Source organism: Brachionichthys hirsutus, unplaced genomic scaffold, assembly GCF_040956055.1.
Source record: "Brachionichthys hirsutus isolate HB-005 unplaced genomic scaffold, CSIRO-AGI_Bhir_v1 contig_1025, whole genome shotgun sequence".
Classification (NCBI taxonomy): domain Eukaryota; kingdom Metazoa; phylum Chordata; class Actinopteri; order Lophiiformes; family Brachionichthyidae; genus Brachionichthys; species Brachionichthys hirsutus.
Genome location: NW_027180325.1, coordinates 4,765 through 148,943, shown reverse-complemented (window position 1 = coordinate 148,943; position 144,179 = coordinate 4,765). Strand labels below are relative to the sequence as shown.

Genomic DNA, 144,179 nt, shown 5'->3' with positions numbered 1-144,179 from the left:
AAATTCAGAATTAATAGTGCACTAAATAAATTTAAAATAGATATGACAGATTTTTTACTGGACTAAAATATAGTTCGGATAAACATTGACTCCTGGTAATACTTGTATGAGTTTAGGAAGGAGTTTAGGAAGGGAAATGATTTGGTTTTGATTAGTCACAGGGCATATGGAAATATGATGTGCTGGGTTTCTAGAAAGCAATATACACCACACACATAAGCTGCTATTGATTTTTTTGACATGGCTAAAATGGGTTTTACTGTCCAGTAGAGTGCATTTAAGGTTCCTTCATCGATGGTATAGCTACTTCTCCAAAGTAGAATTGCATTGTTTGCTGTAAACGTTGGTTTCTTGTCTTTTTTGCACAGAATGCACAATGTTGCTCCTGTCTGTCTGTTTGTCTGTCCGTCCACCCGCCTGCCTTTCTGTCTTGTCATCATTGTCATTTGACCTTTTCAAACACTGTTGACACAATGTTGTGACCTCACTGAGCATCAGTGTTTTCTTCTGCACTTTTCTGGTTTATTTGCCTTCGTGTTTGTATGAAATAGCAAATGACTGAACATTGCCTGGCATTGGACAAGCAGGAGCCTCATACAGCATAAGAAATGCTTATGTCAATGTAAATGATGGAAAGCATCAACAGGATTGCGAAATAAAGGGCATTAAGGGCAGAGTCGTCTTGCAGAGGTGGCCAGTCTTCAGATTTGACTTTTTGGCTACACTGACCCAAATGTCAGGGTAGTGACCGCTGCATGTGAATCAATAGTGAAAATGCTGAAAATCAGTGGCTCTAGTCTATACTCTGGTGTTTCATTAGGACAGATATAACAAATGAGCCATGATTATGGGCTTGGGTTTACCTCACATAGTAGTTTTAAGGTGAGCAATATTCTTCTTTGCAGCCATTCTCATCAGAATGTTTATTTGTCTTTATTGTTGTTCCAGGTTGCATACCATCCAGAGCTGAATAGCTGTAGGACTTGACTGGCATGGCAGATTAAACTAGAAAAGCACTCAGAGAGCGCAGACCTCCGCCGAGCAGCTCATTCCTCTCGTAATTAAATGGAAACTCCAAAATAATAAAGCTCAAATAAGCACGACCCACGCCATACCTGTTTGAGCTTCTGAAATGAAAGAAATCATAATTTGCCAAATTAATTACAGAATGTATAATAATAACAAGAAAAGCACTCAGAGAGCATAGCCTTCAGGCAAACAGTTAATTCCCCTCATAATTGGATTTACACCATCCACATGGTGACCTGGATCATCATCAAAAGGTTCTAAATTGTTCTTGGTATCTTTATACACCAACCATGAAAAGTAACAGTGAATCAGAGTTGATGTGTATTTGTAACAGATATTTGAATCCGTAAATGGGGTTTTCAATGTTAAAACTAAACATGTTTTACTGACTACTTTCTGGATCCGATCCGGATGAAATGTGGTGGTGAGATAGAGGACCCCACCCTACATGACTGTGTCCAATTTCATAAGCATTGGTCAATAATCAACCGAAATATTGAGGAACAAAGTATGAAGTTCCATTCCAAGTTCCAATGTTACCAAAAATTTCAAACTGATCCATAATCCAGGATCTCTTCTGGATCATCACCAAAATATAATAATCTGTTTCTGGTAACATTCCCAAAATATCCTCAAAATATCCTTAAGATCCGTCCAGAACGTTTTGACTTATCTTGCTAACAGTCAGACGGACGGACGCTGGCGATTACATTACCTTTCGTCGTTGTCGACTGGTGATTGCTTGCAAATTCAGGTTAACGGGCTTCTCTCCTGGTTGCAGCATTCCACATGAAGTTGTTACATTTCCTCTATTCTTACTGACATTGTTTAGCTGTTTGAAGACTTATCATTACTCAGTACAGTAATTTATTAAAAAGAAACTATTTTTTTTTCCTTGAGCAAATCATTGTTGATAACTGTCAAGCTTGCTGTGCTCTTTACTTTTGGCACTTGTATCCGACCTGGGATGAGGAATCCCTCATCTGTGGCTCTCGCAGAGCATTCTTCTGTATTTTCCCTTTTTAACCTTCTCCGCCAAGGAGGTTATGCTTGTGACGGCATCTTGTCCGTCTGTCTGTCTGTCTGTTAGCAGCATAACTCAAAAGGTTACAGACGGATATTTTCAGGAAATGTTGGGAACAGATTATTACATGTTGGTGATGATCCAGAAGAGATACTGGATTCTGGATCACTTTGACATTTTCTCTAACATTTCCGTAAACAGAGCTTCAAAATGTGTTCCTCAATATCGCTTATTAACCAACGTTTATGGAATTTGGCACAGTCATGTGGGGACCGCTATTTTACCACTGAATTTCATCTGGATTGGATCTGGATTGCGGATATTATCAAGATATTTTGAAAAAATGGGGAGTACACTTGCGTTTGGGCCTACTGTGCATTTAATATTAGAGATAAATATTTCTAACAAGAGTCGTCTTATAGCTGAGTCAATTCTAATAATAATATCACGTGTGAATCTATGCTATCTAAATACAATTTGGACTGGACTTGTAATCAGTACAACTAATAATGCAATTGAGATGTTTTGAAAATAAAATTACGTAGAACAAAAAAAATATTTTGTGTCACAATTTGGAAATTAATAAATGTGCTGGAAAATGAGAGAAAATGCAGGTTTTACGAGTCTCTCTGAGGTGTAATAATCCTTCACTTTGTCAAAGTGATTAACTGAAAGTGCTGACAACACAGACACCCACTCTGGGTCAGAAGCCTGATGCTTTTGACTAATTGCTTCGACTCGAAACAGATATTTTTATTTCTCACAAGGCGGTGGGCTGCTGTGTCTTACTTGCATATAAATAACCAGGTGAAACAAAAATAATGCAACATTTGCAATTAGTAATGGTAATTTTATCTTACAAACAAAATCATGACATTTCATGGCCTTAACATCAACCATAGAAGGTTAATGCCAGTTGCAAGTGAACACTTTACCACTCAACGGTTGTGAAGGCGATCGACGGAAATGATAGATGAAGCCTTTTTTCATTGTGTCAAAACATATATCAAAATGCTGATGGCGCAATGATTTTTCTTTTTTTTTTTTACTTTCATAAAACATGTAAGGAAGTTGAAGGTTGCTTCAGGGCTGCAATGAGATTTCTTGCCCTTTGTGAAATAACATATAACCGTGGTACACTTCACTGTTTTGCTGAGTAAGATTGTCTTTCTATGCTGTTCTAGATCTCGGTGCGTTCAACAAGAAGACCAGAGGTGGGGTTTCTGTGCGTGAAGGCCAAGGTGTGGTACTCATGTGTGCCCCTCCTCCTCATTCACCAGGTCAGATTCAAGACCACCAGTCACTTATATTTATTTGAAAGGATAAAACCCCTTGAGATGAAACCATCTCGTTTTCAAGAGGGTCCTCAATCAAAACAAAACAGAAACAGAAATAACAGCAGTGCAAATATGAAAAAACAACAGCATCAACAACAACAAAAAATAAAAAATACTCTCTCTTTACACACAAACACACATCCACACTCAAACTGCACACATACAAACATGCACACGTAGCTCTGTCAAAATAGTAATAATAAACTAAAATTGAGAGTTATAACATGAGAAAATAAGATAGCAACACAAAATTAAAAGCAGTTACAAACATTTTGAAAATGTAACAATAGGGCATTTTTAAACATATTATAAGATCTTATAGAGCGGATGGAGGATGGAAGACTGTTCCAATCCGCAGGAGCTTTGAAATGGAATGCGAATTTCCCTATTTCCTTTTTTATCCTCGGAACAACAAAAAAGGTTTGGTCAGCATGATGTAAACTATAGGAAGAGAGAGGTTTTCAGTAAACTCGTCGCCATTCAAAACCTGTCCTATGTTTTATTATATATTTATTTTGTGTTAAATTGAAAGTATTTTCTCACTCCTTATTAATCGTTACATATTTTTTACAACTCTTTTCTCATTTGCAGTCATCCGTGATGTCATGAGTTACAATAGAATGAGCTGGAACAATGGAAATGAAGAGAAATGTTATTCTGTCAATTATTTCACATAGGCAGAGCACATAGCTTGAATGTGACTCTGCACGGTCCTCTAATGTAAGCTCTTTTGTGAGCCATGAATCATCCAGGCTTTCTGTTTACATCAGCTCTGTCGCACCACTGCACTGCACCCATGGGATTGTTTGCCAAGTGCTCTTCCGCACCCGTTTCCTTCCCTGGATGGCATTTCAAACAATGCAACAGGAACTATTGTGCTGATTAAGAAAATAATGTTTAATTAATGATTGACTCTGCTTATTGACTGATGAGCTAACAAGTGTACTGCAGATGATAAAATTCAACCAGTTGAAGTTTGCTCCAGGTAGTGTAATTTTTCCACAGTGCATCAGTATTTAAAATTACTGCCCATACATGCTTTCACTAATTCCTGCTAGGTTCTATAAAATGATAAAATGAAATGAAATGGAAAAAATGTGATTGACATGAAATTAAAATCGATTGCTGGACATGTTTTTGTAGAGGGAGGGCAATACAATGGAAATAGTGGTTTTCTGTCATCTAAGATTAGTTACAGTCTGGATGCCATAAGCTGTTAAATTGACTCAGGTTTTAACCAAGATGACATATTCCAATAACCTCATCTAATATAACATCATTCGTATTAGAATGAGTGGCTGGATCAATACAGAATGTATTATATACATTATCATTCAAATGTTGAATGTATAGCTCTCCGAACTTTATAGTGTGGTGAAACACTGGGACCAGTTTTCACGTTTTATTTCTTTGCCTTCAGTTTTTTTGTATTTTACATACATTTGCCAAATAACTGTGAAAGTATTTGCAGCCGCTAAAACGAAAATCGATATCAAAGCTTCTGGAAGTTTACATTTTATTGTATTTATATGGCAGAAAATCAAAGTACGTCTCTAATGAGATACTTGATGATAAATTCTTCACAGGTTTACACAGTCCATCTCTGACTGTGCCGCTAAACTTTACAAAGCAAATGTTACTGTATTGTACCTACACAGTTTATTAACAGTCCTGTTGTTTTCTGATGGTTAATGTTGATTGAGCCAGCCTTGTCACATACTGTATAGATTACACTTTTAGAATGGGTCTGCATTGCTCCTTCTGGAAAAATTCACCAACATCACAATAGGCTGTCGAGCCTTTATTCTTCGTATTATGCACAAATATACAACATATAATTAATTTCTTTAACATTGCTGACGTATAATAAAAAATGACCTCCAACAACTAAAATAATTTTAAAAATGCCACAGCCATGAAATTCATTGGTGTGATAAATGCCTCTGTGAGTCAGACCATGGCAGAACTAATCTTCACACTGTGTAGGGAGTGTCAAACAATGTTTGGGTTAAATTGGTTCTCATATGATCAGTCATTAAAATGTGAAATGAAATAGGTAGGTGGTATGAATTAAAATTATTTGGAATCAGCTTGATCCAAAATCAAAACTTTCAATAATTAATTTTATAAATAAATAAATACTTTTTCACAGCTATACTATAATACTTATAATACTAATAATAATACTTTATTATTAATACTTTACTATAATAATAATACTAATAATAATAGGAATAATTCATTCATTCATTCGTCTTCTTGAAGATGAGATGATTTTAATGGTCTCGTCTTCAGCCACTTATCCGAATTCGTGGTCAAGGGATGGAGCCTAGCCCAGCTGACTACGGGTGAGAGGCAGGGCACACTCTTTAGCCACTTCATTGCAGTGAGACTAAACAGAAAGATGGACATCCACTCAGGCCCACAATCATTCCTACTGATCATTTATAGTGACCTGCGTTTAGTGTTCGACTAAATTGGAGGTGGGAGAAAACTGGAGGACCCAGAGAGAACCCACATAGACAGAGGGAGAACATGCAAACTCCTCTGTCGTATTTCATCCATCCATCCATCAAATATTGTCATTGTAAAGAAACTATAAACATGATAACAACAGATTCCAAGAGATTACAAAAGATTCAACCCTTAATGTAAAAACCTCCATCATATTTAAAATATTATTAGTTATGCTGTCACAATAATCATGCTCTGCACAGACACGCACACACACGTTCACGCGACCAAACTCACTGGAATCAGATACCATGGATTCTCAATTAACATCAGCAGGTTTTACCTTTCTGGTGATATATCCAATTAATTACAACAACATGAAACAAGAGGTTCATTAGTCTGCATTCCAAGTCATCGACTCTTTGTTGTTCACAGTTTTACATTTTTCAACTTCGAACAGACTAGCACTCATCTCTGCTGACATACAAGCTGCTCATTAGAAAGCCTTGTTGCTGCTCAAATGAAACCCTCAGTGCTTATTTAAGTTATTATTGCATCACAGTCATTGAGCATTGATTACTGGAGACATCATGAATGTTCTGAATTCTAAGTGAAATTATAAATCAAGTAACACTGAGTGATGAAGTTTTACGTTTGTTGAGGCAGTTTATACAGTATCCAAATGAAAGCATGTGACAAACCCTAAATTTAGGTTATAGCATTAATAACAGTTGAACACATGACATAGCAAATGCACTTTTTTTTTTCAAAACCCAATCCTACAAAATATAAGATGCTATTCCTGCACTCTATTTACCAGCCATCTCTACTCACCAAGGATGGACTATTAAGACTGTTGTTGATACAGCATAAAACAAGACACTGAAAACAATGCGTGCAGTATTCTCTGCACAATTGCTATATGATCAATGCTTTCTGCACAAAATGAGATACCTGCTGCATTTCTAACCTGTATGTTCTCCATTTGCAACTATAGAAATCATCTACAGCTGGGTATTGAATGAGTTCCCCTCCTTTGTTGCTGAGGACAGTCGGCGCTTCATCTCCCAAGACACGGGAAACTTGTACATCTCAAAGGTGCAGCCCTCTGATGTAGGAAGCTACATCTGCCTGGTGAAGAACACAGTGACGAATGAACGAGTCCTGAGCCCTCCAACACCTCTCACGCTTAAAACTGATGGTGAGGCTTTGGGATTTGTAATACATTTCACACAAGATAGGGCTTGAAATGTAGGAAAGCCCTCAGCAGATAAATCTACGGGATTCCATTAGATAAACTGTACAAAAAGCATTGCAGAGACCTGACTCTGTTCACTCCAAAGTACTCAACTGTTGTGAGTTGTTATTTTCAAGATCTATTACAGTACTTCCTTCTTTTTGAAATGTTTTTACAGCTGAAAATGAAAGAAAAGTATAATTTATGTGAATAATTTTAATATCTAATAGGTTAATAACTAATTCTGTCCTCTTCGCACTTATGCTGAGAGGAGCATTGAGAATTCTATGCACACTGTAAATAGATAGTGAGCAGTGCTTTAACATTAGTGTGGGGAGTCTTCTTCACTCACAATTTGCTTTGGTGAAACTGGCCATCAGGGAAATTATTTTCCAGCATAAAATTAACTGAATCAATGGCCCTTGCTGTGGAGGCTCTTTAATACTAGCCTCTCTGGAGCCGTGCTGTGGAGTTGTTTGTTGGATTCAGGTGTGGATTCCCTCTACAGGCTTTTTAAATCTGACTGCACAGAGAAGCGTCCATCACTTCATACAATTGCCTGTCATTGTGAAGGTTTCAAAGAGCCATAGAGATTACATCCCTAGTGAAGCCATGAAAGAGTCTCTGCACCTCAGAAGATGGTTCATTCCAAATGTTGCTACACAAATAAATGTGCATCTTAAGGGTTACATCCCTTCCAGCAAGATTTCGACTGTGTTTTTGCATAACCTTGTATGAAAGGGCCTCGGAGACATATTCAATTCAAATTTATTTATATAGCGCCAGATCATAACAAAAATTTATCTCAAGGCACTTTACAGGTGTTGCAGGGAAAGACCTGCAGAGAAAGACAGAACCCAACTTGACCCACCAATGAAAGCACTTTGGCGATGGAGGCAAGGAAAAACTTCCTTTTATTAGACAGAAACCTTGGACAGAACCTAAAGCTCATAGTGGGCGGCCATCTGTCTTGACCGGCTGGGTTGAGAAGGAGAGAGAGAGAGCAGGAGCAGACAAAAACATAACGTTTTTGTTCTTGACAGTGGTGCTGGGGGACACTGAAATGCGATTTAGTTCAACTACAACACTAAAGCAAACATTTCTGAGCTGTTTTGGCCCAAGAACCAGTACCTCAGTTTTATTTAGATTTAATAAGGAAGTTAAGGAAGTTATTGGTCATCCAGGAGTTAATGTCCTTAAGGCACGTCTGAAGTCTAACTAACTGATCGGTTTTGTCTGGCTGAACTGACGGGTATAAATGTGTCATCTGCATAGCAGTGGAAATTTATGCTGTGTTTCTTAATGTTACCTAAGGGAAGCATATGCAGCGTGAATAAAATAGGTCCAAGCACCGAACCCTGTGGAACTCCATATTTAACTTCTGTGTACATAGAAGATTTATCATGAACACGTACAAACTGAAATCTATCAGATGAATATGATCAAAACCAGTTCAATGCACATATGTGCAGTAATATAATACATAGCACATAATAAAGGTGCTAAACTGGTTTATGTCTCTTATTAACCAAAAGTCTGCTGTCAGATTATAAATATGGTTAATTGTTTTTAATTTTTTAATAAGAGAAATAACCTTTCTAACATCCATGTTCTGATATGTAACTGTGGCACGTGGGTTAATTGTACTCTTACCTGCACCATAATACAACGCAGCCAAGTCCGATCTCTCTCTACAGCTGCTGCACCATTGTGCCAAAGAACATCTTGGCATATCTTGCCCTGTGAGTCTCATGATGTTTAGCAGCCGTTAATATTGTTAATTGTTGGTGTCAATGTTTTTTTATTGCACTGGCATACACTTTGACTTACAAGTCAACCAAATGTTCCTCTGTTTTGTGCATTCCAAAATAATTGGAAGCAGTCCAATCAATCAGATACCTCAGTCTGCACCTCAGTAAAAGCAAATGTTTATTACTTTATATAGCTGAAAATGTATGACCACTTTCTGTTACAACCATGAGACTATTAAATCACGCTTCTGGGCTTGTATCCTAATGGCGTGTAATTGATCATCAGCCACCTTGGCCAAAGCCTGACCAAAATGTGTTGATTTTAAACAAACATGCAGAATTAATATGTAAATTCCGATATATGAAAACTATACTTTTTCAATATCCGTGTACATTTCTGGATGTGCAAATATTTTTAATTGGTTTGCAGATGAAACTAACAACTTGAGACTGAATATAATGCTGAATATACTCTGGTTAGTAAAATATAGCAAAGTCATTCTATTTGGAGTTCTCCTGTGGAGCAATAAATGTTGTAAATGAGACTGAAAAGTTATCTGGAATAAATACAAAACCTTTCACTGTCACCCACGATTCAATAACCCCACTCCCTTCATATGGTATGCATTTTTTTCCACACAAAAAGCGTGAAGTGCATGCAAGGGTTGTAAATATGGCTTGTCAAATATCATGCGAGTATTTTGTCTTAATGATCATCGACATCCCAGTGCCCACTGAATACATGACCTTTTCTTGGTAAATCAGGAAGGTGCAAGTGAAAGTTTGCAGTGCTCTCCACGTGCTATTATCTGTGTATCCTAAATTAATCTGTAAAGGGCAAAATGCTCATGTAATATTAATTTTGGCCTCACATTTATTAAGTCAGATAATAGCAATTAGATTCCCGCTGAAGGTGATTTGCTTTGTTGCGCCTAATGCTCAGGAATTACATTATGTCAATTTGATATAAATAGCTGCCTTAACATAAAGCTGAATAATAAATACATAAAAACATAACCTGGAAGTGTTACTCAAAGTACCACTTAGCGAGACATAGCATGTTATTGCATGAATCATTTGCAATTTCACTGTTGTGTAGCAGGGTGCGCAACTCCTTAAGGTCTGCATTCCGTTTGTCATCGTCTGTTAGTTGTTTCTACCCTTTTTTAGTGATTCAAAAGCCAGTGTATCAGTAATCCTCTACTTGCTTTTTATCATAAATAGGACAATAGAATATATCCTAGCCAGTTTCTCTGCAAGAAAAGACGAGAATGTGGGAAATGGTTGGTTTGTAGATCTCCCAATCTCCTTAGTTCTAATGTTTGCTGTTTCTTTTTCCAGGTGTCATGGGTGAATATGAGCCTAAAATTGAAGTGCATTTCCCCACATCTGTTCTAACTGCCAAAGGAGTCACTGTCAGGCTGGAGTGCTTTGCTCTGGGGAAGTAAGTAAACACGGACATATTGCACAAATATAGGAAATTGTTTATTACAGCAGTTTCATATTAATAACCACGAACCGCCTATCATTGCTCTGTTCCTGAGAGATTCTTTAGATAATCCTTTGTTTTTCCTCACTCCTTTAAATTGCATTATTCCATTACCTGAATGAGAACCAGGCATGTCCTGTCTTCAGGCAGGATGCTAAGTGACTGTGGAGAAGCGCAGTATCGTAACTTGGCTGTTGGGTGGAATGTTAGTGCATGGGGGGGTGGGGCTGAATATGTTGTTCAGCCCTGGGGAGCCATGTGTTCTCATAATTGAGAGCCCTAATGTATCTGTGCTTCCTGGGTGCTTTCAGGGTTTATTATGAATGTAGAAAGCCAAGGCTATGTCTATGATAAAAGGAGAATTCCTAAGAGTAGTCTGCCAGGAAGGGGAAGCACGCTTTTTTCCACTGACACAAAAATCCAGACCACAGATTATAAAAAAATTATTATTGCAGGCCTCTTATCAAAATAAAACGTATTTTAAAGGGCTAACCGTGGGTTAGCTGTATCTGAAAGGAAGGCACCCTTATTTGTACAAATGTGATCATTCAGATCAAATGTAATTACAAATGATTTAGAACCCTTTCTTCTCCGAAGCAAGGTTATCGTGTTAGTCATGTAACAAATAGCTATTATTGTACAATGCGATCTTTTATTATTCCTGCTCCAATTTCTTCATAGTTATTCAGAATGAATTATTCATTAGTGATTCTGATCTTAAGTGCAAACAATCTTTAATCTACAAATGACTAAGGACCTCATTATTGTTTACCTTGATTCCGATTAATCATACACATTACAGTAAGTCATTCTTTAAATATACCGACACTGCATCATGAATTCAGACCCTCAGTTCAAGCTGGGCAGGATGCTTTTGGATGATTGTTGTGCAGACTACAGATGCGAGTCCGTGTCCTGTGCCTCTCTCATTGAAGTAATTTGTGCTTGATAGCTTTCAGTCAGACAGTGATCCCAGTGACTTACCCTTTTATGTAGAGATGAATGATTTATCAATGCACTCTATTAAGAAATGCCAGTCTTTATATAGCACTGAAAATGAAGTTAAAATGGGCTTTGTTCTCCTGTTGATTAATATTTATGATGGCACCACTATCCAAGATGGGATAGGAAAGATCTTTGTGTGAATGCCAAAGCACCTTGATGTGGTTGTCTGTTGTTTACCAGTGACAGTGCCTCATTGGCCCTAATTAGGGCAAAGGAAACAAGGGAAAATGGCAGTTGGTAGTGTGGTTTTGGCTAGAATCGAGTATCAATGGCACTTTTCCATCAATACAGATGGGTTTACCACATATTTAATATTGACTGCACTTGTATTCAAGCAAATTGTGTGTGGTTGAATTTAGCTCAAGAGCCATTATCCAGAATTGCATGACATCTATCACTCAACGTAGAAATAAATCATGCAGACATTGCAAACCAAACAAAAAGATGCTGAGGCACCCCATTTCTTCTTCTTAACTACTTTAGCCCACTGGCCTGACTGGTTTTCAGCTGAGCCTGTATTTCACACAGACACGGCATTAGTCCGCCCTCAGGCTGACAGTAGCCTCACAGGCCAGGAAGTGGGAGAGAATGAGGTAGCCAGGATTCTTGTCCTCTTGTATTGGCTTTTCCCTCCATCAGTACAACTCACCTACAGCTAAAAGCGAGGACAGAAAAAAAAGGATACTAACACATGGCGTTATCATCTGGCCAACAATGTAAAAGGGTGCAACGGGACTATTCAAGAACGTATTGTCTGTTAATGACAGCATGTTTGATCCTCCTAATGTTAAGTTAACATCTTCCACAAGCTGCTGTCAAAATTATGTTGATTGGCTACGAAACGCACTTTTTGTACACTTTGATCAAACCCACAAGATCTGTGTTTTAAATTTAGGCGGATCCCATAAACAGCGCCACACATACGACACTGACACGGAAGGGTCGGGAGTGAGTCTATTCTCTTCAACCCATCTTCAGTCCTACGAACATGGCTGGTCTGATACAAACTGCAAAGACAAGTTCTGCCTTGGACTCGCTAGTTGGGAGTTTAGTTGGAGCAAAGGTCTCGCAAAATGTTCCATCAATAACAATTGAGGGAGGTTTTTGTTGCAACTAAACACTGTATTCATGAATACTCATTCATTTGCTCTGCTGGTTGGCTACGATTTGCTTATGTAGGTTTTACTCCCCACGGGGACATTAAAACGGGTATGTCGTATTAAATGCAATCCTGTTCGACCACAGACATTTGATCTTTCCTCAGGCCTCCTATTTTGCTCATAGCAACCATAATACAGGAGATGGGATGATATTATTTGTGTAGACGACTCATGATTTATGTCTGTTAGTTTTTTCTCTATATGATTTAGTAAATTTGTGAATGACTAGAATTAACAGTGATTAATACATTGCTTGTAAATGTTTATGCATGTATAATTGTGCGTCATTGCCTGCATTATATTATGATCTACCGGTAATATGTTTCTCAACATTTCCACTTCCTTCATAACCATTGCAACCAAAACCACTTTAACATTCTTGTGAATTTAGAAGAGGTAGGGGAAAAAAAAGACGTGGGGTATTTCACATTTCCATCTTAGCTAAGTGATTGATCGGTTCACTGGAGGTTTGCATGGTGTCACATATCCATCTTTTAGACAACTGTCAAATCTGGTTGTTATACAAGAGCAGTACCTTCACTGAACACTGTAGTGCATGTCATCTGTCATCAGGATCTAGAGGAAAGCCATGAATAAACAGCGATGGATGACATTGTTTGAACACTGCTCAGTTGTGCCTGCCTGTTTTGAATATTGACCATGTCCATCTAATGAAACAATGCTGCCGTGGTTTGGTACAACAAATTGCAAGAGGTATAACTTCAATTATTACTATATTCGGAAGATCATGAAATATATTTTTCTTCAAAAAACCATCATACGAATGATAATATGGGTCTAAATTCTAAGGACAGGATTTCATGGTCAATGACTCATATTATTAGTTATATCATCGGACTATTGCTTCAAAGTGCATTGACATGGTGGGTAAAATGGGAGGTCTGCACTCTCTGAGTACTCCTGTCATTTTTCTTTTTTACCGTTATCTATTACTTTATTTATTTCTTACTAATGGCTTTGTTGTAAATCCCTTTCAGCTGCATGTTTATATATAAAAATGGTTTGTTATTATTGTGTTATTACAGTAGCCCACAGCTCATACAGTGCACATGCTGCTTATTCTTTTATGTAGGCCGTTGTTAATCCTACTCTTTTCTTGTCACAGTCCAGTGCCAACAATCACTTGGAGGAAGATAAATGGCAACATCCCCAAAAAGGCAAGACTTAGAAAGTCTCAGGCCGTGTTGGAAATCCCTAACATTCAGCTAGAGGACTCTGGAACTTATGAATGCAAAGCTGAGAATCCCAAGGGAGGAACTGCATTCAAAGGACATCTGCAGGCCTACAGTGAGTCTGAGCATGCTTTCATTCTCTGTTCACGTGTTCACACATCTTTAATTCACAACGAGCAGAAATGATGCTGTGCTGTGGATACATTGTATTCCAGGGGAGGCTCTAAATATAGTCTTTAAAAACACAGATACAAGTTATTTTATTCATTTGCACATTTTCATCACCTTTGATAGTTAATTGTTACATTGTTAAATGTTTGAAAGCTTGGGACAAGTCTTGGTCCGTGTGTTTTTCCTGGGAAGTTCAGGAATTAGAGTTAGGGCGTTCAACTAGGTGTGTGAGTTGTTTTCTTTCTTTGAGAGAAGATTGAGTCTCTTAAACTAAAATTCTATTAAAGATTGTCGTGTTCTCGTTTTCTTCTAATGGTTTGTTGTAGTGTTAATCTCAATTGTCTCAGCCTCGGCACCAGCAGCGCCATGGCTAGTGGCATAGAAATTATGTTTGCGAGCTGCCCGTCTGTTGGTGTATTTTTCCCATTTTTGTCAATATGATTTCTGAGAAAAGCCTGCAGGAAGTTTCATTACATCTGACACATCATCCACTTGGAAAATAGGATAAACAAATGAACATTTATAAATCAAAGGCCAACGCCAAGACACGGCTTTAGCCATTCCCTAGGAATGCATATGCTCATTATGATTCCAGCATCCTTGAGAAATGAATGCAATACAACATGGAATGAGCCATCGAAATGTATTTTCAAAACTACAAATATGTATTTAAATACTATCAATAAAGTACCGGTAATTGTCTCTGGAGCTTATGCATATAATAAATAAATGATCGTGTACATGCAGGTGGCTGTAAGGACCATCGGCTGTGATTTGCATGTTAATTGATGCATTATATTTGAACCCACTGATTTCCTGAATCCAGGCCAGAAACATGGTATAAAACGACGTTCCTCTGTCTCTCTTTTACAAAATCAACAAGTCTAGGGCAACAACAAAATATTCTACAGGCATGATCAATAATTTCTGTCAGCACCAGAAATGAAGTGACCCATGCGCAATCCAATCCTCTAAGGTCTTGTACACTTTTTTTGTTTCCTGTTGCAGTAGCCCTCTGGATTACAGAACTGTGCTAGGATGAAAATGGAAGAGGCAGACTCAGGCCATGCACACACGTAGCTAGGTTTTTTACAAAACCGAATATCCTTCCCCCACTGCTTCAAAATAAAATTGCATCCACACGACCTCATTACTTTAAAAAATATCCGTGGATGGACCAATCTGTGCCGTAGTTCCCCAAATCCTATCCAATCAGAACGCTCCATCTCTTGACGTCCCTTTCGAAAACATGAATGGTGCCAGGCTCGTTCGTGTGGAATGGCAAGGAGGCAGAATTGCTCCTAAACTTACTTTTGGAATAAAAAGTCAACAATTAAGCAATAAACCGTAAGTTTTGAAGGCATCTGTGTTGTTTCTGAATGTAAACGCAGGTCGCACACAAATGATTTCACAGCAGTTTTTGTCACAACAGTGACGTTTATAAACATCACGCAGACACACAAACAGAGTTTTCAAAAACCATTGTTTTTAGTGACAGAAATATGCAGTTTCGTTTGGATGATAGGCCAAACGGAAGAACAATATCTTCGTTTTTGGAGATACCCCGGCTTCGTGTGTACATGGCCTAACCCTCTGCCTTCAGCCTTGCAACAAAAATCCAGATTTGTAGGGACACTGACTGACCCTGAGTATCAGACAGAAGGATTATCTTTTTTTTTTTTCTTGTTTGCATTTGTGCTCGAAAATGACTTCCTACATGGTGTGCAGTGAGTGTGTGTGGGAGGGGGTGGGAATCTTTAGCTATAGTATTGGATAGCTTGGCTGTTATCCTCTTCTCACCCACTCCCTCCACAAATTCATGGAGCTGAACTTCATAATGAGTTTGTCCAGCCTATTCCTGTCAGCTGCTCCTGAAGCTGCTCCCACAGCACACCACGCTGTAGAAAATTACAGAGGCCACAACAGAGTCATCGAAGGCCTTCAGGTGACCCCTGCACCCCAATAGACCTCAAACTCCTGAGCAGATAGTCTGCTCTGTCCGTGTTTGCAAAGTGCGGTGTTATGTGTATTTCAATGTTTTTACTATGTTAAGATGCGAAAAATCTGATATACGGGGGCGGGGGAGACCATGTGAGACCATGGCAAATGTTTCACCCCTGGGTCAGTAACCATGCAAACTTGTGGATCTGTTTATCGAGTTTTTGTCTCTTTTAGTTTTTTATTTTTGAGCTTTCCACTGTAAATATGAACTAAAATGAAGAAGTTTTTAATATTCTGTCATTTGTTTTTAGTTTTACAGCAGAAAATCTATATATATAAATCTAAGTGAGCCATGAGTAAATATGCTGAATTATGACATTATCATAGACTTTTCTCTGAGAGTTTATTGGGTGGAGAGTTTCCCCCATTTGTCACCATCTGAGCCATGTGCACAGGAACAACACAATGGACTGCCTTGGGGCACATTCCTAAGGCCCTGCACTGCTTGACAGCTTCCATTCTGTTGACATCACAAGGAGAATAGGGAGCCTAACTTGTAGCAGCCTCACGCTACATCTAATTTACACAGGTCATTTGCTAGTTTGCTAGTTTGAACTCTCATTGTGAGGTAGACCTTCCTGACCATAATCATTCAATCAAATAAAAAGTGCTACTGAAGATGTACAAAGAGTAGCGAAGAACGTGTCTGGCATGTTAGCAAAGGGGAAGCAGCTGAGTGGTCCTTTTTGCACAGGAAATGCACCGCCACCCTTTGTAGATCGTAAGGGCCTGACCTGGCGTGTCATTAATCTAGATAAAAGATAATAAAGATGACGTGTGGTAGATGTATTTGGAAATTTTGTCAGCGAAGATGTCAACGCCAGTATTCCGTCTGAAATTTGTGAATATAGAGCTTAAGCAATCTTATGATTTCTTTTTTCCTTTTTTTTTTTTTACCTTTCTCATGTCTTAGCTTGGTAATAACATTGTAATTGGTACTTTTTCTAAGGTGGTTAAGCAGTACTTAACAATGAAGTTATAATTAATTGGAAAGGAAGAATGGAAAAAGAATATATATATACATACTGTATACATATTAGATAACACTAGACTCCACCAGTGATAAATATCCTTGATATTTTGTGTTATATTCAGAAAGGAGCTCTGATTATAGTATAAGTGTAGCAAATGTATATAATATATTGTAAGCACAACATTGTATTGTGGATTGTCATAATACTTAAAATATGATGCTGTAGACAGACTGTTATATAACTGCATTTCCATTTTTGTTTCTGTTATCTGTTACTGCACGACTACAACTTCTTTAAAGGATGATTTTTTGATGATTTTTGTAAAGTGATAAACAACTATAAAAGTTAATAACTTATAATTTAATTAAGTTGGAAAAAAATAACACTCAACCTCCACTGTGTCGAATACATGTTCCTGAAATGGGGGTTCTAATCGTCTAGATTTACATGTCTCAAATAATAAAATAATCTAAAAATGATTCTCAAATAATATTGCCAAACAAAACTGAGTTTCTTTCAAGGATCTATTATTTATGCCAAAGTCTTTTTTTTTATTCTATCTTTAAGCCATCCCTCAGTGGGTCAGAATGATTAATGACACTCAGCTGGATAGCGGAGAGAAACTCCAATGGGAGTGCAAGGCCATGGGGAGGCCCCGGCCCACCTATCGCTGGCTCCGTAACGGTTTGCCCTTGACATCTGAGGTACCCGTCTTCCTGCATGCTACCATTGCCTTTTGCATCATGACTCATCTGAATTTCTATGAAGCCACACATCATCTATATATAGTGTTACCCTTTGCTGGGTATCTTATTTCAAATATGATGTTCCTTGATATGTTTTCTTTACAGGGTCGACTTGAAGTAGTGCATGGAGAAGTAACCATTCAGAAAGTGCAGCCAACGGACTCGGGAATGTACCAGTGTGTTGCAGAAAATAAATATGGGGACATCTACTCTAATGCTGAACTCAAGATTTTAGGTATTTGCATGTTTACATTGTATTTGACATGTCGTGAAACACGGCTTTAAAAAAAGAAAAAAATTCAAAATTTTGCAACTTTTCCTGTAAGCCAAGCATAAATTTGACAAAAAAAAGAAAATAAATAAATTGCTCACATCGGCATCAGAGTGAGGTACCAGAGGGAGGGAGATTGACATGCAAGAGGGGAACGTTTTACTGTGAGATGTGCTGATTGCCAATCAATGGTTTCTGATTTAACCCAGACAGAGCATGAATAAAATAATAACCCTTATGGTTGTATTCAATGAGGTGCCTGCATGCATCAAGTTGGAGAGAGTTTGGAACAGTTCAACATTATTCTGAATGGATTGCTTGTAGGATTTATACTAATGGGAGCAAACACTAGAAGAGACACATCAGTGGTTTTGCTGATGGAGTTTAATGACTCCATTAGGGTCTTATCTCCTCCGCTCTATCGTTTGTCATCAATGCACAGCCTGCATCACAATCCCCACTACTCATAAACCTTCACTTTGGGTATGACTTTCATCCAGTTTTTATTCTTCGCTGGTTCCTATTACTGTTTTGTAATAAATGATCAATAATTCAACTCCTGCACTTTATAATGATGCCATTATTTTTGAAAATAATGTTTGTATCTTTAATACATGCTTCACAATGTACTCAGACATGTACAATCATGTGACAAAGAAAGTGTGCTCTTCATACTTTAGGCTTCAGGCTAAAAATCATAACCGTCATCGTGAATGGCCGTCCACTGTTCTGTGTTGATGCACTATTTTCTCCTTGTCATCTTCCATACTGGGACACATCTGGCGACACCCATTCCCCTTTCGTGTTTCCCCGAGGGACAGTTTGATTTACTGTCTGTGTGGCCGTGCCCTTTTTGAAGGGTGCACTCTGGCATTTTGAAAACCTTACAGCAAATGAACAAAGTTTTTTTTTTGTGTGTGTGAAAGACTTAGAAAATGTTTTCTGTGGGAATCATGTAGCATTTGATGAGCTTTATCCACGCTGACGAGGAGACACATCTGCCTTCCTCAGAGTCACAGTCACAAAGATATGTGGAAGCTGTGGTGATGAGTGTTTTTTAACGCTACCCAGGGCGTCTCTTCCCAGTGGCCTGTGCTCTGTGGAGATTTCCACGAGCAAACACTATCAGGACAGATTACATGGCTAATAACAGCCTGCAGATGAGCGATCACTGGAGGCTATATGGGCCAGTGACTGCCCTCGTGCCTGTGATCTTGCCCCAGATCCAGCTCTTCTGGGAGCTTGTGAGTAAAGCAATAGTGGTTCTGGGCTGTCACCTGCTGTGGGCGTGCTCTTATTTTGATTAAAACAAATGAATGCAGCAACTGCTCCGTTTTCAGCTGCTATTCGTGTCTAGAGGGACCGCTACCACTCAGACTACTGCAAAGACACAAGTGTTATTGAGATAGGGGTCAGCTTGTAGCTCCAGATGGGATTGAATTGTCATTGTGTATAATGTCACCTATAAAGCATCACTCAGGATTTGAATAATCACAGTTGACAGCGCCTTGCAGCCTGTAGATAGCCTCAATGTACGTGTCAGTGCCACGTCAGCTTGAGGCCTGAAGCCTTATTTAGACCATTCTGTATCTTACTTAATTTAGTATCTTAAGTAAAGCACAATTGTTAGAATAGTTGTTCTTATTATGGATTATTATTATATAACTATGGAAACAAATGAGCTAAAAACTATTTTCATAAAATCAGTACAAATCATCCAACCATATCATCATAATTGTGATGATAGTTATTTAGTAATCATTCTGCACAACATAATGCATATTTATATTTAAGTGTAGTGGATACTGAACTAGCACAGAATTAAAACTGAGTGTGGTCGGCCTGCATTATGCAAGGTATGAAAGTGCATTTGCAGGAATCCTGGTTTACAAGCATGTGTTGTAATACTTCATGTGGAAAATCCTATTACATCGAAGCAAATTAGCATTTTGAGCCATGATGTGTCACTCAAACCCTCTAGCATTTCTTTTTTTTTTAAATAATTACTTTGAAATGTCACAGATGAAAAGGTGTAAAGCATGTTACATTTACTTATTATGTACGTATTGTATTTTGCCAACCATACAATAAATAAAGCAATTTTAAAAAGGGTTGTTTTAGTAACAAGGGTGTAAAAATTTCCCCCAAAAAATAACTCATAGAAGTGAAATCACCGATTTGAGTTTGCAAGAAATATATGGTATGTCCTGTCATTTAAAACAACTGCTAACATTTTTATACAATCCAGAAAAAAATTAGTTTACATGACCAGAACACTGTTGTATCTCATTAAGTGGGACTGCATTCAGTGGAAGGGACACGTTTAAATCAGTGTTTGATCCAAACATGGAGAAAATATTTTACATCTCTCCTGTTTTTTTTTTAATAGCCTTTAAAATAGTTCTCTTTTTTTTTCGTCTCCCTTGCACAGCATCTGCGCCTGTCTTTGTCCACAATCCAATGCGGGTCATTGCCACACTGGGAAAAGATGTATCACTCGAATGCAAACCCAGAGCATCACCCAAACCCCGGATAATGTGGAAGAGAGGAAACAGAAGGATACAGCCAACTAAAAGGTACTGCAGCTATTTCAACCAATGATTTTTTATCATACTTGATATCTCATTTTTGACTGTCAGTCACATTGCACTGCTTTAGGAAATAATAATAATAAAAAAAACATGTGCAGCTTGTGAGAGACACTCAAGTAGCACAGCTGTTTGGTTGCACAACCTGAGGTCATCATATCAAGCATTACTCCAATCTAAAGTTCACAGTATACTGCTTTGTGTGTGTGTGTGTGTGTGTGATTGATAATAAATTCAGTTTGAAATTTTAATTGAAATCGTTCGCTGACATCTCATCACATTTTTGCCATAAAGCTTTCCTGGTCATTGATTTAATAATATAAGATGAAATATTGAAGCGATGGAGAGATCCCTAAAGAGAAGCATTACGGAAAATAATATATTGTTTTGCAAATAATCAGACGGTGATCCAAGCTCCTTTGCTGCCACTAGTTGTAGTATTGAATAGGAATAGATATGTGTAAAACGTTTTATTGTCTGCAATCAAAACAATAAAATATTTTAGACTTTTAGGAAAAATTCATTTCTCCTATTATAATTTAGATAGATGCTGTATGTTTTCTTCAAATACTGGAGCTGTCTTTCAGTAATAGTGTCAGATTATTTTCTGTGAATTAAGGAAAGAGGAAATATTACTGGAATATATTTTTAACCCTAACCCTAACTGCTCTGTGAAATCTCTATCAAGTTATGAAATGTTACTTTCTCTCACCACCTCTCACCATAATTTAACGGAATAATTCAATTGTTATCTTTTCGTCTCAGACCCCCCCTCCCCCAAGGAATTCTGTGCATGTCTCGTTGTCGCACGTCACTGTTTCATTACTGTAACTGAAATTAAGTGTCACCGTCAAAATAAAACACCTCAAAGCTCTGGAGACTCCCCCCCCCCCCCCTTTCTAAGGGATCCTGACAATTTAGACCTCAGAATTGCATTTGGAATTCAGATGCATCATCTTTTATGAGAAAACGTCTCTCCGTTGCTCCTCGAGGGGGGCTGAGCAGGCCGAGCGACCATCAATCAAACTGAGCGACACCGCTGAAATTATCAGTCACTGCTGAGCATCCCAAGTTTTGAGTGAGAGAACAGGACCTTTTTTTTTTATCAGCCAAGATTCAGCAGTCTGTTCAACAGTTCACAGCAAGGAAAGCCAGTTGATAATCAGATCCTCGGTGCACCACTCCTTCAAGCAGGCAGCAACGATGCTTTAGTGACTCTAGCAGCTGGATGGGAGCACAGATCCAGGTGAACAGTGTTGTAGAAAACGTGCAAAATTAGTGGTTTTCCACTAAAAGGAAAACTACCATTTGATAATTTCCGGACCTCTGTTTTTTTTTTTTATGAAAGGCCTGGTGCCGTTAAACTGATGAATGGGGGAGTCAGTCGCCCTAAAATGGTTATTAATGGTTCTGCCTTGTCTGGACTTGATAAAATCTTTGAGGTATTTGTCACACCCTTGCAGTTGCAAATCTATTTCTCAGTTTTGTTGGCAGGAGATCTATAACAGTCCAAACCTATTTTATCTTGAGATTAAGTTGTGTCTTAAGAAAGTAGAGAATTGTTAAAAATAAATAAATAAACACTGGGAAGACAATAAATCTCTACCCTCAAAGTCATTTTCGGATCCACTATTGCTCAGCGAGTCAGACCAAGCACGGGCAATAAACATGTCCGAATCCAAACCTTCTCTCACAGATTCATTTTAAACGACCATGATTATTGCCTTTTTAAAAACACAAATTCAATTAGACTGTTATGTACTATAGCACATAAATAAAGGGCTGAAGCGTGTTGAGATGGTTGGTGTTCAATTAGAGAACAGCCTTTGTAAAAGATGACGACTGTCTGAAAAAAGAAACTAGGAGGGGCCTTTTCAGCTAGGCTTGATTTTCTGGCCTTACTAGTAAAGAGTTTATGAGGAGAGAGAAGTGCAAGGGAGCGATCGAAGCGGCTTCACGTTTATCTAGCAATGACAGCTGCGCTGACTTAATGAAGACTGGTAATTAACATGGATTTCCACTAATGTTCTCGGCTTTTGTCTCTTAAATAGAAAGCATTAATCCCATTAGTTTGAACGTGTGTGGTAATTCAAAGCCATGGACTCTATGTCTAAGAGTCGATGCATGTCTAAGATTATTGAAAATTGTGAGGAGATTAATATTACATAATATATTACAGCATGCCTACAGACAACTACTATGAAGCAACCTGTTTGAATTTAACTCTTAAAACCTCACCTCAAATTTAATCATATATATTTACAGATGCGCCCGGTCCGTGGTCTTCTAATGTCCCCGTTAAATAATCTCATTTTGAATTGATTTGCATAGAGCCAACAGAGCCTGTCCTTGTCAGATGGGAATTTCCTCCCTAATTTGAAAAAATGTCTCCTGGCTGCAGATTGCTCATGAATTGTCTATGTGTGGCAACATTTTCTCATGCCTTCATGGGTTTCCCTTTGCCAATTTCAATCACCTTGCCAATGATAAAAGAGCTTAGTGTTGTAAATATACAAAAAGCACCCATGCAATTTGGCTGAAATGATGCTTTGCTGTCCCCTTGTTATATATCCCATTTGATTAAGGATTAAAGACATCTTCCAATCAAAAAAAACAAAATAACTGTAAATATTTGCCTCTGCCTTATAGGTCATGCTGAAATCAGATGTGATTAAAATACTACATCGGGAGTTTTTGTGAACATGGGGGGGAAAGCAATGGCTCGTAATCATTTGACGTACTATGTACTCTGTGCGTGACACCTGCTCAGAAGCCATTTGCTCACACCCCATCCTCCAGGACATGCATGTTCCGAGGAAGACCGCTCCCTCTCATCTACGTCTGAGTTTTGCAGCTTGAGCTTTGAATTGACTAAACAGACCAGTATTCACACTCTGATGGGTGAAATTCATAATGACAGCACAGTTTATTTAGAGTTAAAGAAAAAATGCTACGGAGTATAAAATACTAAAATACTAATCTACAAATTTTGTTAAATTTTGCTTTGATTAATTTTAGATTGCACTAGAATTAGTGGTCCAGTTGTTGCTTTCTTTCAAAGAGAGGATTGGATTGAGTGCGTGCGTGTACCTGGATTGAAAGTCAGAGAAATGCTGCGTTTGCTAACATCAATACCTCAGTGACCTCTTTTACAGAAAGTCTTTATCTCTATCTTTCAAAGCATCTTTGTTTTAATGCTGTTGAAGATAGGGTCACTTAGTTGTATCTGCATATCAGATCGTTAACACATTTAAATTAAATTGTTGATTGATCTTTAGGGTTAAGGTCCTTTTTCCATCCAACAAAAATAAATGCTCCCAGTGCTTTTATCCTTGTTACAGGATCAAAATTGAAGAAGTACCTCCTCATCAGCATGGAAAACAAAATCAAGAAACACCTGTGAACACATTTGGATGATTATTTAAAGGACATCTGCACAGTTTATTTTTAGCTTTTCTGGTCATCTGACACAATGACACTGCTGCTTGTACTTGTAATACAACCATTACATGTGAATGTATGTGTCATAGCAGTATTGATTTCGTGTCCCTTTTTACAGGATTGTGTTTTTCCGGAACAACACTCTGAGAATTGTTAACGCCAGTCGAGCGGATGAGGGGAACTATATTTGCCGGGCAGAGAATCATCTGGGCTCGGCAGAGATGACTGCAATACTGTGGGTAAAAGGTAAGTCATGGCCTGGGGGGGACTTTATTTTCTGCCAAATTAGCAAAAGTCTCCACCAATAAACATTCCCCAATGTCACCACCCCCCACCCCACCCCATCCTTTGCTCAAGTGCTAGGGAATGTATTGCGCTTGCTCCACCATGAACGAAGGCTTCTCACATTCAGGGATCATATTACAAGGACACACTTTAACAGTGTGAAGGCCTCTGTCTCAGGGAGCAGACGCCCTGAACGTAGTGTAGATCAGAGCCAAACAACATATTTAATCGAACAAAGGTGAGAATATTTGTGCCCAAATCAGAGTTGGTGCTCTCACGATTCCTCTGGCAAGTAATGTCACAGACAAAGTCAGCTTGACATTAGCTTTTGGGTTAGGGTTGGGTGACAGTGTAGCAGCTTTGTGCTTCCAGATGCCATGCGCGTGGAGCTCAGCCCAAGGAAAGTGGAAGTGACGGTGGGGGAGAGTGTGGTTCTCAGCTGCAAGGCGACACACGATGCATCGCTGGAGGTGGCTTTCCAGTGGTTCTTCAACCAGAAGCCAATCAACTTTCAGCAAGACGGGGCCCATTTTGAATACATCCAAACAGTAATAGCGAGAGTAAGAGCAAAATTTATCTTATATCTGTCTGACTGTCTGTCTGTATTGTGTAATAATATTTTGATTACAACACACCAAAAATGTGTTATACAAAGAAAAGGAGAATTTCCTCTGAAGGTCTGACGATCTTGTGAATAAACAAAGATCTACATTGATTCACTGCATGTCTGTTGGTCTCAATTACACCTTTTTCGGACTCATGTTTCCTTTGAAAGTTAATGAGAGATGAAACAAGGCAGCAGTGGTTTAGAATGAGAAAGAGGAAAGAATATAATGGAGAAAATCAAACATTAACAAAGATATATGATAGCTTGATGTGCATTACTGCTTTCAAAACCCCTCTGACATGGAGGAGCTTAATTGCATCAATTCTTTCTGTCTGCTTGACCCCATCTGGAGCAGGTTATGGGATGCATGGTCAAGGACTGTCTGAGGAGACTTTATTGTTACCATGTCACCATTAATCCTCTATTTTATTTTATTTTTACAATTACCATGTTTTATTAATGCTTTATTACAGCTGTATTTTTTTTAACCAGGTTCATTTCTTTGCTTTTTTTAAACAAAAGAGTTATGTTTGTAACAACAAGCACAAATTACTCTCTTTATTCTAGTATTGCATAAAATGTATAGTCCTATACACACAATTCCACACAGGAGGTATAAAAAAATAGATACGTAAAATGTATCTATCTTTATTAAACTGAATTTAAATTGCTGATGTGTCCCTTTTTAGATGCATCATTTTGACACCTAAAAATTACATTCATTCACTTTTTACTTTTTCTTGTTTCTGCAAGACTGATTCAGTTGTATATTTCCTCAAGCAACAAGAAGATATCTTCTTCTGTATAATACAAAAAAAGTCATTATTGTCTAAAAACCATTAATACGTTTTTGCACCAGTATCCCTTTATCAACTGTGGACGTTAAAATCTATCTGTCCTGATGTGTCTGCTGCTTTTACTCAAGCTCTAGAGAAAACGTATTTGCAATGACAAACCTTTACACGCACACCAGACTCCTGGCTCAAGCATGGCTTGTAATTGTAATCAGTTTCTGTGCAGACCTTGAATTATTCCCAGCCTTGCCTAAGGCATTCACATTTCAGCAGAGGAAACATACAAGTGGCTGAAGAATATAGCAGCAAGTAGGCACCTGCATTAAGTAAAAATCTATCAAACGTCTTGAGCTTCTACTTATTAATATAAAGAAATCACTTTTTTTGTGTCAAGCACATTTAGGCTTGTTTAACAGCTGCCTTTGTCATTCTGTCTCCTTTTCAGCAGTCTTCGACAGTGGATCTACTGATTAGGAATATTTTGCTGAAGCATGCCGGCAGGTTTGGTTGCCAGGCCCAAACTAGCGCTGACACCGTAGTTACAGAGGCTGAGCTTCTTGTTCGAGGTGAGCTTGTTATTATTTTTATAGCCAATTACTCTCTGAAAGTTCAAGCTAGGACAATGAAATCCATGACTATGGCAATCATGTATTTTGTTATGTCAAGAAATCGTGTACTGTGAAGTAATGTTCAGATATTTTGTGAATCCATGAAATTAGGCCCCAATTTGTTAGATATATGCTCGATATGGGAACTGGGATAATTAGACAGCATCAGAAGTTTGCTCCCGGTGGAGACATTTCAACAGTAACAATTTCCACATGATGACCTCCTTTTGACTAGCTCAACTCATTTTTTTTATCATCACTGAGTGTGGCTGGACAGACGGTCTGTCTGCATGAATGGCTTTAATATGCTGTTAAGCAGAGCTGATCTGGCCTGAAATGCCCAGTGATCAGATTCTATGGATGCTGATTGTCATCTAATGTAATTCTAATGTAATCTAATTTAACAATTATTACTTACCCAGGTTCTGATCTGATTTTGACCATATTCTGAGATAAGAATTATACATCTTTACAGCTCACGTACCTTTGGAGGTGACATCAAAGGAAATGTTATATCAGTCATTCAGCCAGTACTATGTTGAGATTTGTTGTTGCTTCATTAAACCCCAGCCTATTTTTTAGGCTTCTGCCCAAACGTGTCATACCCAGAATGAATATATTGCTACAGCTACAAGGTTTATTTGAATAATGTTGCTGTTAAAAATAAATGGACCCCTTGTGACATTTGTGCAGGTGTGGCTCAGAATAAATTAAGATGCTACACAGCGTGAGTGAAAGATTTAATTTTTACATTGACTACCTCTTTGAAATTATGCAGGTGCTGCTCTAAATTTTAATCAAAGCAAAACAACATATCGGGATATATGTGTTGCCTGGAGATTTATTAGTTTAATGTGTCAAATATTAATAACCCATTTTTTTATGAATAGTTCCAAGAAGATTAATAAAAAAAAATTGGTTTTGCTTTTAAGTGTAGTTCTCATGTCAGATTTTACAGATAACACACTTTACACTTCTCTAAATCATGTGCTCTATTTTTATCACTAACTAGAAAACGACAATCAGAGATTGCAGACCCTCGCCTCCAAAAGACTATTCGATCTTGTGAGACAGTAAACAGGGCTTCCGGATCAGAGGGGCCAAACCTGCTCTAGCTTGCTGCTCCGGAACGTACTACAAGACTCCTTCTGGACTCTTTTTCCCATCATGCCATTCGTGTCCCTCCCTCTTAAAGTGGCAGTTTACAGCACAGGCACGATTCCAGATGTAAAAATAATTCTAGAATCTGGATCCAGATCCGGATCAACGCCATTCTCGGGGAGGACCGAGCCACGGACAGAACCTTGCTTGTGTAAAAATTTCAAGTCGATTGGGTTACTAGTTTTTGAGTTATGCGCTTGGACAGACAGACAAACAAACAGACAAACGCACCCAATTGCAATACCCTCGCCTCCTCTTCGGCGAGGGTAATAATATGCCGTGATGGTAATTAGTTGCCTGTCATTTTCCAATAGGCTGTGATACAGTTGAGTATTTATGCCATGGCATGCTAAAAAAGGTGGATGCTGTACCTACAAAGAAATTAAATGCATCTTAATGTCCAGAAATGCAAAAGCACCTTGCTGCACAAACTTCTAATGGGCACTTTTTTGGGGCTACAGTACATTGGCTTTGAGCACACCAGCTGCCAGGTTTTCACATGAAACTGCCCCCCCTGAGTCCTTAGATGTATACTACACTTGCAGATTGCATTTACTTCTGAAGAGTGAGGTAAGCATATGTTCTGCTGTATTAAAACAGGAAGGTCTAAAACACAGTCATGCGCAGCAGAACTGACGGACCGCTTTCAAAATCCCACAGAAAAGCAAGCTTCAGTATCTTTTAATCAGCTTGAGGTCCTTGGCAACAGATGTATGTCAGCCGGGATCCTGCTTCAATTTAAGTGTGGGATGTTCTTGTCTACTGTTTGTTCAACGTTAACAACACAGAATTGATGTTGCCACCATAAGTATACAGCCGTTCATCCTTCATATTGCAGAGACACACTCTTTGGTGTATTTAATAGTAATTCTGCAAAATGAAGGCATACCTGTTTATACGAGCTTAGAATTCAGAGATTCATTGATTTTCTTTTACCCAGTGTTTTGACATTTATTAATTTATTGCCGAGCCACTGGAACTCATTTAATCAATGATTCCCATCTGTCTATACACCAGGTCCTCCTGGACCCCCTGGAGTGGTGATAGTGGAGGAGATCACAGATATGACAGCCACTCTGTCATGGTCTCGTGGGCTGGATAACCACAGCCCAATAAGAACCTACAACTTACAGGCCCGCAGCCCTTTTTCATTAGGCTGGCAAACTGTCAGAACAGGTAATCAATAAGTAGCAAATTGCTGCATCTCGATCTGTGGACATTGAAGTGGGGTCATATGGAATTTCCTTAATTCTGCTGAAAGTCAAGCAGGGAAATGGTAAATCATTCAAATGCGAGGAGGATTACTGCATTCAAGAGACATGATTAGTTTTATCAGAAATCTCATCCTGAAAGTCAAGCAAGTGTCTGGCAGTGTTCCTCTAAACCGAACTCTGATCAGGACTTTCTCAGATGTCTGTTGAAGAAGATGAAATCCATTTTTGACAGATTTTACAGTCAATTTTAGTGATTTTTATTGACTTCACTTTGCTATTGTTTAAAAAAAACCATCTAAAATAAAATTGAGCCTATATTACTTTGAATATCAAACAAGCATTTCGTTTTCAAATTAACCTTTTGGATTTGAATCGGAACCTGTAATGTGTTACTGAACTTCCCCTGCTTTGAGGCAGATTTATATGAAGTAGACATCCATTATTTAGCGTAAGGATGTAAGAAGGAAGGCTTGCTGAGTGTGTTTAATCTGTTTTAATATGCCATGTGAAAATATTAGCAGAGTTTAAGGTGTGATAATGATTCATCCCCCACAGGTATATAAATCATACTTTGTATACACTCCTCTCACATCGCATCTGTTCAAGCACATTTAATTCAATAAAGCACAATTAGGACTATGTGATTTATTGTCACATAGTCCACAAGATTAGCATAAAGTGGATCAGCCTTTCAGTCCCCGCGCCTCCCAAACACACTTATCAGCTCATGTTTGAAGACCAGCTTGCCTGCCAGAGTGGTCGCGTTGTTAGCTGCTTCGGATGATTTCAATTGAAGCCTCGCTGCTCCCCTGGATGTTGCCTTGGTTATCAGCGAGAGGCCTGCGGTTCATTTGTGACATGGATATGCTTTCAGTCAACCTGACTTTTCCTCTTTTTTTTTTTAGCTGCACGATGTGATTTACCATAACTATTTTTAGTTTATTTTTAGATGAAGTGACATTTGTACTTGTAAGCTGTTGTTCAGTCAACAACGCATTTTACTGATATTTGGCTTTCAGTAAAGTGTGTTTATTGTGACAACATTTTGTAAAGACATTAAGTCACGGTGACTCTGGAGGCAAACCGTTATTGTGTTCAGTCCATTTGAACTGAAGTAATGATATGTTTTTTTCCTCTTCTTGGGAACTGTGCTCCAACGGCTGCAGATTTGAACTGAGACAGTGGCTTTGAGGTTGAAGTGGCATCTCGCAGCTTATAAACACTTTACATTTGGGTGCATACAAAGTACTTTGACAAGTTCATACAGTTTTGAAGTCATCATATAAAGTCATTATATTTGATGACTGTCTGCAAGCTACGTGGACATATGCCTGGTGTTGACTTCACATCCTGTGTCTTTCGCTCTGGCCTTAAGCAATGAAAAACACCTGCTCAATTGCTAAGCCAGTGCAGAACATCTTCACAAATGTGCAGCCATAAAAAGAAGTCCCTGACTGCTTTGTCTGTATGCTAAGAATCATATTCTTGTATTGTTTGGCGCAGAAGACTATAAATCCTGTACTTGTAGCTAAATATAATTCTCAAACCTCCTTAAAGTTGAATGTTGACACTTGAGGCAGTGCATGTTTTACATACAGAACTTTATACTGGGAATGTTGTTTGCAGACCCAGACCCTGTGACTGGGGATATGGAATCGGCCATGGCTGTTGACCTCAACCCCTGGGTGGAATATGAGTTCAGGGTGGTGTCCAGTAATGCGATTGGAACTGGAGATCCTAGTGCATTTTCCAGAGGTGTCCGAACTAAAGAAGCAGGTAAATCCTCAAATCCATTATTGGATTTACGCTACATTTACGCGATCCAGGTACCGATTATAGAATTTTAGCCTGTTTGCTTAAAGGGGCTGATTCTCCCTCTCATGGACATATTACTTCCCGTTATTAGTACACTTAATTTAAATTGAGTAAGAAGTTGAAGGTATGCTGCGTACATGGATTTCAACAAGTTTAGTGTTTCTGCAAACAAACATTTCCCGTAATGTCCTGAAGTAGAGACACGTTAGAATGTACTATTTATGATGGGGTAAAATTGAGTGAGACAGGCTTGTTAATGTCTGCTGCTTCACTAACTGCTGGTTTCTCATCTATAAATTGGAATAATTGCAAAGGTCATGAGTCGTGTAGAAGTAGGTAATTATATCTGTCCTGTCTCTTCAGCATAATTAAGAGTCTAATAAGTGTATCTACACACAATTATGGTAATCTGTCCTTAAAGTTATAGACCAAGTTCAAAATGCCAACAAAGTGTTTAAAAGTACATAAATAGAACATGCTCTCACTCCAGTTTGATCGACTGGTAATTTAATGCAGGAAGAAACAATAAAGCATAAGTGATATTGTAATGTATTCTTTTAAAGGTTACTTCACTGTGTTTTTCAAACTTAAATAAAAACGTTATTTTCAGTTAGGACCACTTTACTTTTTTGCGATTCAGTTTATATAAATACAACAAATACAATTTGATGTACTACTACATTATAATGTTTCTGTATTTCTCTTTGTCGTGGCTGATGTGCAGGGAAGTTGGAACGCAGGGTTTTTTTTCCCAGCAGCATGCTAAAGTGTGTTTGTAGTGTTGGGTCAGTGATGAAGTGCTAACCTTTCTGTTTCAAACAGTTCCGTCAGTTGCACCAGCCAACGTAAGTGGAGGGAATGGCCGCAGGCATGAACTAGTCATCTCGTGGGAGGTAGGTCTGCTGCCAACGCCTTCTGTAGCAAAAACATTAATAACATATGTACCAACAAAACACATTTCACTGTGTGTTCAAACTAACTTCATGAGTTAATGGAAGCTTTTATTGACTATTCACACTTAGAACTACTCTTTGTAGTAGTCTGTCATTTCTGCACGTTAACAGTAAGAGCTAGCAAATATTTCATTATTACATCCTCATAATTATAAATGTCACAAATAATATATATATGGGGCGACAGTGGTGGTTGAGCGGGCCGTCCTATGATCGAGAGGTTGGTGGTTCAAATCCCGGCTCCGGCACATGTGCACAATGTCGTTGTAACCTTGGGCAAGACACTCCACCGACATTGCATGTGTGAATGTCGGTGGTGGTCAGGAGGTTGGCTTGGGCGAATTGGAATACATAATTTATCAGACATTATAAAGGGGGTAAATCCAGAAGGAAAAAGTATATTGCAAGATATACAGATGATTGAGTTTAGTTGAGTTGAGGTGTGATGCAGTATGTAGCTGCAGTTTTGCTACTTCGGAATCGCGGACCTATATTTTTTGTGCTCTTCCTCGAAAAACCAAAATGTGATCTAATTAAAATTTAGAAGAAAGATTCAACGACTCAAGTGAGAATAGATGAAAGTAGTCAGGAAATGTTCTTAGCATTCTGAAGACAGATGTATTGAGTAATTGCCTGGAGTATTTAAACCTGCAGTTTTTGATATAGGACGAGGGTTTGCATGTTCTTCCTCTGTCTTTATGGCTTTGCTTCTGTTCCTCTGGCTTCCTCCCACAGTTCAAAGAGATGCATGATCAGGTAATCATTGCTTGTAAATTGCCCATAGGTGTTAATGTTGTGGTGAATGGTCAGGCAACCTGTTCAGGGTGTACCCTACAGCTCGGCCAATGTCATCTAGAATAGGCTTCAGCCTTAAATAAAAAACACTCTGTGAAAGATAAGTGACCCAAAAATGATAAATTGATGGAATTATGAAGATATGGGCAGAATTTTAGCTCAGACATACAGATTGGAGCTTCTGTCGCTCGGGGTCTTTTAAAATAAACTGAGCAAAATGATGTAGTTTGTGATCGTGATTGCTGTGTTGCTATTATAGTCTATTAGTATAGATATCTGCCAATGATAATTTTATTTAAGGCACAATTCATTACAAGTTAAATAAATGTGCTTCTCATTCACTGATAGCTGTGGGATTATCTGCCCTTCCTTGATTAGTAAACAGTAATCAACTCAGAGGAGGACTTTGTAGTGTCTTGTGGGTTGTGACAGGTTTTAATTTTCACTTTTCACTCTTAACTAACATCTTTTGTACTTTAGAGGGGAAGACCTGGATGACCCAACTACTATTGCACGCTACCAAATATTATACGACTTGAATTACTGAATATTATTTCCAAATCGGAGGGTTTGTGGAGAAAAGCACATTAAGCTGTCCCAAAAGAAAACGCTTCAGCCTGCAAGTATATGATAACATAAGATAAAGACATCAAGATCATTTGTTGCATTTTAAACAGGGTCACACTTTCATATGCTGGAAATGTGCTTAACAACCCAGGGTCTTGGAGTTTGAGGGCATGACTTGGTCTAAATTTGCTGACAAAGCTGAAAGCAGAACAGCTGTGTGGTTCGCAGAGCTGCATCAATCAGGCAAGCGATTAAGATTTGAATTTTAACTGAAAGTCCCACCAGAAGCATAATGATGACAAACCCTGAATCTCCAACTCATTCGCAAATACATCCGGGAACGTTCAATGAGAATATCTGCTTGCAATCTCAATGATTGTACCAAGTGTAATAAACCTCATACACAAGTAAAGCGGATATTAGTCTGAACTGTTTCCACGTGGACAGCTTGGCTCTCAGCCAGATTCAGAGCACAGCATGTGCAGAATTACTGTGAGCAAAGCTGAGAATTTGCTATCAAAATCAGCCGAAGCATAGTAAATTAACAAGGGAACAGCGAACAGCTGTAGAAGCAACTGACAGCTTTTCTTGTAGTTATTAAGTATGGGAGCCCAAGTGCCACTGAGATGATATCGTTGACATGAGGGGAAGCACCCCTCAGTGCCACATCATGGGAGATGATGCCCATTCCAGATGGGATTGTGTTTGGGAGTAGACTGTCCTATTCATAACTCCAGACTTTTGCCAGATTAGCTCGTGTAATTCGATGACAACCTCCTTACAAGTAATTACAGATCCCCATGTTGTATCGTGGGATACTTAGTGTTGAACAAATCGGTGTTTGATGGTTAGTTAGAGATAAATAATCTCAAGTCATGTATGAATTTGAGTACCGTAGTTGCAAAAAAATTATGTTTAGTGAATTAAATAATTAGAGGAATGTCTCTGAATTAAAAAATATTGAGTCTGCTTCTTTGTTTTCATCCACACATTTGTACACGCTTGTGTAGCACACAGTATGCAAGCGTACTATAAAAAAAGACACTGTTGAGAAACTCCACCCTGTGCAGCCTCCTCATCTTAATACTTGGTATTTTAAGTTGGTTTAGCTCTACCCTATTCCTCTTCATTTCTGCTAAATGCTTTTGGAAATAAGGACTTGGTCAGTGAGCAATGGCGATTGATATGAAAGGAGACGGGGCAAGAGTGTCAGCCCGTATTGGCAGCCGAGGCATGAGAGCTCGCAGCAGTTCTGCCTTTCCAATCATCTGTGGAGGCTTGTCAGGGCCCGGACAGCGACGGCGGACGCGGTTATTAAGCAGGATGAATGACTAAATAGTCTTTGCAGCTTTACTCAGCCTTCTCATTAGAGTTTGCTGGTGAGAGACTGCTTTTTCTCGGGGAGCCATTGAGAAGAACATTCATGCTGAACTCACAGCCAGGGAAATCAGCAGATGCCACATTTTCATCCACGGCACTTTAAGTGGCATCACCCATCTCGCCAGCTACTCTTGTCTGTGACTGTCTTAATTCATAATCCAATACATGTTTCTAGTTTTAGCGCAGTGCTGCCAGCTGTAACATTTGCATTGATGGCAGCAAATTCATGTTCTGTGATCATTATGGTAATTAGGCATTTGGGGTGATTGGTTGTGGAACGTATTAAGAATTACACACGACCGATCCATCTGGAGGAAAGATCGATCACTTGGGTAATACCTTGAGGGGACTGCATTACTTTGGAAGATCCAGCAAATCAATCAACACATTGAAGCACAAGCACTTGTTTGATGCCAAGAAACACGCAGATGTACAGGTTTAGCCAAAGATTTAATCCCTGAAGCTCACATTTTAATTTGATTATTGTTTATCTAATAAATTTGATTAAGCACAGAGCAGCTGCGGAAGACGGCTCCCAGTTTCACCAATTCAGGAAAATGACAGATAAGTGCTGAAAATTGGACCAAAATAAAAGTCCTGCTGTCAGACATGGAAAGACAAATACCAATGTAATTGGCACATCTGAGCCAGATATGATTTATTTCTTTCATTAAGACTTGGCTGCTTCGCTTAGCATTGACAGACAGTTATGGTGAAAGGCTAGTAAATTAAATGGTGGTTATATCAAACTATCTCAGAGGAAAAGCTTGTGCTATATTCAAACGCTGCACCTTCTGTCACGTTGTGGAAGTGCTGCAGAATCAGCTCGCTCTGTGGAAGACGCTCCTGCATGACGTTACTCTCTTCCCAATGCTTTCAGCCTGTATCGGAGGAGTTCCAGAATGGTGAGGGCTTTGGGTACATCGTTGCATTCCGTGCCAACGGAACCAGAGGTTGGAAAGAGAAGATGGTTACTTCAGCGGACTCGACGACGTACAAATACCGAGATGAGACTTTCCCTCCCCTTACCCCGTTTGAAGTGAAGGTCGGAGTGTATAACAATAAAGGAGATGGACCGTTCAGCAGAGTTGTCGTCATCCATTCCGCGGAGGGGGGTGAGTTTGTAGTTTGTGGTTGCACGGTTTCAAAAAGAACAGATGGATCCATTTTCTAGCCACTTTACTTATTTTCAGAACCGAGGGAGGCGCCTTCTGACGTGAAGGTTTACAGCATTTCTTCATCAGAAATTAATGTAGCTTGGAAGCCACCCAATCCTGGCCCTGGGAGACCACAAGGATATGAGGTGCTTGTTAATTGTTTGCATGTACATGGTGGGTATGCACACTTGCATATTTACATCTTTTATTTCCCCTAACAGGTCAGCTACTGGAAAGATGTGGAGCAGGAAGAATCAGGAAAGAAACAAAGAACTGTGAAAAATGAAACGTCCTTGGTTTTGACAGGACTAGAGGGCAACACTCTGTATCTGATCACAGTGAAAGGCTTCAACAACATTGGCCAGGGTCCTGCTACTGCTGCTGTCACAGCCAAGACCAGGAACGCCCGTGAGTACAGCACTGACACTAAACTATAAATGGAATGGAGGCTACTTAGGTTTGTTCTAAGTTGCCCCTGGAGAGGGTAGTAATTGACCTTTTGCTTGAGTCTCTGTTCAAAAGCCTGAATATTCACCCAGACTGTTGCATTCTCACTTCAGCTCCTGCTCAGCCTCCAGCCAACCTCATGTGGATTCAAGAGGGCAACAACGTCTCTCTCAGCTGGGATCCAGTGAAAGCAAAAAACAATGAATCAGATGTCATTGGTTACAAGGTAATGATTTAGTCACGCTTATTGTGACACATTTAAGACTTCATTTAATTTAGAGACTCTCGATTAGCTAAAAAAGCTTTACACTGAACTGAAATTTCTAAAGGTCTGGTAAAATAACTCTCCTCCCATGTTGAGGTCTGAGGTCCCAAATCTTAATTTCTAAACAACACAGAATAATAAAAGAAAGAAGCAAAAATAAAATTATACAAGAACATGAAATTAAAGAGGGACCCCTTGGAGTCAAACCCAGGGCATCTTATTAAAAGTTGACTGAGGTAAACCAACACCTCTGCCAGTACATCTGACACCACAAATTAGTAATATAATACATTGTTGTCTGCATGGAACACTGAAGTTCAGCATTTGAACTCAAAGCAGCAAATTGTTTACCCCAGCTGTAAATATTATTGCCCCATATTTTCCCCCCAGGTACTTAAAGGCTAGAACAGAGCTTTTCATCATTGTTGTTAGAAAAAGAATATCACAAAAATGTTTATTGATTTATATAAGGCTGGCCAATGATCTGAAGGCAAATCATTTTAAACTGTCCTCAATGTTTTAGGCCATATAGGCTATCACAGCCATACCCAATAAAGCTATCCCTTGAGAACTGCGGTTGTTTTCATAGTTTACTCCTAATATTTCCATGCACACGTTCTTATATATGTCTGTTTATATTGAAAGGTATTTATTTTTCAAAATTACTCGACACTCATAACGCTGATTATAATAGGAGAGTTTAATGTCCTGCAGGTGTTGCTCAAACAGGAGGGCAGAGGCCACAACCAGGTGACACGAACCATCAACCCTTCCACCATGCTCTCACTGCCAGAGGGAGGCACCTACATTATCGAAGTGCGTGCCCTCAGTGAGGGAGGGGAGGGAGCAGTCAGCACCCAGGTTCGCCTGGTCACCTCCTCTGGTAACCTCTTTTTCTACAAACTACACTGCATGGCCTCTGAAATACAATTTCTATGCACAGGCTGTTTTCTTATCTTAGCGATCGTGTGTTCAGCCCTTAATTGAGTCGCTGCTGCTGTTGTGTGATCCAAGTTTTCTTTGGCTAATACTGTTTTAATTACCTCGCCCACGCAAGCCTTCCAAGCCTTGCACAGCCAATTAAGTTCTAAGCAATAGGATGATCAGGAGGTTTTCAGCACTGGTTTGTGACATGACCAGCCAGCCTCTCTCTGTTCCTTTTTTTTTTTTCCTTTTCTCTTCCTTTGAAAAAGTCATTGCCTGCAGCGACAGAATTCTTGAGACCAATTCAGTCAAAAGATCAGTGTAGTAAAATATTATTAGTAATGTATTGCCAGCATTTTGTTTCAGGCCTTTGTTCTCATCATTGTTTACCCCCCCTCATTTCTTTCAGGTGTCCGAGCCAAAAGCAGCCAGTGCTCTTTGCACTTCCTGTCACAGACTTTAACATGCACTGCACTGATCCTGCTTCTTCTGGTGCCTTGAGCTTCCTGGTGAAGCCGCTGTGCCGTCTTCGGTTCCAGGAGGCACCCACCAGTCTTCAACTCCTTTTTCTCCTCCGACTGCCTTTTTGCTTTGGTCTTACCCATCCCAAAGGACCCAAGGCTGGCCAAAGGGGGTGTAGTCTGCCAGTTACCAAGTGACTCTTAAGAGTTCGTCCTTCCTTTGTTTTGAGACTTTGGGGATTTGATTTGCACAGTTCTTTCCAACATTGCAATATTGTTGTACTGTACATTGTGTGGAAAGATTTCTTTGATTATTTACTTTATATCTTGTGTTCATTCCATTAAATGGCATCAAATCACTCGCAGACAAACTCCTGCAGCTGTGGGGCTCTGCAGGATGTGAACAATTCTTTGAAAGCTGCTGCCGTGGTGATGCAGGGGTACTCTGTCCTTTTTCTTTTTATTATTTATCTGCATCCGTTTACCCTTTGGCTGCCTAACAAGCAATGCAGCAGAAGCTCAGCAGAGATAAGTGCATTGTTTTCTTATTCATACATGGAGAAAAAGGTTTTTTATAGAACCAAGAATCTTACTATTTCCAGACCTGCTTTTTGTACATTGTTTTACCTTTAGAGAGAGAAAAAAACAGTGGTGTGTGTCAGCTATGTCAAACTCAGTTTTTGATAGTAATTAAGTGATGCTTGGTGATACAGTTTATTGACTGTTGGATATAAGGCAGTAGGAAACGGGTACTTGCCTGTAGTTCCCAAACACATCAATAGACAAAGAAAACTATGTATCAACTCTTGGTATCAGTACAAATAAATGTGATGTATATTTTTTAAACACTTGTTGTTTGTAATTTCTAACACTTAGAAAAAAAAAGGATATTTGATATAATTCCATAGGACTACATATAGCATTGATTATTGTTCATTTTGTTGATTATTATATATCCAAAGAATTCCATATTTGAGAACAAGGAGATTAAATAAAATAAAGTTAAATAACATGTTTGGTATTCTTGCTTGATAAATAGCAAATGATGAACGCACAACCTGAAGTTTACTGACAATGGTCTACAAGCTTTTCCTAAACAAATTTAAATAATGATGCGTTTCACAAAAGGATGAACCTCTTCCTATCTTTTCTTCCATGCATAATCACCTGTCACTAGTGACCTCGTTTACCCTTGAACGTAGCAATCAGCGGTTTGAAAGCATTCCGCAACATCCTCTCTTGCCCCTGTACCTTGTTTAAAATGTCTTTCTGGTGTAATAACCTTTTTGGAATCTTTTATTTTATATTTTTTTTAATGGCTGATTTATTTTGTTTACAGATCAACTTCAGCACTATAATGCCCCCTAAATTACAGAAATACAAATCACTGATGGCATGCTTATTGTTGCATTTAATGTTGTCAAGAGCTTACTAACCCATAAGACAGGAATGCACTTTTTGATATCATTTCCAGGTGTTACGTAAAATCTGGGTCAACGGGATTACACACACGAGGCAATAGAAATGTGCTTTGATAAAAGAACCAGTGGAAAGCCAAGTAGGACAACTTTAAAATATTGTCTCTCTGGCTCGTCTCTGCCTTGTCTGAAGAAAGAGCTTATCTCTAACCGAGCAAAAATCCAAATGAATTTGTTAAAATGTAGATCTGCAGTCCTGAAGCCTGCTCGCTCTGCCTCCAGCTCACTGGAATCTCCATTTCAGCTTCAGAGTAACCTGGCTCACCCACTCAGGTTCAGACAAGGGTACCTGCTCAGCCACAAGTGGTAAGACCACACACACACACACAAAGTCGATGGACAAACAGCACTTCAAGCCATTTCTATGCTGTCGTTACTCTGGTTTTAGAGAGGAGCACGCAGGTGAGGCTGATCTCCTTATGTCTAACTTTACATTTCCGTCTGTACTGCAAACCATTAAGGCGTTTAATGTGGATGAAGGGTTTTTTTGTGGGGCTTTTATTCAGTTCAATGAGGATCTGCTTAAACACATGCCTTCACACAAGTGCTAATGTACTGACCTTTAATTATTCATGCAGCACCTGTCTGTGTTGGCGCTTCTGAGTTATGATAATGGCTTATGTATCCTGCAAGAGAGCCAGAATCTACAGAATCAGCAATTAAAACAAACTGCCATTAGTTATCTGCACTGTTATGTTATATTATAATGTTATGTTCAGTCATCTTAGCACTGATATATTTTTCTGAAGCTCATTTAGTATAGATTGATATATTTGCAATAATATTTTGTCCAAGGAATAGTCCATAGATTGTCATCAAGAGAACGACAGCTATTCACCACCAGTGGCAATGACATGTTCTTTTTTGCTGATATTATAAAGGTAGTCCTTATAACTACATGACATTATATGGTTTTTGTGTGTGAGGACCTCCACTTTTCTTGCATCTCGGTTTTTGAAGGACAAAGATCCCCTTCAAAGCAAAACAGCTGATGATTTTTTTTAGGGCACCCTAAGCAGAAGACCAGTTCAACCTTAAAGTATTACCATGACCTGGATGAATGAAAATGAGATTCTTCATTATCATATTTTTAAACACATTAAACATTAAGTGTCTCCATTCAGCTTTTATAGTCTGCAATCTTCTGCAGCCCGAGATCCCAAAGTTATTTGGAACATTGCATAGACCTTTTTTTTATATATAAGATAAAATCTCCACTGAAGCCTCTAAGCTGAAAGTGTGTACCCCATCTGAGCAAGATGCATAAGCTCAAATGCATGTACGTGCTTTGGCCCAGATCAGTGAGGACAAAACCAGAAGATAACTCACAGCAGCTAAATACAGTGGAACCTCGGTTCTCAAACGACTCGGGAGTCGAACAACTCGGTTTTCAAACAAAAAAAATGGAGTCGTGTTTTCACCTAAACAAAAATTATCGTTGTTTTTTTTTTGTCTTATGCTTTGATTAGATGTTCTCTGTGCACAAATATCTGCCAAAGTATGTCTGATTAATAGTTCTATGATTTAAAGCTTGCATGTGATGTGTTCCTTTCTGAGACATTCCGAAGAAAAAAGTATGTATAAATTGTTTTAAACACATTCTGTAGTTTTTGGCATTTAAATGCAAACTAAAAATGTGAGACTTCTCTAATATGTGATTGCTTTGATATCTGAATTTTACAGCATGCTGCGCCCCATGGCAGTGGCAAAGATTGCAGAGAATGAGAATTGGGGATGCATGCCATGTTCTGTTAAAGACTGTGAACAGAGGGATTAAACAAGCAGCTTTGCAGAGAGAGTCAACATCCAGTATAGTATTGCACATGTCCAGTAATTCTTGAAGTTATAATTGAAGTTGCTTTTTGACCTGTACCTCCAGCTGCACTGCGTATGAAGCCAAAATGCACGGCATGTTCTGCTGTTCGGCTTTGCAGAACAGAGAGAAATGATGCCTGCAGCATTTTTTTGTACCATCACACAAGACAATAATGTGTTCAACAAATATGCAGGAGGAATCTAATTAGCTGGTTTGTGATCAAATGTACTGATTACAATTAAGCTCTGCTATTTAACATTTACTCTGTCCCGCAGGGTGCTGACATAAAATGCCTCACATTTTTGCTGAATGACACATTTTACATAATGTATGACTTTTCTAGATATTCTGTTACAGCATGTTGCAGGTTGCCAGTTTAATTAGATAACAGTATGATGATGATGGAAATAATCTTGCATAGCAGGTTTAAATCCTCTCAGGAATTGAAAGTCATGTGTTCATCTAAAACCAAACCCCTTTAAATTAACTAAGGTGACGATTTCCTTTGACGAACCAAGCCACCTTTCTCCAGACCCCATTGCATGAGGAATTATAATGGAATGGGTCTGTAAATCTGAGGATAATCTATGGGAAATGCATATGTGAGGATGTATGCCGCAGCGGTTTAAAAGTTAAGTCAGAAAGCCGTCAGATCAGTGCAGACTTTATAATTCCCCCACTGCTTTTGCAGTGCAATTTTGATCATGTAAAATGATCAAAATTGCTTGTTTGAGGGCCTCTATGAAAAGTAATTTTTTCACAAAACCAAAGCTTTCTGATAGATGGACTGGAGCAGTATGTTTATACCATAAAAAGTTTTAGTCAAGGATTTTTATTGAGACCAGGGGAAGGGGTGAATTCACATATTCCTTTTTTTAGCCTAGAGTAAATCCAAAATGGTATGTCTAATACCACAAATATTTATTTGAGATTGACTCTGACTGTAGAGAGCGCAAACCTCCACCAAGCCGCTCATTCCCCTCATAATTGGATTTACACAGTGACGTGCGGTGAGGTTTGTGGCTGGTGAGGCACTGACTGTCAGAGTCAGAGGTACAAAGGTTATGTTTCTCATATCTCATACCAGCTTTCTTTACACACACATACATGTTTAACCGAGCAAGAATGTCAATGTTAATTAATTGCAGCTGAGAGAGAGCATATTTGCTTTGAACTCTGTGTTCTTAATTTGCCATTGCAATGCAACAATTCTTGCACATTTAAAATTGAAGTAGAAGGGGTGCAGCATCAACAGAACAGAGGAGACATATGTTATAAGTAACTTCGTGCAAGTCCATACAAGACGTTGCAGGTTAAAATAACCCCTTTCAAATGGGCTCTCGCTTGAACTGGCTACCAATGCTAAGACCCCCAAACTGGTGTTATACAGTCAGAAGCTACAGAACATTTATTTTGCATTTTGTTTTAATATGTCACTTATATCATATATTTTATAGTTATTTATACATGATTGCATTTTGAATGGTGGAAAAACATATTTTTAATCTCAAAATACAGCACTTTATCTCCAGAAATGACTGTGGGGACGAGCACTTTTATGGTGGTTGGGGTTCTAAATAATTTATTCAAAAGCAAATATTACCAAGCCGATGGCTCCAAATTGTGTGATAGTTCAAATAATGTATTTTTAAATAAAATACTTAAAATAAAATATTTTTTCAAGAGTAATATTTCTCTGAAGGCAAGGGACAGAAAAATTGATGTTTCTGTAGAGGGAGCTTGTTAGCTTGTCAAAATGGAACATCCATTATAATGTCTTGCACATGCATTGTGGGTGACAACGTGGCTCAGCAGCACTTCAAAGTGAGGTTATAATTAGGTCAAATGAACATCGTATTAATATCTTTATATTACAAATAATATTTTCCTCTCAGTAATTAATCAGTTAATCAATTTCTGCTGCTGCTGTGTGTTCAATGTTTATCAGCGCCACCAGAATGCCGGGTTCTATTGTTGCATACAATGTAAGATAATCCCACAAAAGGACTCTTCACAGAAATGCTTGTATGTTTGAAATGAAATGCGCTGCTATTTTCAGTTTATGAACTGGTAAAGTGTCAGATCACATTTTGAAATAGTTTTAGTTTTATTTGAACAATTCTGAATATGCACGTTGTAGATTATAGTATTTATAGGAGAAATCTGTCTATTTGGTCCTTCCAAGTCTTTCAAACAGTGGTTGGGTTTGAACGTTTGTTATTGACATTTGTGAACATCTCTACCCCAAAATGTGCTATGTTGGTGTTGGTGAAAAATAAGTAAATCCCTAAAGGTTCCCAGTTTATAAATTGCTCTGATCAGTCCAAATACACTGTTTCTTTTGTCTTGATTTTATTATTTTAAAGTCTTAGTATGTGGTAATCCCTAATGTTTTATTCATTGTTTTTAGATTCAGATAAATCAAAGTCCCATTAATGCCTTTAATACATTTGCTTTTTTTTTTTGACCTGTCACTAAGATGTTCCTGCTTCCCCCAAAATCCATTTTCCATGGAGAAAGGAGAGAACAGTAAATGCTGGGTTTGTCCTTTGTCTGGAGTCTGGGTGCACGAGGGGGCATCAAGTTCATCACTTGGCCTTTTGGAGCTTCATTGCCTACTTTACAGTTAAAGCCAGGTGCAGCGAATCTTTCATAGGGCTGACATATTACATGATTTAAAGATTCCCTGGGTAGCAGGGCCCAGTAAAACCTGGATCAGTTCAGGTAATCTAAGGGTTCCTTCAAAGTGAATGTAAGTAATTAAACAGAAAATAGGCCACATTCTCTTGCCTTCATATTCATTTTTGGAGTCGATGTATGTATTTTGTAAGGATGCTTATGACCAAGCATTTCAAATAGTTCAGTTAAATACTCTGCTGTGATGCATGAAATTAAATCCATAATCTGGCACAATGCATAGTGTGCAGAGCATAAACAACCCATTAAATCTGATGTCAGTAAAACACAAATAGAAGTTGTGTATTCAGCATTTGTGGTGATTTACCTGCTAAGATTGCTTTGGGCTTGGATGCATTGTAAAGAGATGAATGATCTTATTGTGATATTTTGTTCAAATGGAATGTTAACACTGCTACGATGAAAAATGTTGCCATAACTGGGCTGACAGGAAAGAGTATATGGATGCGGATTATGATAGAGGGTTTAAAATGGAAAACGAGACACGTAAGTAATTTTTACAGTTTGACATCAGTGATCTTGAGTTATTGTGCACAACAAGCTACACACCAGTGGACACTGATAAGTATACTACAATGACACATTATTTGTCCATCCATCCATGAATTTTCTTGTAAACAAGACGACATCAATCATCTCATCTGCAGCTGCTTTATCTGTCTTGAGGGTCACAGGTGTTGCTGGACCCTATCCCACTTGACTACAGACTCAACGTTGCCATCGCATCACGGGCCACACATTCATTGTTTTCTCTGAAATGTGTCAGACAAATGAATCTGTTGGATCCAGGGCACAGGCCCAGGAACCTTCCTGATTTCATAGCTTCCTTTTGGATACCCGTGTTATTACCTCTGCTGAGGCGGGGGGTTATGTGATCACGATCATTTGTCTGTCCATCTGCTCACCCGTCTGTCCGTCCGTCCCTTAGTAAGATAACTCAAAACGTTACCAGGAACACATTATTAAATTTTGGTGATGATCCGGTAGAGATCCTGGATTATGGAGCAGTTTGTGTCAGTTCATTTACGGATTCATAAATCAGTTAAAAATACACATCAACTCCGATTCACTTTTACTTTTGATGGTTGGAACATCAAACGAGTTAGTTACACAAGGTCATGTTGGTGTAATTCTCAAACACCCTGCAGGAAATTGACATTTGAAGGGTGGGCACAGCAATGATACTCGTAGAGTCAATGCTGGCATCGTTACTATAAAGAATCCCAATACACTCAAGGCTTAAATCATTCACCTTTGATACTTTACGGAAGATGTTGTTACTTTATTTATTTCTTAGGACAGTTTCACACCATCAAAGTCCAACAGCAACCCGAGGTGTCGTCCCAGTAGAGCTCCATTTTTCCTGTACAGTACGGTAATACCTTGACATACGAGTATAATTCATTCCTGGACTGACCTCGTAACTCAAATCATTCGTATGTCAAATCAATTCTTCCCATATACAATAACTGAAACCAATTTAATCCATTCCGGCTGTCTAAAAACACCCAAATCAACGTTAACAACAATGGGGAAACAAGTTTGTTATTTCTAAACACAAACACAATGATATAATAAATGATATACAGTATTACTGTAATATAAAATTTGGTTTTACCTTCAAGACAGACGATAGCGCTAACAGTGTGCCGTTCGAGCAGGGGGGAGGGAGAGAGATGGTTTGTGGACGCTTTATATTGTAATTATACCTTAAATGTACACTTACATAAACTTAGACATAATAGTTATTCCTCTGGAAGGCTTTGTGTTCTTGATGGCATCCTTCTGTTTGAGGGTTGTGCATATCGCTGGTGTACTCCGCTTGTACTGGCGTGCCAAATCACTTACAGACACCACGGTCACGTTGATCGATAATTGCATGCGTCATCTCCATCGTCATCGAGCGTCTGTTCTTCTCACTGCCATCCTTACCACTCGCTTTCTTCGGACCCATCACTTCTAAGGAATACTCACAGATACAGCCAAAACCACGTATATAATGGAAACACGGGAGACGTGCAGGAGACAAGAAAGGAAGGTGGAGAATACCTGAACTGAATGAGTGATGCCCACTCGGAACGCTCGGGCTTTCAGTGCCAGAATCTGGAAGTTACTCGCGTCTCAAAGTAAAATACTTGCTTGCAGGTTTGCTCGTGTCTCGAAACACTCGTATGTCAAAGCGCTCGTATGTTGAGGCATTACTGTATATGCATGTGGTGCAGAATCAATATGCAAGAAGACAATGATGAAATTTGCCAGACGCCGAGGTCATTGAGCATGCACGTTCATATAGTATCATAGTACTGCATTCAAATTGTGCTTTGTATGTGAATGTTTTCTCTTAATTGGAAGCCAGAAGAGGTTTATTACCCAAGGTGATTACCGATCTGTAACACAGACAACTAAAAGGAAATTCAATTCAGGTTTAATGAGCTGTATGCTGGAAATTAAGGTTTACACTCATTGGTTGAGCAGAAAGACACCTTTCTTTGGTCTGAAGAGATGTTCTCTTTTTAACGCTGATATGTATTCTATGTTTGATCTTATTGGATAAAAGCTGAAATGTGGAAATTGTGCTGAAGAGCGGTGAACTTTAACCTCATTTATACCTCAATGTCACATGGGTAGATTGTGTTTGACTGGATGGTAGATTAGCCAGATTGATTGTCTTGTGAAGAGGAAAACAGAACCCTAATTAAATATGAAAATGCTCTGCAAACAAGTTGGGTTGGCCCACAGGCAGAAGCAATGTCTGTTCAGGTGAACCGGACATCAAGGTCTTTACTGTTGAGAAGCCCTCTTCTTTAAAGGTGTCTCAGAAACCAGCAAGTGAGACGATGCCTTTTTGGTTTGTGACAAAGTGAAAGCAGAAACTCACACACACACACACAAAGCAGAAAGCATTAAGCAGCAGTGAGTGCTGTTGGAATACTCATCTTCACACTGAACAGCAGGCCAAGTCCTTACAGCAAACGAGATGCCTGTCATTTCAGAATGGCCATTGCACACGAGAAGATTATTATATTGTCCTGATATTCTTATCAGGACTGGGGAAACAATGTTACTGCTCAAAGAGAAGTGGTTTATGTACCTGCTCTTTATCTCATTAAAATATAAGTGTAAATTATTTTTAAAGGCACATTGCACTCAAATGTAAGCCAGACAGATGAATTTAATAAAATGTATTTTAATTATTGATTATGATGTCTTGCTTTTATTGTGATTTTAATGTCATTTTAACTCCAAAATGTGTCATTTTATAACTAATATTAAGGATCCCATGTTATGTTGTGTTGTGTCATTTTGCATAATTATACTTGAAATTCAAACAGCAATGTATTATACAAAACAGAAACGATGAAATTAACGTAGCCACTGGCATGTCTACAGTATATTGCACTGGCATAAAATCAATGTAATGCATTTCTGATTATCCTGCTGGATGTCTCATCTTGTGCAATTGGTGGATAATCTTCTGAGATTTCCTCAGGGATTTTTTTTTACAGCAGCTGTACAGTTTAAGTGGTTCAGTTTCAGGGCTTTCAAAGCAACTGTGTGCTTACTGCACGCTCTTCTGTGGCTTGGTCTTGCTTGCTAGACTGCTGGACCTAATCTCAGTTTAGCATTTCCACACAAAAGTTGTCTTTGTAATTTCTCAAACATTACAAGAGCAATGGAAGCTTCAGATCTGGTATTTGTAAAAACAATCACATGCAGCTCCCAGCTTGACATTCTTCTGAATAAGGAGGTTAAACATTTAAACTGGGGATCAAGTGGTCTCCCACTAGAATGGGACATTGATCATTCGGCTTTCATGCCAGCATGTTTCTGCATTTATACTGGGCCCTGTAGGAACCGCTCTTGATTTGTCTTTCCTGCATACTGGGGAATTGTGTGCTTAACAGCTATTTATAATTTTTTCCATATCCAAAATAAGTAGCTCAGAGATTTTGAAAAATTACTACTAAAGTCCAAGAAAAATAAAAACACTTCACTTTGACTTCAGGGCCATTTCTAGAGGGGAAAATCCCCCGAAAACAAATAAACATAAGAATACCATAAAAAATGTAGCAGTTCCATGAAACATGAATAATAAACTACTACCGGTATATGTTGGTTCAAGAGTTAGGATGTATGTGGTAATAATTTAACATGAGAATACAATATATTATTCATCATATAATATGTATTTTTATGCTTAGATGAGCCATTAGAGTATTTAACTACTGGAACCAAAATTGTTGCACAAAAGTTGATAACACATTAAACATTCATGGTTAAGACAATGTTGCAAATTTAATCATTAGACTTTTCATATCATATTTATTAGGGGAAATACCCAAATTGTGAAGTTGAGTAGGGCTAAGTACTAATTTAAGATCAAACCTGATTGGTTTGTATCATCCAGCTTTGTCACATCCACATGAGCAGCTTGCATCTCTTTGACAGAGGGATTTAATACCTGGATATTAATATGACAGATGTTTCTTCTCCTCTTCCTTCAACAACACTTCACATTTAACAGTGATCAATATTAGAAAATGCTGCACTTCAAATCACATAATAGAACCCACAAAGAAAGGCTAAATATTGACACATGGATTGGAAGTGTCGACTCTATGGTGTGTACCGTAATGCCCTATCTGTGGTCACAGTCGTTCACAACGGCTATATGAGCATTTCCCATCCATGCAGCTGCACATCAGAGAGGCTATCCCAAGACATTTAGCATGTCTTGTTTTGAGGTGGCTGTAACGCGTGACACCGTGACAACAGTTGACGGGTGAACTCGATCACCACAAAGGTTAGATTAGCATAAATCTTTAAAGTGAAACCTGCCACTCATTTGATTTTGCTGGTGTTACTAGTGATGTGCAGCAAATGAAAAGCGGTAAGATAAGCCTTTTGTCTTTGTCTGCTAAATGCCCTGACCTTGGATTATTGGGCTTCTGTCAGCTGCAGTTTCTGCTCTCCTTTGCTTCTTTACCTGCTTTGTGCTTGTCTAAGGGTATTCTAGTGAGGTGGGAGGAATACATTTTTTTTTCTTTACAGACACTCAAGACAGTCGTTATTCCTGACCTCACCCTGATGTAGTTTGGTTGCCTTCTTTTGCAATGTTATACATATTGATACAGTGAAATAAACAGCCTGGTATCTGTGTGGTCTTGTTTGTCCATGCTAGGGAAATTGTTATAGACAGCACAGAGACGTGGCTGGCTGCTAATTTGACGATATGAATATATTCAATATTCAATATTATTGATCTTATGCCCGCTCATGTATCTAATGCACCAAACATGGTGTGGTTATAAATTAAGGGATGTGGCTGCTCATTGAGCTCAAAGTTACTTACTATCCAGATATTAAGCAGATTATTATCATATTAGATGCAAAATTGTGCCACATTAAATAGCAACCGTGTTAAATATACCGTATATAAACCCTAACTTATTAAGTTTTCTGTTATGGAAACATCTCAAACTACAGTAATCATACAATTTTATTTATCTCTTGACTTTTTGATTTAGGCGCTATTTTGTGCTTCTTCTTGTGGTTTTAATTTTGTAGCGATTAACCCATTTAATCTGAATTGTGTCAGAGAGCCTGTCATCTCTCTTTTGGGATAATGAACCTATTGTATGTTCCAGTATATCTTTATACAAAACACCAGTGCAGCTTCTGTCATAACGGAAAGCCACCCTGTTCTTTCCCAGTGACATCATTTCCAAAACAAAGCCTTGCTTTGAGCATTCCAAGCTCGGTGGGCAGCATTTAAAAAAAAATGCATTAACTGCTAAGGCGTTGTCATGCTTCTTGAACACGCCCGTGGCCCTCAGTTTGTGACACCTGCATTAAAAAAAACTTCCACCAACCTTACTCTGTTTTCATTAATTAGTCTTTTCTCTTCCACTGTGAAACTGAAACAGCACACATTTGCATTCCTTCTCATCGTGGTGGGAGGACTGTGCATTCAATTTGATGATGCTTGAACTGGAAAGCAAGTCCGCCTCTGCCGACTGGTTTTCAATTAATTCTGTATTCTGTTGATGTTTGACAAAATAATCAAAAGTTGTTTTGTGCCATTTCAGCACATCAGGGGGATAGCTGGCTACGGTCATAGTTACAATGTGACTGCTCATTTGATCTTATCCGACTTGTGATACGTTATTGTTGCTTTGACAAATTGCATCGAAGAAAATACATATTTTTAATATATGTATGTATCTTTTTTAAACTTGATGTAACCTAATATCAACAAAAAGTAGATTGATTGAAACTACAGGAGAGTATTTCTCGCAGGATTGTGCGACTGCCAGAGAGACGCATAGTTTTCTCCCTTATCTGTGCTAGTGCTCGCGATTTAACCTCCTTTTTGTATCTTTGGCAGCATTTAATACTCCAAAGATATTCTTTACACCTCATCATCTCAAGTATGAATGCATTACAAATAAGGGTGAAACAGTTAACTGCACTAAATAAGACGACATCAATCACTAGTGTATTTAAACTGTATCCTTAGTTGAGTGGGCTCTTTTAGAAGAGTGGCCAAACAAAAGTACTGTTTTGTATAATTCAAAATACAAAAAAACTAAAACCATAACAAATATCATGCATGCAAATAAAGTGCATGAGAAAGAAATGTTTAATTGCTTCATTGTGAAAGTTAATATCATTTATTTGCCTATGCTGGGAACTCACAATATCATTGTGGTGCAAGAATTTAGTTAACTAATCTGTTTTCCCCATTTCTTTCTGTCAGCAGAATTGTTGGATGGGAAGAGAGTTGACATAAAAATACTGGGCTTTAAATTTAACCATGAGAAGAGAAGCGGATTAAAATATGCTAAATACTGTAATTATTTTCTGTCCCAGAGGAAGAGTCAGAAGTAGTCAAGGACCAGTACAATTCTCTCTGATGAAAACCCTTAATACTGATTTATATGACCCAGAGCAGGGGTTGACAACTTCTTTCATGACGCATGCCACTTTACAATATACTCAAGCCCGAAGTGTCGACACTTTTTTAATAAAATAATGCGTACAGTTTTTTGCATAATTTAAACATGTTCACTTAATGACCAAGCGCCTTAGTTTAATGCTATAACTCCCCTCCGTTGCCTGGTTTAACAGTACAAAACGTCTTGAAGGTTGGTGATAATTTGTGATATTGATGCATCGTCACTTAGTGAAGGAAAAAGTAATCTTTTTTTTTTTACTAGGCTGAACACATGGGGTTTGATAGATCTTTTTTCTTCCACAGTCCTCCTAATGCATGCAAGCTGTTTGCCAGCAAAGCTGTTGGAGTAAGTCTGGTAATTTATCACTAAGAATTTAATTTGTGTCTGCGGACCACCCTCACCTGGATAGGTATTATTGTTTGAAGGTCAGGGAAATAGAAACTACCATCCCCTGTGAGACCCTTCTATGAAGGTGCTGACACATCAACGTGTGTTTTTATTTTCTAGCTCGAATGTTGTCCAAATGATGCATCTCTAGTGTATCTTGCATCGTACTCAGCTCATATGCAGTCGTAACACCACAAACTCGCCACCCAATTTTGTGTGTGAAGTGAAATGCACTACTGGGATCCCTGTGAGGACTTCACATGCTTTAGAGATGCCTCTTTGGGTAAAGCGGTGGTAATGAAGCATAACTGCTCGGCTATCATCTGGACATTGGAGTCATAAACAGGAACCTGGCCACTTGCCACTTTAGCAGATTGTCAGGATGTAAAGAACTGAGAGAGAGAGAGAGAGGGAGGAAGGACTCATTTGATAGGAAATGTCAGACCATGTTTATAAAAAAAAAAACTTGTAAATTAGTGCCATTAATCATGAGATGCAAAATCTGTGACGGGTCTTGTTCTCAAACGCTCTCCTCTGGAACTAAGCTGAGTGCCACATGGAAATTGAGCAATTACCTTAACACCTAATTCAGATCAAGAGTATGCATGGCAGTGTCAATTGTTAATTGGGTAAAATAACTCAAATTATTTTGAGGTAATTGCCATCGTGAAAAGTGTGGTTTTCTCATCTTGTCTTTTTTTTTAGGATGCATTTTTTTGTTTTGAATGCATAATAAACAACAATATTACACTGAAACCACTTATATCTGATGCTGTTCTAAACTGCACCGCTAAACTGCACTGAATGTTCAGTGAAATGTCTCCCTGCCAGTGTAGTCCAAATTGTTCGTCACAGCCCAGCCAGTATTACGTGTCAAGTGTGATATCTTAAACGCTATCATCATTCCACTTTCACATATAAAAATGAAAACTATGAATTTACTTTTTTTTTCTTTTCCCCAGAGTCCATCTTTCACCCAGTAACACAGTTCAGTTCAGTTCACATAGAGCAACCGTTTCAGTAATGCATCATATTTCTCTGTACCCTTGTCAATGCAACAAACGGCTCCCCTGAGGGCTGCTGCAGCTGCAGGAATGATGGCAAGAGAGCAGGAAGTGACAAGGGGACTTGGTAAACCAGCAAACCCAGCACCTCTCTCACACTAAGGGGAAAACCAGTTATCTTTTTGTGTGAGAACTATCCATTGTGAAATTATACTAGAGGAAATAAAATCAGAAGTATAGCCTGACATGACGTATTAGATCTGATTGTGTTTTATTCTGCATGGATTATTGATATGTATGTGTCTTTCTTTCTTTTCTTTTCTTTTTATTTAGTGAAGCTGTAGATTCACCAGCAGGAAGGGACAGACTGCTTCTGTTTAATGCAGCGAGAACACGACAGACAACGTGGGAAGCTGAAAAGACGAATGTCTCTTATTCCACGTATGCAATTTCTGAAATGTCTCAATGAAGTAATGTGCGCATAACGTCTGTGTGGTTTGAGAATGTATTTTATTGCACACATGCTCTCCCAGGCAAACCTTTTTTTAATTTTGCTCTGTTGATACAGGTTCTGTGAGAAAGAAATCTGTACATGCCACTTCTCGATGGACTCCCATTTACAAGATTGATATGAATGCTTCAATGTCTGTGAGAAAGGAGTACAATAAAAATGAACGTAATTTTATTTAAATGAAGACGTTTGTTTTGGATTACAGTCAGACAGGTTTCCATCTGTATTTGATGAAATGTCCATCATATTTAGGCTTATTTTTATAGAATTACCTCATCATTAAATCACTGCCTTTCCCATGGTCACATCCCATAAAGTAATCACAATGATCTCATCTCCAAAGGCAAACTGGCCTCCCCTGCCACCTTTGTCTCATGCACATTTAATATGATTTTAATGATAACCACAATGAACGTTGCACATCTCAATGAGTCATTCAGGGTTTCTCATTTTGTTTCATCAGCAGACATTAGATTTCATCACCGCACATGCATATACCCAAGACAATAGACACAAATACTGCAAGCCTGATTCCTCAGGTGCTGCCTGAGGTTCATCTTCATTCCAATTTTGTATCCTCAAAGCTATTTGAGTGTAGCTTTTCCCAGTTGTGCCACAGACTCAGAAGCAGAGAAACGCTGTATCAAACAAATCAACTATTACTGAACTGGAAAAAAAAAAACATCTGGGGGATCTATGAATACCTACTGGATTTATATTGTGAGCTTATACACTGAAATGTTGTGTCCATTGCGTTTCCAAGAGACAAGCCTCTTACATTACTGGATGATGCTTTGGAAAAATAAAGTAAATGCTAAAGTTCTCAAACATATCCCTGTATCCGATGCATAAATTATTTGTAACTGATCAGATGAAACACCATAGTAGTACCCAGGGCAAAAAGAAATGTATTTTGATCTGTTTAGAACATGTAGTTTGAGCATAGGCCTACCGGCTGTTGCTGGAATATGATGTTAACACACTCTAACAAGTCAGCTGCAGTCACATGACGGCGCCCAGCGAGGTCACCTGTCTCCAATGATTTATTTGTCTGCTACCTACAGTCACTGAAGGTATCTCATAAGAAAATGTTGCTAGTAAAATATGGAGGGAGACATTTTCCACAAACGTGCCACTTTTCCTTAGACAATGGAAAAAGATTCTTATTTCCATGGGGATTATTTTACTTTGCTCAAAAATAAAGCTTTTTCCCTCAGACATCTGAAGCTTTAAAATACCATTAAAGAGTTATTGCTGGTGACAGAACCTCTGCTTCATGCCAACTGAAATGCTAATTTCGAGTAGAACATTATTATTATCACTCGTCCTTCTTATTGCATGCAGACAATATGGCGAATTCCCCTGACTCCAATTAGGCTCTTGTCTAAACACTGCCGTTTACCAAGGTATTAAATACGATTTCACTTCTCAAGCCCTTAGTAATTCCAGTGTGAGCTATTATTTCCCACAATTTCAACTTCTTTGCAGCTCGCAATGTAAGAAAATAAAATAAACAGTTAAATCACGATTGAGTCACGATTTACAGGGTGTGAGAAGAAAGAAAAGAGAAACAAGCAAAAAAAAAATTACTTTAGTGTGCAGCACTAAGATAACTAATAGCTTTTGATACTTGTGGAAAAATGAAATGGCAGATTTCAGTTTTTGCAATCGAAGTTTGGATTAAGAACAGAAATGAAATTCTTATGGCTACTGTTGATATTAATATTGATTTATATTAATTAATTAATCTTAATTAAATGAATATTTTTTTTATTTTCACCACTCAGTAGGAACAGGCAGTCAAATTTCAATAATGAAAATCCAGGGGAATAAACTGAAAAGTAAAGACAAGTTTAGTTTTCTGTTCATGATGTTTTTCCTTTTTCTTTTTTTTTTTGCAAATACTTGCACGTTTTCTTTTACTTGATAATTTTGATCAAGTCTTCAGCGTTTCTGGAGGACTCAGCGCGGGTTAAAGTAATGTCAAGTATCCCAGTGTAACCAGCAGGAGTCACACGACCACAATTGTTCCGATAGGTAGCCGAAACTTAGGAAATCACAGAGGAAGTGAGGACCTGAGAGGAAGGGAAACTTTTTTGGGGATTGGAATTTGAAGAGAGAACTGCATTAGATCGGATCTACGTGATGAGAAGCATCCATGCCGAGTTCTGAAGTTTGAGAAGCAACTTTTGCCGCTGCGGTGCGATGGGTCTCCCGACTTTGGAGTTCACCGACTCTTTCCTGGACAGTCCGGACTTCAGAGAGCGCATCAAATGCCACGAAATCGAGCTTGAGCGGACGAATAAATTCATCAAGGAGCTCATCAAGGATGGAAACACGCTCATCACTGCGCTCAAGAGTAAGAGACGTCGCACGACGCGCTCCTTTTCGGCTTCAGAAATAATCATATTTGCGCAGGCCAAACTGCAGACAGCTGAAAGCGATCATAGGATACGTTCGGTGCGTTCAGTGCGTGTTGAGCGGCTCCGCCTTTGAAGTGGAGACACCCGGCGCTGAATAACTTTGTTTATTGCCAGTCAAAAGCTTTAAATCTGAACTAAAAAACACGCTTTAACCATTATTCAGACGTCTTTGTCTTCTCGCTGCATGCATGCAAAAACTGCTGTGTGCGTGTGTGTGTGTGTGTTTACTCTGCTCCATTACTGACTAAAAAGGTCAGCCAGATATGCGTCGCTGCCATTAATTAGTGCATTAATGAAAGATTGTGTCACATGCAAGGCTTTTAAGCCCCATATCAGAGCAGCGAGAGAACAAAGATACGGAGCGGGGTGATTAGATGGTTGGGGCCGCAGCACTTTGCCCTTTCACATTGTCTCGGTTCAATCTGAGATTCCACTGGGATGATTAAAGTGGACATCCTGTTGTGCATCCTCCCTGCAGGGATCTCTCCATGTTAGAAGTGCGCCTGTGAAATGGAGAATGATTAGAAAGTGCAGACCTCATTAATGTGGAAATGAGCAGTAATGCAAGGGGGGGGCTATACCAGCTGCAGTTGTTTTTATTTTATTATTTACATGACCCCCGTCTATCAACTGCGAGAGTACAGTTCATGTTTTTGTTGCAATGAATGGCTGTATGGACAGATGGATGGACAGATGGATGGTTAGATAGATGGATGGATGTCATTTCAGAAGTTTATTGAGAACATTGAGAATGAGGTTACAGAGCCAACTCAGAGGTTGGGGGTCGTTTCTTCTCCCATTATTGCGAGATCCTTCTGTGGTCCCGATCTCACTTACAGAACCATCTTTATTCGCTTTGTTACAGAGCAGAAAACATCATCGCCTCCTGCCCTGAACAATCCTTCGTTGTCGTCTGATATTAGGTGGAGGTGAAAGGTCACAAGAATAAAATAAAAAATGTTTTCTGAGTCAGCTGATGGTATGTTAGATTTATGGGGGGAAAAAACATGTGGCATGTGAACAAGACGACAAATGAAAAACAGCAATGATATCAATAATTCTAATTCTATTTTTGTATAACAGACATGCTGTTTTACTTGCATTACTTTGATAATTTGCGTTTGAAAACAGTTTTAACAAAGACTACTGTATGTGTTATGTCGTAGCATAAATGCATAGCTTTTAGGTCTGAATCTGCACTTTGGTAAGAGGGCAAACAGCTGTTATTCAGTGAAGCTGAAATACTGCTTCGTAGATGGAGACGTTAACAGGATTTCAAGTTTTCCACATTTTTTCCACATTAAAGCATCATTTTAACTGACCATGTTAAATTTAGACTCATCAGACCAAGGTGCAGGTTCCCTCTGTTCATTGATTGTGTTTTATGACCCAAGGAATTCTCTTCTTATGACTAGATTCCCTCAATAGTTTTATGTGCAGCCATTTGACCATGAAGGCTTGACTCACCCAGAGTCCTCAGAACAGTTATTATTGAGATATGATTGCTCCTTGAACTCGCTCAGGCGTTCACGTGGGTTTTAATCTGAGGAGCCGTTGATCAGCGCTTTCTGAGACTGAGACATTGTCATCAATTTATCTGCTGCTGCAGCGCTTAGTCTCGATCCCCTTTAACAGATCACGATAAAGGGCCTTTATTGTTCCACCGTTAGGTTATGTATGAACGCAGCAAAGGCTCTGTGTTGCTCTGCCTCAGAGAGGAAGGCCGAGGAAGCAACAGCGCCAAATAGGAGAAGGATTAACACGAGGTGGAAACTCTCCATTCTTTATCAGGCACATGTTCTGTTTTGTGTGTACATCTAATATCAATTAAAATGGCAAAGGCCCCGTAGCATCCAAATTATTATGGCTGTTGACTGTTGATTAGAATGTGCTATTCCTGAGTGCACCTGAAGGCCAAAGCAATTTATAAACCATATTGCAGTCAGACTGCGCTGTGACTGGGACGGGCACCACATGGGGGACAAGGATACCCTTCTGAATGGTTTATTCAGAGAAGTTAGTATAGTTAGATGCAGGATGTCAAAGGTTCACCTGGTTTAATATCACGAATGACCTTAAGACTTCTTGTCGTACATTCCATTCCACCTGACAGAAAGTCTATTGAGGCTTTGACTCTTTTATATGGAAATGTCATAGAAAAGTCCCTGTTGGACCCCTCTTTAAAAAAAAAAAAAAAAAAAAAAGGTAACATGAAACTAAGACAAAACTGAGCCAGTTACAGGCAGGACTGTTTTGGAATGTTTTGTATTTGTCTTCTCTTCGGTAATGAATGGAACGGAATGGAAGCCCAGTTTCGGTAAATACGAGCCTCAGAGCGCTGGATGCAAAGAGATAGTGGTGAATCATTGATAGATTCTTAAGATTCCACAAAGGTTTTATGACCTTTTCTGACCCACCAACAGTGGTCATATTAATGGAACAACCTTTAATGGAGCCTCTTTTTTTGATTAGTAGTCATCTCACGTTTCAAAATTGAATACTAGACCGTGATTAATTTAGCTCCACATGTACTGGCTGTATAAATGACGCCTGTTGAGACTAGTTCGTCACCTCTAATTAGGGTTTCAAAATCCTGTGAATTTTCAAAGATGGAAACTTTCCATTAGAATTAATAGGAATTTAAGGGAATAAACTGGAAATTTTCAAAATTGAAGGTTTGCTCCTCATAGGAAACTTAAATATATTTGCGGAAAGTATATTTTAGCATAATCTTGACTAAAACAAACAGATGCCATTCAAGTACACTTGAATATCCATGCCATTCATCAATCATTATATATTATATTCCTCAATTTATATATCTACTCATGCCATTACATTAGTATTACAAGCTGTTGTCTTATTTTACAGAAAAAATGACACATGCGCTATCCGATGTATGGTGACATTCCAATATGGAATATTTCCAAAATTCCCCAGCTTAACTTCCCATGGAAATTTAGCAGAAATTTTCCGCCCCTTTGCAACCCTACCTCTAATGTGCTCCCATTAATTACTGAAACTGCAATTTCAAATACATGTGTAACTCCTATACTTTTACACTTCTTTATGTGTGTATTTATTATACACATGTATCTGAAGTCTAAACCTATATGCAGTTCTTTCCAAAATTACGAATGGTGCTTTGTACCTTTTATCAGTATAGAATCAAGCCATGGCTGACATATTGATGCGGATGCCAATCCTGGCTAAAAGATATAACAAAAAGTGTGTTATTTTCTTTAATGCCCACAATGAAGATTGTTAGATAGGCATCCCCAAACCCCTCCTTAATTATTGCTAAGGATAATTTAATCCAGGTGCTGAAACACCTATTTAAACCAGCTGCAGATGCTATAAATAGCTTTGACATGCTATCTGTGGCTGGTGTTGACTGTACACACCTGGTTTAAATATCAACTGCAGATTTGTATCAATCCCTCCACTTGAAAACATAATTAATGCACTCTAATGAACCCATTTCCGAGTAAGGTTGCAGAAACTATAGTTACAAGGAATAAAATTATTTCAGTTGCGGTAGGTAAATTGTATGAAAGTCCCTGTCCATGAAACCATGAAGCCGTACGAGAGACACTGTCAGGAAATCTGTCTGCCACTTCTGTTTATAAGCTTTTACAGGTTTATGCTTGGATGATATAAGAACGATAAAACATGTTAATTTGGGAACATCAGAGCTTCTTTCTGCTGCGCTGATTTTTGTTATAAAATAATAAAAGTGCTTTTTATGGCATCATCCAGATATGAAATTGCTGTCAGTCTTCTCACTTGACTGTGCTAAATGCAGCTAAACAAATTCCTCGAAATGATGAGCCATTATTTTTAGACACGCATAGGTTGATAGAGCTACACAAAATACACAAATTGCTGTATAGAAATTAAAATTAACTCAGAAGTTCGTAAATTAAGAGCAAAATCAAAGAGCAAAAACTCAATATTTATTCATTTCATGACTCAAGATAGCAAAATGTCCTCTTGGTAGTCTTGCTTAATGGTACAGTTGTTCTTTCAGATTAACAGGATGATGCAACAGGAAAAAGTCTGCTTTGTGCTAATGAATACAAAGCAATTAAATAGACGAGCTAAAATGCCTAAATTTAATGGAAGCAATTTGAAGACAAATGGTTTTCTCTATACTCTATACAACTTAACAGACAGCTGTGGTATAAGTTTTGCCCTGCATCAATGCTCATCTTGAAATTCTGTCAATATCCAGATGTGCCAACCAGATTTATGGGCCATGAAGGCCCCACCAGCAAAGTGGTGTAAACATCTGCTCTGCCATTCATAGCCTACAATATATTGGAACATTGCATGCGATTGGGGGTAACAAAATAGACAGTCGAACCTCCACCATCCCTTCAAGTGGAACCATCAAGCAGGAAAGGTCAAAGGAAATGAAGACCGAATGAGTGGAGTTCCGGGAAAATTTTAATTCCGTGGAACGACAGAAGAATTTGGTGGTAGAGGTTAAATGGGAAAAGAAAGGAAAAAGAAAACAAATTTTGAGGCTAATACTGCAAACTGTTTTAAAGGTCCCATATTATGAAAGACTCACTTTTCCCATGTTTCTACACTATTATGGTGATTTTGGGTCCTTATCAACCCAAAAACAGCAAAATAAACCATCCAGTCAATCCTGCGTAGTTCTATAATCACCTACTGTCTGGAAGAAATCCCTCTCGGCTTGACGTCAAGCTGGGAGAACGTGCACAAGATGTGCGTGCATATGAGTGCATGCGTGCGTCCGTCCCTATGTCTGCGCTCTTCATCGAAGATGGATGGATGATTCAAAGCATTTTTATTCCATCCTGAGTTTATTCGCGGATCATCGCGCCATGTGCGCGAAAATTAAATTACTTGTTTTTATTTTTAGATTGTAATTAGTAACTATGCATGAGCATGTTACACATGCAGTAATATTTTTTCTAACTTATTAAAGCTACATTTAGAAGCTTGTCTATTGAATGAAGACATAGCATGAGGGCTGTTGTTGTTTTAAGTCAGATCACAAAAGCTTTCAGTTGCAGGAACTCTTTAGTGTTTGTTTGTCTGTCTGCAGATGATGCTCTCGACGCTCAGCAACAGGAAATGTCCTGTAAACATGCTTGGATAACCCCCCCCCCCCTCCCTCCCTCCACATCATTTGGATGGATGTCCTTTTGCTTCCTTGTTTGTGTGCTTTTTCTATGCATGACTCTTGGGGGTTTGTCCGACCGTAAAACAGGAAGTGGGTTGTGGGATTATGGTATTTTAATGTACTGCTGCTTAGACTACTTTGAGGAATTTGGCCTCCTGTATTGAAATGGCATGAATCATATTATACAATTTGTTACGTGACTTATTTGCTTGTTTGCCAAGCAACGCGATAAGCACAGTTTGTGCGATAGAGCAAGGGGCTTAGATGTTTTTTTGTGGACGTATTTTGATAAAGAGAGGCTACTTTGTATTCCCGAAAGCTGCTTTACCACAAACAGCACAAGAAAATATATTCAATTTGAGAATGAGGACTGTTCTGTGCTACTCTGTTGGTGCCATACTGAGCATAGCCTGAAGGTGGTGTATTTGTGTTTTTTCCTCCACATTTAGAGACTTGCCCTTATTCTCTTCAACTGGACAATTTACTGTTGCACTAAATTCACATTTTCTGTCTTTTCTCAATGTTATTGAAATGCTGTGCTTTCCCGGTCAACAGACATATCAATAAGTGTAGGGATCAATGAAAGAAATCGAAACAATTACTCTTATGGGTGTGTTCTTTTCACTTTAGGTAAATAAAAAAATAGATGAATAATCTAGTTTTATAGAAGTGAGATGAAATTATGAGGAATTTGATTTTGCCACATTCAACATGTTATGTTATGTTATATGTTAGCTATTTAAAAATAAACTTGACTGGCAATCATCATGAGTGTGCTATATATTCTTGTGATAAAACCCATGATAATTCTTCACATAATTTAAAGTTTAAGCCCAAACAAATGCTTTATTCAGACTTAATGATCAGCAGGAGCCAATTGACAATTGGACAAACTTTGATTCTTCTAAAGTGCATAAACGTGAAGTTAATTGAATTTTATATTTAATAAAAAATCCTTACAATTATGAAAACTTTCATCTGTTAACAGTGGTAACACCATAATGAAATAATAATAAAAATTATATATATATATATGTATATTATAATTTAACTAATTTCATCCGATGTTTTGTTGTATTTTTCAAAATCATACAGTGCTTATCGTTGTAGTTTATATGATTTGAAGTTTGAAATAGAGGAACATGTTATGTTTATATATTATGATAAATAGGGGTGGGATTAAATAAGTTTTCTTCTTCCAACCCCTTTCAGGCTGAATTGACATATTATTTATTTATTGTTTAAATGTGGCTCGTGCAATGTGGCACGGTTTGTTTTGTTTTGTTTTGTTTGCTTTTGTCATTGCCTGAAATAAAATAAATACCTACCTACCTAAATATCAAACCAAGTGTTGTAGTATGATCAGCAGGAGCCAGTTGATGGCTGCAGTGATTATAGTGACACTACAGTGTCTAAAGGTGAAGTTATTGAATATCCGTGTTGAATATCTCTTTGCTGTTGCAAATTTGCAGACGGTCCCTTGGCACTCGTCTCACAGCCGGCTGCACATAGATAGCAATGCTATTTCTGCAGTTTGAAAGAAAGATACTTTTGTTAAAACTGAGCTTGTAGTACATTGTCTAACTTACAATGATGGGAAAGAGGCATCGTATTTATTTTGCCAACTTATCACCAATTATCGATGCCGTAAATCCAAATCTGTGAATATCTGTCCAACTTTACAGAACCTTTAGCTACAGACACTATTTGCCGAGAAAGTGAATTCATAGTGCGTTGCACGGTCACCAGCCGAATTGTCTGAACATGGGGTTGTCTGAGCAATGTCGTTATCCCAGTAGTAGTTACATTTGTCATATTCAGGGTGTTGCTGCTAAGTGTTCAAAGTTTACAGTTTTAACTTCTTTATTTATAATTGTATTAAGTTTTTTTAATTGTTGCAGTACGATAGTTTTAAAAACTCAGTCTAATTTATTTGAAATATATCCCAAATGTGTCGCTTTTATTTATTGATACAGATTCTATTGTTTGCATTTTTTATAAATATAAGCATTTAAAAAATATCAGCCTTTTTTGTACCGAAAATTAACTGAACCGAGCACCTCAAGAAACTGAACCGAACCGAAATTTCATTTTAGTGTACAGTTACGCCCCTAATGAATACTAAATAATGGGCACAGAGTACAACCGATTGCTGGAAACAGTGATCATCATGAGTATATTGCATGATACCAAAAATATCAGAATAGCATGCCTCTGAAAAGTGCTTAAATTCCAAATTCTAATTCCTGTAATGCCTTCAAACATACAGTGGAACCTCGGTTTTAATTTAATCGTCAATTTTCATCAACCAAAACAATTTTTCCCCATTTAAATGAATGTAAAAACAGTTAATCCATTCTCCAGCCCCAGAAAGACTTGTTTAAAAACGTTTTTGTGGATTATGTGGCAAAATATAGAGAAGACTTGGATACAATTAATTACAGAAAAACACTTTACAGTTACACATTAATAATAAAATAAAACATAATAGAGACATGGTGGCATTTTAAACTCCGTTTTTGTGGTTCAAAAGCAGGTTTTGGAGAACCTGCTTTTGAACTGTACTTGATTTGGAAGGAAATGGTGTGAAAGCAGTTCTGTAGCTTTAAGGATACTCGATAGACACTTTACAGTATCACTGTACCCCAGAGACCATGTTCTGTTGTCTTTTCCATTTATTCAGCCATACTTGCCTTTCACTTGAGAATTAGTACTCAGGGTGACCAACTGTCACTTTAAATTATTGCCAGCTACAATCACAGCAAGCACTGTTTTATTTAAAGATCACATGTTATACTCTTTTTCCACAAAGTATCGCAGTTCTCAGACATATGAAATATCTGTAAAGGTTTTTGTCAAAATAAATTAGCAAACGAAATTGAAACTAAGTTCATTGCGTGCACGCACATCTTGTTGATTTTGTTGATTGATTTTAGTTGCTTTATAAATTTTTAGTTAATAGACATTATGCTTTATTGTTACTTGAAATTGTTTATTTGATATAGTTTTTATTTATGTGGTTATTTTATATCTGTATTTTTAATTTTAATTCATATGTGTATATATTCTGGGGCCTTGGAATCTCTGTCCAGGGACAACAGATGCACGTTCGCCCTCTGTGACATCACAGGGGGTGAGATTTCTGCCAGACGCGTTTCAGTAGGTGATTACAGAACTACGCAAACTATACAGGATTCACTTGATGGTTTGTTTTGCTGTTTTGGGGATGGTAGTGACCCAAAACCACCATAATAGTCGTGTAGAAACATGGGAAAAGTGAGTTTTTCACAATATGTCTCCTTTAAAGGATTTATTATTGTGTTTTTGTTTCCAGCAACTTGACTATGAGAAACCTTCAGTATGCTTTGAGTGTCTGGATAGCTTTTCTCACACAGCCATCATTCCTCCCCTGCTGGGCAACTGACAGGCGAATGCAATAATAAGTGGATGAAAGAGGCCTTACCTGAGGGGCCACTCCCCCCCCCCACCCCCAATACTATCCCTCCAAATGGAATCAAAGCGGCAAAATGCACCCTACCGTTGCATCAAAGGGATTTCCCTGCGTCGTTAATCTGGGTGCATAGAAGTGTTCCCCTTTGAAGACCCTCTCATCTGTAATCAGCTGTATCTCACTGACAAGTTAGTGGAGATAAGAGTATGATCTACAGGCAGACACTAGATCGTCTCTACCAGATGTGCATTGTGTTTAGGGTTGAAAATGTAAAGTCTGGGAATATCCGTTAAATATATTAAACAGGAAATACCTTGACTGCATGTTAAGTCCTTTCAGGGGAGTTGTAACAGTTTAGCTCTTTATGCTGTTTATTCTGTAGCTGGATATTTATTCTTTATTCCATATATTATTTATTCTAATGGAATGCATTGTAAGTTAGTACATTTTAATTATATAGCAACGTTCACAGACAAAAAGCCACAAAGTGCTTCACAACACAATTTAAAACATACAAATACAAAAAAAAAGAGGAACACCAAGACAACATCAAATCATAGCAGCCCAAAGAAACTAAGCAAAAGCTTGGACAAAAAAAGAGGGTCTTAAGTTGGCTTTTAAAAATGGCGACAGCATCAACTGAATGCAGCGAGAGCGGGCAGCCAATGAAGCTCCTTTTAAAATAGGGGACGTGTGAGTCCTCCTATTTGCACGGGTCAGAATTCTCGCTGCAGAGTTTTGCACCAACTGCAGTCGAGACAACACCTTCTTGTTTAGACATGACAACAAACTATTACAATAGTCTAAAAGCGAAGACACAGAGGCATGAATAATGAGCTCCAAGTCATTCCGTGACACCATCTTCCTAAGTTTAGAGATTTTCCTTGGTGTAAAGAAGCAGCTCCTCGTGAGCTGTTTGCAATGCTGCACTAACGACAGATCTTCCTCAAAGATGACTCCTACGTTTCTGAGGCTTTCTTTAGCAGACTGGCCTAAATCATCCAAGTACTGTTTGATCCCTGGAATTGAGACATCAGGGGCGATAACCAGTGTTTCTGTTTTGTTTGCGTTGAGCTGAAGAGAGTTAGTGCTCAACCATTGTTTTATTTCTACATGAGGCTTTCAAGGCTTCCTTTGCTTAATTTATGTAAAACCAAAACATGCAAAAAATATATTTAGAGTTTACCACCACAATGATGCTGCTTCCTATGCCAGTCGCATAATGTAGACTGAAAGATTCACATTACAGTGGTGCTAAAGCAAGCCTCGACATGTGCTCATAAACAAGATATATTTTGTACTAGACGTTCTATATTTTATGAGCCTGTAGACAGACATATTCGTCTGTAGGCTGTATAGACTTTGTAAGGAAAGCCACCGGCGCTCTGTGTTTACAATTACTGTTATGACCAATGGCCAACTGCCTTGGTGCCGTTGGAGGCATCTGCCAACATTGCAATAAATGGAGACGCAAATACAAGTCAAATGTCGATGGGGATTCAATTTAAAATAAGCTACCTCCCTACATTATTGTTAATCAATAAATACTACCAAATGAACATCAACTGATTATGTAGACTGTGATACTAGGTATACTACCAAATTTTGTGCATGGATTGAGCAGCTTTTTTTTAAACTTCTCTTTGTCTGCGTTCATTGGTAAATTACAAACTAAACTAGAAAACGACAATCAGAGATTGCAGACCCTCGCCTCCAAAAGACTATTCGATCTTGTGAGACAGTAAACAGGGCTTCCAGATCAGAGGGGCCAAACCTGCTCTAGCTTGCTGCTCCGGAACGTACTACAAGACTCCTTCCGGACTCTTTTTCCCATCATGCCATTCGTGTCCCTCCCTCTTAAAGTGGCAGTTTACAGCACAGGCACGATTCCAGATGTAAAAATAATTCTAGAATCTGGATCCAGATCCGGATCAACGCCATTCTCGGGGAGGACCGAGCCACGGACAGAACCTTGCTTGTGTAAAAATTTCAAGTCGATTGGGTTACTAGTTTTTGAGTTATGCGCTCGGACAGACAAACAAACAAGCAAACAAACAAACAAACAGACAGACAAACGCACCCAATTGCAATACCCTCGCCTCCGCTTCGGCGAGGGTAACTAGAAAAATACTCAGAGAGCACAGTCCTCCGCCAAGCAGCTCATTCCCCTCATAATTACATTTACACCGCCCACATCGTGATCTGGATCATCACCAAAGGGTTATAAATTGTCCTTTGTATCTTTAGTCACCAACTATGAAAAGTTAAAGTGACTCAGAGTTGATTAGATTTTTGAATCCGTAAATGGGGTTGATGTTAAGATTTTATATTTTTTCCTAACATCATTCTGGATCTGATCCGGATGGAATTCGGCGGTGAGATAGAGGCCCCCACCCTACATGACTGTGTCAAATTCCATAAACATCGGTCAATAATCAACCGAGAAATTGAGGATCAAGCCCCTCCATCTTTGGTACATAGCCCACTTTTCCACCAAGCTCTACGATATCCATCAAGTAGTTTATGTATCCAGTAACTGACTGAGGATCAATGGTCTCACAATGTTAAGGGGAGACGAAAATAGAAAAAAGGAATCCACAGCTTTATTCATGTCACAAGCCCAAGACCTCCAGGTTTCATGGCAATCTGTTCAGTCATGTCTGTGTAATCCTGCTAATAGGACTGCCTTTTGATCACTGGGTTTCTTGCATGAGAACTACTTTTTGCAGCCCCCACTAATGAGCAGAGGACCAAAATTGTATGTGATGAATCCCATCCTTAGTAAATAATGCATGTAATAGAAAGCTGGTACAGAATGGTTGAGCGTGGTTTTTCTCACGCATTGCATTGATTAATTATAAGAACACATAATAGTAATATATTTTTCAGAAATACAGTCACATAGCAGCAATGGGGTAGTTATCAGTGAAAGAACGCTTATTACAGTATGTGTTTCAATTTAGAGGAGAGTTAAATAAATAAAGCTATAAGAAAACAGTTTTCTGCTTAGGACAAAGCAGCATTTACATTTGACCAAAATAAACTTGTATGACTGCAGCGGCAAGCTTAACCTTTCACCTATTAAGGTTTTTGTGCAAGATGTATCCCCATGTGCAAAGTATTGTTTGTTACAAACAATTGTTTTCTATTGTGAAGGGCATAAACTGCTCATCATCCCTTCCGTTGCTATTAGGAGTTGTAAGTAAGCAACAAAACCTGTTTAATATGGTCCCTGAACTTATTAAATATTACTATCAATACGACTCAACTTTAAAATTTTAAAGATAAATAATATATTATATTTTCCTGCCTAATTTCAGGAGTTACACTCAAGTACAGTAACATATATTATTTAATTTAAGTGTTAAGTACCAGAGTTTTGCCGAATTTCAATCAGGAACTTTCTGAAAATATAATCAGCAAAACGAATTGGACCATGAGAACGTTTTGTAATTGACAGTTTTATATATATTCCAGTTAGCACTGCAGTGCGAGGCGTTAAATTAGACACTGCTACTTTATTCTGGAGAGAAGATCATTTATTCTTGTGGGCTTTCAGGGTTAGTTTAGTGAAATAACTGACAATATAAACAATATCAATAATGAACTGAGAAAGTTATATTAAAATAAAAATATATAAATCTTCTATCAACTACTTGAAGTTTGAGAACCTAAAATAGTCCATGGTTAGCATGTGCAAATAGGAGGGCCGCTTATATAGTGTGTTCCTTTTTCTTTTAAAGAGTTTATTTTATTTTTTATTTTGTTGTGAAGCACTTTGTGGCTTTTTGTCAATGAAAGGTGCTATATAAATACAATGGAATTACTTACCATGTGTATTCTCGTATTTTACATAAAAGCATGTTCAAATCTCTGGTAAAGTAAAGATGTTATTGCTAGTGTCAGAAGAAAGGTGGGGAGAAGTGATTAGTGAGTCACTGACAAGAAAGAGTATTTTAGAGTCGCCATCTTGTTTTGCTTTTAATGATTCCACTGAATTATGAAATGTTAAAAGCCTCAATTATGTGCTCAAGCTTCATCCCACTCTTTAAAGTGCTTTAAGGTTACCTCCACCTCAACAAGAATATGACTACAGCATTAACACAGAAGACCCACAAACTCGCCTTCTGTAACTGATGTATGAAAATACTGAAATGGGTTGCATAATATAATACATACAATACAATTTCAAGTGATTCATACCTTAAGTAAGCTATTTGCATGTCCGCGCTGCAGTTACTTTGTTGCATGCAGGAGAATTTTACATTCTCTTCCTCCCAACACGTTCCCACTTTTGTCAATTTACCAGAAACCAAATCATCTGAACTGTCTGATTTCTCGCATGCAAATCATTGGATACAAAGTACACATTTCATGCATTTATAAGTCATTATTTAAAGATACTATACGCTCCAGAATTTACTTGGGAGGCGGTAGCCGGATGGGTTGGGAACCAGAGGGTCACCCCCCGGTTCACGTTCCAGGCCAGTGGAACTGGAGGCTGGAGAGGAGCCAGTCTAACTCTTCCGAGGTACCCATGAGCAAGGTGAAAATTGTCAAAAATGTTATGCTAAAAATGTCGCCTCATGGCTTACCAAGGTTGCGCTGCTGCACACATGCTCACTATGAATGTACTTTTGCTTCTGAGCTCAGAGCATTTCTGGCCGAGCTGTTTGAGACAGAAATGACGGACGCTGTCCTGCAGCATCTGTTTGCTATTTTGACCAAAGACTGGCACAGATATTTCATACAAGTGCCTGAGAACTGTGTTAACTTGTGGAAATAAATGTTAATATGTCACCTATAAGCCTTTTCTGTGGAGTATGCCAAATGTTACTAAAATAATGAGAGTAGCATTTTATCACAAATGATCTCATAACTGGAATGCAATGGAAATCAACAATTTATGTCGACATTTTGTTTTTGTTAAGTGCAATCTTTCTAACAATTTCAACTTTGTGATCTATCACAGACAAAGCAGCTCTGCTGGGAATACATTTTGTAGGGCATCATGCAGTAACAGTCACAAGTTACAGCATCAATTTTAAAAGAACTGTAGCATAAATCAGATCAGTGTTAGATTCAAGATTAAAGAAGTTGATTGTCATACACAGCAACTTGAGCAATGAAAATCTTTAACAATTTACACTGGTATACAGTGAACAACTCAAATTGAATAGAATCTGAATACTTTCTGGATTGTTTTAAGTCAAACATTATTATAGCGCCTATTACAAAAATGGATGCAATCAAAGGAATGTGGGTTCATAAATATTAACTTGTATACAGTATATATATATATATATTTTATATTTTTTTAGTTGTATATTTAGCTGGAAGATGTTCATTGTGTTGCTGCTTGCCTTTTGACTGAAGCTACCGGTACATTGAGCATTGGGCTTTCATAAAAAAATGAGTACTTTCTTTGAGTTCTTTAAATGAAATGGAAATACTACTTCATTACATGAAAAACAAGTAATTGAGTCATGGTTAAAAAATCCCTGAGAGCATTAAGTTCTTTTGATTTACATATTTGCCATGTTCATTATAATAAACTAAACTACTTTCTAGTGTGTGTGTGTGTGTATGCATGTATTTTGTTGTCTATATGTATGTGGATTATCCATCTATCTTGCACTGTTTTCTTCTGATTCTTCGACCCTCTGACTTTACAGGTCTCTCTGCTGCTGTCCAGAAGTTCTCCCAGTCCCTACAGGAGTTCCAGTTTGAGTGCATAGGCGATGCAGAAACGGATGATGAGGTGAACATTGGTAAGTTTGGTTTGGTCTGGTCGAGCTCCGGATTAATCCCTTTGCTGTCTCTCTTCTTTCCCTGTCTGTTCTCTTCAATTCATCAGATTGTCATCTTAGGTGAAACATCTCTGAGAAGAAGTAACTTGGGAGAAGGACAAATTTATCTGCAGTACTTTTACATTTGGGTAATTTTACATTGCAGCGAAAGTAGTTAAAACCAATAGAAAATCTTAATCTTAAAGAGTGCACATTCTTCAGACAGGAATTGGTTGAGAGTTTACCGTACATCCTGAAGTTGACTGCCAGTCAATGACATTATTCTGCTTGTTATACTTCCCCAGCATGCTTTCACACCTATGAGAGATCAGAGGGACTAACTGTGCTCAGTGTCAGAGATTAATTGAGGCGTAAACCTCCTAGCCAACATTAGGAATATGAAAGCAGCTGCTCAGTATTGCTCTAATGGGCAGGACTCCCAGTACGGTCTTCCTGTTCTTTTTATTTTGCTGCTCATTATCCACAGCTCAAGTCCTCCGCTTCACGGAGCTGGAGACTTCTGAATTGCTGTCCATCTGTGAAGCTAGACTGGATTAGCACCATCATCTTCTCAAGGCTGTAATGTTCATCACAAAGCTTAATGAATTGCCATTCTTCCCCTTGCTCTCTGTCAAAGCTGCAGCGTATGTATAATAGGGAGGGGTTCAGAAGCTCAATTACATCTATTGGGGGAAATCAACAGTCAAATTTAAGCCTCATTTCATTCAAACTTGCTCTGATTTGAGGCAATCCGTGGTTTCTCCGGACCTTTGTCAACAGCAGTGTTAATAAAGACTGAACGGTGGGTATGTCATCTGCTCGCCTGCCGTGTGACTGATCCTGCTGTGTATTCACAACAGCCAGCATAAATATATTCCAATACGTTGGTCCTACCATTGCTCTGATAACGGAGCCATTGGAAGTATTTTATCAATTGTCAATTGTTGACAATCGTAACTTAATTTATGAAGGATTCAACCCAGTTCACAACATTTGAACAGAACAAATAATTTAATTAAATATACAGTATATCTTCTGAAAGAGAAATGATTTACTCTTACACTAAGCTGCATAACAAACTCTGTCTGCTGGTCGTCTTCACGAGAAAAAGCCATGATTACTATTTAAGGCGGGGGGGTGGAGAAAGAGGGTGTTGAAATCGATCGATTCATTAAAACTGATCTTTCTGACTGACACATCTAGACCTTGCGTGAATGCCAGCCACTGTCTTCATGCAGTATTGGTATAGTTCACTTTGATGCTCCAAAATTCCCCACATAACATTGTGATCCTGCATGTGCTGTAAGACAGGTTCACTCGACCCTTTATTGATTTCCCTCTATGACTTCCTGCAGTGACATTCACATTCCATGACAGTTATCTCAGAATCAATGGAGACAAAAGATTGATGTGGCAATAGAAATTATTATTTATTTTTTTGGGAAAAGGTGCATTCCATTCATTCAAAAGGTCACTTTTAGTTTTCAAAAAGCTGCTCTGTTGGCATAGATCAAGCCGAAAGATATCTAGAGCTGGATCCAAAAGAAAAATCAATAAGCAAACATTTACCAATTCAGAAAGGAACACATTTTAACTCAAAAAATGCATCACAAACAAATAAAACTTCAGCTGTGCCCGCCCCTGAGAGGTTTGTACTATTGATAAAGGAGCTGGTAGAATTACAAGGAGGCTAGCCTACCTGCAGGATAACGGGCACAAAATCCTTATCCACTTTAAAAAAAAAACACACACACAAAAACACTTTTCTGGTTTCAAAAGGCTTTGCTGTATAAATTGACCAAACTGTCCAATATGCACAGACACACACACCAGACAGCTGGGAATGATAGTGATATCACTGTGCTGGCAAACAGAGAAACTTGATTGCAGCGAAATGGCTGAACAAGGAATGACACTGGGTGGACTAACGGGGGGCACATTGGATCTGGCCCTCCATTTAACAAAGCTGTGATCCTATGAAGCCACAGTTCTCTGGTAGATATGATTGTATGTTGAACATAGCTACATGGATCAGGCTCTCTGACGCTATAATGGTATATTGTAACACATAGCAGGGAAAGCAAATAAAGAGAAGCAATCAGTCGTAGCCATTCAATTGAAGTATTGTGTGTTTTTTTGCTGCTAGTCTTGATTTTAACTTGGACAGCTGCATGCTTTTATTAGGTTATAAAATGTGCTGCACTGAAAGCTGCAGTGAAGATAAACATTTTAGCACCATGCTACAGTACTTTGTTGGGAACATCTGATGTTTAACTACCGAGCCACTGCGGTAAAGTATCCTTTTTAATCATCTGAATATAACTACACAGTAGATCTCTGTGTACTTGCTCATTGACGAACACATCTTGCATGATGTAGCGTATACGTGCCAATGCATTCATTGACCCAACATGGCATCCTACAAAAATGATATGCCTATGTGTTTCAGCCCAGTCGTTCAAAGAGTTCTCCCAGCTGTTGAACACTGTTGAAGAAGAAAGGAGGCGCTTGGTAAGTATTGTATTCAACATTTAAATTTACAATATAGACATGATTTTGTAAATGTATCAAACAAAAGAATGTGATAATATGCTTGTCTGGCTGCCCTCAGTGAGGATTACCATTTAGACAGAAATTGGTTTGTGCTGTGCATATTTGTATTCATTTTTTACTTGTCTGGAGTCCAGACATCTTGTGAAAATTAAGGAGATCTGAAAGTTCTCAACCTCCATTGTCAAACAGAGCTGTCAATAAGAAAGGCGTATTTCCCACTTGGCCTGTGGAACAGTAAATCCTCTTATGCTGTGGAAAAATATTGAAATACGATGAAAATATATTTTTTTGTTAAATCTACTTTGTGTAACCATAGTGGCAGGAACTGAAAGAGAAATGGAGGTTCAAAATATAAGGAGACACAGGATGTATAATGTCTAACTTTATTCATATACAGTGCATCCGGAAAGTATTCACAGCGCTTCACTTTTTCCACATTATGTTGAAGCCTTATACCAAAATGGATTAAATTCATTTTATTCCTCAAAATTCTACACACAACACCCCATAATGACAACGTGAAAAAAGGTTTTTTGAAATTTTTGCAAATGAATTAAAAATAAAAAACTAGGAAATCACATATACATAAGTATTCACAGCCTTTGCTCAATACTTTGTTGATGCATATTTGGCAGCAATTACAGCCTCAAATCTGTTCTCACACTGTCGGCAAGATGTGTTTCTATGTCATAGCTCTTAAAAGTTAGAGGATGACTTTCAGTTTGCAGTACCGGTAGATGCCAGTACTGCGAAACACACACAGACACTTTCACACGCAAATACATTCACACTTTCCTCAATCTGCAGAGCGACGTGACTGAAGCACAAAGCTATTGCACTCCCACATTTAATGAAGGTCATATTACCCCATCAGCATAAAATCAGGAGTTTTTTTTTTTTTTTTATGTGTGGTGTTGATTTCCTTTCCTTCTATTTATTAGATAGAATGTTACAGTACAAATACAGTCAAACATCCTGTCTAAGAGGAGCATTTCAAAAAAGCCATTGCGGTCTTGTTTCCGTTGAAAGTCCTTAGTACATAAATCATCAATATTTAACAATACCAATAAAACTAATATTAAATTACTCAATTGATGCAAAATAACAATAAAATAAAAATAAATTACACCACAGGTGCAAAATAACAACAATAAATTAAAAAGACACATAATATGTACAACGTAGGTGGACAAAAAAGGGGGTAGGAGATTGATCCGGAGAGAGTTGTGATGACTGTCTCCGTTTCTGTTCAAGTTCCACCCTTGGGTGGCAGTATTGTGAAAAGATGATTTACCCATGTTTGTCTTATAGAAGGGTGTATGTATCAGGTTGTTGTTTGAGCTCTCTAGTATTGTGACTGTGTGTGTTGCAACATGACTGGACAACTGTTTTACCTCTCCCGAAGTGGGGAGGTTAGCAAGATAACTCAGAAAGGTCTCCACGGATCTGGATGAAAATTTCAGGAAATGTTGGGTACGTTACCAGAAAAAGATGCTTATGTTTTGGTGATGATCCAGAAGAGATCCTGGATTATGGAGCAGTTTGAAATGTTCACTAACATTGCAGTCAATGGAGCAGATTAGGAACAGTTGTGTTTTTGTTATGGCTCAAACATAATCTGATCCTCACACACTTGACTGAGTTTCTTCTTTTGGCACACAGGTAGGTATCATGATGAAAATAATGACAATATTTTTTAGTTACTATTATTTCCCACTCATCTGCTCTGTACAAAAAAAGTTTTCACTGTTTCAAAAGAAAGTTAATAAATGGAAATGTGTAAATATTATTACATGCTTTTATTCTGGATCCCTAATTTTAACAGGTTAAAAAAACATCAAAATATGTTGATGAGTTTCTTGATTCAATCAATCTTTGCACATACAGTGGGACCTCAAATTTGGCTTCAAATTATCCCCCCCCCTTTGTGATAAATCAGTGTTACATAAACAAGTACAAATGTTCATGCAGAACTATAGTGCAGCATCCTCAAACTGTATTGAAACTACATTTCAATACATCAGAGACGGCAAAAAAAAAACTGCACTTAAAACAAGCACAAGGTACCATCTCCATTTCAGTGGCTGCTCCATATCCTTGTTTAGCAGCATACTCTGATGAGATGTGCAGATGTTCTCACACCGCGCGGTGGCTTTGTCGGCAAGATGTGTTTTTATGTCAGAGCCCTTAAAAGTTAGAGGATGACTTTCAGTTTGCAGTAGATGCCAGTACTGCGAAACACACACAGACACTTCCACACGCAAATACATTCACAAGTTGTACATGACTGTACAACCTTTTTACCTCTGCCAAATGGGGCGGTTATGTACGGAATCACCCGCGCTGGTTTGTTTGTATGTGTCCATCCGTTAACAAGATAACTCAGAAATGTCTGGACGGATCTGAATGAAAATTTCAGGAAATGTTGGGAATGTTACCAGAAAAAGATGCGTATGTTTTGGTGATGATCCAGAAGAGATCCTGGATTATGGAGCAGTTTGAAAGTTTCACTAACATTGCAGTCAATGGAGCTTCAAAATGTATTCCGCAATATCTCGGTTGATTATTGACCATAGGGTGGGGATCTCTATCTCACCACCAAATTTCATCCGGGTCAGATCCAGAAAAGTTTTTATTTTATTTTAATGCTGAAAACCCCATTTATAGATTCAAACGAACAAAGCCACAGGTGCTTTGAGAGGAGCATCAACGCCAACTTTACCTGTGAGATTTTACTGCATGCATCAACATCAAAGACCATTTAATTCTTTCATGTTTGTAGGCCTCCATTTCTTATATTAGTGCATGTTGACAACTGAAAATATGGAAAGCAATACAACAAAGAGATGGACTCTGCCTTTTCTGCGATCGAGGAAATCCTGACCAACACAAGCCCACTAGCGCACGAGAAGCTAATGGACAAGGACCAGCCAGTTCAGACAGACCAGCAAGTCTGTACAGACTCAGCTAGTCCACAAACTAGCAACAACAAAGAGATGGACCCTTTCTTTCTCTGGATCGAAGAAATCCCGACCAACACAAGCCCACTAACGCACGAGAAGCTAATGGATGAGGACCAGCCAGTTCAGGCAGACCAGCAAGTCTGTGCAGGCTTAGGTAAGTTACCTGAGGTCCCATGTGATCCTCATTCGATCACATGGTTTCGAAACATGCTTGTTAAGCAGCCGAAGAAGCGTGAAATGAGGATGATGGGACCAATAACGGGAGAGAAGCTGCCGCCTTCTCCAGCCAACTACCTAAAGAAACACTCAAAGCTGTTCAAGTTGCCTGAGGTGGCATCGTCTTCCAGAGTGTTTGACCCTCTTGCTTTCAGGAAACCACCTGTTCCCAAACATACGTTCATCACACCTATAATTCACAAAGAGAAAAACTTTGTGAAGGCAGCCCAAAAACAGTTTTTGGTAACGGCAAAGCCGTCACTTGCAATTACAGAGACCAAAGACATTAAGATGAAGGGTTATGGGCAAGTCCCTCCATACCTGCTGAAGCGCAAGGAAAAGCAGTCTGGGTTGAAGGAGGAACAGGGCACTTCTGAAAGCATCGCCACCAGAGAAAAACTGAAGGAGTTCATTGTTGCTCCCACAATAACACACACACCACGCACGTATGTGCGGCCTGCATATCTCCCTCCAATAAAGGTGGAGAAGCCCTCTCCAGCCAACTTCCTGAAGAAACACTCAAAGGAGTTCAAGTTAGCTGATGTGGCATCGTCTCCAAGAGTGTTTGACCCTCTTGCCACAAGGAAACCACCTGTTCCCAAACTTACGGACATTACACCTACAATTCACAAGGAGAAAAACTTTTTGAAGGAAGCCCAAGAACAAGTTTTTGTAGCATCAAAGCCGAGACTTGCTAATACGGCCACAGACATTAAGATGAGGTGTTATGGGGAAGTCCCTCAGTATCTGCTGAAGCGCAAGGAAAAGCAGTCTGGGTTGAAGGAGGAACACGGCACTTTTGAAAGCATCGCCACCAGAGAAAAACTGAAGGAGTTCATTGCCGTTCCCACAATAACACACACACCACGCACATATGTGCGGCCTGCATGTCTCCCTCCAATAAAGGTGGAGAAGCCCTCTCCAGCAAACTTCCTGAAGAAACACTCAAAGGAGTTCAAGTTAGCTGATGTGGCATCGTCTCCAAGAGTGTTTGACCCTCTTGCCACCAGGAAACCACCTGTTCCCAAACTTACGGACATCACACCTATAATTCACAAAGAGAAAAACTTTTTGAAGGAAGCCCAAGAACAAGTTTTTGTAGCATCAAAGCCGAGACTTGCTAATACGGCCACAGACATTAAGATGAGGTGTTATGGGGAAGTCCCTCAGTATCTGCTGAAGCGCAAGGAAAAGCAGTCTGGGTTGAAGGAGGAACACGGCACTTTTGAAAGCATCGCCACCAGAGAAAAACTGAAGGAGTTCATTGCTGTTCCCACAATAACACACACATCACGCACATATGTGCGGCCTGCATGTCTCCCTCCAATAAAGGTGGAGAAGCCCTCTCCAGCCAACTTCCTGAAGAAACACTCAAAGGAGTTCAAGTTAGCTGATGTGGCATCGTCTCCAAGAGTGTTTGACCCTCTTGCCACCAGGAAACCACCTGTTCCCAAACTTACGGACATTACACCTACAATTCACAAGGAGAAAAACTTTTTGAAGGAAGCCCAAGAACAAGTTTTTGTAGCATCAAAGCCGAGACTTGCTAATACGGCCACAGACATTAAGATGAGGTGTTATGGGGAAGTCCCTCAGTATCTGCTAAAGCTCAAGGAAAAGCTGCTGAAGGACGCAGACCAACCCGTCTCCCCTAAGAGCAGAGCTGAAGAACGGCCTTCTGTTATTAAATTAATGAAAGGGAGAAATGTGCACACCAACGTGAATATAACACATGCAAATTTGGAATTGCCCCCGATCATTACCGCCAGACAAAAACGGAGGGATCTCAGACTAGCATACACACCACGCACCAATGTGCACCCTGTACGTCTCCCTCCTATTGTGCAGCCCAAGAAGCCTTAACACCCTAACCAGTCTTCCCTATGAGCAGAGACGGAGAATGCACTTCTGTAGTGATCAAGGGGCTCCAGGCCGTCCTGTTGTGCTCCGTGCTGCTGTGAATCTGGTGTTCAGGGATAACTCTTGGAGAGGGGGGAGAACAACAAGCACAGAAATCCACTGCACTTTCTCCTCAGAACACTATTTCCTCACTTTTTTGTCTGTCCATCTTGTTGGTTCCATGTTTCACAGGCCTTAATGGTGCAAAGTAGGAAATAGGACGGTCACGATCCCGATTTTTAATGGGATCGTGACCGTCACCTGCCCCATTAAAAATTGTCTGCATATGAGGTTGAAAATGACAACATTCACAATAAAAATAAAATTGCATAGAACTCGAACAGTGACTGACGTTATGTACGTTGTCACTGAGCACAAATGCAAAAGAAAATAAGGTTTGCCTCCTTGCACACGCCCACACTGAAAATTAAAAAGACACTGTTGATGAAGCAACAGGTCACCACAATGAAAGCAGATGACATGGCATGTCAAAGGGGCACACACACCGACACTCAACAGCACACACACACAAACACGACTTGTGTTTGGATCTGCCAAAGTTTTCGTGAAGTTGCTGGTGTGACACATACTAGAGCAGGGGTCGGGAACCTTTTTGACTAAGAGAGCCATGAAAGCAAAATATTTGGAAATTTATTTCTGTGAGAGCCATATAATATATTTTAAACGTGAATTCAACTAAATGTCAGTATAAGCGGTAAGCAGGTAATAAAACTAGTATAATAAGCCTCTGAATGTTACGGACTAACGTGAGCGGACCCCAGAAAGCAGAGAACAGAGACGGTGCGATGGTTGAATTTATCATTTACACCTGGAGCTGCACACAGGACGAGGGGCGGCTGGAGCCCAACGTAATAATACACAGCCGAGAGAAAAACCAAAAAGCAAGTGATGCCCTCTTGAAGCAAACGCAGGGCCCCGTCTTTTTCACACCTTTATTCCAAAAGAAGGTCCCAGGTAAGAATACATTAAAATAGTAGTAATCTGGAATTAAGGTGGAGCCAAACAAAGTCCACTCTTGCCACTGTGCACACAGCTGGCCACGCCCACCCCTAATGACGGGATGACGGCCTACTTTTAAAGTGGCAGCCCAGGCTCAGGGCGGAACCGTGACAGCGTGCTTCCGCTCTTTGATTTTTCACAATAAAATGCCAGCCGTGCAAAATGCCCCTGCAACACAAGCTCTACTAACAGACGGCGACTGTCTGGTGCCGCAAAGAAAACGGAACATAACACAAGTGAACAAGTTACTTACAACAAAAAACACGACACACGACCTGGGCACGCAAACCAGCTGCGGTCAGCACGGGCAAGGCGAGTAAAAAAAAAAAAAAAAAAATGTTTATTTTTTTTTATTTTTTTTTTATATCTGAGCACGAGCCATGTGCGATCATCAAAAGAGCCATAGGTTCTAGAGCTAGAGAATACTTAAGGAGTATACATTTCTGCGAGGATGTTGTGTCTTGCGATACATTTGTGACACAGGGCATTGCTGGCTGTCACTGTCTCCAGTGCACCAAATTAGGTTTTGTTAAATGACTTTGCCTTTCTGCTGTAATAGTGGCCATTTTGAGTTCATGGAGCGAATGAGAATGCATTCATGCTTTGGTGTCAGCAATCAAAATGGCACAAAGGGAGGACACTTTGCTACTTTCCTACTGTGCGGGAATTATGTGTTCATTTTAAAGGGTGCAAAGAAATAATAACAAATCAATGTGTCACCTGGAGACAGAAGAGCTAGATAACATAAGGCACGTGAGCAAAGCATGCTGATAAAGTAATGATTGAATGAACCTCTACTTAACCCCTCCCTGGCCATATTCAGCTAAAGGCCAATGGCTCAGATATTGAACATGCTTGTTATATTATAAACCACGATTACCTGTTACATAGAAAAGCATAAAGATGAAGTTCCTTAAATTTTTTCCAGTACACAGCTGTCCTTATGTGTGCATCTGGTTGGGTGAGAAAGCCAGAAAAATACCAATGACCAGAGGGTTTTACTCTGTTTTAGACACAGTTGGGCTGCATAATTCAATTACATTAATAAATAATTTGGGCAGATGTTTTTTTTTATATTAGTATCGTCTGTTCTTGCTAATATGTTAGACAGGTGGGACAGTTATAGCCACACGTTAGTAAAAGAAACTTGTCATGCCTCGAGTGGGTGTAAACTTTCAGCAGCAGATCCTGACATAAAACTGGCATCCCCCACCCTCATTCTCATTTTGAATCTGGACTGAATTTGTGAACTAAAAATAGAACGGATAAGAGTTAGTGAAACCCAGACATATTAAAGCAGATGGGGAGAAAACCTATATTGCTCAAAATGAGTGTCCTGTCCTTTGTGGAATGTCAACTAAGATAGTAGATGTGTATTTGCTTCGTGGTATAGTTTCTTACCAATAGCCCAATTTCTGCAGGCCCTGTCAAGCTTGAAGCATTTTATTGCCTGTTGGCTTGGCAGGTGACCAAGTGGGAGTTATTTTTGTTTGTGCTCTTTTTGATTGGCTTACCAACTGCCCGTGGGTGTTATTCTACAGGAAAACTATCTTAAAGAGAAACATATTTCTGTAGCCTTTAATTTCCTTGCTCATAACTCTTTTCAGCAGCCGAAGAGTAAAAGTGCTTGGAGTTCTGTACTGATTGAGATTCTAACACTGCCTAAATGCCAGCTGAGCATGGTTGGTATTTAGGAGTAGGACAGTGTCCCAGTGCAAAGGTTTCATTTCTTTGTGGTGATGTGTGTATCGGGACATTGATGGTAATAATAATAAAAATAATATGCTTTATTTCTATAGCACTTTTCGAGAAATAAAATTCACAAAGTGCTTTTACAGAAAATAAAATAAAATAAACAAGAACCATACAAACAAAAAAACACATAATAAGCGAATCAGTGCAAAACAGATTTTTAAAAGCAACAGTGACATCAAGGGACATTGATGAGACCAGGTACCCAGCAAGAACCATAAAATAATAAAACAATGTTTAAAATAAAAAGATTTAATAAAATAAAATAAATGAAAAGTAATTAAAACAGAGGACTCCATCAATTATAAGTCAGTCTATATAAATACGTTTTGAGAAGTGTTTTAAAAGAAGTTACCGAATCTGCAAGCCGTATATTTTCGGGCAGGTCGTTCTAAAGCCGAGGGGCCCTGACGGCGAATGCTCGGTCACCTTTAGATTTTAACCTCGACTTTGGAACGACCAGAAATCCTCGACCCGAGAATCTCAGGCTGCGGGGGGGCTCATATAACACTAATAAATCATAAATATAAGTTGGGCCCAGACCCATAAGAGCTTTAAAAGTGATCAATAAAATCTTAAAATCAATTATAAATTGGACTGGCAGCCAGTGCAGCGAAGCAAGGACTGGGGTGATGTGATGGTGTCTGTTAAAACCAGTAAGAAGCCTAGCTGCTGCGTTCTGCACTAGTTGGAGGTGGGACAGTGATTTGTGCCAGACAGGAGTGAATTGCAGTAATCGGGTCTGGAGAAGATGAGTGTGTGGATTACTTTCTCCAGGTCTGACTGTTGTAGCATGTGCTTTACTTTTGTAATTAATCGGAGGTGAAGAAGCATGATCGAACAGTAGAATTGATGTGTGAGGTGAAGTCCAGATTGCAATCAAATATAACTCCCAGGTGTTCTGCAGTGGGTTTGAGTTTGTGTGATATTGGACCAAGTATTGAAGGACAGAAGGGGTCAGGGGGGTTAAATAGAATGATTTCTGATTTGGAGTTATTCAATTGAAGAAAGTTATGTGCCATCCGACAGTTAACTTTGTCTAGACAATTAAAACTAGAAAACGACAATCAGAGATTTCTGACCCTCGCCTCCAAAAGACTATTCAATCTTGTGAGACAGTAAACAGGGCTTCCGGATCAGAGGGGCCAAACCTGCTCTAGCTTGCTGCTCCGGAACGTACTACAAGACTCCTTCTGGACTCTTTTTCCCATCATACCATTCGTGTCCCTCCCTCTTAAAGTGGCAGTTTACAGCACAGGCACGATTCCAGATGTAAAAATAATTCTAGAATCTGGATCCAGATCAACGCCATTCTCAGGGAGGACCGAGCCACGGACAGAACCTTGCTTGTGTAAAAATTTCAAGTTGATTGGGTTACTAGTTTTTGAGTTATGCGCTCAGACAGACAAACAAACAAGCAAACAAACAAACAGACAGACAGACAAACGCACCCAATTGCAATACCCTCGCCTCCGCTTTGGCGAGGGTAAACAACAGCTAGGCTTGCTGGGTCACCAGGTCTCAGGGGATGGTATATCTGTGTGTCGTCTGCATAACAATGAAAGGAGACGTTATGCCGCCGGATGATCTGGCCCAGCGGAAGCATATAAATAGAAAATAAAATTGGGCCTAAAATCGAACCTTGCGGTACACCACAGCTAATGAGTGCTTTAGAGGAAACAAAGTTATCTATGGTGACCGCAAAAGTTCTTTTAAAAAGGTACGATTCAAACCAGCTTAGTGCCTTGTCCGTGATCCCAACCCATGTTTTTAAACAATCAATTAAAATTGCATGGTCCACTGTGTCAAAAGCTGCACTTAAATCTAAAATAATTAAGACGGCACTCTCCCCCCCCTGTCAACAGCTAAAAGATGATAATTTGTTACTTTGAGTAGTTCTGTTTCAGCACTGTGCAGTGCTCTCAAACCAGACTGAAACTCCTCAAATATATTATTATGACACATAAAATCTAAAAGCTGCGTTAAAACTACTTTTTCTAAAAATTTTGATAAAGAAAGCTTCGATATAGGCCTAAAATTGCTTAAAACAGTATTGTCAATGTTAGGTTTATTTAGAAGAGGTTGGACCACAGCATGCTTAAAAACAGAATGGAAAACACCGTCCTCCAGGGAGCAATTAGTAATTGTTAAAATGCTGGGGCCAACAGTGTTGATAACCTCTTTTAAAAACTTGGTGGGAATTGAATCAATGATGCAGGTTGCAGATTTCATGCATGCAATGGTTTCAGTTAAAAAAGACAGTGAAACCGGTTCAAAATTACTGAAATAACTGTCGATGTTACTGAAAGTATCCAAAACACGTGTCGGGGGGGATTTGTTCCCGAATGTCCTTGACTTTGTTCACAAAAAAGTTTGAAAAATCCTCACACAGCTCTGAGAATGGGTTATTAAACTGACAGGAGGGGGGCCATGTGACTGAATTTAAAACTTTAAAAAGAGCTCTGGGATTGTTGCTATGTGTAGGGTTTTACCAAACCCTCTTCCGGTTCTTTGTTCTCCTTAGTGGGTGCGTAGTCAATGAGGAGAATGTGGGTTAAGATTAAGACATTTATATAATTAGCAGATCAGTACAAGTTGGTTCAGATATCAGCGCTGGATTCCAACACAGCTCTCGTGCCCGCGCTTGGTTGAAATGAAGACGCTTCCTGCTTCGTCCTCACGTCATTCCATCCCCTGAAGGTGGGACTTTGCCCCAGCCAATCTAAGCCCATGTTTATCTGTGTCATTATGTGTCGTCACCAGATGAGGCGTTCAAGTGAATCAGTAATAATAATAATGTTGTGATGTCGGCGTGTAATCACGTTGTGGAATCCCATCTAATACGTAAATTCCCAACATATGTGTTGAGATCAGGTTAGAATAAAATTATGCTCTTGCTTCCTTAACTGAAGTCTGGTATGTTTTTTATTTAAAGCTTCTTTCCATATTTCATAAAACACATGTAGACCAGATTTTTTCCATTTACGTCTTTCCTCCTGTAGTCTCTCTTTAATTCATTTAGGGCCTCATTTAGCCAGGGTTGTGGTGCTCTGTTTTTCTTATTGGTCTTGTATGGGGCGACAGAGTCCAAAATATCCTCACAAGTACTGTTAAAAAGAGAGACCAGCTCCTATATGTGAAAAGGTGGAGTAAAAGCAGTTAACGAAGCAGCAGCAAAACGCTCAGCAAACTTGGTAGCAGACAAAGAGTTAAAAACCCGACAGCACACGGGTGCGCTGTGATTAACAGACTGAGGGGATAAAATCGCACTGAATAAAATGGCCTTATGATCGGACACACAGATATCCTTAGTCTCTATGTTTTCAGGAGTGACGCCACTGTGCAGGACTAAATCCAAGGTATGACCTTTGTTGTGTGTTGGAGCTTGGCCTGCCTGAGAGAGACCAAGAGAGTCAATCGTTTCAATAAAATCATTGACAAGGGGGTGAGTGGGACAACAAACATGTATGTTAAAATCTCCGAAAATAAGAATCCGGTCATGCTTTGTTATAAAATATGATACCAGCTCAGCAAACCCTTGAATAAAAACACTGTTTGTTTTGGGTGGTCTATAAATTATTATAATTATAGTGGGATCACATGGATTCACCATAAAACCAAGATATTCAAAAGATGTGTAGTTGTTGTATGAAACTGGTATGCATTTAAAAACATTTCTAAAGATGGCAGCTACCCCCCCACCCTTACTTGATTAAGAAGGGTGTAGTCTGGCGGGGTAGCTTCAATAAGGGCGCTGTAGTCTCCCTCAGGTAGCCAAGTTTCCGTGATAATAAAAAAGTCCAGATCGTTTAACGTGATAAAATCATGACATAAAAACGATTTGTTATTAAGAGAGCGGACATTTAAAAGGCAAAAGTTTGCAGGAGTGGAGTGAGAAGCAGTAGGTGGGGGAGATTGCCGGGGGACTCGGATAAGGTTGTCATGATGGGCAGCAGAGGGACGAGACAATGCACGTGCTGAAGTTCTCTGGGAGAACTTCAGATAATGGTGGAGATTACAGGGTTTGGGCTGCAGGGGGAGGTGGCAATGAGGACCGGTGACAGAGAGGTCCCTGAGGAGGAAGAGGAGCCATCAGAGGCCGGTGTGGTGACCTGTGCCGTCGGTGGTGTGGTGAGGTAAGGAGGTGCGGTCAGTAAATGATGGGGAGCTGTAGAGACTGCGTGGGAGATGTTCAAAGAAAGAGCATGTGTACCATGGAAGCTGGGATGGAGACCGTCTCTGCTGAAGAAGGAAGTTTGATTCCAGAAAAGGTTAAAATTGTCCATAAAAACTAGGTTGTGTTCAGGACAGGCCGACTGCAGCCAGGTGTTGAGGGACAGCAGCCGGCTGAAGTAAACAATGCCACGGTCCAGCTGAGATTTTTTTGCCGGCTGGTCTCGGCCGGCGGGCGGCGCGTCTCGGCATATCGCCTGGCCGAGAGACGGGGGACTGCTGGGTCCGTCGGGGGCGCCGGTGTCAGGGGGAACTGCGGGGGGAGGCAGCTGGCAGCGGGAGGGAAGTCCTCCTCATCCAGGACGTTGAAGCGGTTTGAGAACTCCAGGTCAAAAGGTGGCGCGGGCTGCGATTTCTTCCTCCCGTTATGCCCGTGCGCTGCGGACCAGAGCCCGTGATTGACAGTGGAGCTGTGGATCAATGGTTTGGGCGTGAATGTGGCCTTTACGGGCCGCCTTGGTTTTGCTCCTTGTCGGAGCCAGAGATCGTCGGCGCCTGGGGAAACGACTGGGATGGTAGAATCCAGTTCGGGTCCGGCGGCAGCGGCGCCAACGGCCACTCATGAATCTAGGAACAATTCACTCTCTTGAATCTGGTAAAGAGTGGAAATACGACCCTCCAACTCAGCAATAGTCTGACTCAGGTGGTGGCAGCGGTCGCAGTCTGATGGAGAGGTGAGTGACGGCATATTAGATGAGAACCAGGACGTTTTTTGGCGGTGCTTCCTTGAATAGTTTCTTCGTTATTAGCGGGATCTTTTCAGCTGATGCGGCGCATTGGAGATGTTAACAGGATGCAAACAGACTACTACAGGATTTGCAAAAAGTCTTTTTTGATAATCCTACAACTCTGCGGCGCAAAATCCTACAACTCTCTGAGGCGCCAAGGTTGGAAATTTGTAGAATGGAAATGACGTCAACTGAATTGTCCTCTGTACGATTGAAGGGACTGACCGGGGAGCCGGTGGGATAGGTCACTCTGACCGCAATAGTCCAATTGCGGTCCTACGGTTTATTGTGTGTTTTTCGTCCCGGTGTGCAGAATGTCCCTCTGCCACTCCCCGTCTCTGATCCTCGCCTCGCCCGTGTTGACCGCAGCTGGTTCGTGCACAGTGTTTTTTGTTTTAAGTAACTTGTTCACGTGTGGCTGGATCAGTAAATGACAAATTCAACTATCGCACCGTCTCTGTTCTCTGCTTTCTGGGGTCCGCTCGCGTTAGTCCGTAACGTTCAGAGGCTTATTATACTGATATTTAGTTGAATTCACGTTTAAAATATATTATATGGCTCTCACTGAAATAAATTTCCAAATCTTTTGCTTTCATGGCTCTCTTAGTCAAAAAGGTTCCTGACCACTGCTGTAGAGCATGCTCTATGACAGTGGTCGCCAACCTTTTCCTGCCATGGACCGGTTTCATGCCAGGCATTTGTTTCACGGACCGGGGGATAATTAAATTAAAAAGGAGGAATATAATCTTACCAATAAACTTTATATTATGCACTTGCATAGTTTGTCCCTTGGAAGTGAAACTAAATTCTACCTCTGTCAGGCATGATATTTACGCTGCTAATGTGTTTCTTTATTTAACAGCACAGTAACCCATAGGCTACTGTGCTGGCCTGTGGACCAAGGAATTTCATGTTGACCATGAAACAGCAGTGTGAAATGAAGACATTCATTCTTAGAAAAATGGTGTTCTGTTTAATGAAAGTCTGAAAAGTATTTGGAACAGGCAGTATCAAGCCATTGTGTTATCTACGTAATAGATTAAATGAACTTTAGTTAGCATTTTCACCACGAAATATTTAATTTAACCACAAAACACTCTTTCAATTGATTTTTTTTTACAGTCCCAAATTGCATCCAAGATGTGTTGAATTTGAAGCATAAAATATGTAAAAAAAAAAACAATTATGGATGATTTGTTTAAAAATATTGTCAAGTCATCCTTCTTTTCGTTCAGCTTCTGCCCCAACCTGAAAACTGGCCTGGTCACCCACAAACATGCTCGGAAAAACTCCCTTCTTCTCTCCAATTTTATTTTGTGCATTGGAGGATTGTCAGGTTGTAAACCTTCAAATGAAACAAATTTGCAATTACCAAAAAAGGAAGCAACATCTAAAATCCTCTTAATATTTAACACTGTAACTTTAACACAAAATTCTAATTATATGCTTTTACAGTGTAACTTTAACTTAAATGATTTGAAGTGCCTATCTAACATGATGAGTCGGTCCATACCAGTGGCTTCTTTGTGGTTTGCCTCAAGCTGAACAGTGTTCTCCTTGGCTCTTCACACTCTGAACTGCCGTGCGATGCTGCTGAAGGGCTCCAGGCAGGTGCTCTCACTCAGTTAAATCAGTTCAGCCAGGAGTCTCTCTCACTTTCACTGCTCCACTCAACCTTCAGGAGGCGTCCTTCCTTTTGGTTGACTGATTATTTGAGAGGCCTTTGACTATGGACGTAACAAATATCAAGGATCTTAAAACAAAGAAATAAAAATGTCATTTTGATTACCGATTTTCACTACATATTGAGTTGTTTTTGACTAAACAAGCCTCATAGGATCTGGTAAAAGCCACTGTTCTCAAGCCTTTTATGCTACGCTTTAGTCATTCCTTCACTTCCTTTGTTGTTTTTTTTGTGGTCACTCTGCTTTCTGTATGTGTTACTTTTCGATTGCAAGGTCACAGATTCTTCTGACAGAATTTTTTATTTATTTTGATGTCAACCTTTAATCTGGAGACAGCTGTTCTGCTGCTGTTTTACAAGTAATGATGGCATTTAGACAATTCATAGAGAACCTGATTAATGACATCATACATTTAATATCACTCATATGTGCTAGAGGGGGGGGGGGGACTGAATCCCACAGAGGTTTTTCCAAATGATAATTGATATGTTCTATTCCCCGGAAGCTTCACAAGAATGCATTAAGGAATACATTAAATATGCTACTTCTAAACATCTATGTTACATCTGCAGACAAATGTTTGTCACACTTCGGATTTGCAATTAACTCTGCCTGCCAGGTTTACGAGCTCACTGACGGCTAGCCTTGTTTATTCAGGCACAACTGAATGTTTTATGATGACGGAGTGTAGTAAATATTTGGCTTGACTGTATGGGTACTGCAGATTAGGAACAGTTGTGTTTTTGTTATGGCTCAAACATAATCTGATCCTCACACACTTGACTGAGTTTCTTCTTTTGGCACACAGGTAAGTATCATGATGAAAATAATGACAATATTTTTTAGTTACTATTATTTCCCACTCATCTGCTCTGAACAAAAAAGGTTTCACTGTTTCAAAAGAAAGTTAATAAATGGAAATGTGTAAATATTATTACATGCTTTTATTCTGGATCCCTAATTTTAACAGGTTTAAAAAAACATCAAAATATGTTGATGAGTTTCTTGATTCAATCAATCTTTGCACATACAGTGGGACCTCAAATTTGGCTTCAAATTATCCCCCCCCTCCCTTTGTGATAAATCAGTGTTACATAAACAAGTACAAATGTTCATATAGAACTATAGTGCAGCATCCTCAAACTGTATTGAAACTACATTTCAATACATCAGAGACGGCAAAAACAAAACTGCACTTAAAACAAACAGAAAGTCCTCATGGGACCCACAGTACAAGGTACCATCTCCATTTCAGTGGCTGCTCCATATCCTTGTTTAGCAGCATACTCTCTGATGAGATGTGCAGATGTTCTCACACCGCGCGGTGGCTTTGTCGGCAAGATGTGTTTTTATGTCAGAGCCCTTAAAAGTTAGAGGATGACTTTCAGTTTGCAGTAGATGCCAGTACTGCGAAACACACACAGACACTTTCACACGCAAATACATTCACAAGTTGTACATGACTGTACAACCTTTTTACCTCCGCTTATGTACGGAATCACCCGCGCTGGTTTGTTTGTATGTGTCCATCCGTTAACAAGATAACTCAGAAATGTCTGGACGGATCTGAATGAAAATTTCAGGAAATGTTGGGAATGTTACCAGAAAAAGACGCGTATGTTTTGGTGATGATCCAGAAGAGATCCTGGATCATGGAGCAGTTTGAAAGTTTCACTAACATTGCAGTCAATGGAGCTTCAAAATGTATTCCGCAATATCTCGGTTGATTATTGACCATAGGGTGGGGATCTCTATCTCACCACCAAATTTCATCCGGATCAGATCCAGAAAAGTATTTATTTTATTTTATGCTGAAAACCCCATTTACAGATTCAAAAGAACAAAGCCACAGGTGCTTTGAGAGGAGCATCAATGCCAACTTTACCTGTGGATATACTACATGTGTCAACATCAAAGACAACATCAAAGACCCTTTAATTCTTTCATCTTTGCAGGCCTTCATATATTGGTGCATGTTGCCTTTTCTGCAATCCAAATCCTGGCCAACACAAGCCCACTAACGCACGAGAAGCTAATGGACAAGGACCAGCCAGTTCAGACAGATCAGCAAGTCTGTGCAGACTCAGGTAATACAAAGTTACCTGAGGCGGCATTTTCTTCACCTCAGGTTATACCATATGATCCTCGTTTGATCACTGTTGAGCAGCCGAAGAAGCGTGACATGAGGACGATGGTACCAATAAAGGGAGAGAAGCACTCTCCAGCCATTGTACCCAGAACACGCATACCACTCACAGATGTGCGGCCTGCATATCAGAAGCACTCTCCAGCCAACTACCTAAAGAAACACTCAAAGCTGTTCAAGTTGCCTGAGGTGGCATTGTCTTCCAGAGTGTTTGACCCTCTTGCCATCAGGAAACCACCTGTTCCCAAACATACGTTCATCACACCTATAATTCACAAAGACAAAAACTTTGTGAAGGCAGCCCGAAAACAGTTTTTGGTCACGGCAAAGCCATCCCTTGCAATTACAGAGGCCAAAGACATTAAGATGAAGGGTTATGGGCAAGTCCCTCCGTACTTGCTGAAGCGCAAGGAAAAGCAGTCCGGGTTGAAGGAGGAACACGGCACTTCTGAAACCATCACCGCCAGAGAAAAACTGAGGGAGTTCATTGTTCCCAGAATACGCATACCACTCACATATGTGCGGCCTGCATATCAGAAGCCCTCTCCAGCCAACTACCTAAAGAAACACTCAAAGGAGTTCAAGTTGCCTGAGGTGACATTGTCTCCAAGAGTGTTTGACCTTCTTGCCACCAAGAAACCACCTGTTCCCAAACATACAGACATCACACGTACAAGTCACAAAAAGAAAGACTTTTTGAAGGAAGCCCAAGAACAAGTTTTTGTAGCATCAAAGCCGAGACTTCCTTATATGGCCAGATACAGTAAGATAAGTGGTTATGGGAAGGTCCCTCAGTATCTGCTAAAGCACAGGGAAAAGGAGTCTGCGTTGAAGGAGGATCACGGCACTTCTGAAACCATCACTGCCAGAGAAAAACTGAGGGAGCTCGTTGTTCCTAGAAAAACACACATACCACGCACATATGTGCGGCCTGCATATCTCCCTCCAATAAAGGTGGCGATGCCCTCTCCTGCCAACTTCCTGAAGAAACACTCAAAGGAGTTCAAGTTACCTGAGGTGGCATTGTCTTCCAGAGTGTTTGACCCTCTTGCCACCAGGAAACCACCTGTTCCCAAACGTACGGACATCACACCTATAATTCACAAAGAGAAAAACTTTGTGAAGGCAGCCCAAGAACAGTTTTTGGTAAAAGCAAAGCCGCCACTTTCAATTACGGCCAAAGACATTAAGATGAAGGGTTATGGGGAGGTCCCTCAGTATCTGCTGAAGCGCAAGGAAAAGCAGTCTGGGTTGAAGGAGGAACACGGCACTTCTGAAACCATCACCGCTAGAGAAAAACTGAGGGAGCTCATTGTACCCAGAACACGCATACCACTCACAGATGTGCGGCCTGCATATCAGAAGCCCTCTCCAGCCAACTACCTAAAGAAACACTCAAAGGAGTTCAAGTTGCCTGAGGTGGCATCGTCTTCCAGAGTGTTTGACCCTCTTGCCACAAAGAAACCACCTGTTCCCAAACGTACGTACATCACACCTGTGATAATTCACAAAAAGAAAAACTTTTTGAAGGAAGCCCAAGAACAGGTTTTTGTCGCATCAAGGCCGAGACTTGCTAATACCACATACATTAAGATGAGGGGTTATGGGCAAGTCCCTCAGTATCTGCTAAAGCTCAAGGAAAAGCTGCTGAAGGGCGCAGACCAACCCGTCTCCCCTAAGAGCAGAGCTGAAGAACGGCCTTCTGTTAGTACATTGATGAAAGAGAGAAATGTGCACACCAACGTGAATATAGCACATGCAAATTTGGAATTACCCCCAATCATTACCACGAGAGAAAAACGGAGGGATCTCAGACTAGCATACACACCACGCACCAATGTGCACCCTGTACGTCTCCCTCCTATTGAACAGCCCAAGGAGCCTTAAACCTACAGTCTTACCTATGAGCAGAGACGGAGAATGCACTTCTGTAGTGATCAAGGGGCTCCAGGCCGGCCTGTTGTGCTCCGTGCTGCTGTGAATCTGGTGTTCAGGGATAACTCTTGCAGAGGGGGGAAAACAACAAGCACAGAAATCTACTGCACTTTCTCCTCAGAACACTCTTCCTCGCTTTTTTGTCTGTCCATCTTGTTGGTTCCATGTTTCACAGGCCTTGATGGTGCAAAGTAGGAAATAGGACGGTCACGATCCAATTACTTGACCGTCACCTGCACCATTAAAAATTGTCTGCATATGAGCTCGAAAATGACAACATTGTCACTGTCACTACACCTTGGTAAAACAGAATCTATTCTTTTTGGGTCAGGACACTCTAAGTGTGAGATAAATGTTAAAAATTTCAAGGTCACAGTCAATAATACAGTAATCTTTAAGCAGAATGTCTACTTTCGTCAACAAAAGTGCTCTCCGGACTCGTGCTGGAGCCCTCGTTCAGCCGCTTTTTGATTATGCTAGCACCCCCTGATATTTCAACGTCAAAATGTCCCTGAAAACCAAGCTCCAAACTTCCCAAAACAAACTCATTCGGCTACCCTCAATCTGGGGCCCATGACCCACCTTCTTCCTAGACATTTTGCTAGCCTAAAATGGCTCAGGGTAGAAGACAGGGTTAAACAACTCAATGCAGCTCTGTCCTCAGTCCCCTCAATCACTGCATACCTGAATTAAACACCTTCAAAGATTTAGTGACATCCACAGCCACAACACTAGAGGGAGCTCAAACAACAACCTGATTAGACCCTTCTATAAGACAAACTGGGTAAATTATATTTTTACAGCACTGCCACCTAAGGGTGGAACTGTTTGACTCCTGCCCTCAAAACATACACCTCTGGCTTCATTCAAAACGGCCCTAAAAATTCACCTTTCAAGGGGGCAGAAACGGAGATAGTCGTCACGACTCTCTCCAGATCAATACCCCACCCACTTTTTTGTCCACCTACGTTGTACATATTATGTATAGTCTTTTTAATTTATTGTTATTTTGTGTAATTTATTTTTATTCTATTGTTATTTTGCATCAATTGAGTAATTTAATATTAGTTTTATTGTTATTGTTAAATGTCGATGATTTATGTACGAAGGACTTTCAACGGAAACAAGACCGCAAGGGCGTTTTTGAAATGGTCCCCTTAGACAGGGTGTTTGACTGTACTTGTACTGTAATACATGCTACTGTTTGACTGTACTTGTACTCGAACATTCTATCTAATAAATATATTCATCATCATCATCAATTTTTAGTGTGGGCGCAGCTGCAAGGCGGCAACTGTTAGGACACATGTGTTTTGGGATTGATGATGATGATGAATATATTAGATAGAATGTTAGAGACAGTCGCATGTATTACAGTACAAATACAGTCAAACATCCTGTTTAAGAGGAGCATTTCAAAAAAGCCCTTGCGGTCTTGTTTCCGTTGAAAGTCCTTCGTACATAAATCATCTACATTTAATTAACAATACCAATAAAACTAATATTAAATTACTCAATTGATGCTAAATAATAATGATAATGATAATGAAAATAAATTCCACCACAGATGCAAAATAACAATAAATTAAAACGACACATATTATGTACGTAGGTGGACAAAAAAGTGGGTAGGGGATTGATCCGGAGTCTTGATGACTCTCTCAGTTTCTGCCCCCCCTGTAAGGTGAATTTTTAGGGCCGTTTTGAAGGAGGTCAAAGAGGTGCATGTTTTGAGGGCAGGAGTCAAACAGTTCCACCCTTGGGGGGCAGTATTGTAAAAAGATGATTTACCCATGTTTGTCTTATAGGAGGGTGTAATCAGGTTGTTGTTTGCGCTCCCTCTAGTGTTGTGGCTGTGGGTGTCACTAAATCTTTGAAGGTGTTTATTCAGGTATGCAGGGATTGAGGGCAGAGCTGCATTGACTATTTTAAAGGCCAATCCCATTTTGAGTTGTTTAACCCTGTCTTCTACCCTGAGCGATTTTAGGCTAGCAAAATGTCTAGGAAAAAGGTGTGTCATGGGCCCCAGATTGAGGAGTAGCCGAATGAGTTTTTGGGAAGTTTGGAGCGTGGTTTTTATTATCTGTAAAGTTTGTTGAGACTATTGAGTCAAGATGTGAAACAGTAAAAGATAAATTAAAGATTTGCTCATTTTATTTTATTTTTCTGGAATTAAGCACTTTATTTAAACATGCACAATTTTCACATTTTATTTATTTTCTCTTATTTTGAAATGCAGCCCGACTTTTATTTAGTTTATGAGAGAACATTATACATATCTGCAGTCACACATACATCTTCAGTTTTATGTCACATGACAATAAATCTTATCAAAACGTTTTTGTATAGTCAGGTATTGATTACATGGATACAATGAGGCTACTTAAATATCACACTAAATAGTTAGACATTATGATCTTCTGGACCTTTGCATTCAACGATATTTAGTTGATTTGTGGTGGTGAACCAGGGCATTAGGTTCACAATGCTGGCTGTATAGGTATGCACTAAAGCCATTTCAATAGATCTAAAACACAATATATTTTTTGGTGTACCATTTTCAGAACAAACCAAATGTTTTTGTCTAATAATAACAAATGAGGCATTGTTTTGGTACGATCCCAAATACAATTCATTGTATTGTATCAAATGTGTACAGTATGCTACCAAGAAGAGCAAAGCGTGGTGGAGATGGTTATTTGCAGGCTTCTCATCATATACTTCCAGTATCAAGTGGAGAATAATCAGAATATAATGTGTGTGTTTATCTTTTTCAAACTATTTTAGAGAAAAGTTTAATTTCAAGGAAATTGTAAAATAGATTTTTAAAAGATGTCAGAATGATTCCAATTGGTCCCCTTATGTGTATCTACAAATTCACCTCAGAACAATACTTTTTTTTAATTCCACTTGATATTTGGACTGGTAAAAGCAGGAGCAAAGGAAATAGCACACATTGACATTCCTCCCCTATCTGGTAATGATTGCTGAGCATTTGATATGGTTGATCATTATCTTTTATTGGACAAATTGCATTCGATCGGTCTTGATAGGTTTTTGCTTCTTTGGTTTAATTCATATCTCCATCACCGTCACCAATGCGTCTCATTTAAAAATTATCTGTCAAATTTTGAAGCTGTAGAAAGGGGTGTGCCCCAGGGCTCCTCTCTTGGTCCTCTATTATTTTCGATCTTTATTAATGATCTCCCTCTTTCCTGCGCAGACTGTAATATCCAACTTTATCCTGATGACATTATTATTTACTGCACAAAAGATAAAATTATGGACATTCAGCACTCACTTCAGATTGATTTTGATAGAGTAGAGTTATGGCTTTATGCCAATAAACTTCTCAATAAATCTAAATCTCATTCTGTTATTTCATAAAAACGTCAATAGTACACCACTTAATCTTATATTTTTAGATAAAACTGCTGTAGTATCAGTTGAGTAATTTAAATATCTAGGTCTGTGGTTGGACCCCACACTTTCTTTTAACTCTCACTTGCTTTCTGTTACTAATAAAATCAACTATCGTTTGAAATTAATTGTTTTAGTTTTTCTGTTAGGAAGAAAATTGTTACACAATTACTACTTCCTATATTAGATTGCTGTGATATAATTTATCAAAACACTACAGCTTCAATTCTTAAATCACTTAATGTTACATATAATAGTCTGTGTAGATTCATTCTCCGCTGCCCTTTTAGAACCCACCAGTGTTTGCTTTACCAACAACTGTCCTGGCTTACTCCATCCTGCAGACGACAATTTCACTGGTTATTGTTTATTTTTAAATGCATTAACCTCAGTTATCCGGATTATTTGAAACAATATTTTATTTATTTTCATTCTTCCTATAGTTTACGCCATGCTGACCAAACCTTTTTTGTTGTTCCGGGGATTAAAAAGGAAATAGGGAAATTTGCATTCCAATTCAAAGCTCCTGTTGATTGGAACAGTCTTCCATCTTCCATCCGCTCTATAAAATTTTATAATTTGTTTATATATGCTCTATTGTTACATTTTTAAAATGCTTGTAATTGCTTTTAAATTTGTGTTGCTTTCTTATGTATATTTTCTCATGTAATAACTGCAATTTTAGTCCATTATTACTATTTTGACAGAGAGCTACGTGTGCATGTTTGTGTGTGTGTTGTGTGAGGCTGTTGCTGAGGGCATTCGGCGCAATGCCAGTTTGAAACTAAGCCATTCATGTTTAACTCAGTTGGCCTCTTTCAAGTATAGATATCTCTATCATCTTTTTGGAACCTAGCAAATGAAAAATATATGAGGTCAACAATTATAAATCTTAACATGGTGATGACAGTAGCATTTGTACTTATGTATTCTGCATTGCTTTGGATGTACACCAAGTGTCACTGTCAGCGTACTCCTATTATTTCCTTTTACATTAAATGGAAAAAACATATATATATATATATATATATATATATATAATATATAATCAGTCAGTGTCAATGTGTAAATAAGATCCTAATCTATCCATCCTTTCATTTTCGTGTATTCAATAATTTCAGTTTATATGACACATGTACCGTATTGGCCCGAATATAACACGACCCCGGATATAATACGACCCCCTCTTTTTCAAGACTCAAGTTTGAGAAAATACTTTTTGAACACCAATTTCAGTTTTTATACAGAAAATAATTACAGTACATCTGAAACAAATGATTATAACAATAAATTCGAGAGAAAAAGCATGTTATTTTGCCACATTCAAATCATGCAAAAACTGTCTCACATCTTAATATCTGAACATTTAAATATGTGAACTAAAGTGCAATCACATTTGTAAATGAATGGCTTCTGGTTTTTAAAATGTAAATAAACCAATCTACTGTGATAAAACAACAAAATTGCAATAACTGCATTAACCATCAAAGTGAAGTCTAACTGGGGAGATCGTTGTTCTCCAGCGCCTCAGGTGTTAACTTCCAGACCACGCTGGGGACGAAGGCTGAAGCGCAGCAACACAAGATGGACGCCGGCCAGACGTGCTGAATCACTGAAGCTGCTTTATTTTACCTGCACTGTTAAACAAAACTCAGTTTCCTCCTATTGCTCGCATATCTCTGTCTCCTAGTTGCGCTCTCTCTCTTTCTCTCTCACACACTCGCTCGCTCCGGCGGCCCCAGCTGGACGCGCGCACACACACACATCCACACAGACACATCTCACAACATATGAATAAGGAAAAACATTGCAATAAAATAATGATAGGCATTTGCTTTAGCCTGGGGAGTTCAGTTCACCATTCGTTGTAACGATATCTGGCGCCATCTAGCGTTCAGAATGGGTATAATGTCTAGACCGCGAATATAACACGACCCGACTTTTTCAGCCTAATTTCAATGCAAAAAACATCGTGTTATATTCGGGCCAATACGGTACACCTGGTCACAGGTGTATATGGAGCCTAACCCAGCTGACGGCAGGCGAAAGCCCCTGGGGTACACCCTGAATGCGTCGAAAACGTATACTCTGACACAGTGATGTCATGACGACTGTAATAGCCCTGGTGGGTTGTAACAGCTAGATTTGTTGACTGCCAAATATCCTTTACTTCCAAATAGTGTGACTTGTAGAAATATTGCTGTGTTCTATCTGCAGTATGGTCTTCCATCCACTTTGACACCTCATCTAGTACAGAACACTCACCGTTTTGGAGGCGTTATATTTTATGTAAAGTGATTTTTACATGCATTCAAATACATTTGAATTTAAATATTCACCATGTTCTTTAAAAAAAAAAGAGGTCATGTGTAGTATTTGAGCTCTACGGTGAGAATAGAGATGCAAGTGTCGGCTCTGATGTTGCTCTCAGTCTACAGTCTTCTTTTGTCATTTTTCGACTTTAGAGCTGTAATTAATTTAAATGAGATAATTTAATGAACACAGAAATGTATTCCTGCCATAATTAGTAGTGAATAGTTGTGCATATACATTTTCTCCAAAAAGTATTTCTATGTATTATTACTATTGTATGTTTTAAATATCTTAGTTTATGGTCTGGATAAAAAATGAATTAATGACATTATTTCAGCAAAGCAACAGATTTAAGCCACGAGCTGAAAGGGGAAGGAAGCAGTCTATATGGATTGAAGCTTCTCATGAATACCCTCTTTCTCGTTGGCTTATGCCGCTGACGGGGTTATTTTGGGACAATAAAAATGTGCTCTGATTAATGATGGAAAGAAAAACTTCCTCCCGAGGTGGCGTGTGTTCTGGGGGGGCTATAGCAGAGGAGCTGATAGTCCATCGGAGCCACCACCTCTAAATTAGTGCTGATATCATAGATGCGTTACAGAGCTCAGCCCTTACTTTATGACTGATACTCACCACACAGAATAACATTTTAAATCAAGCTGAGAGTCGTGTCTTTTGTGACAGTGCCTCCCATAGAGCAGCCCCACTAGTTGGATGTCATCCGATCTCAGGGGAAGAAAGACCATCCACAGAAAATTCATCGGCACCTTAATGGCACCTTTCCGATACGCTCACTCACAAAGATTGAGCCCGGACTGTAATTGGCACAATATATCACGCCATATCTATTTCTGTCTAGAAAGAGGCTCCAGGAGAGACCTTTAACTTCGGTCACGATGCGAGAGAGGTCACCAATATGTGGGAGACTATACCTCAAACATTTAAATGCATTGCAGGAAGCAGTCGTAAAACTTCCTCATCTGCAGTGCTGTCATATTTCAGCCATGTCTAACGATGCTGCTGCTTCACAGCACAAATTAAAGTGATCGATGTTCTTGTGTCTTGCAGAGCCATTGTTGACTACTCTATGTATCTTGGATTAATTCGTTTCAGGTGCCTTATAGTTACAACCGGTTTATGGTCAGATCCCTAAGAGACAAGAATTAATCCTTTCTGTATCCTCCAAAGGTTTTTTGGATGCAATCCATCTGTATTGGTATTAAATATCTTTATATCTCTGGTCATCCAATTACATCTGCTGGTCCAACAATAGTTCAGACCTATATTTTTTCTTCTTCTTTTTTTGTTTTAGATCCAGAATGCGGATGATGTGTTGATTTCTCCATTGGAAAAGTTTCGGAAGGAGCAAATTGGTGCTGCAAAGGTAAGGAAGCATCGTCACAAGCAACTAGCAGCAGAATCGCAGGTGATATTTTACACAGTCTGGCATTTTGCTCTTTTCCTCATCCCATTCATTTTCCCTACATTATGCAGACCATTAATTGAACGTAAAGTGTGACACAGCTAAGATATGCGGCTCATTCAGACTTTTAGGAGGTGTAAATCAAGGCATCAGTTTGCAAGTGGAAGAATATAAAACATTACTGCTTAGGAGTCGAGAAGATCATCAGTTTTCTCGGCTGGCTTGTTTATGTTTAGCTGAAAGCAGCATATTGAACTAAAATTTAATTATCTGGCTTTGGCAGGCACTCTTTCAAATATAATATATGCTATTTAAAAATAATAATAATTCAGCACAGGGTTTGCCCTATAAATGGCATGTTAGACTTTGAAATGTGACTTGAACATGTACATGGACTGTGTCTCGAGTATCACAGGTACTTCCACCTGATCAAACAGAAAAAACTTTTGCAGCGCCTTTTATATCTGATCACTTTAACTTTATTTTTGTAATCAGATTGCTGTAGTCCTTCTACATGTAATGCATTTCTTGCTTGGCCTATTAGATATTGAGAGCTGGTATCAGCAGGGGTTCTGCAGGGAGTTGCTTGAAGGTATCTTGATTCCAGAGTTGAAATGTTGTTGAAGCCAGAGTTCACTACAGAGAACAGTGTGGGCTTGTTGCTAGAAGCCATGCTTTCATTCCCGGCCAACACGAAGGCATCAAATGAAAGAATTGTAGCTTGTTTGTGGTCGTTCCCTTGGTGAGATCACACAGGAACATGTTGGTTTAGATAGAACTCAACCCTTTACACGAATCTCCCAGCGGTGAGTCCACAGCTGACTTCCTACTGCTGAACTCTGGGAATCAGTTGAGCATCTTTACATAGCTGTAACATGGTGCACTGGACATGTCAGATTGCACCAATGAAACCACATGTGGAATATGTACTGTAGTTATTAATCTCACAATGATGGAGGAGCAAACTATCATAGAAAGCAGTGCATTATGAGGCTGTATATTTCAGCATAGCTAATTGAACAGCTGTGATTAAGGCACATGTATGGATTTGTTGTTAGATAGATACAGAGTTATTAACTATGTGTGAAACTAAGTCAGGGCCTAGTGTTCTCCCATTGTTAATTTTGTAGAAGCAATAGTAAAGCTGCTAAATTGTTTCATTGTTAAACAATTCAGATGTTTGATGCTTATTGCATTTGCTCTAATGAGAAGGGGCACAATATTATAGCCCACAAAGCTTGGAAGCGACGCGTAAATGTGTTCGAACATGCTTCATTAAGTAACTAACGAACTAAGTAACTGCAGTATGTCCCTAATAAAAATGTGTTTTTGACTTTGACTCAAACTCCTGCTTTGTTTAAAGCACCTTAAAGTAAAGTGGGAATCACTCAGGACAATTCTGAGGAAAATAAAAATTCCAGACTCTGGAAGTAAAAACAGAAACCAAGTTTTGTCCCTCAATGAATCAAAAGGAATGCTCAAATCATCTCCAAGCTACTGTTTCCCTTTCCCCGTATTGAGGTTTGAGCATCAGTTACACCTTGTTTTATTGGCCAGGCTAGGAACCACGGAGCCCGTCTTCCATGGCCTGTTCCCGGTGAGGCTGTTTGTATAAAAGGTTTAGCGTGTCGGGGCTTTATTGTTGTTTCAGAGTTAGATGACGAAACAGCAAGACGGACGTGCAATTGTCTCCACAGCAATTAGGGCATCTTTATTGCAGCAGAAAGCAGGAATGTCTGTGTAAATGAAGCAAGAAGAATTTAATGTCTCAACCATCACATGTATCAGGTGTAATGAAACACAGTATGTTCCAAAGCTCACGCCTCCATCATCGTGTTTCCTCTTATTCCACTGACTCTATGTTTATAAAATGGTTTCTTAAATGCCACGGGCGCTGTCACTCCCACTCCCACTACCTTCTTCCAACCACTTCCTCCTAATGGTACTTTTGCCCCCCCCACGGCCCATCCCCCTTTAAACATTAGCCCAAGTACAATGAGATAAAAGACAGACATCACGAGTGGCTGGGCAACTTTCCACTGTTCCGGGAATGTGAAGAGTTCTGTGGGCTTTTTGACCCCTCCGGGTCCTGCTCCTGGCCTTATTTGGCTATACTGTGAGTAATCCTGCCGAGATGACGTACCAGTGAACCGGATTTTAGGCATAAGCACATTTACGTGATTGTTATACTTGTGTAAAGCACTACAGGACAAATGAGGCACAATCTGCTTCACAAATCTAAACCAAATGTTTTGGAATAAAGCTCTTAGACTTAGACTATAACAAATACACAAACTAGAAGAGTTGTTCAAATTACGCTTGCCAAGTGGGACACGGAATAGCCATATGTTCTTACCGCAAAACTGAGATGTAGCACTTAAATATGTTTTTTTTTTATCTGAAAGTTGTTTATTTACTAAACAAAGTGTCATGACTGAAATAGTGATGTGTGTTACACCAGTTACATGAAATGAAGTTACCAGAAATAGGATAGAATTACATTTCTCTTGGGTTTTTCTTGTGGCTTTCAACCATGCTACCCTATCTCCAGCAAAATGCAGTGCGACGCCATAAACGTGGCAAATAAAGAAGTAGTTCCTTGTATTGTTTTATTGTTTTAATTGGACCACCTTCATTCCACGTCATTGCCATCACAAGGATGAATAAGACGGCCGTTCTCACAGGCAGGATGGCAAAAATATTGTTAAATTGCTTAAATGAAATGAAAACTAATTTGGGAAAACAAACAGGAAACACACGTGTCCATGTGTCTGCATGGCTGTGTCCATTGAAGAGTCTGGTACTCTAAAACAGACTGACCTTTCTCTCTGGTTCATATGCTCTAAAATTTAGAGAATATTGCGTGTCCTTAATATCAGGGACGCCATCGGGGTTTCCCACTAACTGAATGCAAAGGAACAATGACAATAGATTAACATCAGTGTCAGACAGATTTGCATAATGTGAGTTGTCCTACAGATGTCAAGTGAATCCTGTCTTGTTTTGTACTCCAAAGACAGAAATACCACATGTTCAAAAAGGATGGGGATAAAGGAAAGTGATGAGGGGATCACCTTGTCAGCTGTGGACAACACAAAAACCTTTACATCATCGAAATCTCTGTTGCACATTCATATTTTTCTCTTTGGGTGTTTTGCTACACTGGAGCACCTATTTGTGTCTGAAAGCATTTCTTCCTGCCCGTCTCCCTTGAACGGAGTTGGAACAAGAACATGGGTGGGCAAAAATTGATTGCTCTAAAGGTTCCATTTGGTTTATTTTTCACATTTTGAATTATATGATATAATTGTCTTGTTTAGTCTTGACGATACCACCAGATGGTGACAAAGTAAGAAACCGAGATCTTGGAGGTCAAAGTTGCAGCTGATGGGTTTTGCTAGTCAGCTAAGCTAACGCTGATCAATTCAAACATAGCACCGGTAACACTGTTTACTATGTGCTGTATTAAGAGGTGCACAGGACAACACGTGTTTGTGCAGCATAGGCATTTTGCACAGTTGCACTGTTAGCACGTCCGATGATCAAAGACGATTTACAAACCAAACCATGTTGCATAATTAACATTGCTGATTGTCAGTCGAGTCAATACATTGTTGATTTTAATATTGATTATTAAAGGTGTTACAAACTACTACTTTGGAATAATTTCATCTTTCTATCATAAAGATGACTTCCGTTGCAGATGACACCCAGGTTAACCCCGTTTATGCTGTACAAACATGTATACATTATTCCCATGTCTGTGATATCGCTTTCTACTGTGCCCTAACCCACAAAGCAGAAACACTATTAGAACAATATTTCATAAAGTAATTACGTTTTCTTTTTTATGGAATAGTTTTAATGGATGAAATCACATTATGGCTTCCAGTTTAATTGTATTTACTTACAATTCTGGTGGCGCAGTGGTGAGTGCTGTTGCCTCACAGCAAGGGAGTCACAGGTTCAAATCCGACCATGTGGCCATGTTCTTCCATGTGGGTTCTCTCCGGGTTCTCCGGCATTGGTGACACTAAATTGTGTGAGTGTGTGTGGCTGTGACTGTGAGTGTGTGTGGCTGATTGTCTGTCTCTGTGTTGCGCTGCGATGAACTGGTGGCTTGTCCAGGGTGTACCCCGCCTCTCTGACTGCTAAGATAAGCTTGGCCCGCGACTCAATAACGGAGAAAGCGGTTGGAAAATGAATGAATAAATTAATACTTCCAATGCATTCACTGTATACTGGACAGAGTTTATGCTTTAATTTCGTAAAAAAAAAAAAAGGTTTTACTTTATTTATAAAGCATTTTCACGAAAAGGATCTTCATAAATAAATACAGTTGTAAATGCACAATTATCACAAAAAAACCCACAACAAAAACAAATGTTGCACTCGTTACATTGCAGGTATCTGATAGTTGGGTCTGGGGGATATAAAGCAGAGAGTGCAGTCTAGCCTGTGTATTCAGTATGTAACTGAAGGGGATACAAGAAGACAGATTCAGATCATAAAATGCCACTCCCCCCAAAAAATAAAAATATGTTACTACTATATTCATTGAGCTCAGTGGATGCAAGACTCCAAGCTGAAACAGTTGTTCATCAATTGAAGTCCCTACTTACTGGTTAAAAAGAGTGAGGCATGATTCTTTTTGTTGTTGACAGGAAGTCTAAGGCACCCCTGAAGGATGCATCATTTATTCACGTAGGGCTTGTCAAAATACTTTGTTCCACAATGCAATAAAGATGTCTTTCTTGTGGCGATGCTCGCTTGTTTTTACCATGCAGCTTTTCCTAGACCTCAAGAGATTCCTATAGAACAGAGTTAAGCTAAATAAGGAATGAGTGAATTCATATTTTGAGTCATATTTTGCGGTACATGCAACTTTTGTGCTTTTATTTTCATTAAAATCAATGTATTTTGTCATTGTGTCAGAAAGAACAAAGGCATTGGTAATCTTATAACAGGACATCTTTTAAAATAATACACTAAACTAATTAAAAGACTGGATATTTGTTTTTCACTCTTCAGAGACAGATTTTTCTAATTATCCTACATTAATTTCCTTCTTGCTTTCTGTGATGTCTTCTCAGAAATTGGGATTTCAGGCTAAGATGGAGACTTTTTTTGGGGGGGGGGGGGTTGCAGCAAAGTAACTGAACTCAAGCTGAAACCTCATATTCTCTCTGGTTCCCCTCTAAAAGCAACGCCAGGATGTGTGCTGGAGCATCAAAATAACCTGGCTATTACTGTTTCATCGCCATGCTGCACCCTTGCTCCAATTAGCTTTATTTCAGAGTTGTTCCTGTCACATCAATGCTCCGAGAATCTATTTATGAACATGTGTTTATATTTTTTTCAACAAAATGCCTCGCTAGCCATTGATGTTTGTATTATTCCGGGGCATTGGACAGACATGTGGAAGTATAGATGGTGTGCATGATATCTGGGGGGTTTTCCTCTACATGCACACCACGTAGACAAGTTTGACCTCCCTTGCTGCTTACATCTGTTTCCATGGTGATGAGAGGCTCAGAAGTTATGGCCCTGAGGCTCGTTACGGTCGTTGTCAAAGCTGGCGATGTTTGGCTACCGTCCAAATATGCATACTGCCATCTTCGTACCTGCTCTCAACATCCCATCTTCAGCTAGTTGTGAACACCTGACCAGCCCAAAACTACCTGTAGTTTTTCTTGTCACGTCCCCTTATCATATATACTAGAGGTGCAACGATACACAAAATTCAAGGTTCGGTTCGATACTTTTTCGATACAAAAAAATATATATTTCCATGCCTTTTTTTTACTTGCAGTTTATTATTCATGTGGTTTATTACCACGACATGAATGTGTTATATTTGTTGTATTTCCACCGACGTAGTTTCGTGTTACACTTGAGTCATACCGTTGTATTTCTCTCCACGACGCGCTTTCAACAGGGTCATACTAGACACGAAAACCAAAGTATCCCCAAACGCCAGATCTGAAGGGTGGTGGAGGGTCTTCTGTCTCAGCAGCTCGGACTGCATGAATGCGGGTCATTGCGGGAGGCGCTCGCCGTTCAGTGGATGTGCGCTCGCTCGACGCTGAACTTTCAGCACAGGGCAGCTCGTCAGAAGTTTATAAAATGAATATAAAATTGCGTATTGTTCGAATTCATAGGGCGTACCGAACCGAGACCCCTGTATCGAACGGTTCGATACAGATACATGTATTGTTGCACCCCTAATGTATACTACAGTTGGCATCTAAACTCTTAACTGCAACATGAAACTTACCAGTTACCTTGATGATTTATTCATGAGGGTGAACAAAGCAACCATATGTCAAAACCAAAATTGGTTGGTTCATGTCGCTGGCATTGGTTTGAGTCAGGAACATGTTTGCTTCAGGGTACATCTACCCTGCATGTTCGCTGCCACCACAAGTTGTGCTTCAGTTCTCTCCCCTGCGCTTTGCCCCCCCCCCCCCCCCCCCCCTTGTCTGAGAGAGTCTGCAATAGAAATCACTCATCTCTTCCCACTGCACAAACATGTTTGCGAAAGGGTCAGGTGGGAGGGCGCTTACCACACGGGCAACGGCGAGCATACAGTAGCACCAGTTTTATATGCGCGCTGCCGGGATTGCAACAATGCAGGACACGTTCAGTGACTTAACCAGGCTGCCGGTGCCTCACAGAGTCACTGCAGCTGTGAGTCACGCCTCACAAGTGTGAAGGAGTTAGCCACAGAGGAGGCTTTTTGCATGAAGACTTCTGGCGCACATACTGGTCAGCAGTGCTTAGAGATTCCTCCTGTGACTGGAGGCCACAACTAATCCGAAAGCTCTTAATTTAATGCAATCCCCAGTGTGTGTGTGTGTGTGTGTGTGTGTGCGCAGACGTGTGACTTTTGATATTTTCCCGATGGCTTCGGCTCTCTCTGCGTGTTCACAAAATAATGTCACGTCAACGGTATTCACAATGGCCGAAAGTCAGCTCCCGTTGGTTGTCGCACACGAGAAACACCCAAACCTTAAGCAAAATGCATTTCCAGCCAGTGTGATATCATATTTTTCTTGTATTAATTTTGGTATCTGTCTGTTTATTTTACTTTTTTTTTTTCTGTATATAGAATTGATTTTCTTACCCACTCCTGAAAAACTCATTCCTGGGTCAGCCATGACAGGAAAGATGGAAATAAAGACACTACTACATGAAATTATCTATTGATTTTTGAGCTGTATTGGTAATAGTCATGTAGGAGGGTAGTGTCATGTGGCAAATTTCTCCAGTGTGTTTAATGCTGGGGGGGGATGCTGAGGCGGAACACTGTTCTAGGTCATATCAGTCATTATTGGATTTGTCTTGCTAACTTTCAGGACCATGGGAATGAAAACAAACAAGCAGGATCTGGTTCCAGTCACTGTTTCCTCACATTTTGCCACCAACAGAGTTTGATTTGTAGTTTAAGGCATTAAATGTCTTCACAGAGATTTGTTCTCTCTGCTGGGGAGAGATTGATTAACGAAGCTGAAGCAAGTCTTTTGGGTGGGGGGGGGCTATTCAACCTCTGAGTGCATACGCTATGCTTTATAGATGGGCATCCAGCATGAAAAGCTATTTCCTGTCCCATTCTCAAAGCCTTCTGCAACTCTCCATTTGAATCTGTAGATCTTTAGCAGAGAGCTGTTGCAGGTGGAGCAGAACAACAAAGACAAATGCAACCAGCAACCAGCCGGTCCTGTGCCTGGAGTGGAATGCAATGGCCATGATGATTTACAATGATGTGTGTTGCTGCTGTAAAAGTGTCTACAGCATGTATTTCTCTGAAGCCAATTTTATAAAGCGTGGGTCCTTATAGAAATACTGTCTCTTGTAATTATACAGTCACAAGCCATTTTCATGATCAGTAATTACTATTGACAGGACCTTTAAATGACATGTGGAAAATTCCAATGCGAAAATGTTGTCAGACCTCCACCTAGTGGCAGTTTAAGCACCGACAAACACACACACACAAACACATTAGAAATGCACAGTCACAGTTTTGGTGATGTTTAAATCTTTCATATGTCTCGTTTTAGGAGGGTAAGAAGAAATTCGATAAGGAAACCGAGAAATACTACTCCACGCTGGAGAGACACCTCAACCTGTCATCCAAAAGGAAGGACGCATATCTGCAGGAGGTAAAGCCGAAACAACTCTCTGATCCCCAACACGTCTTTGGATAATGCTGTTTCATGGTCTGCTGAGTGGCTTCTAAAAATACATTTATTGCACGATTGTTTTGCTTGCTCCTTCTTTAAGCACCGTGTCCAGGTGGTGATGTAAGCGTTCACGCTCTTCCCACATCGTGTTCTCCCAGTTTAACCCGTCTCTTTGTTATGTTATTGTTCATTCTCAGGCTGACATGCAGATTGATAAGGAGAGACAACTCTTTTATGATGCATCACTTGAGTATGTTTTCAAAATCCAAGAAGTACAGGAGAAAAAGAAATTTGAGTTCGTTGAGCCGGTAAGAGACATATTAGTTTTTACATACGTCTGTCCTCACTAGCCTCTGAATGCATGTTGAAGATGACACAAGTCGCCTTGATTGAATTGCTATGAAATTTAAAAGATAAGCAGTATGAACGGTATATACTCAAAATCTGTAAATGTGCACTTTATGAGTTCAAATGTCTGGTTTCTCTTCTCTTGAGTATAGACGGGGGCAATTCTGTGTCTGTATGTTGCTTGGTAGACTCTCTCTTATAAAGTAAATTCATTTGGGGGTGGGGGGGGGGGTTTGTTAGTTTCAGATAAACAATTGCAAGTCAAACGCTTTGCAAAAGCCCCCACTTTAGGGGTACGTGGAGTAAATTTTAACATCTTCAGCTTGAGCAATCACCGGGGAAACATCAAGTTCTTTAGGTGTTAAATGTCTGAGAATGTGAGATGGGAGCAGATTAAAATGGTCCTACTCACATTTATCTACATTCATTGGCAGGTGCCGCAGAACTCAGGCCAGAAATGTAAATCTCTAAGTACAGAAGGTGGTGGGGGGCCGGTGATTAATTTGATTACAAAAAAATATTGTTCATCCTTGAACTTTTAGTGCAACAAGCCTCATCCTAGAAATGCAATCAGTGGTTGCATCTGAGAATTTAAATACGCAACTCCCAAGTTTGTCGGGTCCGCCGTTGCCGAGGTGGGATCAGTTTTCCCCACCAACAAAGCAGCCACCACTACAACGGTTAAGGATGTTTGTGTTATAAAATGAAATGGATCAGTAACTCTCAGCCATGTGTGGAATTTAGCTTTTCTAGCCATATTTTGTGCCAGAGTTTATTGTGAGGCTGCAGTTTATGTTTACGGATTATTTTCAAAATTGAACTGCAAAAGACTTATGCATGAAATGTCTAAAAGAAAAGAAGAAAATCCAAATTCCAGTTTTCCAAGGAACAAAGTGATTTCATCCACAATTAATATAATATTTGGCATTTTGCACTACAATGTTACTGCAATAGGTGATTGATTATTATAATAGCTTCCAAATACGTTTAATTCCATTGACTAATCAATTGATCTTTGCAGCTTTGTTGCAATGACCTGAAAATATTTAATTTCATCAGATTATTTAATTGTTTGTTTTACAAGATTTACATATTCATGTTGGATAAGAAGCTAATTGGGTTTTACGTGACAATCTAATGCACATTATAACTAGATACGTAAGCCTAACAGAATACTTGCCACCAAACAAAGCCATTGTCACTAAAAACCTGATGTTTGCAAAATCGCTTTCATTTAGTAGAACTGTTCTACTTGTTATGACTGTTGTTTTATTGATTTTGTGGTTTTATGTTGTTTTATGTTTTATGTTGTCAAAGGGACTAAAGATGGAAATTAGCCATTGGCTATAATCTTACATATTTACGTGTAAACGTTCATCAATATGTATTGTCCCCGTTTTAAATAAACTCTAACTCAAACTCTAACTCAAGGCATGTCAAAACCTTAACCAAACCCTGTAACATTTATTAACGGAAGCATGTCATCAGCTGTTGATAAAACACATCGAATCCATCGCTCTTTTAGAAAAGCAAGATATTTCTCCACCAGATTTGTAAAAGTATAAATGCATAATTGTGTTGAAAAGTGTTGGACAAGATTGTAGAGCTATGATAATTGTGTCATCATGATGATTGCTGTATTGTTTGACTGTTTGTGTTGCTTATTAAAAGAAGAAATTCCCTTTAAATATTGTTCCTCTCCAGCTCCTGGCATTTCTTCAGGGCTTGTTTACTTTCTACCATGAAGGATATGAGCTGGCTCATGAATTTGAGCCGTACAAGCAGCAGCTCCAGTTCAACCTTCAGCACGTAAGTCTCAACAGCTCATGGTTGCACATGTTGCTACCAAAAGCAACTAGCCACATAATCAGATTCTGTGGCTCATCATATTCAAAAACAACAATGGATAGCTGTGCGATTAAATGAACTACTTTGCTGTGCTGAGGATCAATATTTTCTGAGTGCTATATTGCAGGTGGTTACTTCAGGCCATTTAATGGTGTTAAAAAAAGAAGTTAAAGTTGGAAATAAAATACCAACTGCCATCATGCCCACTTTTTTCTGTAACCGTGACCCGACCACTTGCAACCACAAGGGTATCGAATTGCTGTCAGACCCAAACTGTTTCCCACTCTTCGTGTTTTCATTCTTTTCAAGTTATTTTAGGGGTATTTTCAGCCTTTATTGTATGATAGTGACAGCCGGAGAGGAGACAGGAAATGCAGGAGACAGCGGGGAGGAGGACATGCAAAAAAGGGTTACAAGCCACTAGACTAGAGGACTGCCGCCTTAATATGAGGGGCTCGAGCTCTATCAGCTGAGCTAAATAAAAGGGTTTTAAGAAAGCTCTAACGGGAACAGGAGGTGAGACTCTCTAGAAGGGAGGGCTCTTTCTGATCCAAATATAATAATCTGTTCAAATGCTGGATCACCTCAAGTCAATTCTTCCATTTAGCATTGAATATATTTGAATTAGATACTGTGTTTTTATGAACTAGTGGTTTGCCAACTTGTTGGTTATTAATTAATCCAGTTGTCCTCATGCTACTGGATTAATAATACGTTTTTGTACAGTGTCTGACTTTTTCTTCTGCAAAATGTGCATGCGTTATACATCATACATAAAACACCCTATATCCTGTATTTTCGGAGTAGACGCGAAACAACTTTGTGAGCACCAAGCAGGAAGTAGAAAAGTTGATGAAGAGGATAAGGTCTGCAGATCAGGACTACAAACCGCCAGGCCAGTGGACAATGGAAGGCTTCCTGTACGTCCAGGAAAAACGTGAGTATTTAGCGCAATGCTACCCAGGCCCTCTCACAGCCACCATGACCCCCACCTCAAGAGTGTACCATTTTGCATCCATCACCATAAAACATCCAGGCTTCTGCAGAGAAGATCCAGCACTCATGATTCATCCTGTTTTCTGATTCACTTTGATGTTTTCAAGTGGCAGATTTTTATCAGCAGTGAGAAACAACTTGGGATTTATTACCCTTGAATGTAAAAACAAGATTTTCAGAAGTCCTTCCAGTAGTGCTATGATTCAGAGAGAGAAATTGGCTAAGCACCATTTTCCTTTTCAATGTATTTTTCTTTCTTAGGTCCTCTGGGATGCACTTGGACGCGTCACTACTGCACGTATGAGAAACGCAGCAAGACTTTCTCTATGAGTAACACAGAAACCAAGACGGCCACAAAACAAGTACGCAGTTTAGTGTAGTTTGTTTTTACTTTGATTGACTTTAAGTTTAGCTTTAGCTTCTCTTTGCACTGCTCATTTTTCCGCACATAAAAACAATAAAAGTTGAGAAAAAAATTATGATATGTGTGGGTGAAACACAGAACCCGTCCAGAGGAAGAAAGAAAAAAAAAACTCACGAAAACTCTTTGAATTAACAAAAGATTTAACTTAACAAAAGAGCTTTTACCTTCTTAAAAGACTTGTTAACTCAAGGCAGAAGAAAATAGTTCAAATAGAAAACGTTCCAAATAATAAGAAATAGCTCAATGAAAGAAAATCACTTTAAAAGAAAATTTCACATTGGTTCATGCATTTACAAAGAGCATACACTATATTGATTTATTTTTCTCCACTTGTAAGGGAAGAATTAAAGATAGATGTATCTCAAGTAGATTAGAATTGCAAATATTTTTATTCCAGTTTATGTTACTTAATGTACATTGTGTTTATTGACAGAATGGTCTTGTCTTGAACCAGCCAGAGATGTTCAAGCTCAAGTCCTGCATTCGGAGGAAAACGGACTCCATCGACAAGCGGTTCTGCTTTGATATTGAATTGCTGGAGAGGTAAAGTATTTGACATGGGATGGGAATTAGCTTTCACACCCCTAAAAATGTGTTGCCACTGTCCTGGACTGAAAGCATGCAAATTATGTGACATTCAACATTTGCTTTCCGTCACTAAAAATGATTTGTAAAAAAAAATATTACGTCACCATGACGTAAACTGGCTGTCTTTCAAACCAATTAGTTTTCATCATGTTCAACTAAGTTAATACTGGTAAATAACCCATGCATGATACTCCACATTGGAAAAGCTGTTTGGGTTTTATTTATATTAAAGATGCCTGATGTTTTCAGCTCGACATGTTTCGCATTTGTTGTACTGTATGTCCACAACGTCGATAGTTACTCAGTTTTTGAACCATTCCGTCTTTTCTCTGTGTTCATGTCGATGTAGAAATGACATCTGTCGTGGAACTCTTTTCAGACCCCTACGGTTTTTCTGTAAAGTCCGGTATGTGAGCTGACCAGTTCTGCCCTTTCAATGCGGCTGCATGTGCTGCATGTGTGCTGCCAATCATTTCACTCGCTCAGCCTCAAATCCTCGATGAATGGATGGTTGCCTTCTTACCTCTTCACTAAATCAGACGTCTCTTGGTCGATATGGGCTTAACGCAAAATATATTTTTAAATTACTTACACATGCCTGCACTTATTGAATTGATTGCTCATCTGTCATTTAATGATCCTATCGTTAGACGCATTTCTCAGCAGTGTGGGGGAACGTTCATGGCTGAAGTATATTTAATGCTGTACAGTGGGCTAGGATGCGGAATTGCTGAGCTGACACCTTCACCTTGGCTGACCGCTGATTAACAGTGGCTGAATTGATCAGGTCACACGTTATGAGACCTTGATGTGACCTCATTTTCTTGATGTGTATCGCAGAATATAGAGTTAGCTCATTCCAGTGCGTTATTGTTGCACAGCACCAGCAAGGCCCGCGCACCCCGCCCTCGGTGAGGGGCCGACACTTTATTTGCAGGGCAACTCATTTATCATAAACGGTGATGCCCCAAGGTGCTTGTTCCGACCACAAGGACAATGTGGTCCAAGCTCCAGTCAGCTTCAAGCTCATTTAATCATCCTTATTACAATAATGATTCTGTCCAACTACAGCCCAGACAGAATCAAACCATCTGGGAACCTTATTCTTAGCGGTTTATTCAAGAGAAATGCAAAGCAAAAGGTCGCTTTGTGATGGAACATTAACAGTGGTGGTGGTGCTGGTGGTGGGACGTGCCCAAAATCTGGGCGTTATGGGGGCGTGGACTCTGATGAGCTCAACCTGGACACTGGGGCTTATGTTTTTTATTATTTTTTATTTTTTCGGTTAAATACGTATAAAGGATATACAATTTACATTTACAACTTACATTTATTTATTTTTGCTTCTCCTACTCCCAATTCCCAATTTCAAATTACCTGAAAATACAGCAACACAAATGAAACTACATTCAATTTCATAAATCACTTAAATGCCTTTATAGCCTTTTAGAAATTTCACAAATTGTGCTTTTTCTAAAACTCAGCAGCGAGTTGGACCAGAAGTGTGTGTGTGTGTGTGTGGGGGGGGGGGGGGCAGAAGGGTTGAGCCAATTTGACACTGAAATCACAGCTGGCAGCAGCAGCGATGAGGACACCCTCAGTGAAACAGCACAAATCTGGTTGGTAATTTAGTTAGTACTAACCAGCGGATACACATACAGGAGTTCTGAATCAAAAAATGCTTTATTATTGTCAAGAACATAATTTAAGCAAAAATAGCAGAAAATATTTAGATTTTTTATTTATTTTATTTATTTTCCTTAATTCCTGCCCCTACTTTCACCTCTTAATTAATTCCCACCACTACTCTCACCTCTTAATTGAGGTGGAGGTTTTATCTCGAATACAGATAACAAAACCCTTTCAAATCAATCCAAACCTATCAGCATGCCTGGATAGCATGTGAGGTAAGATTAAAAATCTATTAATTCTGTTGAATTTAATCCCAGCTCAAGCAACTTGACATGGCTCCCTGCTATCGCTGTCGCTGCAGGGTATGGTTTGTGTCATTTTAATTGTATTATTAGTGTACCTCACTTATGTTGAAACTCCAACAGATAATGTTCAGATGAGTTATGTAGCGTATATGCATGTATAAAATCACGGTAATATTACTCAGATGGAACACATGTAATTGGGAGTGGAATGTTAGATGCTGAGGAAACCCAATCGTTATAACAGTTTGACGTCAAGCATTTGCACATGAGCTATTTTAGTCTCACTAGTCCTTTTATAGTGGTCTTTTCCAGTGTAAACACGGTCCGTTCAGGGGCCCCTGAGGCAATGAGATCAGACTGAGACCAGCTTTTCTCTGAAACCTTTCCAGGCATGGTGTCATGACTCTGCAGGCGCTTTCAGAGTCCAACAGAAGATTGTGGCTGGAGGCCACGGACGGCAAGGAGCCGGTGAGGAACTCTTTGTGGTCGTTTTGTTTTTTAAATGCTTTTGTGTTGGCTTTCTATTTGAAAAGAATGTTTTTTGGGGTTGAATGAGAAGTAAGCATCACCAAAGTATTTGTCATTAGTCATTAGTGGCACCCTAATCTGGTGGGTGCAGGTTAACCCTTTCAGAACCTGGGAACTCATCATACACTGACGCTAATAATAGAACAGTCCACTTAAAGGAAAGAAACTGTGGGGGGAAACTGTGTGATATGAATAACTTTCTTGGTTTTTGCCCAGTGTTCTTTAACTTTCTAATGGCTCCTGTGAATTCCCTCTAGATTTACAACCTGCCTGCCATTTTAAGCAAAAAGGAAGAGAGTAAGTGTGGCTTTTTCTTTAATCTTCCAAAACCATTGTCATCATTGCAACGCTTGACTCTCTTATAACACTATATTAAATGTTACGCACACGTCAAACACACACTTTTCTTTTTTTTACCGATAGCTACTGTATATCTCTTCATTCGGAAGATTGCTTGGCATAAGCCCACTCAGCTGACATAATGAAGCCTTTCTAGCATAGGGGTCGTATCTTATTATTCAGCGCTGACACATAAGGGAGACCATATTATCCCTGCGTGACGTGTGGTTAACTAACTACAGTGATGGGTCAACCCTGTTTTCATCTTGTTTTACAGCCTTTCTTAATGAGGCAGGCTTTAACTTTGTAAGGAAATGCATTGACCTGGTGGAGATGAGAGGTGAGAGGTTAACGACACCTTAACCTTTGCATCTGCCTCCCAGTTCCTTCTCATATCTTTTTCATTTTTCATTGCCACCCAGACATAAATACCATGGGACTGTACAGAATTGGAGGGGTCAACTCCAAAGTACAGAAGCTGATGACCACAGTGTTTTGTAAGTAGAGAAGAAAAACTATTTGAATTTTGAGCTAAAAATCTAGATATTTTCAGCTCTTATTTAGTCTTTCTTTGTAAATATGTAATATTTATTTGTGCCATATAGTAAGAAATATAATTCTGCCATCATGTAACAAAACTAATGTGACATTATAATGTACTGTAATGTTTACATTTGTGTTGTGTAACATCCAAATGAATGAATTTCTATTTCCGCTACTTTGTCAACCATTCATTTTTAACACAAATTCAAATTGAATTTAGAGCTTGAGCAAAAATGAAAAGAAAAAAAAGACCCTGCAGAGTGAGGAAAGAGGTCCTCCTTGTGGTTTGACACTGTAACTGCCTTGTGGCCCGTTACTTTGGCTTTACCTTATTAGATGACACGAGGTAATTCAGTTTGCATGCATGTCATACATTTGAACAGGAAATGTCTGTGTGATTCATTAAAGGCTTCCTATTTCTTGATCTTTGCTTCTGTGAGACACAACGCATGTGTGTCCTTCCAATTATTTCAGTGTCCTTACACAAGGAAGATGGACAGCATGTTAATGCTCATTCAAGAATTCTGTCAGCTCATCTAATGTTGTGTTGGTTTCTTCCATCAATTTGCAGGCTAGTCTTTGTGGCGCTCTAAAAATAAAATGTGTTTCTAATAGCGTCCAAAGCTCCAGTGGATATGGACCTGGATCCAGAGATATGGGACAATAAAACCATCACCAGTGGTCTGAAGAATTACCTCAGGTCAGCTTGCCCCACCAGCTGTGCATCTTGAGCTATCAGAAATCACCATTACCTCCATAATGGCTCTTTTAAACCTCTCTGGTTTAAGCATTCGGTCAATGGCCCTCAGAGGCAGGCGAGCGCATTCAAAAGGCCTGTGTCATTCAGGAAACAAATAGTCACTGGGTTTTTTTTGTTTTTTTTATCCACCAGATGTCTCTCTGAGCCTCTAATGACATTCAAGCTCCACAAAGATTTGATCATGGCTGCCAGTAAGTTGTGTAAATTTGCTAACACTTTTTGGCAGAAGGTTTTTAAAATTGGTCAAATTCAATACATGCGCCGCTAATAAAACGCAAACGTCAGTCTAATGAAGAAAATGTTCCTTCTTAATCAAAGATGAGTACATTTTATTCTACTCAGAACCCTGAAATAATTTGCTTTATCTTGGGTCAGCTTTAAATCTGTCATTTTGTGAATTATAGGAATTTAAAACAAGCAAAGAATAAACCAAAAAATAAATAGTTTTCATCTCAGAACATGCATTCATGTCACTGCGTGCCACATGACTCGCAGCATTTCAAGTTAGGATGTCAAATGTGGTATAATCTGTGCTTATTGGCTTATTTTTCCTGTTTCTTATCTTATTTCTACATTTCTTCGTGTAACTTTTTAATACAGCTTCACATATTCTTTCTGTCCAAAGCATATGAGCCTACAGGACCTATTGATTTTCATTTGGCTTTCCTTAGAGTCAGATGACCAGAACTACAGGGTGTGTGCTGTTCATGCTTTGGTACATAAGCTGCCTGACAGGAACAAGGAAATGCTGGAGCTGCTGATAAAACACCTTGTCACGTACGTATTTCTGTAATGAATCAGTTACACTGCAGCCTTAGAAGAGGAAGGCTCTGCGAGAAGAGATTAAAAAAAAAATAGCGGAGAACTGATTAAATTGTCTTCATACTTCAGGGGCTCTTTAATACATTTGTAGGTACCTGTAAAACACAGTCGGTACCTGGTAAAGAATAAAACTGCCAGCTTGTGATTACGAGCTTTCCTGATAGATGTATCAAAAGAGAGCTGTCGGTTATGTTGTAGCTGCTGTTCTCTGAATTCAGAAGCTCTCTCCATCTAGCTGCGATTCAACCACAGTCATGATGCGAATCATGTTTGAGATATACTTCCATCTTGGCACCGCCATTATGAGACCAGTCTGCTTTGACACTCGGATTTTGTTAGATTGACACTTGATTCTGGACATTCTGAGGTGGATGTTCTCTCTTGACTCGGGGAACAATGGTCATAACATGATCAACCGTTTGCTGTCATTTACACAATCCACAGGTGCACTCTAGGATTCATTTCCCACAGTCAAATCATCGCAGGTCCAGGCTTTGCAATGTACAAAATGTCCAAGCCCCTTTCCTGGTGACACTGTGTGCCTGATGCTACCCAGAGCCTGACTAGTTCCTGCGAGATCCAGAAGTCTGCATCCACATTGGTGGCAGGTCTTATGACGTGCTGGACACTAGGCTAGCTGGCACCTTGACACAGACAAGTTAGATGACCGGTCGTCAGGAACCATGGACACCTTTTTAAGAGTGGAATACAAAACGGATTCAGTAGACTGAACCATTTTCAGCCAGTTACAATCTGGTCGATGTAAACCGGGCCTAACATGGCAGGGTGGGGGCAGTTTCTTCCTCAGAGCTCCTCCTTCTTCGAGTGGGGAGCGAGAGGGACTGTTTTATTGAGAATGTGAGACAAGCTTAGGGAGAAAGGCCAGATTATGACTTCGTACTGCTCCACTGTTGGCCTGTACCAAACCTAACATGAGGTTGAGTGAACTGAATCTGAGCCTGCAGAGGGCAGGCTGGGGTGGTTGGCAGTGTTACCAGACAGGCTCAGCCCTGCCACAACCTGAAGCGTGATGATCCCATGTCCAGTCCAGGGGTCGCTGCCGCTGTGCCAGGTGCACCTGCCTACTCTCCAGTCAGCCGATGGAGCATGAAGGGAATGTTCCTCAGCTTCCTGTTTACAATGAGGAAGTGCCCAATATGCGTTCGTATTTAATTTGAAGCAGCATGCTCTTGTTTTGAAAGGATGTTACACAGGAAGAAGTGTATGAGTTACCATGCGGCCATGATGGAACTGTAAGTGCGTCAAACAACATTATACTCTGCCTTTATCCTTAAACAATATACACGTTAAACTCCAGAGCTTCAAGCAGACAGAGAGAGAAGCCGAGAAATTAAAGGGAGACTTTTTGAGAACTACCATGTGAAGACTGAACTTGCTCTATCAACAATAACATTTGACTGCACAGCTTGGAGACTGACTACTATACGCATTAGTGCGTCCAAAACAATGTCCAAAATTGTCCATGTCATCGGCCAACTGGAGACAATCCTTGTGCACGCAGAATATGCGACAAGTTTGAAAAATCATCTTGACATGATAAACAACAAACACTTTATTTTCCTTTGCCTGCAGGGTTTCCAAACAAAGTCAGTTCAACCTGATGACAGTATCCAACCTGGGCGTCATCTTTGGGCCCACGTTGATGCGGTCACAAGAGGAAACGGTGGCTGCCATGTTGAACATCAAGTTCCAGAACATTGTGGTTGAAATACTTATCGAGAACTTCATCAAGGTGATTTATTTTTGACTTTTGAAGTACATATTCCCAATAAGCATTTTCTTTCTTAGTTTAGTGCAAACTTAAGCCTCTTGCACCAGCGTTTCCACGTTTCCAAACTCAGGTTTATGGATTAAGTAACTAACCGATTGTCTTATAATACTTAAAATGTAAGTTTCCTGATAATAAATGCACATTCGATTGGGTTTTTGTGTTGCATATTGCAATTCCTTCCGGACCCACAGCTCTTTCACCAGCCGCCAGATCCCAATGTGCCTCTGCCTCAACCCCAAAGCCAGCCCGGCTCTCGCAGGAGTCGGGCCATCTGCCTGTCCGCGGGGCACAGAAAGCCCCGCAGCCTCTACACCCCGACGCTGTGCCTGGCGGATGCTGAAAGTGAGTACCAAAGTAATGATTATCGCCGCAGGTCATCACGCTACAGTATGCCTCACCTGGTGAAGCGTTTTAATATATAATAGACATCTGTGCACACTGTCTCAAGACATTTTAGTATTTTAAAGCCAAAATCACATCCCCTCTCTAGCAGGTTTTAATGAGCGCCATGTATTCCTTTTCTCTGGTCCCTGCATAGGTGACACTTTTAGCAGCAGCCCAAGCAGCACCCCCATGGGCAGCATGGAGTCCTTGTCCTCCCACTCCTCTGAGCAGAATAACTCATCCAAAACAGCCTTCTCTGCTCAGGTCAAGGACGATTTTCTCATCCAGCATGCACCGTCACAGCTCTCACACAGCCCAAAAAGTGCTTTATGTATCAGCAGCCCGGAGTCCAGCTCCAGGGAGGACCCGAGGCATACAGATGGTGAGTCTGAGGACGGTCTTAGCCTGTCCTCAGTCACTGCCACACCCAGGCTGCCTCCTGCTCCCCCAAAAGCCCCCCACTGCCACACTGATCACAGGCCAGCACTGCTGAACCACTCACCTGTTCCCTCTCTGAAGTCACTGCATATATCTGAAGGTGGGTAATTATCAAGTAATGCAAGTCTCAGCGTTCATTTCATTAGATGATTGTTTTTTGTTCCCCTTGCCGTAATATAGTCTGAAGAAACGTCTTGGACATGTCATATTCAGGACCGAATTTCATGCAGTTCCTTCTGGACTTAATACTTAATGAGATGGCTACCAAATTGTTGGCTTAAATAGAAAATTGTTGGCTTCAACGTAGTATAAAAGGCAAATAGAAAAACAGAAAATCAAACCGTAGCAGCATCTTTGTGTTATTTAAAAAAAAGGAGTAGTTGTTTGTGTCTCCTCCAAAGGCCGCAGGAGCTGCTCAGGATCTGTCCAAAGTCTGTCAATGCTTGAGCCCAAAGAGAGTCTCAGTCCCGCTGAGCACCCAAACCTTCCACCAAAGCAAGTGTTGCTCCGCAGGTTGGACACCTCATCTAGCAACGGATACCAAAGACCTGGATCAGTGTAATCTGTTTTAAGATTCTCATAATAATGTTACTCATATTGATGATGATATAAAATGCTATTTCTTTTCATATGTATATACCCCCCCCCCCCCCCTTGTGAATCTATAGTCAACAGTATAAAAAGTGTTATCACTGTGTTTCCAGTTATTAGGGTGTCACGCCCACTGAGCTGCTGCTTTCTCTTTGACGTCTACCTACGTGTCTTTCTTGCAATTTTCTATGTATATAGAGATTCCAACATTATGCGCCAACTTTCCTTAATTATATTGTCTCATCGTTCAGTCTATTCCATGATTGCATTTTTGTGTAATCTAGTTTTACATGTAAGTTTAATTTCTTGTGTTATAACAAACTCCACCCACGTGCACATGCATAAATTTCTAAGTCAGAATGTTCTACTTTTTATAGTAACACTAAGTAAAACCAGATGTATAATCATGGTTTGCACAATGTGAGTATAGACTTCATTACTCACCGAACACACTTTGCTGCAACAACTTGTGAACATAAAGAATCGGATAATAATTAATGAATTGTTTGATATGTGTTAAGCTAAAGCGCCACAAAGTGCATCATCACTGTGGAAAATCTATTTCTTATATTACTATACTAAACACAAATGGAAAATCTCCCTCCTAAGTCGTCTCTGTTGTTTTAGTGAACATCTTGAGGCTTCTGTGATCGTCTGATTATGTGCTTGGAGATTTATGTCTTTTCCTCTCTGGTGGGGGAGGCTGGCTTTAATTGTGTTCTCCCTGCTCTGGGGTTGGTGTGACCCAGTAGCAGTCTGCGCTCATTCTCTCAGTACAAATGTTTGAATTTGTCATGTCTGAGAAGCTAGTCTCACAAGTACTTTCCTTGTATAGCACCCACCCAGTTTGCTTTAGGCTCTGTTGTCCCCTTGAGTCTGCTGTCTTTAAAATGCAGCCTTGTTACAGAATTTAATTCACGTCCGCACCCTGAAGCTGAAGCCGGATGGAGGAAGGAAGCCTCCCATATTATGTCGTCATGCCTGCACCTCTTGCTGAACAATGAGGAATGTTGGCAGGGCTGAGAGAATTTGACCAGTCTTGATTAGATTAATATTTAGGCTAGAATTTCTCTCTAAGACACAACAGCTGATTTAATAGCCATGGATACAGTATATCAAAATAGATTACATTTATTCACGATGATCTCCTGAACTCTGTGCATATTTTTCTTTGGATGTCATCATTTAAAAAAAAAGAAAACCTTTTCCATCTGTTCCTTTTATCCATCATGCAGGCAAGTGAAATACTGTATGCTCTTGTTTTTCATATTGTTCCAGAGTTGCTGCCAGAGCGTCGCTTTTTGAAAGTCCCTCTTCGTCCAAGTCTGTCCCAGTCGGAAGGTGCTGTAAAAAAAAAAACAATGACGCCCTGCACTACGCTTGTACCTAATTATTACCCACTTGCATTTCCTCAAAATTGCCATTACATTGCCGGCCTTTTGTTGTCTTTATTAGAGATGCCAAAGCAATGTATTCTTGTGAGGCGGAGCACAGCCATGAGCTCAGCTTCCCCCAGGGGGCGCAGTTATCTAACGGTAAGCACAGACAACACAAAGCAAACATTTCAAGTGTGCTTCATCTGACGATTACTTGCAGAAATTCTCACAAGAGCACCTCCGTTATGTAAAATGACTGGACGATGTTCACAGACTGTGTGTTGGCAGCTTAGATAAATCCCAGCGTTTTGTGGAAGTCTAAAATATCTTGCTCTTAGTGTGACATCGATTTCGGTTACATTGCCAAAATCTAAAGAGCCCTCGGATATTTTATTGCCTCTTGCCTTTTCCATGAAGAGACGACTTGGCCCTCAACCAGTGCAGAGAGGTCACTGTAACCTAGTGATGGAAGGCACCGGTGCCTGTTCCCTGTTAACACAGCCCGCACAGCCGCCAGCCAAACACAAAAACGTCAACAAGCCCTCCCTACCGCTTACCGGCAGGCTGTTCTTTTATTGCTCTTAATATTAACGGTGCTCTCTACAGCCTTGTTCAGCATATCTGCTGTACTGTTGTAGCTGATTATTTTTATAGCTGTGGTTTTTGTACACTTGATGTTTTAAAGTACTCCGTAAAGAGCAGTCTGACCCAGAGTCAGCCTCAGATGTTTATGTTCATAATCTTTCTCTTTCATCATTTCTCATGGGAAATAATGTGAGGGAAAATTGAGAAAAGCCGTTCTTTTGAGGTTACAGAAAGTCGAAACTCGCTAATTTTCTCTCTCATTTTTTTTTTTCTTATCTCACTTTTCATCCTGCAGTTTACCCTTCTGTTGAACCAGGCTGGCTCCGGGCAACATACGAAGGAAGAACAGGCTTAATCCCGGAGAATTATGTAATCTTCCTCTAACTCCGATAACATGCTGGTACACATTGCATCTTTTTCATGGCATCCATGGAACATTTAGAAAACTGTGATTGTCCCCTTTATTACAGTAGCCAACACCCTGCATTTTATACAGTCTTAGCAGATATCAACTAATACAGTAATTGATTTTGCATTGCTAAACTTCCAAGTCTAAAAGCGTGCCACCCTTTCTGTGGATTGTGAAATGAAACCGGTGTGATATTATAGGCAAATACAAATCTATTATCCAAACACTTACATTATTGTTTTCAATTCCAATATTAGCCCACATAATTTCAAAACAACTGCATCTCATTTCACAAGATTTATTCCATTCCATTATATTAGCATTACTTTGTTTAAATGGAAACACGTTTTGTAGCACCTGTAATAAAATATAAAACACCTAAAAAACCTGATTTGAAATAGTGATAGTGATTTAATCTATTAGAACTCAACGGACAATATAAAGGGCTTGCACCTTAACTTTCATATTTGTGGTCGGTGATCATTGCGTTATTGACTGAACTTGCTGGTTAGCCTTGTGCTGCTCTACTGGATCACTCACTTCTGTAGTTGCTGATCAAAAAACATTGCATCTTTTTATTACTATAAGTTATCACTTTAGACATGTAAAAGAAAGGTTTTTTTATGACACAAATTCCATTCATGAGGTGGAGCATTCGACTTCTGCGACTGTAGTGGTACTGGTGTACTAGTGATTACAATGAGACGTGTATCAGACTATATTATAATGGGTATATATATATGTGTGTGTGTGTGTGTGTCATTTTATTATTCATTTTGTATTATTGTCTCAGCATTTTATAAGTAGAAAGTTTATAATTGTCAAATTACTTTTCAAATGAAATAATCAGCAACCCTTTCATTCCTCGGTTATCAAAAAACTGATAAATTCCTCCAAAGTAAGACTTTCTCTGGTGCCTTTACATGTATGTGTGGGAAGGCATCTGCGATCTTGCACTTAGCAAGATCAGGATGTTCTTTTCCTTTTGCATGTTTAAGAATGGGGGTTGACCTTGAGCATAGATGCTGGAATAACACTAGCACTCCCTTAGCATATGAGTTTTCAGGAGCATCTTGTAGAAATGATATCCATATCCTAAAGATACAGTAACATTTGGCATTCTTCTTTTATAAGTCAAGCTTGTTTGCAGTCACATAATATGTGTCTTGAAAGTTCATCAACATGTCTGTAAATAAATAATGATTTATGGTCCACATTCTTTGTTTTTTTTATTCAGTTTAACTTTTGTTTACTGAAGCAAGAAACTCAAAGTATGATGCGGAAAAGAGAATGTAGTTAAAGTAGAATAAAGGGTATAATACAGTTGTCTCAGCTCGGTTGGGGGTTGTTTAACTTTGCTTTCAAAATACAGAAATAAAAACAAAACATGAACATATGAAAAATGTATTCTTTTTTAAAGGATATGAATAAATTCAGGATTTCTGACTTTCTGCTTCGCTCAGGCTAAAATGTCTTTGGAAACCGACTACCATATAATCTTAGGTACGGTAAAACAAGAAATGTTATCTACTGATGCTTGTCTATTGATGGCGCGATGGAACCAGTGCAGACAAGAACAAGACACATGCTTTACAGTGATAATTTGCCTTCATTATATTTCACATCACGTTTCAGTTCAATCATATTAAACTAAATAAGTCTTAATTAAATTTGTAAAAATCTGTCACAACTGAAAATGACGGGGAAAGCAATTTTCAATTACAGAATATAATTCATCATTTTCTCACAGTGAACTGTCGTACTTTTATTCTTTAAGAAGTTGAACCAGATTTTTAATGGAATACTGTTGAGGGCTATCAAAATTTGAGTTAGAGATATGTATATGGTAGTATTAAAAACAATGAATGGGAAAAAATCAAACAAATAAAATATGCATTCAGGATTATTTTTAAGTCATAGCAAGGAAGGTTTCCAATGCCTTTTTAGCTTGGGAAAAAATAAAATTGTCTGAAACACCAGAACCAAAACAGACCTTTTTTTAAAATATTTATTATTAGTGTATTTACAAAATGTCCAATACTCAAACCCAGAGAAATTTGTAATTTTATTCAGGGTACGGTGCATTTCAAGGAGAGTAAGAAAATTTGCGAGAAATTATTTGTGAATAAAATTATGAACCAGTAGCTTCAACATGTCTTGCCTGAGTTGTGTACATAGACTTTGATTATTCACAGTTCTAGCTGTATTATGAAAGTCGGTCATTTCCTTGATGCCATGCTACTTATGTTTTGGTGATTGATATACCCTTAAGGGCATAAATCTTATACGTTCTGTTTAACAGTACAGCTGAAAATATAATAACTACGGTAGTTATAACTTCCTGTTTTCAAATGAACTACTGCACTCCTTTGCATTAAATCTCTTATCGCATTGATGTCTATTTTAATATATTGGCACATTCAGGTTTAGTTTTTGAAAAATTTTTAAAACATCATGTATCATGAAAGTAACATATTTTATGGAAAGTGCAGCCTTAGTGGCGATTAATCAGTCAGTTGTAATTCTCCCAAGGCCATTGTGACTTCTTATAATAAATAATTAAATCTAGTTATCATAAAGGTTTCTCCTCCAACAAAGTCACTCAGCCGCCTATCCTAAAATCATTTCATGAGTATTAGTTGCAGATATCAAGTTAAGACACAAAAAAGAAAGATGGATGAAACTTAGTGAATATTAGAATTTTTTTTTGTTTGCATTTGCCTTTTTTCCAGCTTCAGTACAAAATTATCTTTATCCCTAGTCGCTCTCAAAACCTACTGTTACCTCTATCTACTACAAAATGCCATTTGTACACACGCTGTCAAATGGAAAAGGTGGATATACCATAATAATACAGAGGAGCTTTATCGATGCCTCCTACATATCTATGAACTGTTTTAAATGAATGTTTTCACTCTCTTTCACTTCATTAACACCGAAATTCTTACGTATTTGACAGAGTACAGAATATGAGTGTCGCCTGACTGCAGAAGAGAAGGCTATGAAATATCCAGAAAATGAAGAGTCACGAATCCAGTCACGAGACGTCTCTGTGGAGATGTCTGATGGTTTTGGTTTTTTTTGCTGGTATCATCACTTGGTATGGAATAAGAGGGGCCTCACCATGCCTGCCAAGACCTTTGGCAGCTGGGAGGCAATAACCTCTGACATCATCTCTGGAAACTCCACTTTCATGGCATCTGCCTGGATGAAGGTGCTCAGACAGAAAAGGTTGACCTTCTTCACTATCTGTCAGAGAAAGAGATATTCGAGTTTGCCTTGATATTCATCTAAACAACAGTCCAATTAAAGCATGAATTAATGTTCTGTGATCTGCGAGGGGAGCCTACATCATGCATAGCATCCATTATTTTGGTGAGGTGGTAGAACCGCTGTGAGCTCGCCACCAGACCTTTCTCCTTCATGTGGATGGCCTTGGTCAGCTCTCGGATGTAGTTTTGTCTCATCTCTTCAAATGCTCCCTGACTTTTGAGTCCCTCAAGAGGCACTGAGAACACACAGAGCACTTAGAAATTCAAAGTGTATTGTTTTCTAAACGCAAGGTACTGTGAAATATATGAAATACACCGTAGTGAAAGTACAGTCAACGATGGTTAACGTGTTTTGAGTCAGTGGAAAACTAAGACTTGGTACTGTAACACGGGTCTTGTCAGGGTCCGGTCGCCCTGCCCAACACGCCCTTTATTGCCAAGTGGAAGTAGCTGGTCATCAAAGCTTCACATCCCTGCTTGCAAACTGAGGTTAATTTAAAAAAAAAGGCCATCACAAGGTAAAAAGAGTAATCTTGAGCAGGATCCCGGAAGAACTCTTTCTTTTACCTGTGTTGAGTAATATTATGGCTTTCATGCAGAGGAACTCCTCACGGCTGACTTGAAGATTTGCAAACTCTTGAGGGATGAACTGTATGGCCAGGCAGAGGTCATAAATCGGGGATCTCCTCATTTGTTCCCTGGCAGAAGAGAACCGTAAATGGTTGATGGATCCAATTGGGAAATTGTCTCTATTTTTTCCAACGTGTGATACTACTTACTGACTGAGAATCAGATCAGGTGCAAAGTATAAATATTCACTGGTGACATTTTGAAAGGAGCGCCACCCAAGAGAGAACACCATCAGGTTCATCCACGAGTACTGGATGAGGGTCATCTGATCAGTAAGGTGAAGGTTACGAAACCCTTTCAAAGAAAACAGAGCCTTATATTAGAGAACATTATTGATCATGTGTTTTTCACATATGTAGTCAGTGGTGCAGCATATTTCATTTCCAGTTTAAAAACAAAAAGTGTCTCAGCTAATATGCCAACATTGATTTCTAAACATTTTTGAAATCTTATTTATTAACATTTCCCTTGACAGATGATGTAATCAGAAATCACTCTGTATCATGGATCGCCATGGGAACTACTGTGGTGTCCCAGAGCTGCACAGAGCGGTTATATACCTGGCAGAGACTTGGACCACTTCACAATCCACAGCAGCTGTTTCTCACACAGCCTGTTGAGACTGTTGAGCAGGAGATGAGGAACGTCGGGCTGGTTGTTGTCATAGCCCGCAAACACAACCTCTGGTTCAATGTTTTCCAGCATACTGAGGATCTGTTGGGAGAGTTGCACCTCACGAATGCCTGAGATGCACGAAGACATGGAGGCCAAGGCTTGATTGTCACTGGACATGGCCAAGTGGGATTGGAACATCAAGGACGGGTCTAAACCCAAGGCTTTCAAGGCCCCGAAACGCTTCAGCTTCCTTCCTGTGACATGAACACAAAGCCCAGTTAGATTTGATGACAACTGAAGACGTCCAACGACGGCTCTTCATATGCCGATATGTGCCTTAGTTAAGAGCAATCACAAAGAGAAATCCAACCAACCTCCAAGCATCATTCCAGCTTGATAGCACTTTCGGAGGCGGCATGCAGGACAATTTTTCCTTCGGATTTTGTCCACAATGCAGTCGTTCCTGCCAGCGCAGAGGTAGCTATGATGGCCTGTCGAGTAAAGGAGCAAAGCAATAATTCACTCAATTTTAACGAGCGCTTGACTTTCAAACATGCAACATATAATGAGGTGGAAAAGGGGGCTCTCAGCCATTGACATGGATCCTCCATGCACACTGAAGAAACACTCAAGAGGCAATCTAAAGGGGGAAAATGAGATGGAGGCGAAGCTGTGAGGACAGAGTGACACGGCCATGATGAGAGATAGTGGCTCTCCCGTATCTCGTTACAAGATAACAAGAAAAACAAGTTCAAGACGAGGAACACTCTGAACACTGGTCAATGTGATACTGTTACTAATGACCCTTAACAAACTACCATAGAAGGTCAGTCAGATTTGATGTGGTAACTCCCCCTCAGACCTGCGATATATCTGATAGAGATTATTATTCCGGCACAGCCTGTAATCCTTCATTTATCTTTTATGTCATCTCTCACCTAACCGTTATTCAAGACTTTCACTCACCTTCGACTGCTCTTTTAAAAAAGACTTTACAACTCCCGCAAGTTAAGACGCCGTAGTGGCATCCGGACGCTTCGTCGCTGCAGATCACACACATCCTCTGAGGTGGCATGCTATAAACAAAGAACAATTAGATTGACTTGTGGTTTTAGAAGAGATTCATTCCGCCTCTTACGGAACGGATGTTCTCATTCACCCTTGTGTTCGAACGGAAGGAACCTGATGAAGGGACAGATTAGTGTGAGGCAATTATTATTATGATTTTAAAGGTTTTTCCAATCACAGGCTGCTTGTGTACTTCCAACAGTTAATCCTTCATAAGTATGCGCTTTATTTTACAACTTCCCATCTTCTGACAGTCGCTGTAGGAATAAAGAGTTCAACATTTATGTCTATGAAATAGTTTGAGAATGAATAATTACCCGGGAAACGTGGAGAAAGGCGATGGGTTCCTCTGAGACAACGCCTGGCTCTGGCCTCCATCGTAGCCGCCGTGCGTAAACGCGTCCTCGGTCGCCCCCCCGGTCTGGCACCAGTAGTGAGGCTCGGCCGGAGACGGCTGCGTCGGCCAACGGCTCGTCATCTGGGTAGCTGCGTGTCTGCTTGCGTCAAAGTTGATGGCAGCCATCCCCAGAAAGCCACCTCTGGAGTCAGTGCGCACCTGGCTGAACGCTGCCAAATGCTCTGATTGGCTGGGATCGATCAAAAAGTGCGTCGATCCCTCCATCGCGGGTCGGGGAACCGCCGCGGAAGGCGAGAAGCTCGTGGACTCCCCGTTACAAAGTCCCAGCTGCTGTTTTCTGGTGGCGTCGCAGCTGGCCTCGATGGTGGACATCTCTGAGGATGAGGAGGAATCAAAGTTTGGACACGGGGTGTCCATGATCACAGAGGGCTCCTGTTCGTCTTTGATGAATTTGAAAGCTCCGGTTGTCGCGGAAAGGTTCAAACTTCCGTCGGGCAAGCTTTCAGACGACGCCGCGTTCGTTCCCTGAACGCCGGCGAACTGTTCCCACGGCGCGCTGGTGCACTTCAGATAGTCGCTGCTCCGGTCATAAAAGTGTTTGGCGACCAGCGACCCGTCGAGCATGTTGCATTCTTCGCTCGAACTGAGGCCGTGCGTCGCCGTGCCGCCGTTTCCAAAATTGCGCACGGAAGAAGATGCGCCCATGAGAGTTTGAGACTCGTGACATGGTTTCGTATTAGAAAATCCAGCTCCAGCTGTTCCGTTCAATCTCGCTTTGGCGGATTCGCCGATCGAAGTATTGATGGTGCTCATCCTGTCGTTCGTTTTACTTTCCATCTCCTGAAACGCGACGCGCGCGCACCGTGCGCCGGAGAGTGGAGTCAGTGCGCTCTGCGCTCTGCGCTCTGGCGCGGACGACGGCGCAGTGATTTGTGGTTCAAAGGCTTCGCCGTAATCCTCCTCCTCGGCGTGGAAGGCTGTGATTTCGCCTTTCTTTCGGAGAAACGTTTGTTCCATTCAATAATAAAGCTGCTCAAAAACAGATCGTGTTTAAATGTTTAGCCTTTGATGGGGACGCATTTATATAAATTTGTTTACAAGAATATTTCGTAGTTCTCGACAAGGTTGTCATGTCTAAAAGTTATTTTTATTTTCCCTGTCCGCACATTTCCAAAAGCTTTCCTCATTGAGAATTAACATCCAATTCTAATACGGCTGGAAAGAGTCAATGACGCAAAGGAGACAGACGCAGGCTGCGACACGGATGTTACGTCAGAACTTCAGTAACACCGGCAGCCAATGAGAATGAACAGCGACTCACTTCGATTTCAAGGGTCATTAATGTCCACCCTGCTGTCTGTCTGTCTGTCTGTCTGTCTGTCATGTCAGCCCTGTAATGTCATTTTATTTGGCTTTTTTTTCTTCAGAAATGTAACACGTCATTTTACATATTTTAAATTGTTTCCATATTTGTATAATTAAGGCCGATAACTTTCTTAAAGTTCTACATTTTTAGTATTTGCTGTGTAACTGTAGGATATTTACCTGTGCATCTTCTGTACTGCGTTTCTTTATACTCGTAAGGAAACTGTGCGATGAAAGAACGCTCACCTCATTCCCGTCAATCTAATTTCTATTTCTGTAATCAAAATCAGATTACAGAGAGGGTTCACTGGTCACATTAATCACCCAAACTTGTGTGAATGCTGCTGATGCGTGCAGCTATGATGCCCTCAAAAGCCTTGGCCCTCTCGCCTGCGTCATCTGTTTGATATCAGAGGGAGTTCCGCAAAGTGGCCTACATAACTCTTAGATAACCAATTTGCAGTTCATTCTCATGATATGATGAATTCTGTAATAATATATTCTTTGATACAAGGGTTAGTATGTAAACATGAAACTCATGGTTTACTGTGATCACCAATATTTTAAATATTTGTGTCGTGGTTTTACATTCATGTCACTAGACCTCATGATGTTCATGTTACGCAACATTGTTTGTGATTATTTTAACAGTGTTGTTGTTGTTGTAGCAACATCTACCGGGTCTGTCCTTTAGGTTTCCATGGTATGAACAGTTCTGTCGCTCTGCTCTGAGACTATTGGTGGAGGTGGGCGGTTTGTCGCTGTGACATGTCAGACTGTTCCCACGCATTTGTCTTGCTTCATAGCAACCATAACAGTAAGAGAGCATCTGCTGCAATGGTTGAAGCAGCCCATAAACCCTCTGAGGTTCATGAGATGGAAATAAGTGTTTAATGTTGTTCATTAAGCATGGTTTTTAGTGGTAGACATTTTAATGATTCATTACATTTAAGAATTGATCTTAATGTCTTGTGAGAAAAATGAAACTGAAGTCGTGTAGATTTCTGCAAAAAACTATCCCATGCATAGCTTGAGATTCAGAGTAATTATAATCATAAACGTTCTGTTATTTTCATGCTACATCTGACTTTTTAATCTGCCATTTAAAAATACAAATGTATTTAATCCAAATTGCTGTTCTATTCCAAAAAAAAACTGTCCGTAAATGAAACCGTAACACCTGGTTAATAAGCTTCATCATGTTAGTGGTGCACATCACTATAATGATCATACAGAGTCTGTGTAGCAGGAAAGGTTAATGACAATAGAGATACATACATACAATTACATTATGTTGGAACCAGCAATGTTATAACTTTTTGTATTTAAAATGCAGAATGCTCATTTTTATCTATTCAACTTTAGCTCAAAGTTAAAGCCTGTTTGAGGCCCTTCTAAATGCCCATTAAAGAAAAAAAAGTACACTGTGTCCAGTAAACACAGCTCTAGCATTTACATTCTTAAAAACATTCTTCTTCATCATTTTTCTATTTTTATTTCTGCTGAGCATGCATAACGTGTCCCAGTTGCCTAATGAGTTTTGTCAGTGTTTCCAGATCCTGGTTTCCCCTTTCCAGCAGCTCATCGCGGAGACTGGAGACGTCCCTTTTGATCTCTTTTAGTTCGCCTGCGGGGCAATAATGAAACAGTTTCACGAGGTTTCACAATTCAGTGTGCTGAGAACCGGCTATACTCACCTTCATTCACTTCACCGTTGTCTTTGTCTCTCTGAGCTTTCAAGATGTATCTTTTGGTGAGGCGATTCATTATCTTCTGCATCAAGGAATGCAAGAAGAAAGTCTTAAACTGGTGCCATGATTTATGGAAAGACAGTCAGTTAAGCAGTAAGTAGGGCAGCTGCCAATTTGAGTATTTTTGCTAAAGGCATCACAGCAGGATTTGACACATACCTATTTTAGGTTTATATAGAGTAAGTTTTTTTTAACTAACCTTATTTGCACTTTATATATGATTTTGAAAAAAATAAGTTCTGAATGTTGCATTATTTATATTCATGTCTATGTGTATAAAACCAAACTCGTAATAGATGCACTGTTAGCACAATTTTTCAGGTGTAAATAGTTAATCAACACTGAAAGCTGCTTTACTTGGTGATGGGTTGGACACAGAGATGTTTCCACAGTCAGATCTTCCTGTCGCCTCAACTAAGAATAGAAACAAATATTGGAAGACATATTAATATATATATATATATATATATTAAAATGTTCTACTTAGGGAAAAGCTTTCACCTGCTATTGCAAGTTATGACACAAGGGGGCGCAGTAGATCAGTATCAAAAAAGCACCAATACATGACATTCATTCAATATGGAAATGTCATTTCTTGATACATATATATGTATATATATGTGTGTGTGTGTGTCTGCAGCTGATACCTCACCTTTTTAATCTCCTCTTTTCCATTTGAATTTTGCTTGTTTTTGCTGTCTGGTACATTCCAGAGAAATGCCTTTATCCCCAGCATAAGGGAAATGATAGATGTGAGGCTGGGTAGGAGGTTGAAGGGCACGGGCAGTGTCCCACCATGCTCAAAGTATGAGAACCAAAGCTTGGCTCTGGCAAACTTCCACTCAACATCAGCATCGTCCTGCATTTAATGTGCAATAAAATAATATTCAGAGGAAAAACAAGTAACTTATGTTTCTAAAAAAAACAAAAACACAGTAGCTTGGTATCATTGTCTAAATGAAATGAAATGTACACATTTAATCAGCAGCAAATTGTCTATTTTTGCCAAAATAATAACTACAAAATAGTCACAGTCTGTTCGTATGAAAGCAACTTTGAAATGTGGATCATCACTGCGTACCTCAATTTCTTGAAAGGAGCTGTTGAACATGGCGATAAGCATATTCAGCAAGACAATCACCATGATGATGTTGTACACGCCATACAGAACATAGCCGATGTTTTCAATGAATTTATGGTCAATGTTAAGGACCACTGATTTCACTTCTGACAAGCCGAATATTGCCCAAAATAATGTTTTAAAACTCTCTTCAAGCCTAGATGAATGGAAAGACAGCAATTAGAATAGCATTGTGCAATAGAAGCATTAGGATTACGCTGTATATGTTATATACATATATATACATATATGTATATGTTCAACAGAAATTGTATCTGAAGGTGCAGTATAACTGGAAAAAGCTTCACTCTGATCAAATCTTTTTTGCAAACAAACGGTTTCCCTGGAGGAGTAGATCCAGCACTTACGTTGTAAAAGCGTCGTTGTGTTTTGCGCCGAGGTAGTACGAGTAGAGATTGAACATTCCCACCATGAAAGCCACAAAAACTGTGATGAAAATCACCATGAACTTAAAGATGTCCTTTACTGTTCTCCCCAATGAAATCTGCAAAGGCCCAAAGCTCTCATTGGCAGGGAGAATGTATGCAATGCGAGAGAAACTCAGCACAACTGCAATTGCATAGAGGCCTTCAGAAATAAGTTGTGGGTCCGAAGGCATCCAGTTGATTCGAGCTGAAAAAAATAAAAACAATGCATTCAAATATCAACCTGACTATTTAACTCGAACTACGTGTGTTTGATTAGATTATGAATTTGAATGGCTATAAAAAAAAAATGAAATAAATACTATGAGGATATTTTGGTATTATTTGGGCTACACTTACCCAACTGAAAATACTGTATGTCAGAGGGCAAGATCCCGTTGGACAGGTCAGCGTGGTGCCTGTCAATATAGCACTGGGCAGAATATGCATGCCAGAAAGCCATTAATCTAGCGATGAAAGACGTCATGAATATAGCCAAAATACTAAAGTCAAGAAGGTTCCAGGGTTCTGAGACGTACTCCCGCAGGTCCTGGGACCAAATATCCTTGCATTCGTTCCAAATCTTACCTGTTGGAGAGAAACAAAAAGCATTGTTAACATAACGGCTAATATGATTTTAACATGTGCAAACATTAAATAAGTGTTGTTGAATTTAAAGTTAAATTACATTGGGTTTACTGCTGCTGTAAATAAATCACAATAATAAACTAATTTTTACTACATGTGAGTATTTTTGATTTTTGATTGACATTATGATATGGTGTGGGGGTTGACTCATGACCTATGACCCATGACATGATGAGAATCTCCATCCAGGTGAAGGAGGTGGTCTTCATCCGAAACAGTTTTGAGGGGTGGTCGTGGATGGTCATGTTGGGCAGCAGTGATGTTCCAGCAAAGCGGTCCGCTGCGTTCAGGACCAGTAGGCAAAGAAACATCATAAACGAAGCCGCATGGGCCACAAACGTCAGGAAGGGCCCACGCATGAGTTTCCCCAGCTGTCATAAATCATGGAATGGAAAACTGATTAACACATGGGATTACTTCACGGTACAGTGTCTGACAGTTTAGGATCATTATGTATAGAATGACATCCAAATATAAGACGAAACACCAAACTGTCATCTGTAGAGCAATGGGCAGCGGCATGCATGCAAAACACGAGTGCTGGTTAACGACTTCCTGTAAAGCTGCACAGCCCAGCATCACAGCCGTCTCTGCAACACCGGCCTGATTCTAAAACCCTGCAGCCGCGGATCAACATAGCAGAGCTGTTTAAGATATAAGTTCAGCATTGGGCTCAACATTTCGCTTTGTTAAAAGTCTTTTAATACATTTAGAGAAAGTTCAGAAACCAACCTTACTTGATGGTGCGATCCAGCACGCCAAGGAGAGGACAGGCAACCCCGCTGTTACGCCAAGGACCAGAAGGACTTTCACTGCTGTGGTTTGCTGACGTAGCCCAGACACGTTCTCGTACCAGATGGAGAGGAGTTGCTGCTGGCAGTTTGGATGTGCCACAAACTGCTCCATTGGCAGTGTGTGTGTGTGTGTGTGAGAGAGAGAGAGCGAGAGAGAATGATGGAGATAAAAAAAGTGGAAGTGCATCAATTCTAATCTTGTCGATGGACGCGCTTACCTTTTTAACTTCATAGTTGATTGCGAGTTTTAACCTGATCAGGCTTTGCTTGCGGAGCGTTTCAGCGCTTTGACATGATTCAGTGTCCCCATTTAATACGGCCTTCACTTCCTCCGTGTTTCGACACAAGTCCAGGAGTCCCACCACAAAGTCTTTGCACTGCATGGACAGCTTCTTGTAATCATTCTGAAATAGACGAAGGCAACATCCGCTGTCCACTTTTGTCAATCAGTGTCAAGAAAACTGTCAGATCCTCGAATCTGCTCGAACAAAAATCTCTCCAAGTTAAATACTGTACCTTGAACTCCTTCTCAATGTTTGCCAGAACTGCAAGCTCATTCCCCAGCTCCAGAGCCGCCATCACGGGCTCTTCATTGGAGAGGGACAGATACGCTGGACTGGCCAGTCCTTTATATGCATTGATTCGCGATTGCGAATGACTAAACGAGTCCTGTCTCTGATGTCCATTGCAGATCCTGCATTGACAGAAGTAGTCATGGGGCCGCTCTATACGGGCCCCCTTCATTAAGAGTGTCTGTACAATTTCGTACTCATGGCACTGAGAAGCCAGGATGATGGGAGTGATGTCATGAGAGAAGCGTGTGCCGTCTTCATCATAGGCAAAGAAGTCATCATGTGTCCCCGCCTGGCTGGGACTATTTGTCAGCCTCTGACCGTCTGCAAAGGCCTGATGGCTCAATACGTCTTCCACTATGCGGGTGTAGCCTTTACTTATTGCTAAAAGCAAAGCGTCTCCTATTCTAGCAAGGTCTTTCTTGCTGAGGAGGAGCCGAGTTACCTCCAAATGCTCATTAGCAACTGCTAGCTGCAGTGCATTCTGGCCCATGTAGTTTGCACAGTTGATGTTAAGCTCTGGGAATTCCTCCAGCGTGCGCCTCACCTCAGGAATGTTGCCATATTCTGCAGCATCTAAGAAAAGCTCCTCTGTCTTAGAAAGGCAGGAGGAAGACTGAGCACGAGACAGGTAGCCGGCGCCCCGGAAAGCTCTTGTCCGTGGTCTGGCCAGGACCTGCTGCAGTGTCATGGCTGTCCCTTTTTTTTGATCTATACCGAAAAAGATATAAACATTTTAGATGATAGCTGAGATTATCATACGGCTGAGCCTTTGTGTAAATGTAATATTCATTAGATTTAATGTGAGTATATCAAAACACAGACAGTACATTAATGGACGAAGGTAAACGAGCATCCGTTCCTCCTGTATGTCCAAAAACAAAAGACCTAACAGTGACCTAAGCGTGGACTGGAAGACGGGGCGCAATAAACAGCTTGTCTCATCTAATTTGCTCGCCGCATGTGTGTCGCCACCCACAAACTCACCGTCTGCTCACCCTCGTTTCATTACCTGGAACGACCCGTCCACATCTCCGGCTGATTGTTAGTGCAGCGGTAAACTGTAATTTATTGATTAAAGCGGGGCATTGTGCCTTTCATTATACATTAGACCACAGTACTAATGACAGCGAATATGTTTTAATAGTCATTTGTGCCATTGTCAAATGAGCAAGTGGACCGTCTGGTCAGTAATTGCATTATAACAATGTGGTTATCTCAGGAACTAATTGCTTGGGCACAGATGATGATTGATGATAATAACAGGCTTTTCAATCATAATTAGTGTTAATAAGATTTTACCTAAGTGAGCAACCTGGTGACCACATTATAAACTGAATTATTAATTCATCATAAATTTAGTCTATATCCACTGAGATAACATGAATATGGTGCCATGTTTTGTTTTTTTCATCAATTTGAAAAGCTCCTCTGTCTTAGAAAGGCAGAGGAGGTTTTGTTTTTGTTTTTTACTTTATTATATTGTATGTTTGTTTTCCTTTACTTTATGTGCATTAGTAGCTGCTAGTTGAGGATTGATCTTACATTGATTAGACAGACACAAATGGCTTCAACATAATCACCTTAATGATGCACCGAATTATGTTTATTTAGCATTTTAAATAACTGAAACAATTTTTTCACACCAACGTGTACCTTGAAAGAAAGACACGACAAAGGATGTCAAAGCAGGAGCTCACGAGATCAGTCTGATACTGAGAATATCTTCAGTAAATTGTTTTACAATACAAAGGATCTGTCGACTCACCCCTCCGAGCAGACGATCAATGTCCTGATGTCTCTACAAATGCCGATCATCTGCAACTCGCTCAGTTGATCACCTGGACGTCCCGCCTTTCAGCGCCTACGGGAGGTCTCCCGGTGTTCCGGTGTTCAGACCTGAGTGGTGGAACCGTGGGCTGAGGCTGCGGGGCCAGCGAGTGACTTTCTTAATAACTAGATATCAGTAAAGGTACATCGTCACTAACACTTTATATATAGTGACACTGAAAATCAATTATAAGATGGAGTGGCTCCTGTTGGAAAGGGCCTGATAAATGATCTATCTCTTAAAAGCAGATTTTATTTTAAATCCTCTTCTAATCTTAAATGTGATTATAGGAGGATGCATCTTCATTTAATGAGAAAAGATCCCCGTGGAAAAAAAAACACGCAAAGCGCAGAGGAAAAAACAAATAAAATCTAAAGTTACGGCTGGAACTAAATGCAGGAATGGAGCTTTCAGAAAACTATTTAAGATGATTCGAGGTCGTCTCATCTATTAGTCATTCTGGTGACTCCCTCTCTCTCTCTCTCTCTCTCTCTCTCTCTCTCTCTCTCTCCGCCCCGATGTATTTGAAGCATTGAGCCGTGCGCCCCCTGCTGGTCACAGCTGGCACTGTCACCACTGTCCCCAGTTGTCAAGGAGCCGCGCGTCTTCGGTTGCTATGGGAACTTATACTATCATTGAAGTTAATGTGACGCTGAACCCCCCCCCCCTCCCCCTCCTGACCCCACAGCAGATCTGGGAGCTTGAACGAGCCACGACTGACGTTTCGCGGGTCAAGAGAGGAAAGGGCTGAAGCTGCATGTCTGCGCCGCGTCAAGATCAGCCTGCGAAGATGAAAGTCCCTCAGGACAACTTCATCAAACACTCGTATCCTCTAAGCGTGTATTTACCTTGTCTTGTTATCGGATCTTGTTCAAATTATTCATGTGGGAAAGCAAGCTGTTAACATTGTAACCGCTATATAATCAGGCTGTATAACCAAATAGATTTTTTTATTTTTATTTACAGTCATCTATTGGTGTAAGTCGGAGGCTGCGTTAGGGCTGACATGTATCCACACCATGCATGCAAACCGCTTGACTCAGCTGCTCACTTCCAGAAGGTCGAGGTCGGGAGACGAGGGAGGCCTTGAGGACGAGAGAAGGCGTTTGTTTGAAGAGCAGAAGTTATCCAGAGCCCGAGGTCGTAGAATGACGATGGAAACCAACCGACGCAGGAGGTCGCTTTTAATAATCATGCAATGATGCTTATATTTAATAACCAGCATCCTTTTACATTTTGTTACGAGCACTGGCAGAAAAGATGATATTGTGGATTGTAGACAAAAAGTTTAAAAGTGGTGCCAGCTGTCGGTCCGTTGTTAAATACTTGACTTTTTTTTACCGCTTTCATAAAGCTAGTATATGAGATTGTCACAATACAGGAATTGTAAAAAAAATTCAGGTTAGAAAAAAAAATACTTGCTACTGTTTTGATGCGTCATCAAACTGGCTATATATATTTATATATACTAACAAGAACAAAAGATTATCACTGAACACGGTTCTTCTAAGCCAGGGCTCTGGAGGAAAGACAGTCTGAGTGGAATATGCAGCAGAACCAAATGAGGGAGAACATCCTGCTGCAACGCAGACATCGAATACAGGATGCGACCGAGCGCTTCCAAAGAGCCCATCTTCCTCCTTCTCAGAGATATCGACATGGTCAGTGAGCTGTTTTACACATGCCTCACAGAAATCATGTACAGCAGTCTGGACACATTTCACTTTCTGTCTTCTGTTTTTATGGTGTGTTCTAGATTTTAGAAGAAATGTCCCAAATGTTGAAGATGCACTCAATCAAATTCAAGGTAAATTGAGTTCAGCCAAACAGCAATCCTATTTCCTGCCCAGCAACTCTAACACCACCAGGTAAACAAAAACAATAAACATTTACATAATTATTATTTACTAAAACAGTCCAGTCACTGCTGATGGATTAAACCCTGAGAATTTAAATTAAAGTTTGCTGATATTTGTGTTCATAAATGTGGATTTTATTTTACTTTTCACAAATTGCATTTATTGATTTATTTCCTTTATAGAAGATGCACTTCTTCTGCCAAGCCTCCCACACCGTTTAAATCCTCTCATCGCCAAACACTTTCTGCTGTGGAGATTTCCAGTAAACCGATTTTGGAGCAAAGCATGACTCCCTTCAATATTTGTCAACAAACTAAGAAGTCGCCGGAGAAGCAACAGGATCACAGTCCACAGGCATGTAGATTATTTACTAGAATATTGATAAAAGATTTGTTTATGGGACATTCTCAAAAAAGATTTTCTTGATTAATCATTGAGGTTGTTTCTGTAAGTCATCTGAGTGACAATTGTCCTCGTGGGATTCCTCCGGGTTCTCCGGTTTCCTCCCACCTCCAAAAACATGCAATTTAGGTCAATTGGCTACCCCTAATTGTCCATAGTGTGTGAGTGGTGGCCCCGTGGTGCCCTGGCGATGCCTCCGGGGTGTACCCCGCCTCTCGGCCATAGCAAGCTGGGATAGGCTCCAGCAACTCCCGTGAGCCGTGAAGCAACAAACTTGTTTGAATTCAGCAGATCGAAAAAGATATGAATGAATGACTAAATGAATGACATGCTCTAAAACCAGACTGTAGTAATTACTAAAATTTTAATATTTAACATTAAACAAGGATCATTTTTAATGTTAAATATTTTCACATACCAGCCTTGGTATTTCCACCTTATTAAAAGACATTGAAGAAAAGTCGGACTTTTTTGAAATTCATATCTTAGAGCGAACAATCTATCCAAATAAATTGTTCCGTTTATTTTACATAAACGTCAGGCCAATAAAAAAAAAAACACAATCACTCTTCTCTGTGATTTTGGTTTGGTTTGGATCTGTATTCTACACATATTAAATCCTATGATTGTTTTCTAATAACTTTTCATTTGCTCCCTTATTTTAGGACAACAACCTGTTTGCTCCCAGTGATTCTGACAGTATTTCGAGTAAAGACAGTTTGGAGTACGAGCAGCCTGCCTGCAGCACACAAAATCTACAGTCATTCCATCCATCATTCCTGCTCGGCCGAGAGGAGCCTTTTCCAGCCCTGGAGCGGATCAAGCAAAATTATTTGTGTCCGACAACAGATCTAACTTCTTTCTCAGAAATGACGCTACATGCTGATAACTTACCCCCATCAAGGAAACTACACGAAGCTAAGCAGCAAATGCAAGAGGACTCGCAATGGTCCAATAATCAGCTGCAGACCTCTAAGGCCTCTTGGGGTTTTCCATCTGTTGAGCAAATGCCGGGACAGACAGATCTTAGTGTTTTCATAAACAATCTCAATAAGCCCAAAATTGAGAACCCCATTAACACAGTGTCACAGCAACGTGCCTGCTATGAGGGTTCAACAAATCTAGCAGGAAAGTCCGTTAATATAGCATCACAGGAACATCCTCGCTATGCAGTCTCGACAGAGCTCCAAACTGAGAAGTCCGATCACACAGAATCACCGCAGCACACGTGCTTGTACAACATTCAAGCAGGTACCCCTAAGTGTCCTGAGAAAGATGTACAACAGCTGCCTGTTTCAGCGGGGGCATCTCATTCCATACTTCAAGTCAGATTTGCGAAAGGAATCCTTAAACAGCAATCCCAAAATATGTCAGGGTCTCACATGTGCGTGTGTGGGTCGGGACCTTTGACCTTTCCAGAACAAGTAGCTCTAGCGATCAGGGATAGCGTTGAAATAGCCAAAGCAAAGACCAAAGGGTCAGAGAGCAGCAGCGTTCTTAAAAAGAAGCTGCACTGGTTTGATGAAGAACACGAGGAAGATGAAGATGAAGACAGAACACAGGACAGGAAACGACGGATGAATAGCACATCTTTTCGTCTTCATCAGTCCAGCAACGACCCAGAGGACCAACGGGAAAGTCACACTGTGGTCTCGTGTGCTTCCAAACCTGGACACGACATGACTCTTCCAGCTTCCACTGGTATTCGCTTTACAAGGCAGGCCACAGCAGATGTCGGGGGTCGAGTCAGTTTTCCCCAGCAGCCAGCAGAAGAGGTCGAGGTGCCATGCAGCAGCAACAGGGCCAATGGCCCCCACGTCCCTCAGAGGGCATGCTCTGCCAGAGTTGGGGCGGTTCCGGTTTCATCATCGCGTACCAGGAGAGGCACCGTCTTACGACCCGTGTCCGCTGCTGAGATGAATGCGATTGCAAAGACCCATGGGAAGATAATAGCTCCACGCCCACCTCCAAACAAGAAACTGCTGAAGGGACAGACAACCAACGTCATTAAGTTTCCATATCATTTCAGCGCCAACTCTGAACCGGCTCCGGCTTTAGAGCAGGCGGCGCACAAACACCATTCAGAGGATTTGTTTTCACAGGACACACTGATTGACATCAAAACTGTTCCAGGGGGCAACACACAAAAGAGCAAATGCACTTCAGCCCATCAGGAAACTCAGAGCTGCACAAGGAGAAGCAGAGTGGTTGACTTTAAAACTGGACTCCGTTTAGATTGCACTCCCACAGATGAGGAAATCTCACAGCTCTGGCAAGATGTCCGTAGCGTTTTATCCACCAAGGAGGGTAATGTATGCAGTATTTTTGGCTGACAGCCCCTCTCAAAACCTAAATTGTTTGTGTGCAGAGACGTGTCAGTCCATGTAGCTGCACAGCTTCTGCTCTCAAATTTAAAAGGATTCCTTTAAGTACTGGATACAGGACTGTGTATCGATCCCTTTTATGATTTATCCTTAGTGTAAATGACAGTCCTCATGAGCCCATGAACCTGCCCTTTTATCTGTAGCCGTTCTCTATCACATTGATGGTAGATGGAGTTGCGTATTTGTGTCTGCCACTTTTGTGCACCACTTGCAGGCACAAGTGCAACAATTGTACACACACACAATACAGGCAAGTTGAATTAGATGAAATTCCCAAGAGGCCATTTTCCATTTGAAGGCAATTGTTCGTTTTGCATCACTCTTGAATATTAGGAAATTTTAGGAAATTGATTAACATAATATAGAACATCGACTTTATCCTTTGCTGATATTGACAAGTTATTGAGAAATATGAGTAATATTGTGGAAAGAAGACCCATTGACTTAAAAAAACACTTATTTAAAAAAACTAAAATTTAAACTGTAACAGCTTAATCGATATAGGTTGAATGGAATAAACACAACAAATAAATGTTATGTACATTATTCCTGTAGCATGGCAAGGTATAGACAAATGCAGCACCTTCCTTGCATATTTTATGCTTGGTCATAAACCAATACAGGATGCTTTGTCAATTTTGATGATTAATTTTTTTCAACCTTGGTCTCTATCTTTTAATGTGTTTGTTTTGCAAATTGTTTATAGTCTTTACAAATCCACAATGTCGCTTACTTCTATGAACGTATTTGTGTTCTTATGTTATTTTAATGTTGACTCAGAAAAAAACAAGCTCAGGAGAGAGGCCGTGGAGAGTGAGCAAATTGTGAGGAAACCCAAAGTGAAACCGAGCACACAAACTCCTGGCTCAGGACACAAGAACTTTCCTCAGCCCTCACAGGTACGTGCATGAATGCCCTGTAGGGAGGAAGACTAGGAGTACGTATCTAAAGATCAGTGAATGGGTGTACATTTGAAAATGTTGAAAAAACAAATCACTATTCATTCTATTGTTTGTCACTTTGAATGTGTGCAATGCACTATTAAATAATTATTTAATTGTCTTTAACTTGTTTATTTTTTTATGTGTAGCCAACAAGACTGATGTCAGAGCCAGTACTTTCCAGATTTTACAGGAAGGCATTTCCAGATGAAGGTACTAAGATTACTGTCTGTGCTTATGTTTCTATAAGCCTTGAACCAGAACTTTCACTTCCATAAAAAACATTTTGGATCCACCCTCTGGATCCACAAGCACCTTGAGGCTCACTGATGTGAGCCTCACTGATGATTCTGGAGGCTGCTCTCTCCTTCATCCTCTGATTCTAAGGTGTCTGCGAGCTCAGCACAGAGTTTGCCCATGAAACCCCTGCAGCCCACTTTGAAAGTCTCAAAATGGGCCAGGTATTTGAGTGACGTCCTTCCTATGTCCTCTGGATACTTTAGCTGCTTCCACAGGTCCACCTTCAGTTGCCAATCACGAGCAGAGGCGAGCAACCTGGTTGGGACCTTGTGTGCTCTCTCGGAGGTTTCTCTCCTGCCCTGATGAAAGCGATGTTGTGCCTTGCTGGGTGGGAGCTGCTATTTGCTCCGCTGGATTGCCGTTGCAGATGGCGTCACCTACTGCCTTTACCACCTGATCATCTCTGACTTTATTAGAAACCAGAGTGGTCCCATCATCCATCGTCTGCGCGCCATGTTGCCACATGACCGCTGTTCTCCTGAGGTATTCGTCTTCTGCACGGGTCTCTTCCTGCACCAGCTGCTGTCTTTGTCTCCCATGAGCTTTGCCATATCAAGGTCTTGTGTGGCTACCAAAAATCAACTCGTTGCTTCCATCTAAATGGCTGCTGTGTTGTCTGTCCCACTTCCTTGTCTTTGAGGCATCAATATCTTACCCAGACTTTTAATGGACTTCTCTGACACTGATGGAATAAGAATTCCTTCCAAGTGGAAGAGGTTCTTCTTCCACTCTCCCCTTCCTCAGGACCAAGAACCTGGATTTGGACATCATTCTTGCCCATATCAAGAGCCTATCTCCCATAATCTTGGATAATGTTTGTACACTTTAAATGGCACATAGAGAGCAACGAATGAAAAGTGTAAACAGGAGATAATGCATGCTTCCGATGTGGTTTGTAGGTTTAAAGAGTGCAACCCAGTTACACCTGGCGAGAGAACATGCTGAGGGCTTCTCGGAAGAAAAGGACATTACCGTTGCCATGGAAATGCAGCAAACACATAGGCCTGGAAAGGTGCAGCAAAATTGCAATCGGCGGGGTCTCAGCACCATTTCCATCGAAGAAGAAAAAATCCTTCTTTCTTTGGATAGACTCGACCACAAACTTCACTGTAAGCAATTTGCTTTTTTTATTTTAATGACCAGAACTGATTATGAGATTGTTGTCTACATCTCCAGATATTTTCAGTGAAGACTAACCAGTATTACCTGTTACTGTTGCAGATGTGCAAGACTATATGGGAGTTCATAATGGCCTGGTACATGATGGACCCTCTGTACGTAAGAATGCATATTCATTGCTCCCGTCATTACATATAAGATGACTGCTATACAGGTTTTTTTTTTACTTACATACTATCCCTGCTTTCAGGCAAGGGATATGAAAATCCCAAACCATCACAAGCACTCTGCATCCCCATCTAACAACCGTGCTGGATACAAGAAGAAAATGTAATTTAAAGCTACTCACATAGGTTTTATTGTTCACTCTATCGCCTCCAACTGCCTGCTTAAAATGCCATTGTTTGTTTTTTTTCCTGAATAATACAGAGCAGAGAACTCATAAATGTACCCCCCCAGAATAAAAAATAACGATTCAGGACTGAAAATGGTGTAATTAACACTGTAGAATGGGATTGTTTTAGACTTTCCTTTTGTTTGAATCCCATGATTTGGACCAAACTTAAATTTTATATCTAATAAATCATTGAAGATTTATTAGATAGTATGCTCCTGAGACAATCTGATCTCAGAAAAACCGTTTTGCACTATTTCCTTTGACAGGAAGGTTCTTGGATTTTTTAAATCTATGAAAGTTTTCCTTTTTCTTTCACTTCAAACAGGAAATGTAAATTTTCCCTATACAGTATAGTTTCAAAAGGGAAATAGTTTGCTCACGTTGCTACATTAACCAAAACCAAAAAAATCCTATGTTCTGTTTTCCATGATGGGCTATTGTAAACACTAATACTCATACTGCTATTATTATTGCTGGTATTATTCCTGTCATTGTTAAATACTGCCACATTTTCCGAGATCAATATAACAATGTGAAAATCTCAAACCGTTGCAACCCCAGCGACTCACTTGGCAGAATGCTACAGAGTACATGCAGACTTGTATGTTATGTTAGTTTGCTTGATTCTAAGTCTCGGAACACAAAGTCAGAATGTCCCAGAGGATCAGAGGTCTGGATCTCGGACTGACCGTTTTGGCCAAAGTTCATTTAGCGCTTTATCAATCACATAGTAGGATTTCAAAATCTGTAATTTGACACAACGGAAGCAAATCCAGTGATCTGACATTCCACATCATGTGCTCCACTTTATTGATGTTAATGAGGAGGATGGCAGTCACATTCTGGATGGCCTGCAGCTGTCTGACCTTTTTTTTTTGTAAGTCCTGCAAAACACAGTTTTACTGTATTCTGGTCAGCTAAAAATAAATGCACGACATGCATTGCTGCACCCCCTTGACCGAGCCTCCCACACTTTCAAAATCCTCCCAGTTCCCTCTGTCAAGAACTTTGTGTTCTTTAGTCCGTACGTACAATACGCCGCCTCAGGGGCTAAGCATGACTTCCTGTAAGATCCATCAAACCGTCAACAAAAGAACCAATAGAATCACTGTCCATAGGAATGTTGGTTATTTAATTTCAATGTCCAGAGAACAATGTTTTGGTAGCATTGCCACAAACATTTTGACTGTTGGTTATTATTTAAAGATTACAAAATATCTAAATAGTTATAAATATATATATAACACACACACACACACACTCATTGATTCTGTATGTCAGCTGAGTGATGAGTGATCATTGGTATTCTGGGCTATGGCTTGTTCTAAACTGCAGTACTTAGCATCACTTTTGATGATGCCTTTTTTTAAGTATTTTTTTGGGGGGGAGGGGGGGGGGGGGGGGCTTAAGAATGAGACAAAAGTCCAGTATAGAGTATTGGTACTCTTTATTCTGTAGGTATTTGCATGCTAAAGAGTAAAAGCAGATATCAATATTGTAAAATAAAATATTAATGCTACCATGTTTGGCCTATGTGTGACTATTTGCTCATAGAACGTGTGCATTGATTAGTTGACTTCTGTATGTACAAACACAAGCATGTATTTGACAAATTCATGAATATATCAGGTGAATTGGTTTTCTGTTTGAATATCTTCTTCTACACAGATAGACTGCTAGAGGGCAGTGTGACACAAGCCCTTTCCGGCAACAGAAATACGCGTGTCCTCTTGGCTGCCTTAGAAGTTACAGAAAAGCCATTGTTTGGAGCGCAGAACCTTGGTTGGATTTTTCTGATGGCACCCGCCTCAATCAGTGGCAACTCGTACAGGACAAATGTCTTTTTGTATGCTTGAAAAAGAATGGATATTTGCATGAAATACAGATTATTATTTTTTCTTGTAAGTATCAAGATAATATGTCTCTGTGCATATTCCACACAAACTGATCTAGGGCCATTCCAAGAAGCACAGAAATGTCTTCATAAATATGTCCCTGTTAGGTCAGTATCATACTCATTATTCCACAGTGAGCCAGCAATCCCCATGAGCATGTGTTTAAATACAATGGAGAGAGAGAGAAATTAACAACCACAATAATAATGACAGCTATTATATAGAACGATTACAGTTTGTAGTATTTATAATAAGTATCACAATAAAAACACAGTT

At 39.7% G+C, this 144,179-nt stretch overlaps 5 protein-coding genes across 5 annotated transcripts in view; 3 read left to right on the top strand and 2 right to left on the bottom strand.

Moving 5' to 3' along the window:
* LOC137912769 (contactin-5-like) overlaps window positions 1-37,344 on the top strand; it is a 46,861-nt gene extending 9,517 nt beyond the window's left edge. Inside the window, exons 4-22 of the mRNA XM_068756907.1 lie at window positions 3,238-3,333; window positions 6,842-7,045; window positions 10,174-10,276; window positions 13,613-13,794; window positions 17,393-17,529; window positions 17,677-17,806; window positions 20,274-20,418; window positions 23,990-24,117; window positions 24,529-24,716; window positions 26,003-26,123; window positions 28,344-28,502; window positions 30,167-30,316; window positions 31,178-31,248; window positions 34,931-35,165; window positions 35,244-35,353; window positions 35,429-35,615; window positions 35,768-35,880; window positions 36,634-36,802; window positions 37,253-37,344. Coding sequence (XP_068613008.1) covers window positions 3,238-3,333; window positions 6,842-7,045; window positions 10,174-10,276; window positions 13,613-13,794; window positions 17,393-17,529; window positions 17,677-17,806; window positions 20,274-20,418; window positions 23,990-24,117; window positions 24,529-24,716; window positions 26,003-26,123; window positions 28,344-28,502; window positions 30,167-30,316; window positions 31,178-31,248; window positions 34,931-35,165; window positions 35,244-35,353; window positions 35,429-35,615; window positions 35,768-35,880; window positions 36,634-36,802; window positions 37,253-37,344 — 2,720 coding nt within the window. The remainder of the gene's footprint in view (window positions 1-3,237; window positions 3,334-6,841; window positions 7,046-10,173; window positions 10,277-13,612; window positions 13,795-17,392; window positions 17,530-17,676; window positions 17,807-20,273; window positions 20,419-23,989; window positions 24,118-24,528; window positions 24,717-26,002; window positions 26,124-28,343; window positions 28,503-30,166; window positions 30,317-31,177; window positions 31,249-34,930; window positions 35,166-35,243; window positions 35,354-35,428; window positions 35,616-35,767; window positions 35,881-36,633; window positions 36,803-37,252) is intronic.
* Window positions 37,345-54,361: 17,017 nt separating this feature from the next.
* LOC137912772 (rho GTPase-activating protein 42-like) lies at window positions 54,362-120,132 on the top strand. Its single transcript, XM_068756909.1, has 24 exons — window positions 54,362-54,515; window positions 68,864-68,959; window positions 71,427-71,488; window positions 97,153-97,224; window positions 105,327-105,428; window positions 105,647-105,757; window positions 107,502-107,606; window positions 108,453-108,582; window positions 108,903-109,003; window positions 109,499-109,608; window positions 111,980-112,058; window positions 112,376-112,415; window positions 112,735-112,797; window positions 112,880-112,954; window positions 113,616-113,700; window positions 113,893-113,951; window positions 114,432-114,537; window positions 116,176-116,335; window positions 116,566-116,716; window positions 116,913-117,296; window positions 117,598-117,754; window positions 119,066-119,128; window positions 119,243-119,322; window positions 120,044-120,132. The coding sequence occupies exons 1-24, from the start codon at window positions 54,362-54,364 to the stop codon at window positions 120,130-120,132; spliced, it is 2,634 nt and encodes an 877-aa protein (XP_068613010.1).
* A 2,076-nt stretch (window positions 120,133-122,208) lies between these two features.
* LOC137912777 (progesterone receptor-like) lies at window positions 122,209-126,937 on the bottom strand. The gene is made up of 8 exons (XM_068756915.1): window positions 126,060-126,937; window positions 125,641-125,750; window positions 125,049-125,165; window positions 124,620-124,928; window positions 124,209-124,353; window positions 123,997-124,127; window positions 123,508-123,665; window positions 122,209-123,406 (listed from the first exon to the last, which is right to left on the bottom strand). Exons 1-8 carry the CDS (start codon window positions 126,935-126,937, stop codon window positions 123,251-123,253), a joined length of 2,004 nt encoding a protein of 667 aa, XP_068613016.1. The 3' UTR covers window positions 122,209-123,250.
* A 2,021-nt stretch (window positions 126,938-128,958) lies between these two features.
* On the bottom strand, window positions 128,959-133,466 carry LOC137912774 (short transient receptor potential channel 6-like). Its single transcript, XM_068756912.1, has 11 exons — window positions 132,720-133,466; window positions 132,422-132,607; window positions 132,142-132,306; window positions 131,564-131,780; window positions 131,122-131,349; window positions 130,705-130,969; window positions 130,298-130,493; window positions 129,869-130,075; window positions 129,574-129,630; window positions 129,163-129,238; window positions 128,959-129,092 (listed from the first exon to the last, which is right to left on the bottom strand). Exons 1-11 carry the CDS (start codon window positions 133,464-133,466, stop codon window positions 128,959-128,961), a joined length of 2,478 nt encoding a protein of 825 aa, XP_068613013.1.
* Window positions 133,467-135,363: 1,897 nt separating this feature from the next.
* LOC137912773 (centrosomal protein of 126 kDa-like) lies at window positions 135,364-141,941 on the top strand (the record flags this gene model as incomplete). The annotated part of the gene is made up of 11 exons (XM_068756910.1): window positions 135,364-135,431; window positions 135,664-135,783; window positions 136,122-136,267; window positions 136,363-136,474; window positions 136,648-136,819; window positions 137,533-139,195; window positions 140,032-140,150; window positions 140,342-140,405; window positions 141,392-141,601; window positions 141,714-141,748; window positions 141,862-141,941. Coding segments are annotated over exons 1-11 (2,789 nt in total), but the record flags the coding sequence as incomplete, so codon positions are not given.
* Window positions 141,942-144,179: the final 2,238 nt, after the last annotated feature.

Excerpts from the sequence above, each read along its gene's own strand:
- LOC137912772 (XM_068756909.1), top strand. The coding sequence starts at position 54,362 with ATGGGTCTCCCGACTTTGGAGTTCACCGACTCTTTCCTGGACAGTCCG. Across the intron at positions 109,004-109,498 it reads CCAAGACGGCCACAAAACAA|AATGGTCTTGTCTTGAACCA; the intron begins GTACGCAGTTTA and ends GTTTATTGACAG. Across the intron at positions 112,955-113,615 it reads GCTGATGACCACAGTGTTTT|CGTCCAAAGCTCCAGTGGAT; the intron begins GTAAGTAGAGAA and ends TGTTTCTAATAG.
- LOC137912777 (XM_068756915.1), bottom strand. The coding sequence starts at position 126,937 with ATGGAAAGTAAAACGAACGACAGGATGAGCACCATCAATACTTCGATC. Across the intron at positions 124,929-125,048 it reads AGCTGGAATGATGCTTGGAG|GAAGGAAGCTGAAGCGTTTC; the intron begins GTTGGTTGGATT and ends TTCATGTCACAG. Across the intron at positions 124,128-124,208 it reads CCTGATCTGATTCTCAGTCA|GGAACAAATGAGGAGATCCC; the intron begins GTAAGTAGTATC and ends CTCTTCTGCCAG.
- LOC137912774 (XM_068756912.1), bottom strand. The coding sequence starts at position 133,466 with ATGACACTGCAGCAGGTCCTGGCCAGACCACGGACAAGAGCTTTCCGG. Across the intron at positions 130,494-130,704 it reads CACAACGACGCTTTTACAAC|GCTTGAAGAGAGTTTTAAAA; the intron begins GTAAGTGCTGGA and ends CCATTCATCTAG. Across the intron at positions 130,076-130,297 it reads GCTCCTTTCAAGAAATTGAG|GACGATGCTGATGTTGAGTG; the intron begins GTACGCAGTGAT and ends CATTAAATGCAG.